At 38.4% G+C, this 136,426-nt stretch overlaps 1 protein-coding gene and 1 long non-coding RNA gene across 2 annotated transcripts; both read left to right on the forward strand.

Annotated features, from left to right (window-relative positions):
• The first annotated feature begins 4,265 nt into the window (after positions 1-4,265).
• Positions 4,266-25,964, forward strand: LOC103656861. The gene is made up of 4 exons (XR_566721.2): positions 4,266-4,572; positions 12,615-12,742; positions 14,511-14,611; positions 25,707-25,964. It is a non-coding gene; the product is annotated as an uncharacterized LOC103656861 (long non-coding RNA).
• Positions 25,965-75,898: 49,934 nt separating this feature from the next.
• On the forward strand, positions 75,899-120,052 carry RAP1B (RAP1B, member of RAS oncogene family). The gene is made up of 8 exons (XM_040637240.1): positions 75,899-76,056; positions 110,335-110,417; positions 111,746-111,814; positions 113,014-113,070; positions 114,191-114,331; positions 115,974-116,117; positions 117,242-117,358; positions 118,736-120,052. Exons 2-7 carry the CDS (start codon positions 110,361-110,363, stop codon positions 117,326-117,328), a joined length of 555 nt encoding a protein of 184 aa, XP_040493174.1. The 5' UTR covers positions 75,899-76,056; positions 110,335-110,360; the 3' UTR covers positions 117,329-117,358; positions 118,736-120,052.
• The last annotated feature ends 16,374 nt before the right edge of the window (positions 120,053-136,426 follow it).

Raw genomic sequence — 136,426 nt, forward strand, 5'->3', positions numbered from 1 at the left:
CTGAATTATCTCTTGGGGCTGGCTCTGTTGTTTGTGTTCACCAGGTAATAACTCAATTATCCTTTTCTATGTAGATAGCACCATTATATATGAGACCATAGCAGAGAAGCTTTGGCAAGATTATTTGCACAAGGAGGTATTTCCTTGTTTGTACCAAACACCATGATATTTAAGCAACTCGAGGGAAATAAATTTTTACACCGTGCTGGATATTCTGTGCTAAGAATTCTTATGTGGTGCACTAGGTAAATTCCATGTAAAATAATTTTCCTTAAGAATCAGAATGTTCGTGAAGACACCCTTCATGATTTGTTTTCATTGAAAAAGTTTCATCCAAAATTTGACCTTACAAACAATACCAGCACACTCTGAACCAGACACTTGCAAATCACTGTGGATCTCTGGTATGCTAAGCCCTCTAGGGAGGAGAAGGAATGGAACATCATTTCCTCTCCACCACTAGGTAACTATTAATAGTCCAGCATTCTAATGAAAACCCTCGTGACCTGGAAAAGTTAATGTGCCTTTCAGTGTCCTATTTATACAGAAGGAATAACTCAGGATCAAGTCCAAGATGTATACACGTTTTTATACACACACACACACACACACACACACACACACACACAGAGTTCATGGACTTATCCCATTCATTATGAAAGCCAGAAAGAATTACATAGTCTATATTTCTTCTGGTTCAGGAGTTACACAGGGGCGCCTGGGTGGCGCAGTCCTTAAGCGTCTGCCTTCGGCTCAGGGCGTGATCCCAGCATTCTGGGATCAAGCCCCACATCAGGCTCATCTGCTGGGAGCCTGCTTCTTCCTCTCCCACTCCCCCTGCCTGTGTTCCCTCTCTCGCTGGCTGTCTCTCTCTGTCAAATAAATAAATAAAATCTTAAAAAAAAAAAAAAAGGAGTTACACAGTCTATATTTCTTTCAGTACTCACATTACATAGCCAATGACTCAGGACATTGCAAAATACTGAAGTTCTACTAGAAATGCCTTTAGGAAAATGATAGACCAAATTTTGGAGATAATTGCAACCCACTAAAAATAAATAAATAAATAAATAAATAAATAAATAAATAAATAAATACTGTAAAATAAAAAAATCACGGCATTCCTCCCCCTAAAAACTTAATGAAATTCAAGGGTTATGTCAAAAAGTGAGACCAGTAGAATGGAAAACGTAGTCTGAAATAAGTTTAAATATCAGTTATACAGACATTGTTCAACTTATGATTTTTTGACTTTATCACAGTGCAAAAGCAATATGCATTTAGTAGGAACTGTACTTTAAATTTTGAATTTTGATATTTTCCTGGGCAAGCGGTATGTGGTGCGACACGGTCTCATGATGGCAGGCAGCAGCAGTGAGTGGTAATGCCCGGCCAGCTATGCCATCGCGAGGGTCAGCAACTGGTATGCTTGCCAGCCTTCCGTACCCGTACGACCATTCTGCGTTTCAGGACAGTATTTCATAAATTCCATGAGACATTCAACACTTTCTTATAAAATAGGCCTTGTGTGAGATGATTCTGCCCAACCATAGGCTAATGTAAGTGTTCTGAGCACACTTAAGGCAGGCTAGCCTAAGCTGTGATGTGCAGTAGGTTAGATGTATTAAATGCCTTTTGGCTTAAGAGATTTACAGCTAATGATGGGTTTAATGGGATGGAAGCCTGTCCTAAGTGGAGGAAGATCTGTATATACTTATATTATTAAAGTGAGAACGTAATTATTATTGGCAGGAATGTGTATCATGGTTTACAAGGCTCTTTTCTTTTTTAAGTGTCCACTTGGACTTCACTTCCTTTAAGAAGACTCTCTTGGCTCTTCTTAGAACAGGTTAGGTGCCCTTTCATGTTCTTCTTACCTTAGCACTTGTCAAGTAAGCCTGGCAAGAGTTCTGTAAGATGGATGTAGTTTTAGTTGCCGTTCTGCAGATAAGAAAACTGCGTTCAGAGAAATTGAGTGACTCGTCTTTCCAAGATCACCAAGCAGAACCAGGAACCAAACTCCCATCAAATGATTCCAGCCCCCACATGTTAGCTGCAAGTCACAGGGGAAAGGTCATTCAATGGTCTTCTCTTCCACTTACTCTAAGACTGCATCTATTCAACATTCAATAGAGAGATGAGCAACTATCTGTTGACTTTGGGCAATAAGCATAGATCATTTGGGTAATTATAATAAGAATGTACTGAACGCTAGTGCCAAGTGCCAGGCACTTGGTAACTGCTTAATGCATTCTCCCATTTTGTTATTAAAACATCCTTTCGTATACAAATGATGATTATTTCCCTCCACCCATTTCCACACTTCACAGTTAAAGAAACTGAGGCTCAAGGACGTTAAATAATTGGCCCGAAGTCACACCACTAGAACATAACAGAGCAGGCTCTCTATCCAGGTTTCTGACTCTGAGTCCACCTGCTTACCCACCGCACCTATGACCCACTTCAAGCCCCTCCCCCAAACCTTTTCCTTAGATATTTATTTAAGAAGGGAAAGTGTAGGCTACAAGGTAAGGATTGCCCTGAATTATCTTAATAACTGTTGAAACCTTCCCTTTTTTAAACACATAGAGACATTTACTAAGAATTCTTTTCAGATTTGGGTTCAAATTCTGATTCAGCCACTTAGCAGATGGAATGACTGTGTTCACATTGCTGAACCTCCAAAACTCAGTTTTCCCCATTTGACAAAAAGAGCTGATAAGATTCAATCAGTAGGGTGGTTGCACCTGAAGTGAAATCATGTATCAGAAACCTCCAGTTATGGAACCTAGTAGACAGAAGTCATTAAATAAATATCAAACCCAACCCCTTCCCTTCCCCTGGGTTCTAGCTTTAAATATAGGTGTAAATCAAGCACACATTAGATAACAGAAAAATCTTCTTCCATTCATTAACTCAGCCATTCACCTCAGAATATTGTCGACCTTTCTTGACCCTCTCCAGTTAAGGAGATTTTAAGATGACAACTTCCTAAAGTTCTTTTTTTTTTTTTTTTTAATTCTATGTCTGGATGGCAATAGCCCCTTGAACATTTTTTTTTCTGTTTGTTTGTACAAGTGCATAAATGTATCTATATCTTAAACATAGTATCAGTGATGATAGATACTCTCTTTAATTCCACCATTATCTATGAAGTCCCTCCTGCACCAAAAACTATCCCCACACCCAAGGAGTTCATAGTTTATTGGGTAAACAAACACAAGCATAGCTAGGACACTGCGTGATAATGGTGCCATAACAGAGGCATGTACCAAGTTCCATGGGAGCAATTAATTCTTTTTGAGGTGTTAGGGACTAGTTCGCCGTGGAGGTGACATTTGAGTTCAGCCACAAAGAATGAGTCAGCTTCTCCAAGGCCTGAGGAACATCATCAAAGTCAAATTTCAAGGAGGGTATCTTGTTAAAACTAAAACCACGAGAATGTCACATCAGAGAAAATACTCTGCTTTTGCTTGGTCCTCATTATTAGAGACAAAAGAGTCGTGATAACTTTCAGGGTTAATCTGCTAAAGTCATTTGATGGTGGTTTTACAAAGCAAATGTGTGGTATTTAACTATCCCAAAGCCGCCATTCTGTAGCCCTTAGGATTCCGAACAACGTGAGTTTCTCCTTTGAGGGCTCATGTATAATGAATGCATGTTACATTAAAGATTATTAAAGATTTTGAACCTTCTTTTTTATGTGTAAGATTGGTAGCTTTTAAAATATTGATGCATTTGTGCAAGTTACTTGACTTGAATTTTACAGTAAACTCAGGAAAGAAAATGTCAAAGTTGAACTAATTTTAAATGAACTCTTTAAAAAAAATACTTCTTAAAATGGGTAATATTTTGAGATGAATTAGTCTACACATCTCATCCTGGATCTCAAAGTATAAGTAGCTCAAGGGTACAAAATAGTAGGATTGAAATAGCAATGAAGACTTGCGGAAATGCCCCAAGACTTGTTTTTGTTCTAAGTGCAACCCATGTCTTTCTACTTTTTGCTTCTAATCATTCTTCCATATGTCAGCATACGGACATTTTCCATATGCTGACAAATAAGTCTAGTAGCCATTCACATGGCACCTGCTACTCTCTTCCCGTTGCCTTCATCCTTTCACCGTTCACCATGTCCAGCCGGCATTGCCATCAGGAGATGGCGCAGCTGATGCCATGGAGCTGATGTCAGGATGACAAGGCGACTTTGGTGTTACACTGAATAATTAGAAAGAATGTCTCTCTTCCTTTCTTGACTTACTCTCTCAGAGAGACAGGACCAAGGCAGACATCTTTGGGCCCCAGAGATGGACAACATTATCAGTGCGGTGGCCCTTACAAGCTTTACTCACAACCTCCCCATCCCCCTTTCCACAGGACTCAGACGTCAGGCCCTGGGGCAAGAGACAAGCTGACTGACAGTCCCAAATCTCTCCCGTCTAGCCGTCTAACGATTAAAGCTTTGTTTCTGGGTCCGGCTTGTGCCTGGCTGCCTTGCCTGTCAGAACAAGTCCTCACCAAAGAAGCCCTAGGACTATGTCATGGAGATGGCCTGGCATGCCATTTCCTCAGGTAAAGCCAAATTTGTCTGAACTTCAGAGATCACCTAGCTTGGGATTATAGGACTCTTGAACTTATTACTACTTGCTTTAGTTATTTGCTAAAAATAAGTTAAGCCTCATAACAAACCTTGGAAGAAGGTAATGTCCATTTTTATTTGGTTAAAGATAAGGAAGGAAGGAAGGAAGGAAGGAAGGAAGGAAGGAAGGAAGGAAGGGGGGAGGGAGGGAGGGAGCAATATAGGGAGGAGGACGGGGAGGGAGGAAGGTCTTATCAAAGCTATACCTTTCCCTGAGTGAATGTTTGGTAGAAATGTTCCATCTCTGTAACCACTATGCCTAAATCACTCTTACAATTTCAAATATTTTGTCCATTTTCCTTAGAAATAGTAACAGCTAGAATTGATATCACATTTTGCAAAGCCTTTCCATATACATTCTTTCATTCAGTTTTTGAGTATTCTGTAAAATAGATAGTACTGTGATCTCCATTTTCCAGAAGAAAAAATTAAGCAGTGCCTCACACCCAACCTCACTGCCCCCGCTTTCACTACTAAACTTTATTAACTGCTCAAGCTACACTGAAAACAGCATTTCCTTGAGGAAGCCTTACCTGACATCCTTGGCATCTGTTCCAGTACAGCAAAGTACCAGCACAAGAAGGAGCTCGGGATGGCCAGAGCCTGCCAGACATCGCCTCAAGCCTTGAGTTGTCCCATTCATTCCCCCCAAGGCCATATGTATAATAGTATTTTCCATGTGTGGCAGGATGTGAAAAAGGCTAAGAGGCACTGCCATGGAATCACGGCTAAGAGCATAGGTTTTGCACTTAGTAGCTCTGTGACTTTGGGCAGTTATCTAACCCCTCTGGGTGTTAGTTTCCTCATCTGGAAAATGGAGATAGCAACAGTGAGTACGTAGAGAGCACTTACTACCATGGGGGTTGTCCCATTTGCTTTTCACAATAGAATAGGGTAGGCGAATCATACAGAGAGGAGGCTGGGGCTTAGAAAGGTGAGAGTCACACTGATATCAAGTTGCTTGAACTTACCATGGACAGTATAAGAGCAGTGATTCAAACCCACACCCATATTCGTAATCAATCCATGACCCTGGGATCATAACTGAACCTTCCCCACAGACTTGTTATAGGACTAAATCTGATCATCTATGTGTAAATGATGTTCTTCTTTTCTCGAAATCATAACTGAAGACCAAAACCACCCCGCACGCCTGCCGGGGCTCTGCAGCCTTTACTGAGAGACACCATTGAGAGGTAGCTGGAGTTCCCACCCACCATCATCCCCCAGACACTACCTCACCACCCCAGCCAACAGAAGGGGACTTGCAGACCTGCCTCTATGTAAGCAGAGCCCATAAAAGAGACTTAGGGAGACAGATGCTGTGCCTGTACCGCTGAGGGTAGGGATATCCATTTCAAAGCCCTCTTTCCTAGAAAGATGGCCTCTGCACTTGTCACTCCAAGAACTGACTGGTCACACAGGTGGTTGGAATTGGGAGCCACCTCTTGCCATAATTGGCACTGCATAGTGGGCAAAGAGGCACTCGTATCAAGGTTTTACACAACTGGGATGAGGGGGTCAGCAGGAGACAACAGCTAAATCCTGCAAGGGGTCACCAGTGCTTAGGGAAAAGGCACCAGAGTGAGTCCCTCCCCGATGGGGGATGTTGAAGCCCCCTCATGCGCTCACCTATGAAATATGGAAATGGTGATGCATTCCCCATGGGACTGTCATGAATCCCAGGTGAGATGATGTATGTGAGAGTCCCTCTGCAGAGCGGACCCACAATTAATGTTAGCTCTCTTGCCACGTTCTTGCTACTCTGTTAAAAGCCTGGATAAATACTTTGAGTGTGGGAAGAGAGGGTAGCTTTTCATAATGTCAGATTCAATCTAAAACGAAAAGTCTGTGTTTGCAAAGTTCTATCTCCCTGGATTACCAGGCAGATTCTGAAATTTATTAACCTTTTTAGTCATTTGTGATCACCAGCAAGGGGACTTTTTTGAATAATCAAAAAACCTTCTCATTCTGGCAGCCAAATAAAAGGAGGCCAGGTGTTCGGGATTAAAAATGCATTACCCCCACCACTGACTTTCTGGGGACGGTGTCAAGAATTTTCTCTTTCATAATATGTACCATTTCTGAAGTAGAGAAAGAGGAGGGGAAAGGGAACAGAGGTGATGAGAGGACTTTAGGAACCATGAGGGTGGACAGAAAAATGAAGTGTGAAAGTGGCAGCCAGAAGATAGGAGAATCCTATTTTTAACCATTTATGGTCTTCTTCCTTCCCCTTAAAAATAGACCTTCTTCCTGCCCACAGTGAATTGAGTGGACAATATCTGGGGGTTCCATAACACCATTTGTATATCTATTTGAAGGCATGGACATCGTGTATCTTTTGGTCAGGCTGGGTAGGCCTTTTAACACTAGATACACAGCCCAAATTTCCTCTAGAAATGTTTCTAAGAAAAACACCCACATCCACACTATTGTTTTTAAAAATGATCCTTAGCACAGGGGTGCCTGGCTGGCTCAGTCGTGGAGCATGCAACCTTGATCTCAGGGTTGTGAGTTCAAGCTCCATGTTGGGGGTGGAGATTACATAAAAATAAAATCTTGAAAAAAAAAATTATCCCTAGCACAAGGCTAAGACTATTTTCTTGAAGTAAAACTAAGATAATTTCTGATTGCTAATAATACTAACCGCACACGTGTTGAGTGTGTGCTCTCCGTGCCAAGCACCATGCTAAGTCTTGACATTCATGGTACCCTTTTGGCAGATGGAGAAGTTTCAGCTCAGGAAGCTAGCAGACTGGATCCAGGCCACAGAGCTCATGTGTGGTGGAATTTGTATTCAACCCAGGTCTCATCCAAACCCTGACACTGTCACCTCTGCCATATTATCAGCTTTAGAAACATGTAGTACCAAGCTGAGCTCTGACACTGAGCACCGCAAGAAATCCAGCCCATGGGAAAGGCAAGAAGGAGACACAGCACCGCTTGCTATAGAAAGAAGGACTGTATTACAAGCCCTTCAGACTTCGTACACAGCCTCGTGGTGCACCATGCGGACATTTTGAGGCGCAAGGATTACTTCGGAAAGCCTTCTGTAATTTCAGAGTTTAATGATATGAAATTAGACCTAGAATGCTCAAACAAACCCGTTTCAAAACTACAATACCCCTGGCAATGAGCACTTCCATTAGATTTGAGACCATTACGTCTCCATCTCTGTGTGAGGGAAATGGATGCTTTTACGTTAGAACAAACACAAAACATCATTTTCATCCAGTACAATTTCCTGAACTCCTTTTATCCAATTTCCCAATCTTTCAGATATTTGAAACTGAAATAAAGCTTTCCTCTTAGCCCAGTTTCTTGTTCACTTTAACTCCACAACAAAATTATTCTTAGGTTTTATCATTGGCCTATTTCTTACATGGGATTTGGGTTTCATTATTTCAACATGGGGTCAAAAATAGAAAAAAATGCTCCAGTAACAGACTTTTGTTATTTTCTCTACAATATAATCATCACATCATGCCATTTTGCTCAACCCTTGCACATCATATGGGAGATCCTTAAACAATTACAAATCTACTACAAACAATAGTTTCTGGTACTTAGGTATTGAGGAATTTCTTAAAGATGATAAACACAAGGTATTTACAATAGATTGAGAGATGAAACAACCTAAATAGAAGGGAAATATTCCCCAATCTTATATGAATGAAGATTGCATACATCCCAATTAGGAAAAGTTTCATATTTTTTAAACACAATAAAATGTTTTTAGTCTTTGGACAAGTATTTTAAAAATCCTTGGTTAAACATATTTACTGTGTATACATATATACATTTACTATTTGTAAGACTTCTCTAAGATGCCATTGGGGACTGGGACAAATAATAAATACATGGGTCACCAACTTCAAGAATCTTTCAGTCTTATAAGGGAGGTAAGAAATGTGTTCACAAGCTATAATATAAAGACAAATGTGGTAAATGCCATAAAGTAAGGTGCAGAGCATTAAGGGAGTTCAGAAGAAGGAGGGATATTCTCTATGTGAGGAGATCAGAAGATGGTAGGCTGGGGGCACCTGGGTGGCTCAGTCATTAAGCATCTGCCTCCGGCTCAGGGCGTGATCCCAGAGTCCTGGGATCGAGACCCACATCGGGCTCCTCTGCTGGGAGTCTGCTTCTTCCTCTCCCACTCCCCCTACTTGTGTTCCCTCTCTCGCAGGCTGTCTCTCTCTCTGTCAAATAAATAAATAAAATCTTAAAAAAAAAAAAAAAGAAGAAGAAGAAGAAGATGGTAGGCTGACCATTCTAGGATAATGAAATGCATGAGAAAAGGTAATACCTGTTCAGGAAACAATCCCCTTTGGAATTCAAAATGTCAATGGGAAATATAACAGGCGTGTTAGCCAGAGATCGGATCATGGAGAGCAAATTCCAGACCCAAGGGTTTGGAGGTTAGTCAGTTGGAGAATACAGACTCACTAGGTATAACCAGTATTTCAAACTTTACCTATTTTTGCCTATTTAAAATATCTCTCTTTTAGACAACTTTATTGAAGTATAATTGGCATAAAATTAACTGTGCATGTTTAAAGCATGTAATTCGGTAAGTTTTGACATGTGTGTGCACCCATGAAACCATCACCACAATCAAAATAATGAACATATCAATCACCCCCACAAGTTTCTTTGTTCCCCTTCGTAATCTCTACCCCCTGCCCCATCCCCAGGCAACTACTGATCTGCTTCCTGCCACTGTAGATTAATTGGCACTTGCAAGAATTTTGTATAAATGGAACTATACAGTATGGACTCTTCAGTCTGGCTTCTTTCACTCAACACAATTTTTTGAGATTCATCCATATTGTTGGGTGTATCAATAGTTTGTTCCTTTTTACTAGTAAGTAGTATTCTATTATATGGATATGCCATAATTTGTTTACTCATTCACCATTTTGATGGACATTTACATTGTTTTTAGTTTGGAGTTATTACAAGTAATGCTACTTTCACTATTCATATTCAAATCTTCATATCGACCTATGCCTTCATTTCTCTTGCATTAATACCTAGCTGTGAAGTGACTGACTCACATAGTAAGTTTCTGTTGTGCTTTTCAAATAACTGTCAAAGTACTTGCCAAAATGGTTTATCACTTTGCATTCCTACCAGCATCATACGAGAATTTCAGTTGTTCCATGTCAGAACGCTTGGTGTGGTTGCTGTTTTTTAATTTTGGACACTCAGGTAGGTGTGTAGTAATATCTTATTATGGTTTTCATTTGCATTTCCCCAATGACTAAGAACTTTTCATGTTTTTATTTGCCACTTTTATAGCTTCTTTGATGAAGTGTCTGCTCAAATCTTTTGCCCATTTTAAAATTAACATTATTATTGAGATTCCAGAGTTCTTTATACATTCTGAATGTAAGCCCTTTATCAGATACATGATTTACAAATATTTTCCCCAGTCTTGAAAGGGGCTTCAAAGAGTAGAGGTTCTTAATTTTGATGAAGTCTAACGTATCCATTTTTTTATGAAGTGTGCTTTTCACAATGCATTTAAAAAATCTTTGCCTAACTCAAAGTCACAAAGATCTGTGTTCTCTTCCTGTTTTAGAGTTTTACATTTCAGTCTATGATCCATTGTGAGTTAATTTTTTTATATATGGTGCAAAATTCATATGGTATGAATTGAAGGGTTTTCAGGGGGGAGTTGGGGGTGTTTTGCAGATAAATATCTAATTGTTCTAACATCATTTGCTGAAAAAGTTATCCTTTTTATCTAAATACCCTTGTCAAAAATCAATTGACCATATATGTTAGGTCTATTTCTGGATTCTATTCTGTTCCATTGATCTATTTGTCTACCTTGATGCCAATGCCACACTGCCACACTGTCTTAATTACTAAAGTGTTATAAAAGCCTTGAAGTCAGATAGTGTAAGTCCTCCAAATTTGTTCTCTTATTTCAGATTATTTAAGCTATTCTAGATCCCTTGCATTTCCATAGAAACTTTAGAATCAGCTTATTAATTTCTACCAAAAAAAAAAAAAAACCACACTGGGATTTTCACTGGGATTGCAATGAATCTATATATTAATTTAGAGAAATGCTCTCTTCACCATATTGAGTCTTCCAATCTGTAAACACAATATGTCTGTCTATTTTGGTCTTCTTTAATTTCTCTCAGCAATGTTTTATAGTTTTCCGTGTACCAATCTTTCACATCTTTTCTCAAATGAATCCCCAAATATTTCATATTTTTATGTTATTTTAAATCATTCTTGTTTCAATGTCTGATTATTCATACATTGAAATCCAGTGGATTTTTGTATGTGATTTCATATTCTACAGTCTTACTAAAGTCACTCATTAATTCTGGGAGCTCTTTCATAGATTACATAGGAATTTCTATGTAAATGATCATGCCATCACTGTATAAAGAGAGTTTTACTTCTTTCTTTCCAATCCAGATAGCTTTATATCTTTTTTTCTTGTCTGATAGCAAGAAAACTGTGATCCAAAATCCTACAGTCCTCCCAAAGAGCACAAGGTAATAACTCATTGATGCTAGCACTTCGTAAGAATTCTTCAAGTGCAAGTGGAGATGGCTGTCCATCAGTATTAGGCCAGCTGTAGAAACCCCAAGTCACAACAGTACTAGACTCTTAAATTTACCTTTGCATGACTTCAGCTTCCAGCGTGTATATATTTACACTTACATATGCAAGCAGCATTTTTTTAAAGCCTCCCCAGCTCAGATACCCCATTCTAGAACCAGGCCTCCCCAAACCCACCCTAAACTTCTCATATGGCTTTGGTCATCATTCTGAATTCTCCTTTTATTACAATGAGTTACTCCTCATCGTTTTTGATGTCTTTGCCAAATGACCTAAGTTGAGTCCATTTTAATTCATCTGATACTTTTCTAATAATATTAAATTTCAAAAAGGAAAGTGTCATAGTTTTATCTACTACTTCCCAGAAGGCTCCTTGCACCATATGCAAATATACCCATCTTTTTTGTTTTTTGCAACCTCCCAGAAAGGCAGTATCTGTCAATGTAAAGCAAAAGTTCTGTTGCACAGTTTCCTCTAAACAATGGTATCTGTTGGCCTTATATCTGTCTAAAAGAGACCATTCTATAGATTGTTCTCAGGTAAAAGGATATCTGCCCCCAAGGAAATTTGTAAATTCTAACACTAGAAATAGAAGCTACAGGCAACTTTCAAATACCAATTTATTCTAATTTTTTAAAACTATTAGAGCTTAGTCTCATTGGGCACCCCTCTAAAGAAGTTTTTTCCAAAGTAAGAAGAATATTTTAGGAAGATGAATATAGCAGTGATTTGAAGAGTAAATGAGAAGTGGAAAGAGAGGTGAGTCAGGAAGGTCAGTTACCAGACTATTGTAATAATCCAGGTCATATACAATAAAGATGTCACCCAGAACCAATAGTAATAATGGAAAGAAAACAGTGAATGTATGAGATTTTTTTACAGAGAGGTTAAATAAGATTTAGAAAATGAACTATGAACTTTCCAAAGTCTATTTTTAAGACACATAATTAATAAAGAGAACAAGGGAAAGAAAGAAGTCAAAGATGGCTAACTAGTAGAGAAAATGGTAGCCCACTTGCAGAAGAAAATGGTCAATACATAGGAAAATATGATAAAGGGCAAGTCTGAGTGGAAAGGTGATCAGTTAGATGGTGGACATCTTGAGTCTGACTCCAATGTTGAGAGGCAGTAAGAATTATTGAAAGAGAGTTGGGTAAGGATCAGGAAACCTGAGTTCTAGTTGTGGCTGGGAGACAGTGACAGACACTGTGGGACCTGGCCCAACATTCATTTTCCACAGCACTTTCTTCCTTTCTGGTCTCAAAGAAACCTGATTTAGTTTCTGCATTGACCCAACTTGATAGTCCATGTGCTTCAGAGGAGGCTGGACTCAGACTCAGGGGGTAAATTCTGATTGGTCTAAGTCAATCACATCTTCCATTCCCAGGGCATGTCACAGGTCTGGCCAATGAAGCATGAAGAAAAGTCAGCTGTGTGCTTCAGGGTAATGAACTCCCACCCTTAAGAAGAGCTATACCAGAAGAGATGGTCTGTCCTTTCAGTGGACATTGCCAGGTATGAATGGGACACTAGGAACCACTTATAGCCATCTGACCACCAGCAGCTGGCCTGTGAACAGACCAACATGCTGAGAATGGCAGAGCCAGGAAAGAGAGAAATTTGGCCCCGTGATGCTGTCATTGAACTGCTACACTAACCAACCTTAGCATGCCACACTCTTGTACTTCTTGTTATGGAAGATCACACATTTAAGCCAGTTTCATTGGGATTTCTGTTATTTAAAGCTAAAGCCATCCTTACTGACCCAGCAGCCTTGGCCCAAACCAATTTACTCTGCACACTACCATTTCTTCCACTGTAAATTAAGAGTGATCTCTGTAAGAACTCTTCCAGCTCTAACCACCCACGATTTTATTATTACAGGTAAAAATAGAGGTCAAGAGGAAGAATGAACATCTAGAGAAAGATCAAAACAAAAATACAGATACAGGAGTCATCTATGTAGTGTAAGACTTAGACTCTTGGGAATAAATGAGATTGTCAAGTGAATCTTACTGATTGCTATACATGTTAACAATAACATCTCATTTTATCCTCCCAACATGCTGCAAAGTGGGCCTCATTGCCGTTTTCTGTGAACAAACCAAGACACAAATGTCAAGAAAAGCATGAAAAATGTCCTAGACTCTTAAGATATTGTCAGAATTTCAACAGTATCACATATTTCAGACAGGTCAAGAAGAATGAACACTAAGAAAAGGTCAAACACCTTGATGACTTGGGAGGTTCTTAATGCTTTCAAGATAACTGTTGCCAGAAAGTCATAGGGATGAAAGACAGGGAGATCAGAGGGAGTGAAAAGGAAGAGATGTGAAGGAAGTAAAGACCATTTTTATCAGAAGTTTGGCAGTCAAAGAAAAGGGAAAGATGAAAAAGTACTTGAAGAGAGGAACAAGTCTGAGAGAAAAACTATTTTGTTTCTTGTCTGAAAAGACCCAACCATAGAGGTGGGCAGAGGAAAAGGGACCCGTGGAGGAGAAGAGCTTTAGGAACAGGAGAAGGAGGGCCTCACTGGTGGAACTAGAAGACACAGGAGATGTGCTGTTTGCCTTCCCTCTGCTGTCTGCTCCCTGAGCTCCAGCTGAATTGAGGGCTCCGAGGGCCGATCGATGGCCAGACTTAGCTGATGTAATCACTGCTAAAACATATGAATAATGAATGAACATTATTTCTTTTATGTGTTATTTTAATAGCCCTTTATAAAAGGATCATTGGAAAAAGACCAACATATCTTTCCAAAGTTTATTTTTAAGATGCATAATTAATACAGAAAAGTATTACTGTACAATAAAAACCAACATTTATCTCATTTTCCTAACAGAATATGACCTATGGAGAAGAAAAAGATGAAAAATATTATTAAAAATAAAATAGTTTTATATACCAGGTCCCAAATTTCACTGGGAAATTACCTAGACCTACATTACAGAGAGAAAATTTAAATTGAATAATAGAAGATACTATTCAGTAGGAACTTAGTAGATGCCAGGCCCTGTGCTAAACACTTCTTATACATTATCCTATTTAATCCTTATAACACCCTGTGAGATGGGTGTTATTAACTTGATTTTACGCTGAAGAAACTGAAGCTTAGAGATGTTATATCCCTGAGATCCACCTACAGTACTATTCTATATGAGTTTTCATAAATGAAACAATTATTCCTATATACAGAGTGTTAATTATGTTCTAGCAAGTGCTGGGTGCTTCCTAGTCTTGGGGCAACTATGTGAAGTATCTGTTTCTATTATCTTTATTACAGATGCAAATCTAAGGACCAGAAAATTAACCATGAGATGCTAGAGCCCATCCTCAAACCAGTATGGTCTGATGCCTACAAAGATTTTAAAAACTAAAGTTGAGGTAAGACTCTTTAATTTGAAAATGGCTTTATAAGATCATGTAACATATCCAGCAAGTGTAAGCCAAATCCTCAATTCCCTGGAAAGAATAAAGTATAGGATAAATTTCTGAGGATGAAAATGTTGCCTCTAGCACATAAGCTTAGTGGTGTAGTTAAAAACGTTTGAGTCAAAATTGAATGCCAGTCATGAGACACTAAACTGTGATGTGTTTAGTACTTTCCCCTTAAAAAAATAGTCAGTAGTTGATGTTCCAAAGGAAAGAATGTGTTTTGTTCTATGATGCAATTGACTATTAGCTTCCAAATGCCCATTGGCTTAGGACTTTAAAGGGCCCTAGCTCATTAGTTTTCTCTGAATTTAAAAGTAATAACTAACATAACCGGAGATACTGCAAGCCATCTTTTAGCACCAATGTCATTACTCAGTAAAAAGGGAAAACATTGCATTAAAAAACATCTGGAGTCATACTGCTGTGGTTTAAATCTAAGCTCTGCTACTTACTTACCTATGTGACCTCTGATAATTTTCTTATCCTTTCTGTGTCTCATATCCTCAACTGCAAAATAAGGAACGAAAGATGAGGTGATATGTGCCAACGCGGCATGGGGTATCTAACTGTTAGCTGTTGTACACACTTGGACTATCATAACACCATTTGTGGCACTCTCAGTTTATTCTTGCCTGGCTGGATAAATTAAAATTATAACTTTTTTTTCAAGGCATGTTTAAGTGTTATCCCGGGGCATTCTTGCAGAAAAAAATCCTCTTTGAAAGCCTAATCCCGTCTCTTTTGTCATTAGGACCAGCTACGTCATTTGCAGGGCCCGATGATGAAAAATGAAAATGTGGGGCCCCTTGTTCACAAAGTAAGAAATCCAAAACGGCAACAGCATTAAGCCAAGTGTAGAAGCTTTCTCAGCACAGGACTCTGCAACTGCATGGCTCACAGGCCCTTGAAGCCTGCCCTGCTTGGCATCACTTTCCTTGATGAAAACATAAGATACCAAGCTCTCCAAACTCACTCAGTTGTTTATTTCTTGGAATATTTGTTTCTAACCCTACCTTTCCAAGAAAAGATTTAAAGTAATTCTCTCTACAGATAGTCTGAGAATGAAAATATTCTTCAGAAAACCAACTTCCTGTCCCAGGGCAGATTTTTACTACATCGTTAAACACAGCTACTCTCTTGGAGCGTGGAAAAGTCAAACAATCTTGGAGTTAATAAGGATTCATTCTGTTCAGTGATAAGCTCACAGACCTTTTCCTGGACTGAGAACTGCCCCAGTCACCTCTACACAGGGGCAAAGAGTCAATGAATCCTGGGGTACAGGGACAATTCTTCATCTCTGACCAATAGTATGAATCCTAGACTACCAACTACAGGTTTTTTTCCCATTGGAAGAACCAACTCAAGTTTTTAACATGTTTTTCCCCTTGTGGTTTTTCCTCAAGTTGATCTCTAGATCATTCAACAGTATTCAAGACTGAAATCTATTAACATTAGTTCTGTATCAATATTAGGTTACTGGTGCTAATATCTATTGAACATTAAGAGAAATGCCAAGCCCCCTTCTTAATGAAGAGCCTTGATTTTATTAGGTTCAAATAGCAAAGAAGTGTAAAACTATACATAAGTATATTGTCTTTTATTTCAGAAACATCTAGTGCTTAGCCCAGATTTATCCCATATGTCCTTCCTATGGGCTCTAGCAAAGAGAAACTCAACCTATAAAAGATTCAGATGTTCACTTAATCTCCTCTGAACCTTCCTTGAACTGATAGCTAGTGAAGAGCTGCCACTTGTTTAATTCATTGGCTCCATTATTTTAACTTAAGCACCCATCAAAATTCCCAGAAGTCTTGAATCTGTAAGAATTGTTTGCAAGTAAGGCAACTCTGGTTTTTGCAACTATTGACAGATATTGATAACAGTGAGATAGTAATACCTGCTTAAATTAGCTCATTTTCTAATGTTGCTATTTTATCAGCATTTGAATTTGAGCTGTGGTTGACTAGGCCTAAGTCAGGAAGCCAGACAGCCCTGTAATCAGATCATGGAATAAGACCAAGTGTCAGTTATTGAAACCAAAGGAATACAGAATCTTCAGTCCAAAAGTAGATCCAAAACTAAGGATAAGCAGATTAGAAGAACCATGTACTAGAATCCAAAGCAAGTCCAAACACCAGGGCACATATTTAAGCAGTAGTGGAGCAGGTAAGCAACAGAACAAAATGTACCAGGTGACAGTCCAAGCAAGCAGTCCACATGTAAATGGCGCCACATTGTACAGTGCAGAACTTTTACGACTTGATCAACCCTGACTCAAGAAGGTATTGGAGGAAAACTAATATTCAGGACAAAAAGCAGTCTCTACAAGGATGGTGGTTATCTGTAGGACATGTTGGTTATTGCAAAACAAGGTGGAAACTTAAGTCCTCAGGAACTGGATCACGAAGATGAGAGTAGATTACAAGGGAGCCAATGCTACCTCAAAAAAACTACTCACCCAGAACTTCTTACAGTGACCTGCTTAGGAATAAGATTAGGCCCATGAGCTGGGCTTGAATGAATCTCTAGATAAAGGGGTTAGTGACAGTGGTGTCAGTTCACATCAGCTCATGGGAGCCAGTTGTTAAAATTTAAGGAATTTAGTAAGCCAGATGTTAAACACAGCCATTATTAAAAATTAAATTACATAAACTTCTAATTAAAGACATATTAAAACAAAGGTAATAAACACTCAAAACTCATCCCTTCCTAGTTATTTCACTACATTTTTCTATTACCTGTGGTCTTGAAGTTCTTTGAGTCTGTTGTAACTGTGTGGTGGAAATATTTCATATTGGCATGATACTGCGAGTCTCTTCCCACTTTCATGTTCAGTAACATCACATCAGGAGCTTGAAATTGGCCATTCCGGGAGCATGTACGCCATGGAAATTGAAAAGCACAACAAATCGGGGCTTTTTGTGGGGCCAAGGAAGGGAAGGTAGCTGTTAAACATATACTGGCATATCACTGGTTATTGTCCCCAGCACAGAGTTACAGCACTGAAAAGTCTAATACCTATGCAGGTGAAGAGGATAAAGGATTCTGGGACTGCTATTTGCAGATTCCTAAACCCAGAATATACAGTCTTCATGATGTGGCCCCAACTTACCTGTTTAGATTTAGCCCATACTCCCAATTCTCTGGACCCCTTTAACATCCCGCAATAATATGCCATGTTTTCTCACACCTCCTTTCTCACACCTACTTAATACTGGGCACTGTGCTCTGGATTGAGGAATCAGAGATATCAGGCATCCTTCCTTCCCTCAAGTAGTTCACGGTTTAGGAAAGAAAGGGAAACAACAAATGGATGAATGCTTCTAGTCGGGTATGACAGGTGCTGTGACAGAGACAGATGTCCGCATGTGCTTTATGGAAATGCAGAAGATGCACCCATAAGTAAAGACAGCAGGGAAGGCTTCCTAGAAGAGGCAACAGTTGCACTGAGGCTTGGCTAGACAACATGCACATGTGTTCTTGAATTGAATTTCTTGAGTTCAAAGCCCATCTCTCCCGGTTTACTAGCTGGGTGACCTTAAGCAAGTACTTAGCCTCTCTGAACCTCCATTTTCTCATCTACAGAATGAGATCCCTCCTTCATAGGGTTATTGTGAGGATTGAATGAAATTAGTGAATGTAAGGCATTTAGCCTGATACTGATGATACATAAATGCTTTTACAACATTTGTCTTTATATTAAGTATTAGTCAAGTGAAGAAGGGAGTAAGGAAAATGTTATTGATAGAGAAAATGGTGCGTGCAAACCGTAGATGCATAAAAGATTATAACATGTTTCCCCAAATGCGTTTTTAAAAATATGACTGTAGCCCCGGGGTTCCTGGGTGGCTCAGTCGGTTAAGTGTCTGCCTTCAGTTCAGGTCATGATCCCAGGGTCCTGGGATCGAGCCCCATGTCAGGCTCCCTGCTTAGCAGGGAGTCGGCTTGTCCCTCTCCATCTCCCTTGCCTCTCCCCACCCCACTCGTGCTCTCTCGCTTTCTCAAATAAATAAATAAAATCTTTTAAAAAATATATGACTGTAGTCCAAAATAATAGGGAAGTGCAAATTTACCCTCTTGCCAAAAAAATGGCCACTTCTTTAACTTTCTGTAACTATCACGCCCAGTTGTCAGACCCAAGGGTCATCTTACACCCTTCCTTCCACCCACTCCAACATTTACTCAAACACCAAGTCCGGCAGCTGAGTGCCTCCTGCAACTGTGCTGAGGTCCACTTTGTATTGCTTGCCCATATGGTCCAATACTAAGATAAAATACAATACAAATTAATTACTAGATAAATGAAATAAAAAGCAAAGATCTACAAAACACAAGTCCAATTTTTTCATTATTGGATTTAACAGATAAAAGATTACTCCTTTAACTTGCTACAAAAGTTTCTAAATTCTTACTGTCAATTTCTGTATTTATCTTATAGTAGATGAGTAACAACCAGTTTACAGACTGTCACCAGTCTGGGAACCATACTTGCAGAAGCACTGCTACAGAACATAATACCTCCTTAGCATCTCTAAAACACTCCACTTTCTTTCCTTAGTTCAGCTCTGAGACCTTCATCATCTCTCTTCTAAGCAACAACCTCAAAATGGTCTCACTGCCTCCAGTACCATATGTTCCTCCAATCCATTCTCCATGTTATAGCCAACCAGATCTTTTTAAGTCCCTTATCTAATTACGTTACTCTTCCATCAAAACCTTGTCAATTATTTTCCTTTGCCTTCAGGACATAGCCTAGAACTCCACCATCTGACCTCTGCCTCCTTTTCCAGTCTCTTTTCTCCCTACACATCCTCCTCCACTGCCCCAGCACACGCACGTACGCGTGCGCGCGGGCGCGCGCACACACACACACACACACACACACACAGAGTCTTGCACTCTGTGCTACAGGTATACCAAAGGACATGCAGGTCCACAAACACCACTAGCTGTGTCACACCTCCATGCCTTTACTCACATTAATGCCTCTACCTGAAACACCCTTCTCCATCTTCTTCACAAAAGAAGAAGAAGGAGGAGGAGGAGAAGAAGGAGAAGGAGGAGAAGGAGAAGAAGAAGTAGTAGTAGTAGAAGTAGGAGAAAAAGAAGAAATAGTAGTAGAAGTAGTAGAAGAAGAAGAAGGAGGAGGAGGAGGAGGAGGAGGAAGGGGAGGAGGAGGAAGAGGAGGAGGAGGGGAAGAAGGAGGACAAAAAAAATCTATGTACCTTTCAAGATTCAGTTCAAGGGTCATATCCTCTAGGAAACTTTTTCTGATTCCATCTCCCTGCCCAACCCATGCCTCAGGGACCTAAGACTGATTCCTTTGTGCGTTCACTGCATCCTTAATACATCATGATAACTATAGCACGTATCACACGTGTTTCTATTTGCCTCCCCAGACTGTAAGTTGCTCTTGCACAGACACCATGTCTAGACTTCTTTGTGTTATTTCCCTAACACTTAGCCTACACAGTTTCCAGCATCTTGTTGGCACTTGTGAATGGAAGGATGGATGGCCTGGAATGGAATAGATGAACAGATAGATGGATGGATGGATGGATGGACATACAAAGGATGGGAAAAAAATAGAGTTGAAAAGGTACAAGAACCAGATCAAGAAGTGCCTTGTATATCCTGTTACAGAATTTGGATTTTTATCCTAAAGGAAACTGAAGGCCATGGAGTATTTTAAATGGAAGTATGACAAAATCCCTATTGGGTTTTTGAAAGGTGAGGATACAAAGGAGCCTAGAGAGACCAGTTTAGAATCTATTAGAGCAATGCAGGCAAGAAGATGGAGAGGAGATGGAGAGAAGATTGGTTCGAGAGATGTTTCGGGGATTGGACTATGAGGACTTTATTGATCGATAGGAATGGGAAGGATGATTTCCAGATTTCTGTCTTAGATCATTGCTGCCAGTCACCAATCAGAGGATAAGAAGAAGGAGCAGGTTTTGAAAGCAAATAACACATGAGGTCCTTCCTTTGTGCTCAGTGGCAATTTCAAAGCTCACTTTTCTCAAGCTTCACCAAAGACGCCCAGCAGAGATTCTCTCTTGTTTCTCCTTCAGGGAAAATAGCAGTCATCAGGCAAGAATCTCTCTAGTTCCTCACTGCCAGTGACCAACATGTCTGTGTCCTCCTCCCTCAGGCTTTGGTAGAGGAGGTGCCTCATCAGGTCTCACCCAAGCCTGTGCCCCAGGAGCTCAGCCCCAATGAAGCCTCTTCTTATACCTTTAACCTGTCCCTCTCCACTCTTCTCGGCAGCATATTGCTTTCAAAAGTCTCCCATATTAAAAAGAACTCCCTTCCATGTGTTGCTTATTCCTTGATTTTCTTTAACAACCAACTTCCTTTGAGATAAAAACTACTGCTAACTTCAAGTACTATTTGCAATACATTATTGTTGTTAAAAGCTCAAAAATACATGGAAGTATGAAGGAGAAATTACATGTAATTTCACTATCCAGAAGTAGTTCTTGCTAATAGGCTGGTATATTTCTTTCTAGTAATTTTTCTATGCAGATACACATGTATGTATTAATGACTATTTTATACTTTTCACTTCAAATTATAAGTATTTTGCCATTTTATTAAAAAATTTCCGTTGGCATTTTAAAAGATGTTAATAATCTATTTGTCTGGCTATACCAAAATTTATTTGATTAACTCTTACGATAGAATTTTTAAATATTTCTACTATTTTGTTAAGGTAAATAGCATTGTGTACTATAAACCTTTATTCACATTTCATATTATTTCCTCAGGATAAATTTCTAAAAGTGGGACTCTTATGTCAAAGAGTATGAACATCTTTAAAGTTTTTGATACATATTCCCAAATTGCTTTCCAGAAAGGTTGTACCAAATTACATTCCCATTCACTCTGCCTTTGCCAGGCTTATTATCATTTTTTAGAATAGAAAAAGAATTTTTTTTCATCTAATGATCAAAATGGTATCTGACTGTTTTATTCTGCATTTCTTCAAGTAAAAATGAAGTTGGCTACTGAGCCATACCCTTAAAAAATGGTAGGGTAAAGATGGTAAATTTTCTGTTATGTGTAGTTTACCACAATAAAAAAAATTTTTTTTGAAAAGTGAAGTTGTACATTTTTAATATTTATTCATCTGTTTTATTTTTGGTGAATTATGTATTTATGTCCTTTGTCCATTTAACTATTGTGCTCTTAATATTTTTTCTTATTGATTTTTATGAGTTCTTTATATATTAAGGCATTAAATCTCTTGCTGTCAAATTTATGGAAAATATTTTCCCCTATTTGTTTTGACATTTAAGTTTGTTTATGAGCTTGGACATTTATGGAAGAGGAGATATATAGAGACATTTTAAATTCTTATATATTCAAATCTTTCAGTAATTTCCTTTGGGATTTCTTTTATTGCTACCATGTTCAAAAATTCCTTTTCTAGCCAGCCATTAGGGAATTGTTCATCTACATAATCCTATTATAAGTATTGTTCCTTAGTCTGAGCAGCAAAAGAAAGATGAAAACACTCATTCTCCATCTCAAGGAACTCTACCAACCAGTAAGGGAGCAGACATGTACACATATAAATACAAATGCATAAGGGACTGCTATAGAAGGACTGTTCACCCTACTTGAGAGAGGTTCATAACTAGGTCATGGGGCCAAATTTGCCTAGAGCTCATCTTCTGCTTTTATCATTATTTATTAATTTGGGACCATTTAACACATTCACAAAACTGTACTGCTTCTAGAAATATATGGAATGGGAATATGATAACTCATTCCAGCTAATCAGCCCTTTCTTCCTGGCTCTGGAGGTTTTAAAAACAATGACTCACGAAGTATTTGCCAGGCAACCATCCATCCAGCCTACCCACAAGTCTGAGTTTGTCAGCCTGCCTCAATTTTATCTATGAAATTAAATCTCAATTTTAGTTTTAGTAGCCATTTACTTCTTTGCTGTTTTTCAGAAGACACTTTAAAAGGAAACATGTAAATTATAATGAAGATAAAGAAGAAATGAAAAGCCTCAGGTACAATGGCAGTGATTGTTAATAAATAACCATTGACAGAGGTTTCCAAAAATTAATCAGCCCAGATGAGCATGGCAAACACTTGTGAAAGAAGCCTTCATAGAAATGCTTCTCTGCAAGGGTTCTGGGAAATGCTGAGTGTCATACACTGGGAAGAGGAGCATAAAACTGGTACATTTCCATAGGATAATCCTCAATGTGAGTTAAGAGGCTTACAAGTGTTTATGCTTTGTGGTATAATAATTCCATTTCTTGAAATCTATTTCAAATAAATCATCAGAGATTTATGTATACTGATAATCATTGCCATATGTATTATGGCAAATATTCTAAGTAGCCTTAAAAATAGGGAAATAATTAGATAAATTATTGGTAGAGCCATGCAGTGAGATATACTGCATAACCATTCAAAATTATGTTTTCAAAAAATTCTTCTGTGTAGTGGCATAAGAATGTGCTTTCTTCAGAAGGGGGAAAGAAACATGAGAGACTATGGACTATGAGAAACAAACTGAGGGCCTCAGAGGGGAGGGGGGTAGGGGAATGGGATAGACCGGTGACGGGTAGTAAGGAGGGCACGTATTGCATGGTGCACTGGGTGTTATACGCAACTAATGAATCATCGAGCCTTACATCGGAAACCGGGGATGTACTGTATGGTGACTAACATAATATAATAAAAAATCATTAAAAAAAATGAAAGCTAAAAAAAAAAAGAATGTGCTTTCTATACAGTGTAAGATGAAAAACATCAGGTTACAAAAGATACGTACGGCTAATTCCAATGTAGGTTTATGTTGCATAAAAGAACTTGAAGAAAATACACCAAAATGGTTTTCTGTGGCTAGTGAGATTGCTGGTGCTCTTCACCTTCTGGATTTTCCAAACTTTCTACAAGAAACTAAATTCTACGAGGAGGAAAAAAGCTATTTTTGTAAATGTTTGCTCTGTGCAGTAAAAGACCAATCCTTGTGACTGGCTATGAGTAGGCTTATTTTCCCCCAGACCCGTTTCCAGAAAACTCAGTGATGTTTAGAGGTATGGAGCTTCCTGAATCCTTCCATTAAAAAGACTATAAAAGACATGCTTCACCCTTTACTTAAAATATGAATCAAAGCATCTGTGTTTCCCACCTTGGCCTGGCAACATTCTCCAGAAAGACCCACTGCTTCTCAGGGAAAACAATAAAGAAATAAAAACACTTTGAGTGCCTACCATATGCCAGGTAATCTCATATACATTGGCTTATTTGATCCTCACAGACCCCTGTGAGATTGAGTTTGAATGTAGGGAAGCAACTTTTCCAAAGTTAGAGCTGTCTTAATAAATAGACTGGGATTTGAAGTCCAGTCTATGGACTCCAAGACAAGAGCTCATCACAGTGGTCTTCTGAGTGTACATTTGCACATCTGAGTGATACAGAGAGTCCAAAAGTGTCCGTGTTGTTTCAATTATTTCTCTGCTTCAAGAAATAAGACATTCATATTGTACACTCATCTGTTAGGTATATGATAATAAATATATATAGATTTTGCTACTTGTCATTTATTTAAGCTCTGCTATCCATTATCATCATTTCAAACTGTTTCAGACGGAACAAATACACACTTCTTCTCAAACAACAAGCCTTCTGTAACATTTTGAAAGGATTCGTTTAAAAAAATTTGGGTCACAGATTGTGCATGTAAATTTATCTTTCCAGATTCACTTCTTTAAATCATTTCCCAAGTCACTAGAGATATGTGTTTACCTTCACTGGCAATCCCCTTGTACTGACCAAGCTACCGCTGTCCCCCATACTTCCCACCACACCAAGGAAATCAATCTCACTCATCCCCATTAATACTGGACCAAATCCAATTTCAAATTTTGATTCAATATTCTCCAGCTGAAGACAGTTTTCTAAGACTGGCCCAGTTCTGCTTTAATCATTCACTCTGTATTCTTCTAGTGATACATTTAATATGTTCTCAATTATTTCACACTTCATATATCATCTCGTATTTGTTCTCACTTTGTTTCTACCTATTTACATTCTAAGTTTCCCAGGAATAGAAAAATATTTTTTCTATTTCACCCCAGATGCTTTAAGTGTTACATATGTTTTTTTACTCATTATGTGTGTAATGGATATCCAATAAATGCTTGTTAATTAACTAACCTCAGCTCACTTATATTCCCCTATAAACAGACTCAAACAAACAAACAAAAAATCAATGAAATGGAAAAGGAAGAGGAGAGGACCCCACAGTTTGAATTAGCATAGAAACCTTTACCTTCATGAGTTAACTTGTACATCAAAAAGTACATTGAGGAAGGACACCTGGGTGGCTCAGCTGGTTGAGCATCTGACTCTTAATTTTGGCTCAAGTCATAATCTCAGGGTCCTGGGATTGAGACCCGTATTGGGCTCAGCTGGGCGTGGGGACTGCTTGAGATTCTTTCTCCCTCTGCCTCTACCCCCACACTCTCTCTCTCTCTAAAATAAATAAATAAATCTTTTTTTTTAAGTTCATGGAGAACATATTAAAAAACAGATATCAGTTTGCTCATTTAATATTTCAATATATGAAAACTGCTTAGCCAAATTTTCCTTAAATCTGTAAGTTAAACATTATTGAAAGACAAATTATGTAATGTTCCTCTTAAAAAAAAAAAAAAAAGTCTTGGCTAAGGAAACAACCATCTGAGTACTTTTTTAACCAGAATTTTTCTTTAATCACAGAAACATGAATTGAATCAGGAAACTGAACTAAAGTAAATCCTGAACCAAAAACCCAAAAAGAAAAAAAAAAACTATATTAATCTGCAGAAACACAAAGGGAACCAAACACAAGTATGGTAATAACTTTTTACAGAACCAAAATCTCTCAGAAAATTATTTGCTTATGTCTGTTTGTTTTTCAGATAAATTATAATTTTTCAATACTTTTAGAAAAATATTATCCAGCAAGATAGTATGTCCTTAAGAAGAACAAGTAGGATATTAAATAAAATGGTCATTCCATTCTTCTCTCCAGAACCACTTGGCCAACCCAGTCTGCACAACAAGCTGAAAACCAGGATTCTGAGGACCAGGCCTTAAAGGAAACTCCAGAGAAGCTGAGAAACGGGGAGAAAACCAACGTAGAGGCTGCAAGTCCCTGGCCCTGATCTGAGGTGGTGAAGGATCAAAACACCAGCAGAGGAAAGTAATGAGAAGGCTGATCCCTACATTTTTTTTTCCTTTTTAAATTCTCTTTCCTTTGGGGCACCTGGGTGGCTCAGTCAGTAGAGCATTGGACTCTTGATTTCAGCTCAGGTCACGATCTCAGGGTCATGAGATCAAGCCCTATGTCGGGCTCCATGCTCAGCAGGGTGTCTGCTTGAAACTTTCTCTCCCTCTCCCTCCACCCTTTCCCGCTCTCTCTCTCTAAATTAAATAAATAAATCTTTAAAATAAAATAAACTCTCTCTGCCATTCTTATGTTCTTTTCTCCCTTTCTTTCTTCTCTCTTTTGTGCAAATTATCTCTTTTTCCTCTACTTCTTTTGTCATTTATTTCTATATCTTTGTCTTCTATATCTTGTGCTGTTATCTCTGTTTGTCTTTTCTCATCCCCGTTTTCCCTGTCCTTTCCCTTCTCTTTTGCTACTACTTTCTTTGGATTCTTTCTCTGGATCCTATTATTTTGTTTTCCGATCTTTCCCTTCCTCCATTTTTTCCTTTTAATGATCTGATCTCATTTCCCACCAAAATGTTTATAGTCTTATGAGTTTTTAATTGATCATCCATGTTCAATGAAACAGATTCAATAATAATTACTTATTTGCCTTATCCAATGTGATGATATACATTATTCATAATATTCGGGGGGAAATGTTATTTATATACTTATCAGGCCTTTTTGTTAAATGCTGTTTCCATTTTTTCATCACCAGTCCATAATTTGCGAAGCAGGTTTTAGTGAACATGGATAATCAATTCAAAATTCATAACAGTGGTAGATTTTAAGATAACCTTGCTATTTCTCACCGTGATAGTTAGCATCCAAGATGATCCCCAATGATTCTTTTCTCTTGGTATTTACGCCCTCACATAGTCCCTTCCCACATTGTATGAAGGTTGATTTGTGTGACTAGTAGAACTTGACGGAGGTGATGGTGTGACTCCTAAGGTAAGATCATAAAAAATATAGCAACTTCCACATTGTTTACTTGAATCATTTGCTCTGGGAGAAGTCAACCATCATGTTGTGAAGACATTCAAGCAGCCCAAGGAGAAGTAGACATCATGAGGAAACAATGTCTCCTGTTAACAAACAGCACATAGTTTCCAGACACGAGAGTGCACCATCTTGGAAGCAGACTCTCTAGCCCCAGTCAAGCCTTCAGATGACTGCAACCCTGGTCAACATCTTGACTGCAACTTCATGAAAGACTCCCCAGCAGAACATTAGCTGGTCCCTAATTCCTCACAGAAACTGTGAGAGATAAATATTTATTATTGTTTTAAGCCACTAAGTTTCCTGGTAATCTGTTATGGAAAAATAGATAACTAAAATGCCTTTTTGGAAACAAAACCAAAACAATTTGTACATACATAAACACCTGAAAATAGTTCTTTCTTTACTCCATCAGTAGTAAATATGTACACACCAATTCTGGAAAGGAAATTTTGAAAAATTTTCTGGAACTTTCTTTTTCTGCACTCAGCTTAATTCAGCAGTGCTTCTGTTATTGTTCTCATATGAGGATGGAGAAAATAATATACATAGAATAAAATTAATATTCTTATGTTTAACAAGCCTAGTTACATTATAAAACAAGGCTCCTATGACAACACATCACAAATAAGATCCTCAAAAAAAAAAAAAAATCAAAGCAATAAGGTATAAAGGAGAAAAACAGTCTCTCTCAAAACAGTGCATTTCTATTCTGAAATACATCTTCCTTTAATTATCCATAACATGGAGCTAAAGAACGTTCTTGTTATTTGTTCCCATTTTGAAGACATTTATATATCCCCTAGTCATAATCATATTTTCAAATAAACTTGAAATCAAAAGTAATATTAATTCTTGCTAAATCTTGTGAATAGGAATTGCTATCTAGCTTCCACCACTGCATTTTTCTTATATTACAAAAAAAAAAATAAACTCATCCTTCTAATGACCCAAGAATGTAATCTTATAATGCTATTAACCTAAAGCTAAAATTGAACATCAAAACATTCCTCCATATGAAAACTGAACTGTACTGTTATATCATTTAATTGAATCTTTAGATTCACTTTCAGTGTATCACTTCCCAACTGCACTGGGAAGTTACTGCCAAATTGCTGCTATAATTCTGAATTTCTTTCTTGCAAAGTATCCTGATGGGTATAATGTGATCATCCTTTACATGATCCAAGATTAGGATGATAATAAAAAGAAATTAGATCAAAACACCAACTAAAGAATCTTTCAATACATATTTCCTTTATAAGAATAGCTACACTATATTTGTAGTGGCCTATGAGGATTTTGATAATCTGTAGATTAAAGGCTGAGTGAAATTCATTAGATGATTCAACAAATATTTACTGAGCTCTGATTAGGCGCCAGGCATCAATCCTAGAGCTTGAGAAGCAATGAACAAGAAATGTCAATTCCTTGCTTTCATGGTCTTCATATTGCAATGGTTGGCAGACAGACCAAAAACAGGTTAAAAAAAACACAACAACAACAGATTATTTCTCGTAGTAATAAGTGTTGTGAAGAAAATCCAGAGTGATGTGCAGGGGACAACTTTGTAAGGGGTGGTCAGGGAAGGCATCTCTCAGGAGGTGATAGAATCTGAAACTCTGGATCAGAGCATTCCAGTTGGAGGAAGTACCGGATGACATCGAATCATTTCTTTAGGCGACGTACCACTAATTTTTAAACCTCTATAATTCTAAGACACACCGTAAAACATTGGCAAATGTATTTTTGTTTCTTGGTTTACGCAGTGGTAGTCTAGATTCTATCCTAGCACGGATGTGATGTTCATGTGCAAAGGGTCAATATATTGACCCATCCTCACCTGCACCTTAGCAACCTTGGCTAATGAAGACTCCCTTGGGAATCTTAGGTGTCCAGTTTAGCTGGTTCTGAATTCATCCCTCATTCTCAAGGATTCTGAGTTGATGTTGGAAACACTGGTGGTGTTGGATGTTTACGAATGTTAAGACTAGGATCTTAAAGTCCTTTGTTTTTCGATGCAGGAATCATTATTTTCCATCAGCCAGACTCTTAAATTAACATCATTTTTGAAGTCTAGCCAGTTCAAAGACTGCAGAATCAACTATAATGCTGGGTGTTTATAGAATCATGTTTCTAAGTACCTGTCCATGACCTAGCTTAAGACACACCGTAGTTCCCACCAATGAGATTTACCATAAAGTAGCTGGTTTGACCGACACGCCATAAAAAGCTCTCTTACCCCTCTGAACCCCTCAAAGATTTCAGTAAACCCCTCTAGATCTGTGTCTAGAGGCCTCCCTACATTTTTTTTTTTTTAATTGCTAAATACTTATTCTCAGAGGTTTTTCTCTGCGTGGGTCCACACAAGGTAACTCTGTCCTACTCCATTGATCTGGACACAAGCCCAGCCCTGACGCAAGTTTAAGAAAAAAAAAAAACAAAACACACTTCCACCAAATATGAAACCAGTTCCTTACTTTCAGCTAAGATTTGCGTGGGAGGGAGGAGAGGAAGCGTCAGGACAGATGGAAGCCGCTTTCGGCCCTCCCATTGGCTGCAGCCCTCCCGGTCTCTCCTTTCCCTCTGCTGGGAAGTCCCTGCCCAATTGCTCCCTTTGTCTCAGAAACATTCCGCCCACACCCTAGCCCCTCCGGGGCTCGCTTCTCCTCTCCCCGCTCTCATCAGGGTATTTTTCAAAGTAAATACAACCCCCTTTCGGAGAGAAATTCTGGTGCAAACTGCTAATAAAATAACGTTCCTTTGCCTGACGGCACATGATGCACTAATTCTCATACTGGGGCCATCCGGTGTTGGAAGAGACCTCAGGAGGTTTCGTGTATTTGAGAGCTTGCTGAGCCTGACTTTTACCAAAAAGAAAATAGTTTGAAAACAAAGTGGAGCCACAGGGAGGGGTGCTCAGAGGGGAGGAACTAACAAGTGGTTTTCCACATTTGCTCAAAGGGGAGGCTGTTGATCTGCGAGGTTTGTCACCGCCCGCTTCCAAAGACAAGTTGCATGCAGAGAAGAGTGGACCTTTTCACTTTCTATAGGATCGTATTTTGCTGCAAACTTTGACCGTGCATAATGAGCTTTTGACACATTTCTTTCGAGTTGCTCTGTATAACCATAAGGCTTTGCATTTTCTGATCCTCCTCTCTTAATTGAGGGATTGCCACATCCAAGATGACATCAGGAATCCCTGGGTTTCATTAGAAACAGCCTCTACTCTTTAGCCATCAGGGAAATTCAAATCAAAACCACGCTAAGATACCACCTTACGCCAGTTAGAATGGCAAAAATAGACAAGGCAAGAAACAACAATTGTTGGAGAGGATGTGGAAAAAGGGGATCCCTCCTACATTGTTGGTGGGAATGCAAGTTGGTACAGCCACTCTGGAAAACAGCATGGAGGTCCCTTAAAAAGTTAGAAATTGAGCTACCCTATGACCCAGCCATTGCACTACTGGGTATTTACCCCAAAGATACAGACGTAGTGAAGAGAAGGGCCATATGCACCCCAATGTTCATAGCAGCATTGTCCACAATAGCCAAAGCGTGGAAGGAACCGAGATGCCCTTCAACAGATGACTGGATTAAGAAGTTGTGGTCCATATATACAATGGAATATTATTCAGCTATCAGAAAGAACGAATTCTCAAAATTTGCTGCAACATGGACGGCACTGGAGGAGATAATGCTAAGTGAAATAAGTCAAGCAGAGAAAGACAATTATATGATTTCTCTCATCTATGGAACATAACTAGGAAGATCGGTAGGGGAAGAAAGGGATAAAGAAAGGGGGGTAAACAGAAGGGGGAATGAAGCATGAGAGACTATGGACTATGAAAAACAAACTGAGGGCCTCAGAGGCGAGGGGATTGGGGGAATGGGATAGACTGGTGATGGGTAGTAAGGAGGGCACGTATTGCATGGTGCACTGGGTGTTATACGCAACTAATGAATCATGGAACTTTACGTCAGAAACCGGGGATGTACTGTATGGTGACTAACATAATATAATAAAAAAAACATTAAAATAAAAAAAAGAAAAAAGAAAAAAAGAAACAGCCTCTACTCTATCTACTCAGGTTAGGTGGTGAGAATGGCTTTTCGAAAGGAAATATATTTATTGGAAAACCACAGAACATTTCTAAATATAAGGTAGCTTCCTGAAACAGCAGGAGCTCATGCCTTTAGGATACTTTATTTATGTGATATAATGAAATTTGATTCCTTTGAAACTGACAAGTAAATATAAAGTAAAGGAAAAACTGACTCATTTTTTATGGAAACATTACCTGGCGATCTTCGCTTTTACGTCATTACATGTTCCTTGGCTAAGTGGATCATGGGCATGTAAACTGTTGTGTGCCATTGGAAAGAGCATCATTTTCACATAATTTGGAGGTGTGATTATTACTCAAATGTTTATGCTCAATTATGATAAACAAATGCCCATAGAAATAATTCAGCTGGGCCTGTATTTCTATGATCAAGCCCCCCTCTCTCCTTTCTTGACCCCTGCTTGGTAATTTCTTCCGACTCACTTTAATCACGTTTTAGCCTCACGGTGCTTCTTAATAAGAGTCCGTTCTTGCCATCTCTCTGCAGTGAAATGCTGTTCAGTAGTCTGATCTGCGGGACTAAATGATCTCTGCAGTCAGTACCACAGATTGTCCCACGTGGACAGGGAGTGATTGATTTTTTTTTAATTCAGACTGAATTTATTCAGAGCTTACAAAAATGTTTTACAGTGAGCTCTTTCATTTGCGAAGAAACAGAAAGAATGGGAACACGCTCCCCTCCCAACCCAGAACAAAAGGACACCCAGGAGAAGCTTGGGGAGCAGAGGGAGCAGAGGGCCCAAAGAACAATGCAGGAGGGGTGAGCACCTCCTTCAGGTTCAGCAGGGAGACAAGAGGAGGGCTAACTGGAGGAGCAGGATGGTGGCAGGGAGCCCTGGCCGAAGCACCAAGGCAGAACCGCTCTCTTTCTTGGGCTGGGGCCCCTTGCAAAGAGGGGTGTTGGAGAGGCTGATGCACGCTGGGTTCAGTTTCTGAGGGGAGGGAAGCAGTTCTCCTTAGCAAATGCCCAAAGGACTTCCAAAGCTATTAATAATAATAGAGATGACTCACCTAATCAGTTTTCTCTCTGCCTCTGTTTGACCACCTCATGGAAAAGCAAGCGCAAGAATGCGACCCAGCGGAAACAGAAATGACCATTTTCCCAGCCACGCTGTTCAGAACTTCAGTGGTTTGATTTCCACAACTGTGAATCTCTTCATGCTCCCAGGGCCCCTACCAGCCCCATAAAAATCAGGCTCTCAGGGAAGACCGCAGAACAGTAGGATCCAACCTAACTAGTGCATGTTTAAAAAATAAGGTGACAATTAGTTGTCTAGGATATTGAGAAATACACTGTGAATTTATTTTTAGGGTAGTGGAGCATTCAAACTCTCAAACTGCCTCCTGACAGGCGTCTTTTCAAGAAGCCTGAGGGCCAGTCGCAACACACGGAGTATCTCTAACATGTGGATTCTGTTCCCTTCCATAGACAGTTATTAAACACCTACTATCCACAAGGTATCATGAGGATCCCATGTGTAAAATCATTCTTGTCCTTAAGAAAGCATATCGTCACAGAGAATGGAGAAGATGTTAGTGGTAAAAATAACCCTGACAAATATTTACCGAGTGTTTACTATGTGCCAGATGCCCCAAGTGCATTACCTCATGGAGTCTGCATGAACAACTATCTAGAAAAATGATTAAAGAGGACAATTTAGGTGAAAGAAACAAACAATTTAACACTTCACGAAGTGGACAGTCTCCTTTCTGAGGCCTGCAAAATGGGGTGGAAAGCAAAAAACTTTTCTAAGATGAAAAATAAAGAACTAGAAAGAGATAAATAAAAAATATCTGATTGTCTGGGGCCACATTGTCAACCCTGTTTGGGGTGAGAAGGCCCAGAGTTGGCTTGGCCCAGAGTTTGGGGGTGGCTGACTGAATAGACTATTTTTGGTCAAGCAGAACCATTTACAGGGACACAAAAGTGCTCGAAGTTTGGGTTTGCTGATGGGGAAACTTGGGCAGGAGTGGCTCCACCTTGGGCCTAGAAATTTATTTCAGCACAACCTTAAGATATAATGACTGTTATTATCTTTGTTTGCAGATGAGGAAATGGAGACAGAAGGGTTAAAAAAATGTGCCAAGGCCAGAAGAAAGTGGTGAAGCCAAGATTCAAATGCTGAGTCTGTTGTCAGCATTTCCGTCCCTAAGTCATTCACTACAGTGCGCCCGTGATCACCGTGCTGGAACAGCACGTGAGTAGAGAGAGCTAGGAGGGAAACTTCGAAAAGCTTGGAATGCTCTCTCATCTCTCTAACACACACACACACACACACACACACACACACACACACACACACACAAGCACAGTGTCCTTTCACTTGAACTGAGAAAACTGAAAGCATGATTCAAAGAAAACATGAGAGGAAAAACATGTCCCCATTCCCATTCTCGCTTCTAAATATCATTGATCAATTTATTTTAAGAAGAGTTTTAGGGCTGAATTACCCTGATCATTGCTTAGATTTACCGCTTTATACACGGAGCCACCGCCTCCCTCCAGACTCACACTCTGACAACTTTTACGAGGAAAATGAGCTCTACGAAATAGAAATCACTTTGATCATGCTCAAGCTATCCCAGAGATGTTAACTATCCGATATTCTAGAATTGTCAAGATTTGATTTCTAATCATGGTCCCCTATTTTAAGGGCAAAGTTCCCAGTGTCTACAACGCAGGTGACTCTCACACATTAGGTCGAGCAGCTGGATTGGTGGGCTGCCTTTAGTGAATGTAGTACCCAAATAAATTAAGGTTTTTCAAAATTGATTTAAGTCCTCATTAAGAGAAGAAAATTAGATCTCTTTCCATTGATTCAATTCCCAGATTTGTTACTGAAGTCATTTATGATTTTTAGTTGGACTCAGATGGAGACACACAGATAACTAGTTAATGCAAACAGTAATATCAACACGTGATTAAAAAAAATAAAGAGAAACAAGATATGAGAAGAAATCAACCCTAGCAACAGAAAATAACACAAGTAAACAAGGCTAGCGGTAGTCTCCATGCTCCCCAGGCTCAACAATTTCCTTTGCAGCACAGATGCACATTTCTGCCAACAACAATGTCAAAACTGGTGCTGCATCCTAACAACTTCCTACCTTCCTCTTTCCTTCCCTTGCCCCCCTACTAGAGCAACCCCTGTGGGTGGTCCTACGGCTCAGCATAAACTCTTCCTCAGCTCAAGCTCTTTTCCTGCGCAGAGCTGAGAAGGCTTACAGGTGCTCCCTGGTTAACCCTGACCTTGCTCTTACAGAGCACATCCCAACAGGGGGAGGAGCAGACCCCATTGGGCTCTGCGGGAGCCGACACTGCATTGTAACCCAGCCTCAGATCAGCACTGAGATCTGGACTCTCACTTCCTACATGGCCTTGGGTATAGCAGTGACACTCTGCCCGCCTCTGTGTCCTCACAAATAAAACCTAGACGGAGAGTTTTCATGCAGATGAAATCAACTTTGTTTAAAAAGCTGAGTATCAGAGCCATGGTAATGCTCACCAGCCTCTACTTGTGCATATTTCTTCCCCCCTCTTAAGGATGCTTCCCTGTTGATTATGGACTATATCCAGGGGTCTTTCCTCCCTACACCGTTCTACCTCTTCTGGGTTTTTCCTACTCAGTCCCTCTTTTCTGTCAAAATTACCTAACCTCACACTCCCAAAGAATCTGATCTCCTACCATGGGGGCTACTTCCCTTTCTTTTGCTGCATTTTGTCTTTGATAACAACATCCAGCATTTGCTCAGCCTCTGCTATGGTCTGAATGTGTGTGTCCCTCCAAAATTCATGTGCTGAAACCTACCCCCCAAGATGATGGTATTTGGAGGTGGGAACTTTGGGAGGTGATGAGGTCAGGAGGATACATCCCTCATGAACAAGATCAGTGCCCTTAGAGGAGGGACCCCAGAGACAGCCCTCTGTACTTCTGCCATGAGAGGACATGGCAAAAAGCCATCTGTGACCCAGGAAGCAGGCTCTCACCAGACCCAGGATCTGTCAGCCCCCTGACCTTGGACTTCCCAGCCTCTGGAACTATGAGAGATCGGTTTCTGTTGCTCATATAAGCGGTCCATCCAGTCAGCGGTATTTTTGTCATAGCAGCTTAAAGGGACTAAGCAGCCTCTGACAGTTTACAAGCACCATCCTAGCCAAGCTCTCATTTGTTCCTCCTCATGTTCCTCTAACAAGGAAAGACTGGTATTATTTCTCCTCGAGGGTCTAAGCAATGAAGGGATCTGCTCAAGGTCACATCAAGAGAGTAAGAGGTAGAGTCAGGGATCGGTGCCAGGTCTTCTGCCTTGAGATCCCTTGCTCTTTTCCACTGTTCTGTTCATCCAACAGCCGTCTGTCGAGCCACAGCTTCGCCATTCCAGAGCCGAAAATACGTCAGAGAGCAAAGCAACGTCTCTGCCAACATGGAGCTTCCATTTCAGTTACAATAGACTTACTGAAAATAAACTAATTCTTATGTAATAATATAAATGATTTGTAATGTCAGAGAGGTATACATGCTAAGAAAAAAATAATGAAGCAGGATAAAGACATAAACAGAAAGATGGATGGGGGCGAAAGAAGGGGCTCTTTTAGATAGGGTAGTCCTGAAAGACATCCCTGCAGCAGAGATCTGAAGAGACTGGGGGGTTAGTTTGGGAACATCCACAGAAACAGCATTCCAGCCAGAGGGAAAAGTAAGGACAAAGATCCTGAGTTGGGTGTGTCCTGGCGGGTTGAAGGAACAGTATGTCCATGGAACATTAATTTTACTAGTTGTTATTGGGTGTTACTTGAAAGAAGCATGTTGCGGCCCAGTAACTTTCTGAGGCTGTGGGTAAGGCAGAACTTCTGAGAGCCTCTAACGTACAAATGCACTCCCGAGAATCTTCTCGAGCAAGCTAGAGCACACAGCATTGCACAATGTTATTCAGCCATGGAAACCTTTCCTCAAGGAGCATCTCAGGGGATTACTGTTCCACAGAACACTCTGGAAAATGCTGCACCACACCCTGCCTTTACTGGAAAGAGGAAGTTGGGCTTGGAACTAGAACTTGAGGCCCTGTGTGAAGCCATCGGAGGACACCTAGAGAGGCTCCGAAATCATATCAAGTGGTGACCGGCTCCATTTACCCACAGCGGAGAATGTTCAGCCGATCCTGTTTTTTGTCGACTCCGTGAAACTCCTCTTGGCCCCTGTTTTCCTGACACCTCTGGTGTTTTCCATGATTTAACCCTGGTTAGTCAATTCCAAGTTCTGCTGACCTTCCTTAGTGCTCTCAGGGCGGCTGGGGGGGGGGAGGTCCATTTCCCTGAATGAAGCATGCCGTCCTTGGCAGTGGCCTCCCCGGCAGCTGAGGGCAGGAATTCGGTTCCCACCCTTGTACCCCGTGCTCTGAGCTCTGGCTGCCATGGACGCACCTGAGAAGCCATTCAGCGCAGACATGTGGGGATGCGGCAAGAGGAAGACTCCCATTTGGCAGGAAAACCGCCAGCTGTGAAGAATGCTGATCACTGCTTCACTTGGGAAGAATTCCCAAGCCCTCTGCAAGCTTGGAAGCCAGGAAATGAATGGGAAGCAGCTGGAGTGGGCCATGCAGAAGGGACAGCCCAGGAAGAGCAGGAGAGGGCCAGACAGCAGAGGTCTGGAGCCCAGCAGAGGTCGGCTTGGCCAGCTCCACCAGAGAAGGCCATGAAGGGGAGTGGCTTGTCCCAGGGCTATCACCCAGCAGGCTGGACCAAGTCACATCAGAAAAAAGTGCCAGGGATGCCTGGGTGGCTCAGTCGGTTAAGCGTCTGCCTTTGGCTAAGGTCATGATCCTGGGGTGCCGGGATCTAGCCCCGCATTGGGCTCCCTGCTCAGCGGGGAGCCTGCTTCTCCCTCTCCCTCTGCCTGCTGCTCCCCCTGTTTGTGCTCTCCATCAAATAAAATAAATAAAATCTTAAAAAAAAAAAAAGGTAAAGAAAAAGGAAAAGAAAAAAGTGCCAGCAGGAGTCATCAGTTGGCTTAAAAAAAAAAACTATATAAATAGATGTTAATTCCAGACGTTGCTTACTCCTAAAATACATAAAACATAAGTGATCAAGTGAAGAATACTAAATGAATTCTTTTTTTCAGGACTTTCAAAGAAATCTTGCAGAAAAGATCTGGCTAAGAGCTTGACCACAAATGAACAAATACATCCCAGGTAAAATGAGAATTTTTTTCATTGTGATGCCTTGTCCTTGGGGTTTTAAAAAAGTCAACTTAGGACTATGATCGATACACAGCTGAGAAATTCTACTGAAAACAGCAAATGCCCCAGGCCAGAATTTGTGGGCATTTTCTCTTCATGTGATGGAATAGATAAAATTAAAGATAAAAGAACTATTACAACTTATATGAAGTGTTGAGAGCTTGCTGAGCACCAGACATTTTGCACACAGCATTTGTAAAGTGTACAACAAGCTAGCATTACCATGCCTCTTTTACAGATGAAGAAACCGTGGTTAAGCAACGTGTCTGATGCCACAAGGTTAGTTAAGAGGTTAGTCTAGGATGCAGACCCAGACCTCTCGGACTGGAAAGTCAGGCTCTTCTGCTATCACACAGCCCCTGTGTTATTGCATAGAAGGTAGCCTAAGGCACCGGGAACTGAGGACTTCCAGTGCAAGGAATCATGCACCAGAAACCCCACCCCCCCACTAGCAATTTATAAAATACATTTTTTTAAAGATTTATTTATTTATTTGAGAGTCTGGGAGAACGTGGGAGGGGGGGGCGAGGCAGAGGGAGGAGGAGGAAGCAGACTCCAGGCTGTATCTCACTATCTCACGACCCTGAGATCATGACCTGAGCTGAAATCAAGAGTCAGGCACTTAACCAACTGCACCACCCAGGTGCCCCTATAAAATACATTTTTTTTTGGTATCCTTTTTGTCAGCTGTTGGGAAGATCACTAAATATTTGCATGATGCTTTGAGAGAATTAGAAGGAAAACCCTAGATTAAAAAAAAAAAAAGAATTACTATGTCATGGGACAGATGGGCTAGATCAGACATAAACTTGGACTGATTTGACTGCTCTAACTCACCCACGTGTTGGTAACTTTAAACCCTTATGGAAACCTGCTGCGTTAGAGCTCCGTGAGATAGTAAAAGTAATCACAGAGCCATGGTCACTCCCTTGCCAGCTTCCAGGATGCTTGCTATTCTCATTGTCCTACTGGTTAAACCGCTCTTTAATTCTGAAGACCCTTCCAGAAGTAGGTAAAAATTCAATCACATAACTATCAACTTGGACTTTGTAGGGTCTGTGTGAGACCCTTATACACTCTCATATACTTGATTACTTAAGTGATAAATTTGTTCAGCTCCCTGCAACCTCTCTTCCCAGAACGAAATGTCACTCATGTTCTGAACAAAATCCTTTTTGTCTAGTTTGATTTCATTTTAATATCCAATTGAATTTCAATTCATAAGCCTACTAAGTGTGCCAGCCACATGTTCCCACGAAAAAAGGGAGAGAGGATTGGTTTCCAAGAGCAATCAGCCACTGCTGTTACCTATACATTTTGTTCTATTGACAAGACTGTGCATTTACGCATTTTTCAGGTACACATCTGGCAATATATAACCAGGGCTGAAAGTAGTGCCTAAACTCCCCCTCAGTAATAGTTTGACCAGTACATAATTCATGTAATCCCTTAGGGTTGCCTACGTAATCTAAATAATCTAACTTCAGTTAACAAATGGTAGCTGTGTAAAAAAAGAGAAAACATGCTTCAGCAATGTCAGTATAATATGCACAGTGATATGAATTATCGTATCTTATAAAGAGTAAAGTTTTATGAAAACATTTTGCAGTAGTTGTTATTAATGGTCTCTATTCCCATACCATAATCCACAGATTGAAAATATCTACAATTGGAAGAGAAATTGAGGTACAAATTAATTCACATACATAAAACCACCAAGAAAGTTAATAACAGCATGCAGCCTGGAATCTAGTTCAATTTAAGTTCGACATTAAAGCTACTGCATAAAAATTCCTTTGTAGTAAAACGAGCTTTAATTTTTAGAGGCTTTGTAGCCATTCTTGTCATCATTCAAGGTCAAATGCAAAAAGAGCAAAAAAGAACAAAGCTTGTCTATGTTTGCAAAAAAGTGGCAAATTTCCTTTCAACCTTTTCCCTATTTCAACAAACTGAAACCAAGCCTTTCCAGCCTAGTTGTATGCGACTATAGCCACACTTCCTTGCCTGCCATCCAATTTGTTGCAGTTTTAAATGATTTAACATTTGGACCCAAAGCAACATCCATTTTATGCACAGGTAGAGTTACTTTGTGCCCTAATTGAGGACAGTGGAGTAACTTCCTTTTGTCCTTGATAATCTGAATACCACTACCCCAAAACGCATTTCTTTGGGTGAAGATACCACCCCCTATTCAAATACAAACATTCATTTTTTATCATGCATTGGGATCACCTCGAGGATGACTCTGACTACTTAAAATTTACAATCTGGATGTTTGATGAAGCAGTTTACAGGAAGGAAAATAGTTTCCCTGGTGTTAAGCTTGAGAATACTAACCCTGTTTGGGGTCCAAGCACTAAATGCCTTTGTGGGCTGAAAGAAGACTTTCCCAAGTTAAACAAGGGAGAATGAAACACATAGGTGTGTCCTAGTCAATGCTTGGATAATCAAAAGGTGAACAACTCTTCTTGAAATCGTGGCTAGCTAATGTTTATATTTGATATCTTTAGTCCTTCCTTTTCTTTCTTTTCTTTCCTTTATGTATGTTTGTAGTTGCAGCCTTTCCTCCCTAATTGCTGTGTAAGACTCTTCCCTTGAATCTTACTTTACTCTTCTAAAAAACATGGTTATGTCTAGGGAAAAAATCATCAATCATCAATCTTTTCTTTGTTCTTATTCTCAAAGCCTCTCAGATCAAGAAAGAGCCATTTTCTTTTTTCTTTTCTTTCTTTCTTTCTTTCTTTCTTTCTTTCTTTCTTTCTTTTTCTTTTCTTGTCATTAAAAAGGAAGATATACCTGAATGGAGTTACAAAAATTAATGTTAACATTTGGTAAAGTAATGCTTTTAACACTCTGCCCACGCCAACCCCCACTAAACAATGTCATATTCACAGGATAATGGCAGGATTTATTCCAAAAGATTAATTCATGGTGATGTAATCCAGTAAGAAGATGTACATTTAAAGTTGTAGGATGCTTTGTGTCACCGAGACTCTACATGTGACCACATTTGGAGATAACACATCAAAAAACCAAATTTAATGTCATTTATGAATATGACTGTTACCAGTGATGATAAAGACCTTATTCCCTAGGGGGGAAAAACGTTTGACAACGTGCTTTCTTCTAGAACAGGGAAAGAAAGGGTAGATGTGATTTTGGATTGCCTCTTTGTCCATTCAAATCTTGGAAAAAAGGAGCTTAAGTCTGAGTTCCTTTGAAAGCATCATCCCAACAAGAAGAATTTAGAAAGTAATGCAGTTATTTCTCCCATACTGCCCAACCCGACAATCGAAGTCCTGACAACAGAAGAGGAAGCTTCGACTGCACCAGTCCTATCAGAGGCAGAGCAGAGAGGCATATTCAGATTATTCAGTCATCAAATGCAGCACAAAAAAAAATTTAACTTAATAACCTAACATCATCTTTCTTAAATTATTAAAATACCACTGAAGAATTGTTTAAAATAAACTGCTGATAAGGCGATTTTCTAAGAGGAAACAATTCTGCACATTTCTGTGGCTCCAGATGATTTTCAGTATATTTGCCAGGTAATGCATATCACAAGTCTACCTGATTACATAAATTTGACCCTCCTTGTTATGCAGTGGTTTCTTTAATTTTAAAATAAGGTGAACAAGTTATTTCTCATCGTAGCTCTAATATTGTCAGAGTTAACATATCACCACATTTCCTTGTCTGTTTACAAAATGTATGGTTTATTTTATTTTTTTCAAACTTTCAGCTTTGCTTGAAATGCTGGGCAACAGGAAAGAATTGAGTTCATGACTCATCAGCTTATTAGGCCAGTCTTCTCAGTTACTAGATATGCTGCCGTCTGTCTCCTTTTTATGGTGCTGATAAAGGAAGGTAACCTGTGCAAAGGAGTTAGTTAAATGATCCGAAATGTCATTGCTCAACACTGGAGATGTATTAATTTGTAGTCCTATAATTGGAAAACAGGATATGAAGTCGTTAGGGGCTGGCTGGCCAGCTGGTCAACCAAATAGTATACCATTTACAGCAAAAGGAAATGTCAGACATCTCTTCCCTAAGTGCATCATAAGACTTATTTTGCAAATGCTTTTCTTTTTCATTGGTTCATTTGTAGCTTTTATTTGCTAAGCTTCTAACTAAAACATACTTTACAATGACTGTGTCCTTTCTGGAAATTATCTGTACTAATTTCCAAAGGACAGTTTCTCTGCTTAGCAATAAGAAGTAACATTTGTGGTCACTGTGGAAAGTAGTACAGTTAATGAGATTACTGCTAAATCAATAACACAATGAAATACAGGGAGACTTTAGTTCTATGCATTTCCCTCTTGTGACATGGTTTGACACGTTGTTTAATCACACTCTATGATCACACTATTTCAAATAGCTATATAAGCCACACAATATACAGAAATTATACAAATTGAGATTCATAAGCATAGAAAAAAATGTATTAGGAAATCAAAATCTATATTTAAGGATTAAGGCAAAAATATTTTGGTAAAATTACAAAAATGGTGTTGAAACATGACTTAACAGAAGTACTGGCAGATGAAGCATTATTCTGCATTTAGTGATCATACCAACCACAGAAATACCATAGGAAACACTTTTGGTAAGATGAATGTACATTAGAGATTCTCTAAAAAGGAGGAGTAAAATAATGTACATATAACTGCATCCAGACCTAAACAGAAATGAACATACAGTGTTGCATAGAAAGCCGTAAGGTTAAAGAGTACATTTTATTAATCCTTTGTTTTAAAAAATACTGGAATAATGGAGAGAAACATTGTTTTAAAAATACTGGAATAAAATTAAATATTTACTATGGAAAGATGTAGCTTTGAGTAAGATAGTGTATTCGACTAAATAAAGGTGTAGACACAACATATTTCAGTTATCTTGTGACCCTGAGTTTAAAGAAAAGAAGGACCAACCTGAACAAGACTTTTTTTAAAGAGAGAAGAAGGAAGAAGAATAGGACAAAGGAAAGATTTTGATAAGAAGTCTTCTGAAGTATCAAAAGATTTCCATAGTCAACACAACCAAGACTTTCCGGGTGATAAGTCAGAAACATTGCATGTGGAAACCAAATTCTCCTCTGCTTCACACAAGAGGCCTTTAATTTCAAGGAGTCTGCAGTAGATAAATCTAACTTGCTAAAGTAAATTCTAACCATCGAGCCATGAAATGTTGAAGACTCTTCACATTCAAGAAATAATTTCTGTGTGTTTCTAAGAATTCACAAGAGAAAACATAAGATTAGGAGAGTTTTCTAATGATACTCTTTCAGGACATATACCTACTTTAAAGGGTTTTTTTTTTAATTTATTTATTTGACACAGAGAGAGAGAGAGGGAGAGTACAAGCAGGGGGAGCAGAGGGAGAGGGAGAAGCAGGCACCCCTCACAGCAGGGACCCTGATGCAGGGCCTGAACCCAGGACCTGAGCTGAAGGCAGATGCTTAACCGACTGAGCCACCCAGATGCCCCAGACATTCACCTACTTTATTTCACGAGTCCCCAAGAAGCTTTCCCAAATACACCACAACATCAATTAATCTCTAGTGGAGTTCCTAATGCTGCCTCTTGACATCTACGGTTCAGCCATAATTGAGAAAATCTGGGATGAAAGTCAACCCAAAGCTGGATTCATGGCAATCATGAGTGCCTCAATCTCCAGGAGAATGCCATTTAACAGGTTTTCCCAGATATGCAAAAGAAATGGAATTTCTTCAACTTTTAGATTCTCCCCTCTCTCTAGGATTCAGCTTAATGGTAAGAAGTGGAAATACCTAACAGTATTTGCTGCCAATGACAGAATTCAAGGTTAAAGTGAAAATGAGAGTTATGGAAAATTTATATCCACCACATTCAGTTTGACAGTTTCCCAATGCTTAAAGCTTTTCTGATGATGTCAATGATGACATTAACAAATGTAATTTTTTAATATCTATGATATATTGTGTAGACTTTGTTACATTTGCATTATTCGGTGAACTAATATTTTCCAAATGAAGGATGAATGATGTTATAAAATCAAAACATGTAAAAGATTCATTCAAAGTACAAGATAGACCAATGGATTTTAATGTAACCGAGGACAAAAGTTCATTGATAGGGGTTTAGATTGCAACTAACTGTTACATTAACATGTAATAGGGTTATTATTGCTATTTTAAATAGTTTAAAATCTCTCAATTTTAATTTTGAATATGGTAATTTTTTTAAAAGATTTTATTTATTTATTTGACAGAGAGAGAGCAAGAGAGCACAAGCAGGGGGAGCAGTAGAGGAAGAGGGAGAAGCAGGCTCCCCACTGAGCAGGAAGCCTGACGCTGGCTCCATACCAGGACCCTGGGATCATGACCTGAGCTGAAGGCAGACGCTTAACCAACTGAGCCACCCAGGCTTCCGGAATATGGTAAATATTGATTAGATAAAATCTACGTAAACACAAGCTCTTTGGAGGCCTCTATAATTTTTAAGAATTTTTAAAAAGATTTATTTATTTATTTGAGAAAGAGAGAGAGCATGCACACCTGTGGGTGGAGGGGAGTCGAGGGAGAGGGAGTGAAACTCTAAACAGATTCTGCACAGAGCAAGGAGCCTGATGCCAGGCTCAATCTCACGACATTGAGATCATGACCTGAGCTGAAACCAAGAGTCGGATGCTTAACCAACTCCACCACCCAGGTACCCCAATTTTTAAGAATTTAAAAGAACTTTGAGACCAAAAAGTTTGTGAACTATTCTCTCAGGGAAAAACAAAACAGGTTTAGAAAAAAAGTTATTCTCCATTGCTCTCCAGACTTTTCTCTCCTACTTTCTCCTCAAGCCCTGCATAAGCAGTCTTTTGAAATGTCAGTCTAATTCTTCCATCCATTGGCCAGCTTTGTCTGCTTCTCCAATTCACCATTCAGTGACAGGTCATGGTTTTATTGCAGAAGTTTTGCATTACCAAATTGAGAATCGGCCGTTCTCGGAGGCTGGTCTGACCTATAACAACAAAACTATCCTCTCACTCTAATGGATACTTTTTTTCTCCACAATAGTTTTAGATTCATTAAAAACTGTGGTCATTTTTCTATGACTCTATCCATTCTTATTTTTGAATACCTTATGTTTTATTAGCTAAGCTGTTCAAGCAGAAAGATAATTATTGGGAACTCTCTTAGTCAATAAAATTTCATTAGATCATCTCTATGCACATCTCGAACTTTAATTATTGTGGTTTCATCATGATGTGTAAATATATTAAAATGAGTAAGTTATTCCAATCTTAATCAATGGAAGTAAACAGAAATTTATATTTATGACCAAAGAATATTCTTAATGAACCATCCACATGCCTAACTTAGGTTTAATGCTGGGGCAAATGTTTTAACTTGAGAATAACATGCTACAGATATGTATGTATGTATATATATATATATATGTATATATGTGTATATATATGTATATATATATATATGAGTGTTTCCTATGCTTTCACCTCTTCATTGAATACACACTGAAGTTAAATTAATTCCTTCTACCCTAATTATATTACATTCCATTGAAATCATTTCATTTCTAAGACATGTAGCCAGTATTTTGGGGACCTCAAATACCAATTTCCATTTCATAGGTACACATAAAATTCATTCTGACAAATACTGTGGACTGACAATTGACACGGGTAACATATATTCCAATACATGTCTAGCAGAGGTTGTATAGGCAAAGCTATATTTCTTGGACTCTTTTGAAGATTGAGGATCCACCAATCAGATGCAATCATGTGGGAACTGCTTTCGGAATGGAGTTAAGTGGGGTGAGAAATAGCATGAATCACTGTTTTGGTGCGGATCAGGTTGGATCTGATTGAGGCTGCAGCAGTGTGACTCTGGACCCAGGACCTCAAGCAAGACTCCTAATTTAACAGATAGCTTCTTAGTCATGGCAGCAGAAGCCGTACAATTCTATGGGTGCTTTGGAGCTGTCTGTGGAAGCTCAGCCTATTTCTCCAGCTCCCTGCCTCCAATGATTCTGTAAGCCTTCAATCCTGCAATATACCCCATTCTGCTTCTATTAGCTAGAGTCTATTCTGTGCTCAACAGCAACCAAGCCTTCCATTTAAGACATTGCTCATCAGACACGATACTATCAGTGAAAATTACCTTCTTTGCCCATATCACAATTACAGCACATGTAGCTGGCATGTACTTAATGATCTGATGATACAATAGTCTAATTTCCACCTAAACTTAGAGATAGAGATGGGATTGTTTCTTGGCTCAGGGTTTTAGGTGTGATTGGTTTACTGGGAGATCTGCTAAACCTACCCTTCTCGGATTACAACCCCCAGGCATCCTGAAGGCACCACATAGCTTGCATTTATGGAACGCTTTTATAGTTGTAAACGTGCATTCACATATATTGCCTCAGTGAAGGTTAACAACAATTGGAAAGCAGAAAGATAAAAAGTGGTTACCTCCACGTTAAAAATGAAAGAACTAAACCTTCAAGGAAGCTAAGAAATTTGCTTAAGGTGTTGTAGGTAAAAAGTAGAGGAAGAACTAGGACCCAGGGCATCTGTCTGCTAGTCTGGTGCTCTTTCTTGAGCTCTTTTCTGAAGCATGTATAGCCTTCAGTCCCTGTGTATATACCATCACAGGGAACATAACTGCTACCGAATGTCCATTCCCTTTTCCATATCCACCCCAGGGGTGCCTGGGTGGCCTGGTCAGTAAGCGTCCGACTCTTGATTCCAGCTCAGATCATGATCTCAGGGTCCTGAGATAGATCCCGAGACAGGCTTCTCCCTGAGCATGGAGTCTGCTTAAGATTCTCTCTCTCCCTCTGCCCCTCCCCACTCCATGCTAAATAAATAAATAAATAAATAAATAAATAAATAAATAAAAGAACCCTGGTTTGGCTGGAGGCAACAATATACCTAATTATGAGATTACATTTCCCATTCTCCCTTAAACCTAGGTGGGGCCATGTGACTAAGTTCTGGTCAATGAAATTTAAGCAGAAGTGTCAAATGGCTAATTTATCGAGAAGGCTGCTAAGAAGAAGCTAACTCAGCTGGGAGAACTCTTTTATCCTTCTGTATATAAGTAACAAAACAACACTTAATTTTGTTAATGTTTAGAAGATTCTCTCCTTGGTCGTCTTCTAATGGTATTCACTTCTTCTGGGCCATCTCATGCATACCCTTCTGTACACGGTTGACTCCTGGTCCGGTACCTCCCCCCAGGCAAGTTACCCTGAGCTCTGAGCCGGCATTTCCAACCATTGTCCTGGCACCTTCCCTTCAGTGTCTTCAGACACCTCACATTCAGGTGTCCCAAGCTGACCATCTTTCTCTTCAAATCCTTCCCGCTACTTAAATGCAGATGTGATAGTGAGAACTCAATCAGCCATATTGAATCGAAGACTAGATGTCACTTGCTAAGGTTGAAGTAAAAAAAAAAAAAAAGAAAGAAAGAAAAGATGGAGCATGGGTCAATGACTTTGCAGGGATATGATACTCCTGGCTTCTTACCTCTGGACTTTTTTTTAGATGAGAGAAGATAAATATCTATCTTGTTTGAGCTACTGTGATTTGGGGTTTCCAATTATATGCAGCAGATCTTAATCCTAACTGATACACATAATTTTCCCAAATTATTTCTATTTTAAGGTTATGTTCTTTTAAATAGATGCTTTCACCAATGAGCAATCAGAGAATGGAGTGATTATCACAAGATAATAGCTGTCCCAAGTTACAGAGTCAACATCTGGATATACTGTTAGATCTATATTACATTTTGAAGAATAAAAGCTAGATTTTCCTGAATGTATCTTTAAGAATGAAGGGTTAAGTCGAATCAGTGTGTTTTACACATTATGAACCCTCCTCCATCTGGTTACAGGAGTACTTAGCAACACAGGTAAACTTGCACAGAAATTGTATGGGTAGTTACTTGGCACGGTCCATAGAAATACCACAGTCGGCCTGGGTTCATGTCTGATACCCTGCAGTGTAGAAGCACCCTCCGCTATTGACCCCTGGGGCCTGCTCATGTCTCCAGCTACAGGCTGGCTGATCTTCTTTATGTTCAAGATTTCTGACTAGGATCTGTTATATTGAGGATCAGTCATCCTTGCTGAAAGCCAGAAAAGCAAATGAGGTTCTCTTCCTCTTTCAAAAGATTCTCTGGACACCACACAGAGAGTTTGGTTGAGAGGACTTTGACCAGATTCCCTCATTCCACATACCTTCATACCAACCTTTCAGGGGTTCCTTTTTTTTTTTTTTTTAAGATTTCTTTCTTTCTTTCTTTCTTTCTTTCTTTCTTTCTTTCTTTGAGAAAGAGAGACAGAGAGAGCAGAGTGGGAGGGACAGAGGGAGAGGGAGAGAGAGACTTAAGCAGATTTCATGCTGAGTGTGGAGCCCAATGGGTGTCTCGACCTCAAGACTCTGAGTTCATGATCTGAGCCAAAATCAAGGGTCAGACACTTAACTGACTATGCCACCCAGGCACCCCTTTTAGGGGTTCTTAACCTATGTTGTGCCATGTGCCCATTTGACAGTCTGGTGGATCCCTTTCAGAAAAATATGTTTAAGTCTATGAAATTAAACTAATAGGATTTCAAGCCAATAATATTGGAATACAGTTATCAACATATTTTGGGGATTTGGTTTTTTTTTATTTCTGGTATAGGTAATATACGGTGTTATATTAGTTTCAGGCGTACAATATAGTAAATCAACAATTCCATCCATCACCCCGTACTCATCACGACAAATGCTCCTTAACAGATACCAACATATTTTTTGAATTTGGTATGGTAATATATGTGCTTCTTTAAAGCATTAAACTTTGAGCATTACATTTTAAGATGTCACAGCATGTCTAATAATCACCATGACTTTAAAGTTGAGAGGAGGATAACTGATATTTTGTGACATCAGTAGCAATGGTAATATAAAAGGAAAATAGCTGTGATTTCTATTAGAGACAGAATCACACGTAACATCAATAGGTGATTCTATTGTGGTTTGTGGCCTACATTCATAAAGGAAGGAAAAACTACATTTCAGCCAGAGATTAGTGAAAATATGTATATGGATTTTATTCCCTTCAGGTGTATGGACCCCTCAATCCTAAACACAGTTGCCTTTGGAGTCTACGAATTCCAAGTTAGGAACCCTACTTTAAATCATGAAGGAATGAATACTCGTGATTTCTGCATTCCATTAGAAACCACATGAGAGGTCTCAGTTGTGATATGATTAATGCCTGAGAGGATCAGCCCTGGATTTTAGCACCTTTCCCAGTTCAAGAGCCTTGTGAAAGCCAGAGTGCATGGATATCTGATTCCAGTCACTGTCATCCAGAAAGGCCTGTGTTGTAAAATGTTAATTCCACTACCAATGACAAATGATATCAGATTGCAATTATAGGCCAATGCATGGATGACAGGAAAAATGAGCCACCAGCTAACCTCTTGAGGATGTCTTATTGGAGGATTGAGACCCAGGAAATTGGCTATGTGTTTTTTCTGTACAGATTATGTTTTGGCCTCAGTCTCAAAGGCCTTACTTGGGACATCCTTCTGAACACAAAAATCAAATATGAAACTAAGAAAAATAATAAAAATCAAATTCCTCTGAAAATTTACCATAAACATTAAGCTCTAAGCTCTCCCCAAAATCCAATTTAGTGAGAGAAATTTCTACAATAAAGTGGTGCTTGACAAGAACAATTTAAAGAAATAGTTCCGGTATCTTTGTCTGCTATTAAAGAGACACACACAAGTAAAACACGATAATAACAATATGATTTACAATTTTTTTGAGACCATAGGAGTTTTAAAAGACAGCTTCAGTGTTCATAAAAATGGACTATAACACAGCCTTGAAGGAATTTCTGAAACCTGTATTCAAATCAGTTCAGTGGAATTAAGGAAAATCAAAAGAAAACATTTCTGATTTAAAAGATACTTTTAGAGAGAGAGAGAGAGAGTATGTTCACATGTGTGCATAAACTCTGGGGAGGGGCAGAGGGAGAGGGAAAAAGAGAATCTTAAGGGGCTCCACACCTTGTGTGGAGAGCGTCACGGGGCTCCATCCCATGACCCTGAAATCATGACCTGAGCTGAAATCAAGAGTCAGACACTTAACCAACTGAGCCACCCAGGCGCCCCTCATTTAAAAGATACTTTTAAGTGGAGCAAAATGTGAGGGTAAAATTACCCTTCAACAAAATGATGCTTCTTTTGAGATAATTTTTTATTAGAAATTTCTTAATAGGGGCTCCTGGGTGGCTCAGTCAGTTAAGCATCTGCCTTCAGCTCAGGTCATGATCTCAGGGTCCTGGGATGGAGTCCTGCATCGGGCTCCCTGCTCAGTGGGGAGTCTGCTTCTCCCTCTCCCTCTGCCTGCCACTCCCCCTGCTGTGCTCTCTCTCTCTGACAAATAAATAAATAAAATCTTAAAAAAAAAAAAAGAAATTTCTTAATAGATGCAGAAAACATACAGAAAATTTATATAAGCATCTTGGCAATGCTAAACACGCAAATGCACCATACAGTACCAGATTTAGAGTCAGAGAATGCTATTTTATATCTTTGGTCTGCCATATATTTAATGGTGTGAACTTGGCAAGTTATTTAGCCTCTCTGACCTTCAATGTCCTCATCCATGGGAATAATAATTGTACCTGTCTGGACAGTTGTAAGAATTAAGTAAGTAAATAACTGTAAAACACCTAGAACAGTGCCTAATATATTAAGCAGGATTTTATCATAAAAAGAAATTCTTGTGAGGATTAAATGTGATTATTACCTACACGATTCTTGGCACAGTGTCTGATACATACTTAACACTCTAAGTGGTAGTTTGTATCAGAAATAGAAGTGAAAGTTTAAGTATTGGCATTTGATAATATTGAAATTAGTACTGACATTAGCATTAATAGGGTATTGCTATCAATATTGCAATTGGTATTGGTTTGGGTATCAATAGTGGTATCAGTGTATAGTGTGATGTAATCCTAGAATTCATGCCAGGATGAGGAGCCCCTCCTCAAGATGCAGCTGCACTGAGGAACTCTCTTCCTGTCTTGTCTCAAAAAAGATCATGGCTGGGACCCACCATCTTTCTTTGGTCCTATCCTAGAAATGGATTCCAAACCAACAATTCCATGGCTACGTACAATGATGGCCAAAGCCTCAGTGCCATTATCTTTGGGATCAGGCAATAGGGCCATGCAATACCAAAAGGACAGCTCTCTCTCTCAGTAACATCCAGCAAAGAACTCACTGTATCTGCAACAAATACTGCCTTTGGCCCCTGTAGCCACCAGCCCAACTCTGAAAAGGCCAGCTATTTCTGTGCTCAAGCTGGGTTTATTAAGAAAATATTCAATAGCCTGTGGGTGCCTGGGTGGCTCAGTCGATTAAGCGTCTGCCTTCGGCTCAGATCATGATCCCAGGGTCCTAGGATCAAGTCCCCTGTCGGGCTCCCTGCTTCACAGGGAGCCTGCTTCTCTGCCCCTCAGGGAGTCTGCTTCTCTGCCCCTCTCCCCCTGCCTGTGCTCTTTCTTTCTCTCTCTCTCAAATAAATAAATAAAACCTTTCTTTAAAAAAGAAAATACTCAATTGTCTAATGATTTATTAATTTGTTAGTGGTGAAAAAATTTTCCATAAAATCCCATTGTCCAAAATGTCTAGAAATAACATCTTGAACTTAGCTACATTCCTAGGGAACAGAAATTACCCTAGAACCATCTATAAATCACCAACCAGCTATGACAAGGCCATGAGAAGCAGCCTAGTTTCCATGTTCACCTCAGAAATTCTGAGCTATCTCACACTGGCTGAAAGAACTTATTATTATATTATTTAAACAATAATCTCAGTCACCATTAAGCAAGTGCCTACTATATGACAAGTATCTTTCATAAAATACCCCTATTTCTCATAACGATCCTGTGAGGAAATCCTGTGAGGAAATCATTATTGTCTCCAATTTGTGAATAAAGAAACAAAGTCCCAATTTCCCAATAATGTGTGCCAGTCCACACAGTTACTAGGTAGACAAGCTAGGATTCAAACCCAGGTCTTCCCAGCTCCAAAAACTTCTCTATCCTCCACTTAAAGCTAGCCTTGCCAAGGTTGATAGGAAGAGCAGTCACCATCCGAGGGCAAATCTCCCTTCGAACTCCAGGGTCAGCGGAGCAAGAGTGACAATGCTGTGGTAGCACGTTAGGGCTGTGAGAATGTCAGCCTGCGTGACAGGAACAACGAGGTAAGCGGGGCAGTAACAGTAGCGGTGGGAAAGCCACAGAGGTCACCAGGCCCAAGGAATGCAGCTCCGAGAAGGCCCAGAGTGTACTGTTCTACTGAATGCCAGCCTCAGCCCTCCCCATGTCCCACTTAGATACACGCACACTGACGGCATGACCTGAATAAAGAAGGCGGACCTATCAATGGGCAGGAGCTCCAGTTAGACTCAAGTAGCAAGGGGCGAGGGGAATGTCACTGGGTGACAGAGGCAGCCAAGCTGCACCCAGCCCCAGACAGGGAATACTGTCTTAAACTTTTTAAGAAATATTCTCACTCTTGGTTTCCTGCTCAGGTCATGATCTCAAGGTCATGAGATCGAGCCCTGAATAGGTCTCTGTACTCAGTGGGGAGTCTGCTTGAGATTCTCTCTCTCCCTCTCCCTCTCCCTCTGCCCCTTCCCCTACTCTTGCTCAAATAAATAAATAAATAAAAATCTAAGAAAGAAAGAAAGAAAGAAAGAAAGAAAGAAAGAAAGAAAGAAAGAAAGACTTACCCAAACGTTGCTCTGGGCCTGTCTCTGCAAAGATCTTTGTATGAATCGTCCCTGAGTAAGCAATTCCCCAGTGTACCCCACCAGTCCCCAGGAATAAGGTGCATCAGGAAACTGATCAGACTTAAAGATCAGGTTTTTTTTTTTTTTTTTTTTTTTTTTGAAGTAGAGTAGGGAGAGACAGCAGTGAGGGAAAAGGAGGTCCGGGGGGATTTTGTGGTGCACATGAAGTTTGTTTCTAGAATCTCACCTCCTGCTCTGCATTTGCACCTCCCGATATCTTGGCACATTTTCTCTTTCATTCCNNNTCTCTGGCTGATGAAAGTTCTCCCCTCAAAGACCCCCAATAAAGGCTTCTTCTCCCCTAAAACTCCCACCACTCAAAATGTATCTCTTTATTCTTCTCTTCCTCCCTTCCCTGCTCTCCTCAGAGCTCCCTTTCCCTCAGTTTAAGTATTAGAGAAGCAATCTGATTAAATTCATCAATTCCAAGTGTAAATGAAAGCTACCCTACTTTGGGGAACCCTCTAGATGAATGATAAGAATAATGTGAGCACTGTGGAGAAAATGTCTTGCAGCCGAGAGCCTTTTCTTCAAGCACATCTTTTTTTTTTAAGATTTATTTATTTATTTATTTATTTGACAGATTGAGAGAGAGCGAGCTTGCATGTGTGGGGAGAGGGGCAGAGGCAGAGACTCCCAAGCAGACTCCCCCCCAAAGCAGGGCCAGACTCTTGGCTCAATTCCATGACCCATGAGATCACGACCCCAGCTGAAACCAAGAGTCAGAGGCTCAACTGACTGAGCCACCCAGGTGCCCCCTCAAGCATATCTTTGAGCGAGTCTTGATAAAGAGTGGAAAAACAGAGGTCTCGGCGGCTCCTTTTGGGAGTAGGAAGGAATTAGAAAGCCCTGGGTTCTGTCCAATGACCACAGGGTAATTATGTAGCCAAACTGGGTTTGGCTGGGTGGGGAGTGCACCATGACCCAGGTGTTCTTTGAGGCCCTCAAGTAAGTCAGTACAATGACTACAAAGTGCTGGGAATCAGAACTTGGTGATAACAGAAAATAGGCCACAGTTTCGCTAAAAGCAAAGCTATTCCAACACCCTGCTCTGGGTGTTGACTCTGGCACTGTTTACTAAGAACTGGATTCTGGGGTAGCCGAAATGTCCAGATCCAAGCAACAGGCTAATGGAGAAAGAGGAGAAGCTACTAGCTGACTCCTCCGTCAGTGGGAAAGGAGGTGAGCCCTTGTCCCTCCTCCCAGGAGAAGAATTCAAAGGAACCTCTTGTCCCTCCTACTTTGAAAACCACTTCTCAGTCCCCTACCCTTCGCTAGAAAAACACAGCTATGAAGGCCCTTGAGTAACAGATTCATGAGCCTTCAAAGAGGCCCTGAGAGCAATTTCTGGCTCTTCTTCATTTTATTTTTCCCTTTCTTGGTTTGGCTGTGCAAAATAATCACAATGACACATCAAAATGAGCTCCTTACCATTTATGCCCAGCACAATAATTATTACGGCTATCATTAAATATATGTCTAACTCCATTACAGGTGGTATTTCATTGGAATCCTGAACTCTTGTTCACAGATGCTCATATTTCATACTTTATTGCTCAAGTGGTATGATCATTCACTCACAACTTTAAAAATATTAGGAGAACCATTAATTAAGAGGCCGGGTTTCACTCCCAACTCTGATCATAATTAGTTGTGTGATTTTGGGCAACTCCCTTAGTCTCTTTGGGTCTCAGTTTCCTCAAACATCAAATGAAGTAATTGAAATAGAAAGCTCTCTAATTTACCATCCATCTCTCAAAGTCCGAAATATTGTGATTATACTAATATTGAACATCCTTTAACACTATTAAGGAGACTTTTTAGAATCTTATACAACCTCAAATTTTTTTTATAGAAGCTACTTATGTTATGATATCCTGCCATTCGCTGAACATCATACCTGTCCTAGGCATTATCCCAGGCATTTCCTGAACAGGGGCTCATTTAATCTTCCTAACGAGCTTGTTAGGTGCATACTACTGCCCTGACTTTAGAGGTAAGAAGGCTCAGACTCCCAAAGTCAGCAGAGCTAGAATTCACATAACTGGGCTCTACGAGATTCCAAAATCTGTGTTCTTCAAGCCATATTGTGATGTCTCCAAAATAATTTTGCATAACGTAAATGGGGTAAGAGATTGGTTTGAATTAGGCCCAAATTTGAAATACACCTTGGAATTTCTGTGTATGTATTTCTCCTCTCCCCACCTCCACCCCTTGTCTCCTTCTCCTTCTTCTTCAGCCAACTTTCCCTATAAATTCACTTTTTATCATCTGTTTCTTTCTCATAACATAAAAGTTTAGATGGCTACAAGTGTGCCTATTACTGGGATTAATTGGTTGTTGTACTACCTGATAAATTCTAATTTACTGACTAATGCTAAAAGTCAAAAATCATACAGAAAATGTCCTATAATGATTTATAATCTATATGCAGAGAAAGAATTCAGTGCAGGTGCATAGGCTTTGGAACTAACTGGATAAAGTTCAGATATTAGCTCTGCTAAGCAAAAGCCCTGTAACTTGAGGTTGATTACTAAACTTCACTGGTTATGGGTTTACTCATCTGTTAAATAGATGCAGTAATGCCTGCCTTCCAGAGTAATAGTAAGGACTGAAGGTGTTAATGGAAGTGAAAGTAGTTACAACAGTAAGAATAAATTGCTGATTAAGGACCAGGTACTGGGGGCGCCTGGGTGGCTCAGTCATTAAGTGTCTGCCTTTGGCTCAGGGCCTGATCCTGGTGTCCTGGGATCGAGCCGACAATGGGCTCCCTACTGGGAGCCTGCTTCTTCCTCTCCCACTCCCCCTACTTGTGTTCCCTCTCTCACTGGCTGTCTCTCTCTCTGTCAAATAAATAAATAAAATCTTAAAAAAAAAAAAAAAGGACCAGGTACTGTGCTAACTATTTTGTTGTACTATTTCATTAATCCTCACAACTATGTATGAACTGAGTCCTGTCATCCCCATTTTATAGATGACAAAACTGATACGGCAAGATTAAAGAGTTTGCCCAACTCATGCAGGTGGAAAATGGCAGGGCCCGGATTTCAATCTAAGAAGTCCATCTTCAGGACCCAGACTCAAAGTAAGGTGCCTGACAGAGAAGAGAAACTCAGTAAAGATGTGTTTCTTCCACCCCTGTAAATGTTTAGAGATTTATAATAAGAAACTGGTCAACACATTATTTGATGGAATGAATTTAATTTCTAGCTTTAAAAGTCCTAGATTTTGTAGAGAATATCATATCTGACTGTTGGAAAGTATAGAATGACCTACTTCAAGCAAATCAGCTTTAAGTAAGGTCTGTTTTAAATAGCACGCCCTGGAGTATTCACCACAAAAATTGCCAACGATTTATCAAGTGAGCTACGTGTGTGTGTGTGTGTATGAGAGAGAGCGAGACAGAGAGAGAGAAAGGGCATCTCACCCATTGATTTGTTCTTCTTCTTTTTTTTTAAAGATTTTATTTATTTATTTGACGGAGAGAGAGACAACCAGTGAGAGAGGAAACACAAGCAGGGGGGTGGGAGAGGAAGAAGCACCCAGGACTCTGGGATCACGCCCTGAGCCGAAGGCAGACGCTTAACGACTGAGCCACCCAGGTGCCCCTGATTTGTTCTCCTGACATTTGGTAAATAGACTTTTGCTATTGCCTTTGTTTTTGATACCAAATAATTTTGTCTGAACTTGACCCTTGAGCTTGAACGCAATATGAATCAAGATTAGTCACACTTTAGGGGGAAATATTTAGACATCTGAGACTCTTATTAGACTTCTAATTTTTTGTTACTTGATTTTTACCAAATGATACAAATCCCACAAAGGAAAAAAAGAAAGAGGGAAGGAAGGAAGGAAAAGAACCTCAAGGCAAGGCAAAGGGTATAGCCACAAACATCCAAGTCAATAGGAGAATATTTCAAAAATCAATTAAAAAGATAAATAAGTTAAAATGTACATCAAGTACTTCAAAGGTAACAATAAATGGAACACCCTACAGAGATAAGAACACAACCGTTTGTGTAGTTATAATACACACAAAAATTCAGGTCTATATTCTGTAGCTCTAGAGATGAGAGAAAGAATCTAGTCCTGCAAATGAGAAAATAACCAAGTGCTTTCATCAGAAATAAAACGTATTCCTTAGTAGGAAGTAATAATTGGGAAGAAAGTCTGTGAGCTTGGAGATGTGGGCAACAGACAAGCAATGTTACATGACGTCACATGTAGCAGGGCAGAGATGCCCCTTCTGGTTAGAAATCACCAGTTCTGGGTTCCGTTTCAGCCCTGCTACGTAAGTTACTATGTGGTTTACGGTAAATCATGTAAACTCTTTTAATGCATTAAAAATGATGGTACAACCACAATTAGGCTACATACCGCGTTTGGAACTCTTAATTTAGAAACGCAGTTTGAATGAAATATCAGTAATACGATGTCTTCCCATTTCTATTTGACTTTGGTTTTCAATGCACTTAAGGTGAGTTGAGGCTAAACATGTATATTTCAAATATGATAGTTTGCTCCATGTTTGAGGTGAATAGGAAGAGATGTAGATAGAACATTTTTGCTAATGGGTCTCTTTTCTTGGGGCTATCATTCATGTTCTAGGGAAAAAGTGTGTAAAATTGTGGACATATAAGGTCTGCTGGGTGGCGGGGGTGGGGTGGGGTGGGGGGATGTTAAGCCAGAACACACAAAAGTTCCAGCAAATTACACAGCCCACATTCTCAATTTTGTTTCCTTGACTGACGCTAGATATGAAAAAATTGAAATGCTAATTACAGTGGGATTCAACAGCAGGGAGGAGGAGAAAGCAACCGAACCGATCACAATTTTATTTTCATTTAAATCAGTTTGTTAATTGGGTTAGAATTCTCCCGCTGAAAGGAGGAGGAGGACCACAGATTAGTTTATTTTTAGCTTCGTTGCTGCAAAATTCTCCACTGCTTCTTTCAGCTTGGAGTCGAAAGAGGAGTAAATGTGTTTTCAGGTAACAAAAGTTGTAAGTTTCTTTCCCACCGGCCGCTTCCTTCTCAGGAACCTGGCGTTTGATGTGCGGACATCAGACCGGTGTCCTGCTCCTCATAGGGCAGCAGGACTAGCTCCCAAGCCTCTGGCCCACGTGGAAGGAACTTCTACCTTCCCCAGTGTTAATATATGGCGGTTGGGCTCTTTGTAATTTTAAAACATAAATCACGGCCTCGTATATATTAATTTTGAACTATGTATGGCTCACTGTTTTTTTCTTCCATGAACAATGCATAAGAAAATAAAACATATGGAATCGGCCTTTTATTTCTCCACCAGAAAAAACAAAAATGAAAATGAAAAACACCTAGACCAGTCTTTGCCGAACACCTTTCCATCCAGAATAAGTCAGACGGCTGAGACGTGGTCGGTGATCTATCCCCCAAGACTTCAATTCTGGCATTTCTTTTGGGACCCGTCTCCTTGTCTGCCTTGTGTTGTTACTGTTCTCCTCGTCTTTATTCTCCTTTGTGAAGTCTTGAATTTCTGGAGAGCGCCAGTCCTGCGTTAGTCTTTGTCTTTTCTTCTCCCCAGGACAAACCTCAATGTGTTGTAGACGCTATATACTCAAAATATTTTGCTATCATGTTTTGTTTTTACAGAAGGACTTACCCTACGATGTAGATAAGGAAATGGAGAAAGACCAAAACTTGCCCAAAGTCTCAGAGTTAGCTTTGTGGTCTGTGCATTCTATCAAATGGGCCAATGAAATGATCCCCAACACGAAGTTACTGTCTCAGAGAACTTTAAGTGGAAGTTCCCAGATTTGCCTGGTTACACTCAGATGCCTTCAGGGCATTCGCCGTAAAGCCACAAACCTCACAGACTTTGAGGTCACTGAAAGCTTTATCTCCGTTTCCACTGGCATGCTCCGCACAGGGACGTTCAAGTCTGTTTACTCAGGTTTGCCTCAAAGCACAATGCCGTCAGTTGTCATAACGTGGATGGGGCTGGGCTGCTCCAACCAGTACTTGGTGGACGGCTTCCCAAAATGACCAGGTAATGCAGGAAATGGAGGTGACTCACTTCTAGTGGCCTGCATTCTGAGTCATTCTCCACCAAATTCCTCAGGATGGTGCAAAGAAAAAGACCAAGCCAGAGCATCCCAACGCCAGGGAGCGGTAAACAAGCCACTTTTGGCTTTTCTCTCACCTCCCTCTCTTCTCCTCTGTGCTGCCTTCCAGGCCCTAACCTGCCCCCCAGGGTGCCAGGCCTGGTCACTACCATTCTTGTCTTCCCTTTCCTCAAACTCTCTCTCTCCTGATTCTCCAGGACCGGGTGTTAATCTCAGAAAAAGAGTTCTTACTCTTGGTCAAGGTAGTCTCTTCCTTGCCAAGAAATATGTTTTCATTTGGCAACAGTCTGTAAAGTTAACGCCCTTGCTTTCATTCTCCAGTCCAAGGGTAGCAAATGGATTTCATCTCATGTGTTAAATCCAGCTGATTGCTGGTGGAGCCTGGGATGCCAAGCTGATAGGGAAGCTGTAGCCATTCCCGGGCTCCGTGGTGAAGAGGGCTATACGGGAGAGCAGGTGCTCTGGGCATGGGCATGTCTGCCATGTATTCATCAGCCCTGACCTCACAGGAAGTGTTTTCAATGGTAGGAATCTCCAGGGAGGCAGGAGGAGAGGAATTACCACAGCCGACACTTGTGACTGATACAGTTAAGTAGATCAGACGCTTGGACATTCTGCAAATTATCTGACTCAAGAAGCTTCAGACTTTTTCATATGCAGGGTCAGTGTAAGCCAGAAACACCATCCAGCAAATACAATGTTCTTATGTGTTTTTAACTCATTTGTATTATCGAAAGTACTCTTCCGTTTGTATATATTTTTTATTGTTTTTTTTCAAAAGTAAAGTGTAAAACCCTACCTTTCAGTTCTACTTACAAAATGACTGATTACTGTCTTTTTTTCTTTGTATAGAGTCCCAATTGGACTCCTTATTTTTAATGCCCTTTTCTTTTCTTTCCTTTTTTTTTTTTTAAGATTTTATTTATTTATTTCACACAGAGAGAGCGAGTGAGCACAAGCAGGGGGAGATGCAGAGGGAGAGGCAGAAGCAGGCTCCCCACTGAGCAGGGAGCCCTATGTGGGACTTGATCCCAGGACTCTGAGATCATGACCTGAGCTGAAGGCGGACGCTTAATTTGACTGAGCCACCCGGACGCCCCAATATCCCTTTCTATACACAATGTTACCTAATGTTATTGCCTAGCTACCATATACCACTGAGCTGAAAATACTGCGGGAGTTGGAAAGTAACCTTGATTTACCATGTATTCACAGAAATATGAAATATTTGAGAAACAAATGAATTCTCATCTCTGCCTTACAGGTCTGATGGGCTTCCAAGCAAGTACAGGACTTACTTTTTGCATTTCACTACTATTTAATCTGCAGGGGGGCTGGAGTCACTTCTGACGATGGCAGAGATGCAGCTACCACCACCAAAGTTCTGTGGCTACCCCGAAGACTGTTGCACTTGCCATTGAAGAGGGGGCTGCTTCAGGGGTGCCTGGTTGGTTCAATTGGTAGAGAGTGCGACTCTTGATCTCAGGGTTGTAGGTTCAAGCCCCATGTTGGGTGTAGTGATTACTTAAAAGTAAAATCTTAAAAAAAAGAAAACGAGGGGACTGCTTCAAAGCCTGTCCCTCAGGAGCCTACCAAAGTGACCATTGCCGGTGGATCAAAGCCATTACCAGCAGCCAGGAGCTCCTTATGTCCACTATCACAGCTATCACATAGACACCAGGTCACCTGAGATGCCACCAGTGCAGCCTCTAGAGGAATAAGGCTAGCCCAAGAAAACCTGGAAAGTGGAAAAATGTGTCTTCTGTGCTAGTCTTTCACTGTCATCCAAGGAAGACTCTAAACTCTGACAGGATGGAGACCATGACTTTCTTACTCATTTTTCCATCCCTAGTATCTAGCACAGTGTATAGTACTTAACTGGTACTCAAAAAATCATTGTTGAATGTGTAGATGATGGATGGAAGGATGGATGGACGGATGGATGGATGGATGGATGGATGGATGGATGGATGGATGGATAAATGAATGAATGTTGTTCCCTCCAGGTGCCTCATGTTAATGTGTTGATGTGAAACAAACAACAAACCCCCAGATGGCTGCAGTCAGGGGGAACATTTGATAGTTTGACACAGGAAATAACTATCAAGCAAATGATTTTTTTTTTTTTTTTTTTTAGTAACAAGAGAAGGCTTTTTGATGCAGCTCTCAACCTGAAAGTTGTTTTCTTCCTGTCAAGGTTAGGGCAGTATGACACATTGAAGAGAAAGAAAAGAAATTCCTGGGTATTAGCAGACAGCCATAGAAATCAGCACTAGAGAACTTTCCTTGGAGAATGGTTTGTTACACTCCAGGAAAGCTTGAATAGTCTACACCATGGTGAATAGGAATGGGATTAGCTAGAGCTATTTAAATACAGTTCGTAAAGACACCCTACTTAAAGTCTCAGGGTAAAATACTCTTAAACTCCATTGCCTATACATGATTTATCAACACTGATAATAGAAAGTCACCACTTCACAGTGGATCAGTGAGGGGATAGGATGGGACTGGGCATAAAACATTATGAAACCCAAAAAAAGGCTCAGCAAATAGTGTTGGACTAAGAGATTTCTTCTTTCTTAATTATTTTTAGCTATGGTTTTACCAGTAGTAACTCAGTCAAGATGACTGAGTATAGGACAGAAACAGCTTTATTGAGGTATAATTTACATACCATAAAATCCACCTGTTAACAAGTATACATTCCAATGATTTTTATAAGTTCAGGCAGTTGTATGAATATTGCTACAATCTAGTTTTAGAACATTTCTATCACCCTCAAAATTTCTGTCATTGCCACTTGCAGTCAATGGCCACTCCCATGCCCAGCCCAGGGAATTACTATTCTGCTTCTCTGTCTTTGTAGATTCGCCATTTTCAGAAATTTCATATAAACAGGATCATGCAAAATATAGTCTTTTGTGTCTGTCTTCCTCCACTTTGCATGACGTTTTTGAGGTTCAACTATGTTGTCCGTATATCCATAATCTGAGGGTGGGGGTTGATTGCTGGTTAGTATTTCATGGTATAATACCACATTTTGTTTAATGGGCATTTGGATTTTTTCCATTTTTAGCTATTATGAATAATGGTTCTAAGAACATTGTTATACAAGTCTTTCTGTGAACATATGTTATTTATTTCTCTTGGGTATATACCTAGGAAAAGAATTGCTGGGTCATACGCTAAATTTATGTTTTCCTTTTTAAGATGTTGCCCAACATTTTGCCAAAGTGGATGCGCCATTTTACATTCTCACCAGCAATGAGCAGGCGCTCATATCTCCCATACTGGATAAATCAGTCTTTTGGATCAGTCATTCTAGTGGGTTTATAGTGGAATCTCATTGTGACTTTTTTTTTTAAAAAATTTATTTATTTATTTGACAGAGAGAGGGACAGCCAATGAGAGAGGGAGCACAAGCAGGGGGAGTGGGAGAGGAAGAAGCAGGCTCCCAGCGGAGCAGGGAGCCCGATGTGGGGCTTGATCCCAGGACTCTGGGATCACGTCCTGAGCCGAAGGCAGACGCTCAACGACTGAGCCACCCAGGCGCCCCTCACTGTGATTTTTAACTTGCGTTTCCCAAACCAAGGATGTTGAGCATCCTTTCCTGTGTTTATTAGCCATTCAGATAGCTTCTTGGTGAAATGTCTTTCAAATCTTCTGCCCCTTTTTTAATTAGGTAGTTTATTTTATTATTATTGAATTGTAAATGATTTTTTTTCTGGACACAAGTCCTACAGCAGATATATGATTTACAAATATTTTCTCCTAGTTTGTGGCTTATCTGTTCACTCCCGTAATGGCACCCTTTGAAGAGCAAATTTTTAAAATTTTGGTAAAGTCTAGTTTATCAATGTTTTCTCTTATGGACTGTGCTTTTGGTGTTGCAGCCATTTTTTTTTTGTTTTTATTTTCCTTATTTTACTTCTTTTCTTAATGTTTTTATATCCATGTATTTTTTTAATTTGTTGCATCAGTATTTATGCCTAAGTTAAATTAAATAGGTATTTCATAACAAAGTGTTTATCTGATGGCACTCCTCTTTCTTTCATAAAATTACATGTTAAAAAGAGTTCCACTGGGTATTTTTAAAATGAGGTGGACCCATTTGACAATTTCAATAAATATTATGATGCCTCAAAAGCCAGATAATAATAGTAATTTATCAAGGGCATACTGTGTGCCAGGCACTGTTTTAAGCACTTTGTTGGTATTAACTCATTGAATCCTAATGGTCTCATGTAGTGGGTACTGTTATTATCACCACTTTAAAGGGGAGCAAACAGACACAGAGAATACTCACTTAAGTTGCCCAGGAAGTGGCAGAGTGGGGATTTGAGCTCAGCAATCTAGCCCCAAAGTCTGAACTCCCAACTGCTATGCTGTACTGTCTATAAGCAATGTCCCTTATAGAATGACTTCCCACATAATCTCTCTTTTTGTGGGGGTATGTGGAGGGTGTCTAATATGGTGTCACCCCCGCCCCTCGTCTCTGCCCACAGGGAGGTTTCCTGTTTCTGTTGCGTGAACTTCCTGCTACACCAATCCCTTCCCCTCCCCATGCTCAGCCATTGCTGATTAAGCCAACTGCCAAGCATACCCTAGTCTCACTCTCACTTGAGGCTTAAGACATACTGGAACCAGGAGCCACGTCAACTCACTGGACTGCTATAGGCTGGGACCTTCACCAACTGCCACTGCAGTCCCAGGACTTGCCTTGACTCCTCCCTTCCTGAGGCCTGGCTGTTCTGTAATTGCATAGTTCCCCGAGATTCCCCTGTTTTCTTCTAGTATTTTCCCTTTCTGCTTAAGGTAGCTCAGGTTGTATCTGTTATTTGCAACCAACAGACTGTCACTACTGCAGGCAGCCATGTCTGTCCAGAGTCCTCACACTGCCCCATCACTATGTGGGTTCCAAGACCTCTGCCCATACCTGCTGGCCTCAAAGAGCGCTAGTGACACTTGTCAAGTGCGTCTTCGCTGAAGCTGTGATCGTCTTTCCAGGATTTCCAGGAGACAACTAGCTTATCCGATGAACTAAAGAGCGCTAATGAGAGAGAGCTAAAAGAAACTCGGTCTCTCCTTCCTACTCCCAGGTATTCCATGGATACTGTCACAGGGGATCTCTGAAGACGATCGCACTTTGTTTTCCAAACCGAGTGGCATTACTAGTAGCCACTTCAGGTCAGAAAAGAGGAGAAGGAATATTCCCGGACAATAGGGGCTTTCTTGTGCTACCCCACCTCCACCCCATTAGCTTTCCCTAGGCAGCAGCTTCTTCCCTCTTAGCAGAGGGCGGGCTGGAGGGCAAAAGGCCGCCATGACATTCCACCAGGGATAGCAGCAGTTTCTGAAGGTGACTTCAGAACCTGTGGCAGCTCCAAACTTGACGCTGGCCCTGGGGACAGTAACAAGTGGCAGGACGTTGTGGTTTGGGGCATGTGGTTTGAGATTAAGAGCATGGACATTGGAGCCAAATCAACCTGTATTCAAATTATAGCTCACTCACTGTGCGCGCGCACACACACACACACACACACACACACACACAGAGAGGCAAGTTCTGAACCTGTTTCCTCTTTAAAATACCGTTGAGGACAGTGACAACGTGGAGGGTCAAGGATGGATTTGTGTAACACCTGGCACACCGTCTCCCCCATATTATTCAGGTTTACCCTTTCCAAAAGCAGCAACTCCACAGCTCTTTCTATTGTTTCTCTCTCACACACACAGACACAGAATAATTCATGAAAGGATCATAACTCTGAGTGTAAAATTGAGACGTTTCACAATTATCATTCTGTAATTAGTCGAGTCAGTAGATGCACACTCAGTGCCAGCTTTCCAGAAAGACACGGTCTCAGCCAGACAAAGTTTTCCTGTAGTTGCAACTTGGAGAGTATCTCCTGAATTACGGTGCAAATGTTACCAAACAATTATAAAAAACTAGCTAAAATTTCAGAAGATCCAAAAATCAATATTATTTTCCTTGCTACTTATTTCTGAGCCATTGAAAGGGTCTGAAAATTTCATTTCCCAAACATGAAGGAGTAATTTTTTTAATAATAATTTTTTATTATATTATGTTAGTTACCATACAGTACATCCCTAGTTTTTGATGTAAAGTTCCATGATTCATTACTTGTGTATAACACCCAGTGCACCATGCAATACGTGCCCTCCTTACTACCCATCACCAGCCTATCCCAGTCCCCCACCCCCCTCCCCTCTGAAGCCCTCAGTCCAAACATGAAGGAGTACTTTTAAAATTAACCCAGTATCTTTGTTCTTTTCACCAAACTTCACATTGGAGCTTCATCCCTTCCATCAGAATCTCTGGATCAACTACCTTTGTCGTTGATGTGAGTGATGACATTACCCATCCCCCCGGAATCACATGATTCAGACATCTGGAGGAAATTCCTAAAAATCCACCAGAACATCTGCCAATCTAGCCTTCAAAAGTGAGTCCCAATGTAAATAGATGATGATAAAATCAGTGGCTAACATTTATTGAGTACTGGCTATGCGCAAGGCGAGGTGCAAAGGATTCTAAACAGATTGTTTTATTTAATCCTCACAAGTCTGTAAGGTATGTACTATTCTTATTCCAATTTTTAGATGAAGAAACTCAAACTTAGGGTGTGGAAATAGCGTAGGTTCTCACAGCTAATGAGGTACTGAGTCAGAATTTAAACCCGGGCTTTCTGAGTCAGAGCCCAAGTTCTTCACCAAGACATTTTTGTATTGTGGTGAAATATACATAAGCCTAAATTGACCAACTTAAGCACCTTTAAGTGTACAGTTTTGTGGTATTGAGTCCATTTACATTGTTCTGCACCCATCACCACCATCCATTTCCAAAACGTTTTAATCTCTCACACTGAAATTCTGTACTCATTCACCCCTAACTCCCCCTGACACCCTCAGCCCCTGGCAACTACCATGCTACTTTCCATCTCTATGAGTTTGACTACTCTAGGGACCTCATATAAACAGAATCATATAGTATTTCTCCTTTTGTGGCTGGCTTCTTTCACTTAGTATACTATCTTTAAGATTCACTTCAAGTTGTAGCGAGTGTCAGAATTTCCTTCCTTTCTAAGGTTGAGTAATATTCCATTGTATGTATATACTACATTTTGCTTATCCATTCTTCAATTGATGAAGGTTTTGCTTGGTTTGCTTTCATCTCGGCTATTGTGAGTAATGCCGCTATGAACATGGGTATAATTAATATCTGCCCTAGTCCCTGCTTATATACCCAATAAGCAAGATATTTTAAATACTTCTCTTTGCTATTGGCCAGTTATTCTTTGCCTTTTGTTTGGTTTTTTTTTTTTTTTTGCAAGATGTCTCCATTTATGAAGTAATTATCAATGTGTAATTATCTAGACAGATTCTTGTGCCATCTTGAGCAGGAGAAGGCTGGGCTGACTCATATCTTTGGTAAATGTAGGCACATTCAGGCAAGCTGGTGAAGCAGACAGAATTTTTCAGGCCAAATATATTTTAAATATAATTTCCCTCCCTTGGCTACCATGATCTTTTGACATGCTTTCCTAGGCATTAAGGACATGACAAGCCACTGAAGAATTTAGATAGAGACAGTTAGGAAAGGGATGCTAGTGAAAAAAAATTGTGGTTCTGAGGTCTACTGAGAAGCAGGAAGGAAATGTATAAGCACATTGGTGATGTTCAAGTCTGTCTTTAAAAAGGCAAAGGATATAATTTAAAAAGAAAAAAGAAATGGACAGGATCAGCTAGTGTGGGACACTGAGAGATACATGCCCTTAGAAGGCTGCTTCTGTCACTGTTGAACTTCTTTCAGACTTCAACCAATTTTTCTCAGAATCTCACTAAATAATTATTTTCTCAAATATATTTACCTGAAGCCAAAATAATCTATTCCCCCTGATAATACACTCAAGACTGTGTTTTTTTCTTTTTCGTCTGGGTAAAAAACTACTAGAATTTCCTTTGGTAGTTTTCCCCCCTTTAAACCATCCTTCATTACCTCATCACTCTCTTTATTACCACCACACCGTAGCCAGGTGGGGATACCAAGAGCCCCTCAAAAAGACAGACCTCACCTGCCTCAGACTGACATTGTAGCCCCATATTTTTTCCATAGTCTCCCTCAATCTGTTTCCTAACCTAAAAACAGAGATTAAAAAAACCAACTCAAAGGATTTTTCAAAGGATCAAGTGAGATAACTTCCTAGTATATAGTATAGGCTTAATAACTGGACTTCTTGCCTCGATTTGGGGATGAATGAATAGTTTTCAATCCATCTTCTGTATTTTCTTCACATAATGTAAATATGTGAAAGGGAGGTCCTTACTTTCTCAAGCTTGTATTTATAAAGATGTGTAATGTAAAAGCTACAGGGTTTTGGCCACAGAATGCTTGTGAAGGCATTGACGAAGTGATGTCATTTGTGCAGAAGCTGAAAGATAAGGAAAAGCACAAGAGAAAACAATACAAATCGTCATTCACTCAACGAAAGGAGGAGAGACTATCAGAGATTAAGAGAGATTTGATAGGCATAATAATTAAATGTAATGTTTGGACTTGTTTGGATGATGAACTTAATAAACCAACAGAAAAAGTCATCTTTGATACAATCAGGAATTTTTTTGGACTGAAATATTTATTAACTCTTCAGGTTCTGGTTTCTACTTCTTTCTTTTCTTCTTTCTTTCTTTAATCGAGGTAAAATTGGTATATAACATTATATTAATTTTAGATGTACAACATAATAATTAAATATTTGTATACACCACAGTGGAAATATTAATTTTAAAAACGTTTTCTTTTTCAGAGAGGGAGGGCAGGACGGGCAGAGGGAGAGAGAATTTTAAGCAGGCTCCACGCCCAGCACAGAGCCCAGGGCTCATGACCTGAGCTGAGATCGTGACCTGAGACAAAATCAAGAGTCACACGCTTAATGGACTGAGCTATCCAGGTGCCCCACAATGGAAATTTTAAATATGGACTGGGTATTATATTTTGTTAAGGAGTCTTTTAAAATTTTGTTAGGTATGATAATAGCACTGTGGTTATATTAAATGTAATTAAATGTTCTTATCTGTAGGAGATATATAGTGAAGTTTTTACAAGGTTTTCCTTAAAAGAAGGGACGATGAAACAAGAGTAGCAAAAATTAGGATAAATGTTGAAAATGAATGAGGGGCTCATTAAATTCTTCTCTCTATGTATATTCGAAATTTCCCACTATAAAAAGTTTATTTATTTATTTTTTTTATTTTTAAGACTACTACTCAGAGAATGGATGGGAGGAGGGACAAAAGTGAAAGTATATAAACCAACCAGACAATGGAAATGGAGAAGAGTGGTTGTATTTTAGAGATTTTGGAAGTAGAATCGGTAAGACTTGGTAAAGAATTTGCTGTGTGGAGTAAGGTAGAGGGAAGTGCTAGATTTCTATTTTAGGGAGCTGCCACCATCTATTGAGATGAGGATTCCTGGAGGAAGAGCAATTATGGGGTAGGTCAACCATGGAAAGCTTTCCAGAAGGCAATTGGCTCTACGCATCCAGAGTTCGGCAGAGAATTCTGAGCTGCGGACATAGATCTATGAGCTGCTGTCATTTAGACGGCATATGAAGCCACGGGAAAGACTAGAACTGCCCAGAACAAAGTATATAAGAAGAGGGTCCAGGATCAAGCTCCAGGGGACTCCAACCCTTAAAGGTCAGACAGAAGAAGAGATAGTCCAAAGAGAGTGAGGAAGAAGAACAAGCAGAGAGAAAAGAAGAAAACCACAAGAAAAAGGTGCTGTGAAAAACCGAGGGAACGGTGTTATAAATGCTGGTCAGTAGTAGTTGAAAGAGGACAGGTAGACCTGGTTTTATTATGCTTCTCTTTATTGTGCTTCCCACCCATTGCGTTTTTTACAAACAAGGTTTGCGGCAACCCCGAAGTCAAGCAAGTCTTTTGGCACCATTTCTCCAAAAGCATTTACTCATTTTGTGTGTCTGTATCACATTTTGGTAATTCTCATGGTATTTCAAACTTTTTCGTTATCATCATGTTTGTAATGGCGATCTGTGGTCAGTGATGAGAACTTGCTGAAAGCACAGATGAGGGTTAACAGGTTGTAGCAATAAAGTATTTCTGTATATTTATTTATTTGAGAGAGAGAACACTAGCAGGGGCAGAGGGAGAGAAAGAGAGAGAGAAAAACAGACTTCCTACTGAGTGCAGAGCCCAATGTGCAGGGCTCCATCCCAGGACCCCAAGATCATGATCTGAGCCGAAGTCAGACACTTAACCCACTGAGCCACCCAGGTGCCCCAGCAATAAAGTATTTTTAAATCAAGGTATATACATTGTTTTTTAGACATAATGCTATCACACACTTCATAGACTTTTGAATATGTGTGAACATAACTTTATACGCACTGGGAAACCAGAAAAATTCAAAATTGACTTACTTTATTGTGATACCCATTTTATTGTGGTGGTCTGTTACCAAACTGGCAACATCTCCAAGGTATGCCTGTACTTTTAGAACTGTGCTTTTTTATATCTGCGGATTAAAATAGGCTTTTTTAAGCTTGCTTAATAATCAAGTCATATTTTAAGATACTCAGGCTGTAAACTACACAGCATTGTTTCCACTGTTTACATATCTTCAAGTTATAAGCTACTAACATAAAGAAACTTTAGAACACAACCAACCCTTAACTGAGGACTGTCATAAGCAAAGCAAAAGGAAGAGTTAACTAACACTTGCTGAATTCTTACTATGTTTGCACAAAATTGTATTGCGCCAGAGGTTCTAGTAGGAACCAACATTTATTTGTGATCTTTTAGATGATGACGCTAACATTTATAGAGTTCTTGCTTTGTGGTGGGCACTGCTTGCATTGTTAACTCTTTTAATCCACATGGTAATCCTATAAGGCAGGTTTTATCATTGTACTCATTTTAGCAATGAGGAAACGGTGTTGCCAGAAGTAAATTCTCTAAAACGAATGGAGCCCATGTTTGAACACGTGCAGTCTGATTCCAGAACCAATCCACTTCCTTGCTGCTCTGTATTACTTTCATTTTTATATGCGCTCTCTCTTTTTTTAAGATTTTATTTATTTATTTATTTATTTATTTATTTATTTGACAGAGAGAGAGAGAGACAGCCAGCGAGAGAGGGAACACAAGCAGGGGGAGGGGGAGAGGAAGAAGCAGGCTCCCAGAGGAGCAGGGAGCCCAATGTGGGGCTCGATTCCAGGACCCTGGGATCACGCCCTGAGCCGAAGGCAGACGCTTAACAGCTGAGCCACCCAGGTGCCCCTGCTCTCTTATTTTTAAAAAATTTAAAGCCCTACATTATAGATATTGTTACATGCCTTTGAAAGATTACTAAAAAGGAATTTTGGAAAGGTTAAATAACTGCCAGAGATCACAAATCCACTCTGATCAGCTTGGAGGGTCTAACGAAGACTAGCAAGACCCCCTAAACTACGTTTTATTTCTACTATGTGATGCCAGGCAGTATGGTAGCCACAAAAAAAGGTGTAAGTATGGTCTTGGTTCCCAAAAATCTCAGGATGGAGGGAAAACGAAAGCAATTTAAATAAGGTCATGTCTGATAAGTACCAAATGAGTGATACAAACAATAATTATTAGAGAAATTCAGAGAAGCAAGAAACCACTGGGTCTTAAATAATGACTAAGATTTAGATAAGTACAAAAGAAACAGGAGAGATTTTCTGGATGAAAGAACAGCATTAATAAAAGAATAATAGGACAGCATGGTGCCAAAAGAAAGCAGACAAAAATAACAAATTTCAACTCTGCCCACGTATTTCCATACGGCCGTGGTCACTTAGCCTTTCTAAGCTTTAGCCTTCTCATCCGTGTAATGGGTCCTTAAAACCTACCTCTCAGAATCTGGCCATTATTACTGAACACAGGATTCAGGGTTAACTTGACTAGAAGCCAAGTACTTATATCATAATGATAAAGTTTGAGGGCATGCCTAAGTACAGAACATCTTTGGCGTGATTACATTAGCTGTTTTACGTGGAGATGGCCCAGACTCTGAAAGTACTTGTATGTGGTTTTTAAGGATTTTTTTTTTTTTTAAGATTTTATTTATTTATTTGACAGAGAGAGAGACAGCCAGCGAGAGAGGGAACACAAGCAGGGGGAGTGGGAGAGGAAGAAGCAGGCTCCCAGCAGAGGAGCCCGATGTGGGGCTCGATCCTGCAACGCCAGAATCACGCCCTGAGCCGAAGGCAGACGCCCAACCGCTGTGCCACCCAGACACCCCAAGGATTTTCTTAATTTAAATTTTTTTTGAAATTTTTGAAGATTTCGTGGCAGGGGGTATTTCATGATTGGTTCTTCCAGTGGTTTTCTCCTTTAACACTCATTTACATGATGGCTCTGGGAATGTTGTTTTCCTCAGCCATAGCTTAAGAAAGGGGGACATTTTAAGTACAATGTGTTCCTTACATCATAGACATTAGCAATGACTAAATTATAGAATTGTTAGATTTATTTAGTGTGGCATAGGCAGGTTTGGTGGCCAAGCCTCCAACTGCTAAAACAGAATACAGACAGAATTTGAAATATATTTTGAGACAAATAAGCAGTTATTACACAGAGTTGAAAACATGCCAAGCTGCCTCATTTTTTCTTATATACGAATACTTGGTTTCCCCAAAACAGAAATCTTAGAGGCACACAAACTACCCTGAGAGTATGAGTTCTGAGTTGTTTTCCTATAACAGCAATGGTCTAATATGTTCATACCTGGTCTCTTGCGTGATAAACGGCAGAATTTATTAAAATGGCTGCATAGAGTTTGGAACACAATCTTTGACCAAAAAAATCCAGAATGAACCTAACTGGAAAGTTAAGCCATGGTTTTTCCTCTTTCACATCAATAAGTGGCCTTCTTATCCTTCTCAACCTCCAACCCCAGCTATGCAGGATACTGCAAAGGGACTATATTTATATACTTAACACTCTATATAGTGGTGTATGTAGATGATACATATACACCATACACATACATATTATATATATGGATATACACACACACACACACATGCATACATGAGTGCACACAACAGAGGGCAAAAACAGTAAGAAAGTGCCTTGAAAGGATCAAATTTCACTATTGTTCATTTGTTAATAAAATAATATAATAATATTTAAGGTTAATGACTTTCAATCCTCTTGATACCATACTTAATTGGAAGTTAAATAGCATGACTCTTGTTAATGCTAATAATCATTAACTGTTAATTAGGAAAATTGTAAATATGAGGATTTTTGAAATCCAATTTTGGATTTGCAATAAGACCTTTATTTATGTGGACTTGTTTTTAAGATTGTATTTATTTAAAGGAAACGCAAATGGGGGAGGGGCAGAGGGAGAGGGAGAGAGTGTCTCAAGCAGACTCTTCACTGAGCTTGGAGGGGCTTGATCCCACAACCCTGAGATCATGACCTGAACCAAATTCAAGAGTTGGCCTTAACTGACTGAGCCATCCAGGCGCCCCTTTGTAGACTTTCGAAATGAGACGAATGAGGTATAGATGTTATTTGAAGTATAGCTTTTAAGGAAGCAAATAATATGAAAAATCAGAAATACTGTTAAATACATTATTATACAGCTAAATACAGTTAAATAAGCAAAAGTTTTGCATAAGAATCCTATTAATTCACTTCCCCTTAAAGGGAAAAAAATTAATTTTGAGCTTCATCCACTCCCAGGGGCTAAGACATGGCTATTTTCTATATTCAATCTAAACAGTTTTCTAAGGCAGATATTATTATACCCATGTTATAGATGACAAAATCAAGGCTCAATATGGTTAAAGAGACCATGCAGTTAATAAGTAGCAAAGCTAAATTCTCTCATGTTCTCCACTATTCCACAGTGCCTTAGGAATAGAAAATTCAACAAATGCATATTTTTTGAGAGACAAAGGACTTTATTACTCACAGCAAAAGCAGTAGCCAGACCATCATGCTTGCACTGATTCTATATATCCCCTAAGTCCCCTGGGGGCAATGCAAGTAGACTTACGTAGATGCCTACACTTGCAGGGGGTTGTGATATAGAAGGGGAACCCTGAGCTTAGGAGACGTACAGCTTTTATAGTGAGCAGAAACAATTCTGCTCTTTGGGGAGGTGTTACCTCACTCCTCAGTACTGCACAATACAAATACAACCCTAAGAAATCTCTCAACAAATACATTTTGAAGGCCTATTATGTGAAAAGTACCACACCAAACATGAGAAATAAACATCTTATAGATTTTTCCCTTCTAGGACCAACTACAGAATTTGAGGAACCCAGTGCAAAATGAAAATGCAGTCCCTTTGTTCAAAAATTAGTAAAAATTTCAAGATGCTGACATTAGAGCATTAAACTGATCATCAAGCCTTTCTAATAAGCACAGGGCCCTGTCACAGGCCCATGAAGCTGGTCCTGGGCAGGGCAAACACGGACAAATCCAGCCCATTGCTTGTTTTTGCACAGCTATGACCTAAGAATGGTTTTTACAGTTTTAAATGGAAAAAGAGGAAGAGGAAGAAAGGGTGGGAGAAGGGGAGGAGAAGGAGATTTGTGACATGTGAAAAATATATGAAATTAAAATTTTAGTGTCCATAAATAAAGTTTTATTAGAATACAGTCACACTCATTCGTTATGCATCCTATGGCTGGTTTTGCACAACAAAGGCAGAGTTGAGTAGCTGCAACAAAGACCATCTGGCCCCCAAAGCCTTAAATATTTACCATCTGGCTCTTTATAGGAAAAGTTTGCAAAACCCTATTCTAGTAGGAAGGTAGAATACAAGTGACAAAAGAAAGGAGCAATAGAGCTTATAGGAATTCCAAGGAGAAGAGACCACATTCAATAGAAAATATCAGACCGCATTTGACTGGAAAAATGGTCTTTCTTGGAGAAAGTAAAGGGACCTTGATTAGCGGACAAGAGTGGAAAGGAATACTTCAGGCAAAGGAAATCACCTATACACACCAGAGCAGTGGAAAAGCACTATATTTGGGCAAGATGAAAAGTCCACTCTGACTGTAAGGCAGTTTGAAGTGAGAAGGAATAGTAAGATACTCTACAAGGATTTTAACTTTATATTTGGTAGGGCAACAGAGTAACTGAAGACCCTTTGAGGAAGAGAGTGACTTGCTCAGGATGCTTTAAGATAATTCATCTGGCAACAATGTGTGGAATAGATCACAGCAGGAGCAGACAGGAGGCCTCAAGGCAAGGTAGGAAGGTGTGGCCAAAGTCCAGGAGTTGAGAGGTAGTGCCATCCTAACAAGTGTGGTCCTAGTAGAAATGAATGTCTATCTAATGGATGTGCCAATGGGCTGATGGTTTGAGAAAAGGCTGCGAAAGGAGTGTCAGACTTGGAGACTGGCTAAGTTAAAAGATGGTGATACAATTAACAAGTGAAAAGAAGAAACTAGTCTCGTGACAAAGATGACCAGTTCCGTCTGCAAACATGACCAGTTGAAGCTGCCAGTGGAGTATCCTGGTGAAGATTTCAAGACAGGAACCTGAGTTCCAAACCCAAAAGTGAGTTTGGTGCTAAGACATGCAGATTCTGGCATTCTCTGAATAAAGATAATAGTTTAAAACAAATGTAACGATTTCAGGGTGCCTGGGTGGCTCAGTCGGCTAAGTGTCTGCCTTCAACTCAGGTCATGATCCCAGGGTCCTAGAATGGAGCCCTGCATCAGGCTCCCTGCTCAGCCTAGAGCCTGCTTCTCCCTTTCTCTCTCCCTTTGCCTCTCCCCCTGCTCATGCTCACTCTCTCTCTCTTCCAAATAAATAAATAAAAGCTTAAAAAAAAAAAAACAAGCATAATGATTTCTAGTCTTTTAGAAGAAAAACAGAAGTATTCTTAATTAAAATAGAGTACTCCCTCAAACTCTAAATAACCCTAGCTCCAATCTTCTAAAACTGACTTTGAAAAAAATTAAAAATAAAAAATCAATTGCCCAAAGGTGAAAGAGAGATGAAAGAAAGAAAAAAGAAAAAACAGAGGTATACAAATAACATCTGCTTCCATGAACTTAAGAGTTTTAGGCTTTCAGACTTGATCAAAGTTCCATGCAATAACTGAAAAATCAGTAAACTCTAATTTGTTTAAAATTCAATCATTTAGAATTTATAATAATTCCTACAGACTGGGGCACCTGGGTGGCTCAGTCAGTTAAGTGTCTGCCTTCGGCTCAGGTCATGATCCTGGGGTCCTGGGATCAAGCCCCATGTGGGGCTTCCCTGCTCAGCGGGGAGTCTGCTTCTCCCTCTCTCTGCTTGTGCGTGCACTCTCTCTCTCTCTCTCTGCAATAAATCAATAAAATCTTTAAAACAATTCCTACAGACTGCTCTGAAATTTGCCTTTGAAATTTCCACTAAAAAAGGGTTTTCTAAGGAAACAAAAATCGCAGAAGTATGTAACATTCAACTAACCTAAATTGTGAGATACCTAGAAAGCACTTACATACAGACAACTTGGAATAATTATAATTCATTCTTATCTATTCTTTAACTTGGTTATTTTTCAATTATTAGTATTCTTTAAAGGAATGAAATTAATCATACTTTTTATTAATCTTCCAAGTTCATCAAAGTTCACCAAAATTTATTTCAAGAATAAAGTTAAGCTGAACTAAGCAAGTTAGTTTTCAATTACTTCCCAACCCCTACTTTTCCCTGCATTTTGCTCTTTGAATCTCTTATTTCATCAAAACTTTTTTTCATAAAAGAGCTGATGTTTTGTACGAAGGTAGTTGCATTTTAGTCTTTTCTCTAATAATGTAAGTTCCCTCATTAAGTTCCCGCCCTTTTTGGAACCAGGCATTTTTAGAACAGAAAGTGCTTTCTGTTGCCCAGTAGTCTCACCATAAACCTACCTATGAGTAACCCTTTAAAGTGCCCGAGTTGTCCATTTAAATATGCAATTTATTTTACTCATATAAATAGTTGATTTAGGTACAGAGTACCAAGTTGTTTGTGATCATCGATTTGTTAACTGCGTCTGGAAGGGTAATTTGGAGAGTTCACCGAGGTTAAGACACCAGTGCATGAAATACTTGTCAAGAGAAAAACCCTTTCAAGAACCGTGCCCAATTTGGCCCCTACCCATGATTACCCTCAGCTATAGAAGGTCCCCGGCCTGGTTTCCTTCGTGCAAGATCTAGGTGTGGAAACTGCACGCTCTCAGTTAGTTCCCCAGCCACTTTCCCCAGCACAAAAGAATACAGAAGCACCAACTGTTGGGTGGCGTTGGGTGACTGAATTAGTTTGCATTAAAGGCACCTTTTAAGTTTCGGAGCGTTTCTAAACCCTTCGCATCACTGTAATCCACTGAGGTCAGGGAAGTCGACACGAGCATCTGCCCCGAGCCAGGTGGCCCAGGCGACGCTGAACGGGCACTAGAGGTGGGAGAGAAACACCGCCCAGAACTCGCCGCGAAGGGGCCGCGTGTGTCCGGCCTGCGCTGCGGCGGCGCGCAAGGCCCGCCCCCTCGACTCCCCTCGCTCCGCCCCTCGGCCCCGCCCCTTCCCCGGCCGCGCACCCGCGCGCCCCGCGCGCCCCGCCCGCGGACGGAAGCGAGAGCGAGGCTGAACGCCTGACGTCAAGGCGACACCGCCAAACCTCGCCCAGAGTCAGGCGTGTAAACCAGCCGGAGCGGCGGCGGCGGCGGCAGCGGCAATACCGCCGTGGCGCCGGGAGCAGCGACCCGGAGGAAGCGCGAGGCGCGGGGCGACGCGGGCTGCGGAGACCCGGTGACAGCGTGAGAGGTTCGCAGAATGTGTGCGTGGCCGCTGAGGGGAGCGGCGGCGGCGGCCGCGCGGGGCGGGGGCCGGGCGCCGGCTGAGGGGAGCGGGTGGGGTGCGGCGCGGGCCGGGCGGGGCGCGCGCGGCGGTCAGGGACCCTGGCGGCGGCGACGGCGGCTTCACGGCGCGCGGCAGGTGGTGCGAGGGCCCGGCACCCAGCCGGCGAGCGCGCTGCCTCCCGGGCCGGCGGGGACGAGCCGCCGCCGCCGCTGCCGCCGCCGCCGCGGGGGAACAGCGCGCTTTGCGGAAGGGGTCAAATGTCTGAAATATGGCGGAGGAAGTGAGAGCCCGAGGACTCCCCCCCGCACCCGCCTGCTCCTCCTCCTGCCCTCGGCCGCCGCAGCTTCTCTCGATACCCGCCGTCCGCCGGCGGCTCCCCGGAGCACTCGTCCCCCGCCCCGGAGCCCCCTCGCTGGCCACCTCGGTGCCCTCCTGGGTGTGGGTGGAAGTTAGAACGGAAACCAGAAAGTTGTCCTTTGAGAAGACGCAGCTTCCCCCAGCCCCGAGCCAGGACGAGGAGCGTTCGGGGGAAACCACTCCCCGGCGCCCTGCAGGCTCCAGGCTGACAGGGAAAAAGTTTGCCTGAAACGGGACTGGTTTGCTCTATTTGTTGCGGGAAGTGGCAGGAGGAAGGCAGCGGAGGGAGCCCCACCTAGTCTGGCAGCAACCACCGCGTAGGGAAAATCTGTTAAAGGGGCCTTTCCCTTCGTCAGCAAGAGGAAATCTCTCTTACAGAGGGAGACAAAATCCAGGAAGTTTGTCGTCTTCTCTTTTTCGCCATCTCGGTGTGTCTAATCCTAAAACTGTCAGCACCATGAGTTTTATTTAAAACTACCCCCAATTACCCGGGCCATTTGGATTTTTCTTCTGAAAAGAACTGATGACTTTTGGAGAAAAGATCATCCTTGAGAGTTTAAAGCACAAGATTTGCTTCCCCTTCGCTCCTCCCCCCCCCCATTTAGTTTAGCAAAAAATTTTGCCCTGCAACTCTTGTGTGGAAGGAACATAAGCAGTTCTGTATTACAGTAACGGGAAATTACATTTTTAAAGGGGTAGAAATTTGACACTAAATGAACATTGTGATTTTAATATTTTAAGATTAACTGGATTTTTGTTTTGCTGGTAGCATCTAATATATATCGAGTGCTTACAACTTAAAGCTTCTAACTCGCAAATTTATTTTTGACTTTTTTTTTTTTGTAGTTAGACTGCTGTTTAGACTTGCTCAACAAAATCGTATCTACTTAGCAAGAAGTAACTATCAAAAAGGGAGACGTTCATTTAGCTTCAAACTCCTATCACTCCTAAAAGCTGACTCTTGAATAGTATTTGAGTCATAATGGAGTCATGGGACTTTTTAAGGGCCGGAAGGGACTATTTAGATCATCCAGTCCCACCCTCTCATTTTATGGAGGAGGAAACTGAGGCCTAGAAAAGATAAGATTAGTTAGTGGCCTTGGTGACTTTTAGGACAGTATGTAATAGAGAACCAGGAGGAAGAAATAGAATATTTTCATAGTGAAATTACATTTTTACAGGATAACAATCATATACAGGATGTTAGTACCTTAGTCAAATAGTGTGGAAGAACCACATTGGTTTTAGGAGAGGAAATTGATACTCAAGGAAGTTAAATAACTTTAAGGGCAAAGAGCCCTGAATTATAGTCTTATTTGAGCCCTTCTTGCTTTTAAACTCTGCATGACACAGTGTTTTCACTTGGATTTTCTTCTTTGGCATTTTCAATAAATCATGAGGTTGCCTTATCTGAGGAAGCCACAAAGTAAATCTTTAAAACACCTGTAGCCAGTTCAGTTTTAATGTGCCAGGTATCAGAATACAGCCGAAGAAACCGATAATAAACTGGCTTAATTTAAAAATGTGATAGAGGGCATGAAAACAATTGCTCTGTCTTTTGCATTCTCCCAATAACACCCCCCCCTTCCACTCCATGAAAGTCGTCTGTTTCTATGACACCTATCACCTCCAACATTCTGTTACTGTTCTGTTATCATTATTCATATGATTTTTGTTATCTATTCCACTAAGTTGTAAAATTCAAGGACAGGATGTCTTCTTTGTGTGTTCCAAAGCACTGGCATGGTACATTGCACGTAGATAATACCAGTTTGTTAAATGTAAGCATAATGAGGGTAGGGACCATTGCATTCCCCATTGTATTCTTAGTTCCTAGAACCTTGCCTGTGCAGATAACAGGTATTTAGTATTTAGCCTTAAGATGAACTGTAGTGAACATTTGAAGAGAACTTTGTCTTCCTTCAAAAAGAAACATTTCCACATTGGCTTTGGAATCCTTTTAACTTTACAAATTGATTTGCATTTTACCCTCAAAGCAATCCTTATTAGAATTCCAATATAGGTTTCCAATATTTTCTCTTAGCCATATAAAGGAAAAGTGAACCCCCATGGTAAGGAGCCATCATGTAAGGAGCATCTATTGAGATGTAATAAAGAGCTAATCATAAAACTTTGATCATGTACATAAATACCATATTAAGTGCATCTTCTAGTGTAATTCAAGACTAGTAGAAGACCTATCCAGAGGTTGATAACATGGTAACTAACTATACATGTTGTTTTAAATAGAAAGTCTGTGGTTTGGATGAGAAATTGCTCATGTTCAAATTTGGCTTTTGTAGTAGGTACTTGATGAATATTTGTTAAGGGAGTGAAATTAATCAGTGAAACTGGATCTGAATACAAAGAAAATTTGGCTGTTTTACACAGGTGTTTATTTTTTCCCCCAAATATGTCATTTTAAATAAGCAATTTTATTATTGAATACCAACATCTCACTGGTACGCACGAGTCATTTTCCTAGGCTTAACAAAATGTGTTCTGTGTATGTATTGATGAAGAGGGTGGGTATTGATCGGTGCTAAATTTGACACACCAGGAATAGTTTCGTATTTATGAACTACATAGTCGAAAGTGCTTCTTTTGTTGTTGTGGCAGTGATGTCACATGTTCATTCAGTCTATAGAAAGACTTTGATAAGATTGATCTTAAACTCTGTAAGACCACATAAGGTTGTGATTAAATAAATACCTTGATTATTTTTCCTCTCTTGTCATTTTTGAGGACTCCATAGTCTTAGAGATTAGGCTGAAGTTTTTACTGTTAGCCTTTTCAAGTTGAATTTCTTGTAGAAAAAGTTAAGAACAGACATTTTGGCTGATGGCAATGATTCTTTGTAACATTGGACAAATTTTTCAATAAGCAGGAATACTGTACCATGTTCTGAAACACTTGTGCTGAAAGCCTAATATTTTTCAGTGTTCTTAGATATTTTGCAATAGTGTCTGAAGGTACTAATTACCATTTGAGGACTTAAGTCTTTATTCTTTGGAAATCTCATGAACACATTGGAAGCAGTAGCTACAAAGACTAGAATGAATTTATCCATTTGCAAGAAAGACTGGCTTGCCATATATATGTATATATATAAAATCTGTTGTACTTTGAGCCTAGTTGAACACTGGATTCTAAAACCAATCCCTTTAGTCATAGAATTTCTATTTTAAAGAAGAGAGGGTTATGCCTTTAAAAAATTGAAACCACTTTTTATAATATTCCACAAACAAAAAGAAATACCACTATTCCATACTTCCATACACTGGTGTGTTTATTCCTAGTGTTAGTCAAATTAAGGGTATACAGCAACTGATTATTATTTCAGTAGTGATTTAGAAATAATTTTTGCTCAGCATTAATAGAGGATCAAGAATTTTGAAACTCTTTCCAAAGAGCCTTAAAACTTACAAAAGAAAGAAATAAACATTTAGGGAAATGTACCACATTTTAAATCATATTTAAATTATTTATCAAAAAAATATCTGCGACATGAACTGAAGAATTTCCATCTGGTTTTTATTATACAGAACAGTATTCTGGAATATAACTATGATTAAAATTGATTGTATTTGAGGTACTTGAGTACTAGAAATATGTTCACTCTTAAATTAAGAATCCTAGTCTCTCTAACCATAGAGAGTAATTATCTAATGTTCTGATTTTGGATTTTACATTGAGCTGGTTTCTAAAGCTTACTCTTGTAGTTATGCTATTTTATAATTTTGTAGTTAAGCTGCTTTGTATACCTTATATATTATATACATATAACCAACGAGACCTTTTACATTTAAACCAGATTCTGATCTCATGAGATAATTTGCTAGGTAATCTTTTCCTGTGGTGAGGAATTGAATGTTTTTAACTTTTGTACAAGTAGGCTCAATAAGGATGTTAAAGGAAGAGAGCATTTATTTAAACAGTTATAAATAATTTTGATTGCATTAAATTATTGACTTCTTGGAATCATCACCTTCACTACATTATAGATGTTGCTGAGTTTTTCAGTAGTTGCTTTGAAAATTTATTTCGGTAAATATGTACTTTTAATAAAATAGATTTTTTCTTATATTCAAAACTTGGCATTTCATTAAATAACTTTATTTTGAAAATATACAATGAACTGATTGCCCCAGTAGTGGATTACCTCTACCTGTTGCTTTCCTCTTCTTTGCCTTGTAGAAAAGAAAAAAGATGAAAGAAAATCTGTTTTGTCCATTTAATAGCACTTTTTGGCAACAGCTTCTGGAAAGGAAATGGAAAATGTTACGTAAAATAAAATTCTAATTATCTGTGTCTTCTAAAATTTATACTTCTAAAGTTTATGCATTAGAATATATTTTTCCATATCACTTCATTCTAAAAAAAATTGGGAGACTTCCTGAAAGTTCTCAGTTAATGGGACTGAGGATGTCAATAAAATAAAAACTGTAAATATAAACTCTGTTTAATTAATAGGTTTTGGGTATCAAAGTGGTATGCATATTGCATCCAACTGTTACTTTGTGTTTGAAAGCTACAGTGAGACTATTACTATTATTACATAATGCTAGCAAAGTTATAGCTGCTTCCTAGGATTAATAAGTTATGGTTATGCTCCTTGATAACAAAACTCAGGAATCCCTGGGTAATCTTGAATACTGTATAGATAATGAAGAAGGATAGGGATGAAGCATATAAATATGTGTGTCTGTTTTCTTCTCTTGAAATTGTGCAACTTGAGATATTGCATTGAATTTGTATTGGTAAGACTGTTAAGTTTTTAAATGCATGTCTTTTGAATTTTCTTACTAAAGTGTTTAGAACAAAGTATAAAGCAAAAATTTAATGTCCCTTAAAATCCCATCAGTACAATGAATTTTTTTAAGACTTTTTTTTTTTTTAAGATTTTATTTATTTATTCGACAGAGATAGAGACAGCCCACGAGAGCGGGAACACAAGCAGGGGGAGTGGGAGAGGAAGAAGCAGGCTCATAGCGGAGGAGCCTGATATGGGGCTCGATCCCAGAACGCGGGGATCACGCCCTGAGCCGAAGGCAGACGCTTAACGACTGCGCCACCCAGGCACCCCAGGACAATGAATTTTTAGACAAAATTCATACCTCCTTTTTTGAACCTTTCCTACCTCCTTGGTTCCTCAGTGGGAACAGTGGCATATACTTAGAGTTGTTGTGGATTAAGTGGAGTATTATCCGTAAATGATTATAAAAGAATATACTAATGTAGTATTAGTTTTTGTTCTGTAAAACGTTTCTCTGTAGCATCGCTTCTCTCAGTTGAAGTTATTCATTAAGGCATGAATAAGGACTAAGAAAGAGTAATTGTGATTATGAACAGCTTAACAAATTGTCTAGCTCAGGGGTTTTCAGAATATACCCCAAGGAATCCTGGGGATTTCCTGGACATTTTCCGGAGTCTGCAAATGCAAAACTATATTTACAATAATATTGAGATGTTCTTTGCGTTTTTCACTGTGTTGACATTTGTAGCAGTGGTACAAAAGCAATAGTGAGTAAAACTTCCGGCACCTTAGAACAAATCGAGTCAGAGCACCACGCTGCATTCATAGTCATTGTATTCTTCACTGCTATGCGTTTAAAAAACAAAATACTTTGGCCTAAATGCACTTGATGAAGAAGTTAAAAAAAATTTTTTTTTTTTTTTTTTACCAAATCTTGACTCCTGTACATACTATTTCAATATAGTATGACAAAATGGAAAATATGCTTCAAACACTATTTTGCTGCCGTATTGAAGGTGAAATGGTTGTCTATGGGAAAAGCATTTGTGTAGTTACTGGAGTTGCAAGCTGAACTAGCCACTTTCTTCATGAATACTTTTTTTACTTTAAGGAATGCCTGAAGGGGCGCCTGGGTGGCGCAGTCCTTAAGCGTCTGCCTTCGGCCCAGGGCGTGATCCCAGAGTTCTGGGATCGAGTCCCACATCAGACTCCTCTGCTAGGAGCCTGCTTCTTTCTCTCCCACTCCCCCTGCTTGTGTTTCCTCTCTCCCTGGCTGTCTCTGTCAAATAAATAAATAAAATCTTTAAAAAAAAAAAAAAAAAAAGGAATGCCTGAAAACTATTCAGAGTTATTCAGACTTGGGTATTAGGCTGACATTTTCTTGAAAATAAACAAAATGAGCCTGTTGCTTTAAGGAAAAGATCAACACTATTTATGGTCAGTGACAAAGTTCTAGTTTTTAAGTGAAAATTAGAATCTTGGAAAATTTGTATCAGGCACTGTGCTCTTGACAGCTTCCCAATATTTAGAAAATTTTTCTGATGATATTGGTGATAATGAGCATAGTTTTTTTAAAAATAATATAGTGTCAGTATTTGAAGATCTGCATAACTCTTTGTACAAGTATTTTCCAAGTGACCAATGCATGACGTTACAAAATCATGCATGCGTAAGAAATCCTTCCTAAGTTCTAGCTAGACCTATGGATGTTAATGTTAAAGCAGACCTTAAGTTTATTGGTAAGGTTTTCCATTCCAGTATATTGCAACCAAATGTCAAGTTTTGGTATAGTATCAAAGGAGAATATTTACATTTATCTGAAAAGGCTACTAAAATAGCCCCAGCTGTGTGCTTATAATTCACTTTTTTGTATGTTCATTTTTCCATGCTTTGCTCTCAATGTATAATGTCTTTGATTTATTTAGTTCATATTTTTGTTGGAGGGGAAGATAAGAATAGGAACCAGAGTACATGTGAAACAGTATTTTCATGCACTTCATCTTGAAATCTCTTATTAATATATAGTCATTTTAGGTTGACCTTTTTTTTTTTAAGATGTATTTATTTTAGAGAGTGTGTGCACGAGCCTGAGTGGGAGGGGCAGAGGGAGAAGGAAAGAGAATCTCAAGCAGACAAGATGGTGAGCGTGGAGCCCTGCACAGGGCTCAGTTTCACGACTGGGAGATCACAACCTGAGCCGAAACCAGGAGTCGGAGGCCGAACCATCTGGACCACCCAGGCACCGGCTAGATTGACGTTAATAGTCTTCTCCTTGAGCAATCCATTCACCTGTTGATCACTGTAATAAATTAAGTGACTGTTATTTTTTAAGTCTATTTCTTGGTTTTAATACTTGTACCCCTGATAACTCATGCACATTGATTGTATTGTGCTCAAATTTTGACATAACCTAAAAAAAGTTTTTAATAGTTGACCTTCATGAGTTTAGGATATTTAGTAGCTTTCCTGTAGTAAAGCTATGGACTTTTTCAAACCATTTCAAGTTTAATAATGTCTCTTTGACCTGAGTATTTACTGTGTTGTCTACCTTTTGCAGATATTTTTAAAACAAATTATAATGTTCTTACCTTTTGGGGAGAAAGTGGTTTCTTGTTCATGCTTGTTTGAGAACAATCGTAGCAATCCTTGTTAACTATTTTTATAAATCTTTTGTCACAGGACAGTTACAAATTTTAAAGGATTTTTAGGCTAACCATTCAGTTCAAGTAGTAAGTTTCAGATTATGAGAGAAGATAGGTCAGTTGTAGATTATGCTGTACTTAGTTTCTTGGAAATTTAGTGCCAGTTATTCCCCTAGAGATAATAAAATGAGTGTGTTTTGTGAAGAAAAAGTAGTGAGTCTGTGTTCTACTGGTTGAAAGAACAGCATTGACGGAAGAGGCAGAGACCTGGAGTGGAGTGGTTTAGAGAAATAAGTGTAAAAATGCTAACTTTGGGGTAGCTTTGAGGAATAAGCATTATGGAACCTCTTGCCTACATGAGCTAATCCCACAGTGAGAGAGGGAGTGTAATAGGAAGCTTTAGTTCTCTGTATATTAAACAATTACCTGGTCAACTGTTCAGGCTGTTCTGAATTAGGGAACATACTGAGATCATATTTTATGTTCAGGACATCCAAATTGGTCACAAGGTTGCCACTGGCTATTGTTTATTCAGTTTTAGTTGCTAACTGAAAAAATTGTATGTGATTTCCTGTATTTTAGATTTTTTACATTTAAGCTTTCATTTCTTTTCTTCCAAGACTCCTGTCACCTTACTTCATCATCCTTCAACAAAGAGAGGACAGGATGTGCAAGCTTTTAAGGACAGAGGAACATTTGTAACATTTTTCTATTTACATGAAAGTGATAATAGTGATAATGGGCGGTGGAGAGGTGGAAGGGCAGGAAGTAGAGCAGAAAAGAATGAGGATGATGATTAAGAGATTCTCTTTCTAATGAGCAAAGCTACTGTTACTGCACTCACTTTAGAGTTCAGGTTAACAGGAATGATAAACACTTGGAAAAGCATTTGTGATGCTTTAGTGATAGATAATCTTGTCTCCCGAGAAATGGTCCTGGGTAGAAGATAAATTGGTATTATCTATCGAGATTTTGGGGTTAAAGTTTCATTACTAAGCAGTGTAAGTTGAGAGTATGTTTACTTTTACTCCCCAACAGACCCTTACGTACTTTTCTCTGAACCTCCAGTGCTTAAATTGGACACTTTTCTCATAAGTTTTAGCTGATTCCTTTGAGCGTGAGGGGTAAATTTGAGAAATGATGTGCTAGTTTTCAGTAGTTGCTAGACCTCTGATTCCACCCTATTAAGTAGCATGGCTTAGTGACAATAACTTTGAATTGGGTTTCCCAGAATTCAATTCTCTTTCTGGCATTGGCTGTAAAACCTCAAACAAGTTAATGTGTCCGTCTCTCTCTCTCTCTCTTTCTCTCTCTCTTCTCAACTTATCTTTACATAAGCCAGTTTGATTAAATGGCTGTTTAGGTCTTTTTGAGCTCAAAAAGCCTGGGTTTCTGTGATATTACTCTTGTTTAAGCCATCATCTCTTGTTTGGGCTCCTATAGGACTTTCCTAACTCGTTTCCATTCTTGTCGTCCTCTACCTCAGTCTCCACCTAGAGTTTAAAAATCATCTTTTAAAAGTGTAAATCAGCTCATAGAATACGCTCCAGTCCAAGCTCCCCTCCCACCCACCCCAGTGGCTTAAAATAGAAGCCAGGTCCAGTTCTTGCTTGCCTCACAACTTTATCTCCTCTCCATTGTTCACTAAGCTCTACCCATATTGACTTCTTTCTGATCTTGACCAAAAAAGTGCTTTACCATCTTTTTTTTTTTTTTTTTTTTAAATTTTATTTGGTAGAGAGTGCACCAGCAGGGTGAGGAGCAGAGGGAGAAGCAGACTCCCTGCTGAGCAGGGAGCCTGATGTGGGGCTGGTCCCACAACCCCAGGATCAGGACCTGAGCTGAAGGCAGACACTTAACCAATTGAGCCACTCAGGTGCCTCCCTCTACCATCTTTTGAGATCTGGTGTTTACAACTACTCACTAGCATGATCTTTCCCCAGCTGTCTGCAGTTCTGCCTACGTATCAGATCTCAGCTCAGATGTACATTTACAGGGAAGTTTCTCCTGATCACCTTACATGAAGGAGCATGCCCTTTATTATCTTCATAGCTCTTATCACACTCAGTAATTAAATTTATCCATTTATTCTCTCTTGCCCTGTAAACTAGTTGTTTCAAGAGGGCAGGAATGCAGTGTCACTTTGCCACCACAGTCTCAAATGGTTAGCCTGTTACCTGGCACATAGTGCCCAACAATTTTTATTTTAATGAAAAGAATACATAAGGTGTTCGATGATTTCTTTGTCAGTTCCCATCGTAGGCTACTTAACACTAATTTTTTAAAGTGTTATATCTGTTTCCAACTATAATGCCTCATTATTTAGGGCTTCTGTCTCTGGAGGACTCATTCATCTGACTCCATGTTTTTGAGAGCTAATTGTTTTCAGTTACTGTATGTTAGGATTAAATTGAGTAATTATGCACAAAAGGTTTTTAGCAAAGTTAATATGAAATTTAAATAGCAATTCAAATAATCATAATTGATACCCAAATGAGTGATATAGATGAGTGCTTACAGAGCTAAAGGAATAGTGAAAAGTCTTAGGCTCTAGTAGTCAAAGAAGTTATAAATGAGGTGGGATCTGTACATGTTATCAAGAGTATGTAAGTTTTAGACTAACTGAATCAGGGTGGGCAACAATACAGAAATTAGAAAATGCAATGTATGTTCGAAGGAGTACTTTGCTATGGTAGATGTTTATGAATGGATTATAGGTCCTCTTAAATTTCTTGGTCTCGAGTACTTTGGAATTCAGAATTTTGTGGAAAGATTTGTTTTGAATTTTAGTGAGAGTAATCAAATTAGTATTTCTAAAGTGAAACACCAATAGTCACACTAAATGGGATGAATAAAAACTATAAATAGCCTCATGGTAGTGCTTAAGTGAAGTTTTGCTGTGTAAAAAATATATCTACTATGAGAAATGGATCTGAAATTGTTGGAAAGACTTTACTCTTTGTTACTTTGTGTCTTTGGGGAGGACATCAGGGTCTGAAAATGTTACTTTGAAGCAATTAGCTTAGAAACAGTCTCTGCCAAGGAATTGTTTTTGACACAGATTCAGGATGGAGTGCACTGCTTAGGCTGATGAGTCTATAAGGGTATGGGAAAACCACCCAATTCCTAAGAGTCCAGTTAAATGTTTGGAAATAGTGAAGATTCATCTGTGTGTATTGGTGCCTGGAACATAATAAATGTTTTTTTTTAAATCTTTAATAATTGAGAGTTCATATTTAAGCTACAATTTCTTAATAGATTTTTTAAGTCTTTTAAGATATCATGAAGTTTGTCTCCCAGTTCATAAGGTTTCTAGGAATTATATAATACATTTCATTGTTAAGTTAGAGTACAATAGAAGATTAGAATAGGAATATTATAGGACGAACATAATCTCTGAAAATTCTTGATGGACTCACTTATTTTTGACATGGAAGGAAGTAAATATCTGAAGATGCTTCTTTGAAACTCAGGATTGATTATAGAAAGTGCCTGCCCACTTTTTGTGGTTTCCCAGTATGCTCTCCTTATTCCAGCAGCCTAGTTAACACCCAAACTTTGGTTCTCATTGCTTTTATTCATTCATTTGGTAAATACTAATTTCCAAGAATGCAAACATGTATACGTTATTTTTTGGATACTAACTTTTATTTTATAGAATTGCCAAGACAGGCAAGTTCTGAAATGACTTTTTTTTTAAAAAAGTACTTACTGACCTACTAATTATGCAAGTTAAGTGGAGTAATGTATGAGAAAGCCAAATACAAGCATTATTGGGGCTTCGAAGTGTGGCATGCATTTTATTTTTCTGAATGGCATTTATTTTATTCGATCACTGAGGAAGAACTTAAATTAGTCAAAAATAACTTCATAAGACAGTTGTATAAGCCAATATCAGCTTTAAGCAGCTATCATAAACTGCTGCTTAGATTGAGATACTAAAATTACCAGAGAAAATTATGGGAAGTACCTCTGCTTCCACTGTTTTTTTTGTTAGTTGGTTAATTTTTCTTCTCTGAACTTTTGGCAGGTTTACTAGGGAATTTTCCATTAGGAATGTCCTGGCCTTGAAATTTCATTTAGAATGTAATTTAGTCATGCAAATTATGAACCCACAATCTAAATCATGGCATTCTTATTATGGTTTCAAATGCATTTGGGGGCAATCATATTAAGCTTTGTCATTTAATCCTAGTTAGGAGGTTAACAGTAAAATGAAATAAAATATTTTTTGCAGCCATTTATTCCTTCGTTCATGGAAGACACTAATTCTGTTTATTTCTGAATTCAGTCTTATGTTGAAACAGATTGTAAAATTATGTTTTAAAGAATGCCCCCCCACCCTTGTGGATGGTAGCGTTTTGTAAAATCTGAGTATTTATATTAAAAGAAATATTTGTGGTGTTCTTCCACTTGTGAAAACAGGTGTGGTTTATTCTGGAATCTTTACCCATAAATTCTAATTTACCTGCTACTACTAAAGTGCCTCACTTCTGATTTCTTTTACTTTTGCCCTAACAAGTCATAAACTGTACTTAGTATGATATTTGCTTGAAATATATAAAAGCAGGTATTTTCCCTAACAGGGATATTTCTGGTTAATGTAGTGCAACCAGTTCAAAAAACATTGAGCACCTTTGGCGTTAATGTTAAATTCTGGAATGACAAATCAGCAAACTTAGAGAAGATACGGCTTCAGCTTGGAAAAATACATGGTTAACTTTCTTGCCCCAACAACGGCCATCCCTTTGAAGTAGTTGTGTCTCTTTCTGTGACTTGCGGAAGACATTAAGAGCAGGTTATTTAAATTACTGAAGAATCTGATTTTTGCAGACCTGAGGAACAACAGAGACTCTTTTTTCTTTACCAAATTGCGGGACAGTTATTTGGGGGCAGAATGATGAATATAATGGTTCCTGGTGAACCCTGACCTTTCTTTGCTAGGGATATAAGTCTTAGGGTCTTTAGGAGGAACAGGGAGGTGTTGTCAGAGTGTTCCAGAGGTACTTTTAAAAACAATGCATACACACACAGACATATATAATCTCTACTATGATGAGTGATGTTACTGATGACCACTGCTGTGATACCACTTAGCTGTCGTAGGCTTCTGGGTCTTGTGATTTAAATTTGATCTGACTTTGAGACCTTCCTTCCCACCATTCCCAGCAGTGATTTTGTCACCTCTTAAGATATCCCATGCGTGGCTGCTTACTTCCTATCATGCTAGGGTGTGGCCCATATGGGGCAGACTGTAACAGAGATATAATATCTGTCTCAAAGTGTCTTATATAGATGTAGGAATGAGTGTGTTCACGTTTATCTTTAGAGAGACTTAACCGGTGTCTGAAAAGACACAGATCTAAATGACAATTGGTTAATAACCTTGCTTTGCAGAAAACAAAAATGCCAGGTACTAGCTCTCCCAGCCTCCCTTGCAGCTAGGGTGCGAGTACTTGAAGTGGGTCCAGCAAACAAAGGAATTTTGTAAAATCTAAAGGGAAACTTTGCAGAGCTCCAGTAGCATGAATCCTTTAATGTGAAACTGTTTATTAACTACTTCCAAAATCAAAGGGGGCTAATTTAATAGATTTGGCTTCTAATGTAAAAGTACTTTACCCAACATGCTCTTCTTTACAGTTTTATCTATAAAGCTTGATAGAGTTTTAGGGCATATTGGGGACTTAACCTTCTTGCCGTAGGTTCCCCCTGATAACACTGTTTAATCATCCTAAGGAATCATTTTAAACAACTGCATCTGTTAACCAAGTGAATAATGAATGAATATGGAGTGAATGAATGAATATTGTAAAAATGAGCAACATCAACTGTGCTGTTTTTGGTAGATGGTCTTCAGCATTCAGGCAAACCATTCTCAGTGATTCCTTTCGGGTTGCAGGGTGGAGGGGGCCTTTGCATAATTATTTTGCAGCTAATCATCTTTGTAAAACTGTCAGACAACACTGCTAGTTATTTAAGATCAACGTATTCTACAACAGAAGTTTTTGAATGTTTTTAGAGTTACAACCCTGTTTTTTCCTTCCCCTGAACCACAGTAGTCATTGATAATGGAGAACTATACTCTTTCCCTTTGGGACTAGAGTTGGTCTCAGAATCATTCTCAACACTGCACTCTAGGTAGCCATTTATATTTTGCATTGGTGTTTGAGCTGAAACCCATTTGCCACCTGTGAATAAATAGACAAGACTCATCCTTATTTCTTCCCTATAGGGTAGGGATCAGCAAACTTTTTCTGTAAAGAGCCAAATAATAAATTTTTAGCCTTTGAGGACCATACAGTCTCTGTCACAACCATTCATCTCTACCAGAGCAACCATAAACAATATGCAGTTGCATGGCAGTGTTCCAACAAAACTTTAATTACAAACAAAACAAAACAGGCAGTTAATGGGATTTGGCCTGAGGTCTGGAGTTTGCCAGCCCCTCGTCTACAGCAAGAAACTGGTTTTGATTCATTCAACAAATAATTTGCCTTCTATATTACAACTATTTTAAGTGCTGGTTATGCAGCAATTAACTTTATACTTATATCCCTTGCCATGAAATATTTCAGGTTTTTTTTTTAAGAGAAAGAGAGTGGGGTGGGGTTGGGGGTGGGGGAAGAGCCGCGGTGGCAAGGAAGAGGGAGAGAGAGAAGAGAAAATCTTAAGCAGGCTCTGTGCCCAGTGCAGAGCCTGATGTAGGGCTCGATCTCACAACCTTGAGATCATGAGTTTGAGCCAAAATCAAGAGTTAGATGTTTAACCGAGCCACCCAGTCTCCTGAGATAATTTAAGTCTTAACTGAGTATTTTTTATGCATGTGGACAGATCCAAATCAGTTTTTTGAGGAAGAGTATGGCCTGCCCCATAAATCTGCCTCATTTGTCAATGTCAGTGAGATCTTAGGCAAATACACTAAGTGGTGCCGTGTTGTGTGGTAGTGATATTAACTAAAAGTAATCTCAGTATGCTTTGGATATCACATGGTGTGACAGCAAAGTTAATATTCTGTCGTGAAAAATAGACAGCCTTGATGTGTGCATCTGATATCTGCACTGTCTGCCCATGGTAGGTATGCAGTATTCATACAGTCTTAGAAAAGAAAGCTAAAATTACTGATTGTCTTAGCTATCTTTTGTCAGTCTCTTGAAGTTTCTTCCTCTATGCAGTATTTTGTTTCTGACCTTTTAATTTTAGTTTTTATCATCTCATTATAGGTTTTTAACCTGGTGTGCTTTTTTGAAGATTTATTTATTTATTTATTTTAGGGGGTGCAGAGGAGGAGAGAGAATCTTAAGCAGGCCCCCCGCTGAGTGAGTGCAGAGCCTGCTACAGGGCTCAGCCTTAGAACCTCACCCAAAGGTCATGACCTGAGCTGAAATCAAGAGTCAGTCACTTAATTGAGCCACCCAGGTGCCCCCAAACTGATGCATTTTAAAAGTAAGCCATATATTAATTATATTTTAATAAAATGCTTAACATTTCTAGATGTATTGTCCAGGCTTCTGTTAGAACTATTTTTATTCATTTAAAAAGTACCTTTAGTTTTCTCAATATTGGTATGTTTCTCTTCAAAACATCCAGTACTGTTGCTTATAAAATGAGACCAGGTTCTTGACAGTACTCAGAGATCTATGTTATGTTGACTGTAGACTCTCTTGCTGTTTTTGCTTTCCTATTTGTACACTGAGATCCACTCAGACTGTGCTTTCTATGGTAGTCTAATCATATTCCTACATTTTGCTGCCTTCTGTGCTTTTGCTTTCACTTTTTTCTCTAGTATGTTCTTTCCTGTTGAAATGCTGTGCCTTTTGTTCATTTGCCACCTTCTTCATAAATTTGTTCCTGACCTCTCTTCATATTTTTATAATATTTTTGTGTTTCTGATATTTTCATATTTTTATCTCATCTTTCCAATAAAACTGTAAACTTCCTGAAAGCAAGGATGTTTCGTTCTCTTTGTAAATCTTCGTAGTGACTTGCAATTAAGGCATATTCAACTACTAATTAGATGAAAGGTACTCCTGATGAAGCAAGGGACAGTGTTTCTTCATGAGAAATGTCCTGAGACTTTATCCAAACGAAAAAACTCGTGTCAAGATGTACTGTAAATTGTAAATGCTATGCAAATATAGTCTGTTACCATAAACACTCAATTTGGTTCTTACGCTAAGTGCCGCACAGTTTGGTTTTTAATTTCCATATTTTATTTCAGACAAGAGTATGATTCTGTTATGGCAAAAGACAAGATATGTAGTACCCCAAAATGTTTACAAGATGTTTTTTAAGCCTTCGCAGTTTCATAACTTTAAGATCATGAAACATAAGAGGAAGGAAATTCCTATTAAGATGATGAGCAACCATCTTGATTTGCTCAGGACTGAGGATTTCCTGAGACATAAGACTTAAAGTGCTAAAACCAGGACTCTTGGTTACCCTGACTCCACTTTATGATGTAGCCATCTCCTTTGCACATCACAGTCTTGGCACAGTTTTAAGAAGTGTAATAAATGCGTGGTAAGTGGGTGATTGGTTTGGTGGGAGCACTTGGGCTTTTATTTATTAAGTTTCTGACTATTAGGACATTTTCTAATGTTCAAATGAAAACACAAAAGTGCATTTGATTAATTGGTCGGCTTAGGAATATATTTGTTATGACATATCATTGGTGACCTTATCAGAGGGTGGTGCTACTCAACTTTTTAATTTAAAATTACATAATCTGTCAGATGATTAGTACTTTATTTAAATGTACCTTATTAGATAAAGCAAAGTCTGAGGTGGCCTGAAATTTTCCTTAGTTCCCTTTACAGTGGTTTAATCTTTACTCATAGATTTGCATTGCAGAGACCATGTTTCTAAAGAAATGTCTAGGATAGTCTGTGTCTAGTCACACCTTAGCTGGAATTAGCTTTTGTTTGTGCTCATGTATATAAATCAGAGAAGTCCATGGCTGAGATCTCTCTAATAGCAGGTGTATAACTTGAAGTTACTAAAAAATCCTTTTAAATTTTATCAGCAGTTAAGCCATAGTGGGTTAACTATTCTGTTACATACAGTATGCCTGGTGGTATTGTTGGGAAAAGAGCCATTAAAAATATTGGTATTTTATACCAAAAAGGACAGTAATGACCCAGTTCTTTCCTTCTTCCCACCCCTCCTAGTTTTGTTTTGTTTTGAGTTGCCCCCCATTTTGTAATGAGTAAATTTTAACTGTACCTCTTGGGGCTATGTGGAATAATAATAGCATCCTTAATTTGATTAATCTTTGGCTAAAATAGGCTCTTCTGGAATGATTTGCTTGGTTGTTATCCTCTTGTTATTTTTCTTGTTTTAACAATGTGAATAGAATTCTTTGATGTTATTTTAGCTTTTTAGGGTTCTTTTTGCCAGCTTATATCTTGGGCCACATTGTTGTAGAAAAATTACTTGTGCCTTTAAAGCAAATGTATCCAACATTATAGTCCTGTATAGAAATGTAAAGATCAGATTTGGGTTACGAAAAGACTTGAGAAAGCAAGAACATGGAAAAATTTAGGTCGAAGTTGAAAAAGAATGGCGTTCTTTTCACACAAAAGGAGGGAATCTGTACTTCGCTTGTAGTAGTTCTAGTTGATTTTTAGTAGATATATTTTCTTTTAGACTAGATCTTAAGGAAAAAGTGTGAAGTAAACACTGGCAGTGGTGTCACCATAGCAGTAGTTATTTGTTTATTCCTAAAGAAATGAGAAAATAAGATATAAGATAGTTCCTGGCCTGTTTACAAAAGGCTTCTGATAAAGAGGAAAAGGGAGCAAGTCTAAGGACACTGTGTGGCACTTTGTGGGCAAATGATTTTTATATGTTATGTTTTATTGTACCACACAAGTTAGTCACCAAGTATTTTGCCCTGAAATACTCATTAAGCCTAGAAAGGTTTTTGGTTTTGTACAGTGTTAATCTTTTCTGTTCATATTTCTCTTTCTCATAAGTTGGCAAAAGACTCCATCAAAGTTCATTTGATGAAGCCTTAACGACTAAAACTATAAACCTTAAAGTTGAGATTTGTAATCATCTAAATAAATTACATATTTCAAATTAATAAGCCAGGAATATTGAGTGGAACAGATTACACATGGTACATTCATAATCTTGCTAAACAAATCAGTGTTCTGTTCTATGCCTGAAGCCTTTTGAATACAGGTAGTGAGCATCTTTTTTCTAATCTCTTTAAGAATAAGAGATGCTACTACCATGTCCATGCTATTGTCAGTTTTTACTCTGATGTCTTTAAGACCTATTGCAAAAGATAAAAGGTACTTCTTGAACCAACTCTGTTCCTCGTAAGCTCCCAGTCTCATTCAGTGCCTTCAGTATCCATGTTTGATCATGCTGCATCCTATTTTTCTTTCTTACCCATCTAGTCAGTCACCATGTTCTCTTGATTCCTTTTGTGATTGCCCTGACCTAACCTAGGTCGCCATCTCTCACCTGTGGTAAACCTCTTACCGAATTCCCAGAATTCAGAAAATGGATACTTAGTTTCTGTGATCTTTCTAAAACACAGATATGTTCATGTCATTTCCCAACTTGCAAATTCTTTGTCTTTCATTTTCTTGTAGAACACAGGTCAAACTCTTAAGCTAAGAGGATCACCTGCCTCTCTGATCTACTCCCCCCTCCATCCCCATGCACTCCTAATCCTTTTCCCCCAGAATGCCCTCATTTTCCAGTGAACTCCTGTACTTCTTTAAAATAGCCGCTGGTCTGGTTTAAATATCCATTTAGTGAAGCCTTGCTTGACATATCCTTCTAGGCAGAGAATTCTGTTATGTGTACACATAGCACTTCGTTCTGTAGACCCTGCTTTACTGTGAGGTAACAGTACAAACACTACATTGTAATGTTACAAACTAACAGATTTTTTGGGGTAGAAAGGCCACTAAAATACAGTTGTCATATTGGTTTTTTTTCTCAAATTTCTAACATGCCCTACCTCTTTGTCTTCACAGTTAAAACTAAAATATCTCTAATCTGGTCATTGAAATTCAAATGTATGACAAATTAATGTTTTCCTTCATATTTGCCTCCTATATCCCACCGCCCTTTTCCTCATTGGGAAATAATGAGGGGCCCTTATAAGGCAGCGAAGTGGAGAGAGTGCAGTCGATTGCAGAGATGCCAAGCTGGAATGGATCAGACTTGGAATGGAGAAGATAGAAGTGTCAGTGACAGGTCCCTCAGGTGTACAGGTTCCTGTATGTACTGTGTTTTTGAGGTACTGTAGGAGCTTCAAGTTGAGCACTGTAAATAGGTAGATGGGACTTTTAAAATAGCAAGTAACACTGCTTACTATGTGTTACGCATTTTGTTAAGCATTTTGCGTGGGATAAGTTATTTTATTTGAATCCTAAAAACTTTAAGTAGATAACTTACTCCCATTTTCAGATGAGGAAATGGGACACAGAGAGGTTAAGTAGCATGACCAGAGTCACTTAGCTAATAATTAGAACTGGCATTCTAGGAGATCACGTTAAAGCCTGTGCTCTTAACTCTTACATTTTCCCGTGTTATCATTTTTTCAGTTTAAAATTTAGTTAAATAAGGCATGTCTCTGTGGGTGGGTGGGTGTCAGATTCTAAGACATATAACAAATAGTAAAGTTAATCTCCATACTCACCTAAATTATGTTTGGAAGACACAGCAGATCTTTGAGTCACTATGTACACCTATAGAATTACTGCTAGATCTGACAAGAAGGAAAAAAAAAAAAACCTGACAGGTTAATTCTTAGGTCATGTCCAAAGAACTGTTGGGAGCAGGGGAGAGTTCTACATAAATCTGACCTATTTAGAGGGATATGGTAGAAACTAGTAGGTCATTTAGAGCCCACATTATTTTTTCTTGCTTATTTTTGAAACGTGTTGAACTTTCCTTTTTTTGTCACTTACTTACCAACTCATCTCTTGATTCCACTGAGAAATCTAAGAAACAGTTCTTCTGCATTTGTCATATTACTGATAAATTGTTGTACTGTAATTTCTCAGAGACATGATCAAGTACTAAACTGAAAGGTAATAACTCCAGTAATAAAACTAGAAAACATGACCTTAACTTGCATGTCATACTATATGTTGGAATAAGCTTTATTTACTGGCAATATTAATCCATGAAAAGGTCAATGGAAGAATTTTTTCCTACTTGAGGTATTATAAATACAGTCAGAGTAGAGAAAATGCTATGAACAGTTTGATAGTCCACAAATTCTACACTTGACTAGATTTAGAAATCTAGTTCGCAGAGACCTTTCTCAGCAGAATGTAAGATTGGAAGCATTTCTCGTTTGTCCTCATTAGGAGAGACACAGACAACTCAAAAAGTAAATATGATACGTAATGTTCATTTTAACAGCTTTTTGTTTATTTTGTAGTACATTGTTAATTTTTAAGAGGGTATGAGAAATAGTGTTTGGACCTCCAAATACAATTTTTTAAATCTGATCAGAAGTTTTGAATTCTATCATTGTGTCCAACAGATTAGTACCAGATTCTCCTGACATTTTAATTAGTTAATTTTATTTAGGAGGGTAAGGAGAACACAGTAATCCTCTTCAGCTGCTAAAATACTGTTTTGGGAGTTGGAGGCGGAAAGGAGAAGTCGAATACCATCTCTTCCAGAAAGTGTTCAGTGGGAGAAGTAATGTCACTTGACTTCAGGAACCAGTAGTTAAGTTTTTTACTTAATCCTTTATTTATAATTTAAGATAGCAGAATTTCAAAAATGAATGGTTGGGGGTGGGTGTCGTAGCAAAATAACTTGAGGATAGAATTGCGTGAGTTACCATAGTTTTGGAAAATTTCTGATTCGACTATAGCTATTTGGAGACCCTGTGACATATTTTAATGGAAAGGAATTATGCTTTTTGACTATCACTTACCACTTTTCAAGGATTTGATTCTTACAACGTTTTTACATTTACTAATGAGATTGATTAAAATAATAAATCAGATTATGAGGTTGAGAGCAGGTGTCTCTGGAACCCAAAAGTTGCTGTTTTTAATACTTTTCCTGCTTCAGAGCATTTTCTTTTCTACTGGAATTGCATTCCTACAAGGCAAGTGTAAGAACTGATTTTTTTTTTCATGATTTGTATAGTTCATTTTCAACTGGGATTCTTGACAACTGTCAGTAATTGATGTGAACTCAAATGGCAATTTACATACAAAAGGTAACTTGTTTATGGTCTTTTAAAGATCTAAATAGTTCTTTCCTTTGCTAGAATTGAATTATTAATCTTTAGTCATTCCTTGATTCAACATACATTTCTAGACCAAATTGGGGACAAATTAAGGGGCTACTGTGCATCTAGTTGATGATAGTAATGACTAACACTTAAAACTTTTATAGACAATATACATTCTTTCTTAATCTGTCCACTAAGTCTGTGAAATTGGTGTTTGCATTGTCTATATTTTCAAGCTGAGAATTAAGTGACTACCCGTGGGTAAATTATATAGGTAGTCAATTCTAGGGTTCCCTTATTTGCAGATTCCATGTTTTACCACCCTGGGCAAGAGAGGACCTTGTGTCCATACCCTAATCTTAAATTTGTTCAAAAGAAGACCTTAATTGCACAAAGCATGTTGGATTAGCATGCCAGAACTAAGAAGAAAATATGGAAAGCCTTTGCATCTTGCCTTGGTTGAATGCCCACTAGGATCCATGGATTTTCCCAGTTGAGAGCAGCTTATGAATGTGTAAGTTGTCCTGTATTGTGTTCAACCCCTTTATTTTAGTTTTATCTGTATTATATTTGAAAGATAATTCTAAAATGTCTAATGAAACTACCATTATGAGTTAGGAAAAGAAGATTTAAATTATTGTTAAGTGTTAGTACCAACATAGAATTATATCTTTTTTTTACAATAATTAAGAAGAGTGAATATCACATTAAGATATTTTTAAAAGTTCTGTCGATATATAATTCTTCAAAACCCTGGTATATGTAACAATGCATTTTGGAATTGAAAGGGACCTTAGAGATCATTTAATCCAGAAGTAGAAAACTAGTGACTCAGAGTCCAGATCTCCATACCTTAAATAGATTTTATTGGTTTTCACAACATTCACATTTTTTAGAATTTGAATGACTTTAGCTGTATAAGCATTCATTCCCCTTGGCCACAGTTCACACCATTCCTTAATATTAACAACTTCCAGCTTCAGACATTTACATGCCTACCTGGCTGATCTAAGGCAACTCTGTGTTCAGTACTTGCCCCTTCCCTGTTCCCTCATTTTCCAAACAAGGAAACAAAATTGAGAATAAAGTAGTTTATCTCAAATTTTTTAATAGAGCCAAGCTTCTCAAATCTCAAGATAATGTTCCTTTCTACAATTTGTTGTCTCACCTTAGAAAACAATACAAGATAGTATATAATCAAGTGCTGAAGTATTTGGTGTGGGTTGTCAGAGGAACTGTCATTGTGGGCTGAGACAGTTCAAGAATACTTCAGAAATCTTTGACACTACCCTCCTAAGAATTGCATTCTAAGTATTTGCTAGTCAGGAACATTCTATCCTGATCTGTGTAGTATTCTTGCTACATTAACAGTGGAGGGCGTGGTGCGGGAGAGAGGATCATGAATGTGTCCCCATATAGAGCTGGCAAAGGAAGTCACTGAGGGGCATTTTGTACGTATTGAATAATCTACCTTATAAGACCATCTACATTTAGATTGCTCCAGAAATCCCATTTTTGCCCGTTAGCAGAGGAAGAAGGGGCATTGTAGCCATGAGCTCTCCAGTGGATTCTAGACAGAGTTCTGTGACTTTCCCAAATCCAAATTTAACTTTAGCTACAAATTAATTGGCATATTACCCTACCAGAGATGTTGATTTGAAAATAATAAACAGAAAAAGCCACATGGTAGAAACTTTTGTTGAAAACACAAAATCAGTCTATTGAAAGGGCTCTTTGGGTACTGAGCTATACAGTTGATTTCTGAACAGCATGGGGATTAAGGGTGTTGACTCCTGCACAGTCAAATCCACATATAACTTTTTACTCCCCCAAAACTTTACTAATAGCTTACTGTTGGCTGGAAGCCTTACTGATAACATAAACAGTTGATTAACACATACTTTATATGTCATATATATTGTGTATTGTATTATTAGAACAAAATAAGCTGGAGGAAAATGTTTTTAGAAAATCATAAGAGAAAAATACATTTACAGTACTGTACTGTATTTTTAAAAATCTGCATATAAGTGGACCCATGTGGCTCAAACCTCTGTTGTTCAAGGGTTACCTGTATGGTACCTTCACCTTAACAGAAGTCCTTTATCACCATATGGTGTAAGAAGATCCCTCCATTCCCACACTATCCCCTTACCTTACTTTATTTCTTTTCTCCATAGTGCGTATATCACTTCTAACGTGTTTTATATTGATTATATTTGTGTCTCCCCAGACTCCATTATAAATTCTGAGGACAGAGTCTTTTGTTCACTGCTTCATTCCCTTTGGGTAGAGCAGTACCTGACATGTTGTAGGCATTCATTATATATTGATGTTGAATACTAAATGTTATGGTAATCTTGGTATAAGCTATAATTTCTTAGATTTTCTTTTTTAATCTTCAGGTACTAGCACAACCCAAACCAGAGTAGGTCTTCAGTAAATGTTAACACCAAGTAAAAGCTAAGGGTTGTTTTTTTAATTCCAGTATAGTTAACAGTGTTAAATTAGTTTCAGGTATACAATATAGTGATTCAGCCGTTCGTTTTTTTTTTTTTTTTTTTAAAGATTTTATTTATTTATTTGACAGAGAGAGAGACAGCCAGCTAGAGAGGGAACACAAGCAGGGGGAGTGGGAGAGGAAGAAGCAGTCTTCCAGCGGAGGAGCCTGATGCGGGGATCGATCCCAGAACTCCGGGAGCACGCCCTGAGCCGAAGGCAGACGCTTAACAACTGAGCCACCCAGGCACCCCTCAGCAGTTCTATATATTAGTTAGTGCTCATCAAGATAAGTGTACTCTTAATCTCCTTCACAAAAAATGCGGAAACATTAATTTGAAGGGACGTATGCACTCCTGTGTTTACTGCAGCATTGTTTACAATAGCTGAACTATAGAAGCAGCCCAAGTGTCCCCCTCCCATCGATAGATGAATGGTTGTTAAAAACTATAACTATATAGTTAAAAAATATATATATATATATATATAACTATATGCATATATGAGGGTTTTTTAAAATATATCTATCATTTTTTAATGCTTTTTTTAATTTCCCCAGTGATTTTTAGAATTACTCTTATGGTTCATAATTAGGGTCAGTAGTATTTGAAGTTGGGTCTGTCTTAGGTCTTATTAATAAAAAAATATGTGTAATATAGAGTGGTAGATAATCAAGTCACTTACTTTTTGATACGTATTTTTATATAGTGAATACATTTAGACTAAAATTTTACCAAATTTTTATTTTCTCTGACTCGTAAATCTCTTCAGAATTTTCTCAGAATCATTATAGTGTCCTTCTTTGTTTTGTATTTTTGTGAAAATTCCAGTCCATTTAATTGACGAAGTACTATCTTGGATATATTTACTGAACTTCAGGTAGACTGTGATTGCATCTGTTTCCTCAACTGTCCTTTCAAGCAATTATGAAGCAGCCCATGGAACCTGACTTGGGAAGGAGCCCTAGGCGGTTTTGTTTTCTTGTGCTTCTATGTCTTTGCTATGATTTTCTTTGAGACTAGAAATAAATAACTTCTTAAATTGAATTAGAAAAAAAATGCAAGCAAAACTAGGTTGTAGAGTAAATGGAGGAAGTTGTAGAAGGTAATAAAAAAATAACCTTTTAAATTACTGAATAGGTACCCAAGTGTTTTGGAAGAAATACAGCAAAGTCTAAGACCTATCAGTTATTTTCATTTATCGGGAGTTGGTTGTAAGTCATATAAATTTTAGGAGCTCTATATAAGTAATTAAAATTAGGAATCTTTACATGTAAATATGTAATCCCCAAAGTTACCCACCCAATTTTTAATGAAACTTTTAAGCCCTCCAAGTATTTTTTATTCAGCTTATTTATTAAACCAATTTAATTGGTTTTCTTCATCTGTAATCTTAGATTGTTGGAGAAGTAATGTGAATCATGCTTCATATTTATGATTGTGTAAGTGCCTGCTTGTTGTAGAAGTTATACTTTCTTGCTAATGAAGAAGTGTAAGTGAGAAGTGGCATTATTGGTAACACCACTAAACTCATTTTGCATATATACTATTCTTACCCGTTTACCTGAAGAAAATGAGGATCTGAGAGTCCCTCAATAATTAATGACTTATAATAGGCGACTTAATAGATTAAAGCTTTGTTCAAATGCAGATTAATTTAGGCATATTATTTTTAATTAGCAATTCTTAACTTTGCTTTTAACTTCCAGAGTACACCTAATTTTTACAAATAAATGACATTATTTCAAGGAATACCACAAAAAAAGAACATACGTAAACCAACCAAATCCCATCACCTGTATTAGAAATTCAAACTAGAAGGTTTCACAGTTGACCAATAGCACCATCATTTTTGGCAGTGTTTAACCAAGACACTCCCATTGCTGGTGACATTTTCATTTAATGTTTTCTCATGGTGTTGCCCTTAACTTTCTGAAGGTTGTTAAAATTTCTTAAATTCATAGATTTTTTTTTAGTTGTTAATGAAATGGTTTTAATTCTACTTCCCATTTCTTCCAAGTAGCAGTAACTTACACCTAGTTATCAGAACTCTTAGTAATTTCTAAATCAAGTACCCTCATTTTACTTTGTACCTTTTTTGTGTCTTAATCTTTATTTTCTCCTGAAGTGCAAGAAGATAAACCAGCAAGCTTTTCAGAATACAATCCTTTGATTGTGGCACACCAGTTAAAGTACTTAGAACTTAATTCCTTTGCCACCCTACTTATCTTTTCTTTCTAGATAGACTTATTAGCATGCTAATTAATATAAAGATAAATTCTGCTTTGACAATAGAGAGGAACGTGTTTAAAATTCCAGTATTTACATTGTTAGAGTAAATATTGTCAGTATTTATGTTGGTAATTCTTCTGTTAAGCGCTTAAAACAATATGTTTAATTTTGTAATTTTCAGTAAATACTTCTTAGCCCTTTTCAAGAACAAGCATACTAGTTATTAAGGTTTAAAAATAGGATTAAAAGAATTTTAATTCTTCTTTTAAGCTTGCCTGTTTTCTTTAAACATGCACTGTCACCAACAGTATATTATTTATCTGAAAGATATTTCCCTCTGCCAGCATCAATATTATAATTACTATTCATTGTGAGTTGAATGACTGGCTAAACTTGGTATTTTTGAGTTTCTAATGACCACTTTTTAAAAATGCCAATGATTATCAACATTCTTAAATGATAATAACATAGGGTAATTAATTACAAGACAAGTCCACAACTCCTCTTTTACTTTGTCTTTAATTTTCATTTGTATATTTTGTAAATTGTTTATTAGTAATAAAACGCTCAGAAAAAAATTTAAAAGTAGAAGAAAAATGATCCCCCACATTATCACATATCTGTTTTACACATTCAGGGTAATTAAAATTCATTTTATATTACAATCTCAGGATTTTTCTCACTGTTCCTAAAGTATACTGAGGTTCTCCCTAGGCTGTCAAAATTACAGTCTGCAAAACTTGAGGTACAGAAAAGTTCATAGACTTGTGTAATTAATATTAAGGGTCAGAGATAAAACCAATATTATAGGATTTTTTGTGTAGTAATCTTTTTTTAAAGACTTACAAGAGGATTATTTCCAGTCTTTCTCCCTGAACTACATCTTTAAATGATTCAGAATACTGACTTGTACTTACTAGCTTTTTGCTTTTGTATCGACATGGGAGGTTGTAACACATTTCAGTTGCAGAGATGTTAAAATGTATTTTTTTTTTTAAGATTTTATTTATTTGACACAGAGCACAGGTGCACAAGCTGGGGAAGCGCAGAGGGAGAGGGAGGAGCAGGTTCCCCACTGAGCAGGGAGCCTGACGCAGGGCTTGATCCCAGGACCCTGAGATCATGACCCGAGCCGAAGGCAGACGCCTGACCGACTGAGCCACTCAGGCACCCCTAAACTGTATTTTTTTAAGTGCCTCTTCGATTTAGTAGAATATGGTCATAAGCCTTAATCTACAGCTAAAGAATTGTAATATAGTTTAGTTGATCTTAACATATTCCAAACTTGTTGTAGTGACAGGAGGACTAAATATGGTTGGAAAATAGTTTTAGCCTATACACTGTATCTCTTTGGGTACCTAGAAGAAACTTTCTCAGACAAAAGCTGGACTGCAGTCCCCGACTTGTATTGATACATGTTTTATTGAGTTAGTAGGTAAAAGGGTAGAGCAGTGCTTCTAAGTTGCGGCAACTTGAGCAGTAGCTCAGACCACTGCCTATTATTATTAAAAAACTGTCTTTTGATTGTTACTCTGTGCAAGGGACCAGTGACTCTTAAGGAAAATCACTACATTTCATTCCTGAATTTATTGAGCACGTACCGTGTGCTCCAGGCACTGTTTCAGGTTCTTGTGTGTCTCCCTCACAACTTTATCATGTAGATATTACTGTTTCCGTTTTTCCCTATAAAGAAAGTGAAGCTTTGAATGATTTCATGACTTGCCCAAGGTTATACAAAACTAGGATTTGAAACTTAGGTGCTGTGAACCATTATGCTGTCCTGTCAAAATTGTCCCTCTTTGGGATTCTATGAAAGAGAACAGTTATTCTCAGTGTCTCAAACAATAGTTATCACAAATCCCTTTGAAATTCTGATGTAACTCTCCCCATCAAAATTGTGTGTAAAATTTTAGAAATTCAGATTCTCAAGCGCTCATTCTCGGGCATTAAGTTAAGAGCACTTGAACAGGAAGGTCCTTCCCACAGCTCACAAGTACACAGGTGCCAGCACCTTTTCCCTCCTCCCCACCAAAAAGCTAATGACAGACATTGCTTATTGAACAGGGTTGTCTTTTCTGCTAAAACTAGATGCAACCACACAATCCATTTAAAAATAGAACTAATGCCCATTCCGTCAGTCACTGGCATTCACTATGAAATCCATTATTTCAATCTTAGAACCTGAAACAATTTTTCAAAGCTGGTGTAGTAGAAAGCACCTATTTGAAAAGTTAATATTCAGGGGCGCCTGGGTGGCTCAGTCGTTAAGCGTCTGCCTTCGGCTCAGGGCGTGATCCTGGTGTACTGGGATCGAGTCCCACATCGGGCTCCTCTGCTGGGAGCCTGCTTCTTCCTCTCCTACTCCCCCTGCTTGTGTTCCCTCTCTCACTGGCTGTCTCTCTGTCAAATAAATAAATAAAATCTTTAAAAAAAAAAAAAAAGTTAATATTCAAATCTTGGCACCTATTTGAAAAGTAGAAAGCACCTATTTGAAAAGTTAATATTCAAATCTTGGCTGTCATACTGCTTTTTTTTCTTTTTAAGGAAAAAAAAAATACCCCTAGCCTTGGTATTTATCAGGATTTGGATTAAAATATTTTAGTTGTTTAGTACATATAAGGAAATACTGGTAAAAATTGATGAGAGATAATGATTTTGCTCAGTTGCATTTCCTTACCTTTGCTTGTTACAAAGCTGCTTATTGGCAAGTTACATGTGTTTTGTCACTATGTTTTTAGATTTGAAAGTTTATTAACAACTTTATCATATTTCTCTACTTGAAAATTTAAAATTTCAGTTCTAAATTTCCTGTGACCGTAGGGCTCTGTAATAAAAATTCTTGGTTGAATTACTAAAAACAAATAGACAAGCATAATTTTTTTTTACAGATTTATTTATTTTAGAGAGGTGGGGGGGATAGACAGCGGAAGGGGGGAAGAGAGAATCCCAAGCAGATTCCCCACTGAGCACAGAGCTCAGTTTCAGGACCACCTCCCCCCCACCAACACACACACACCCGGCCCTGAGATCATGATCTGAGCTGAAATCAAGAGTCAGACGCTCAATCGACTAAGCCACCCAGGTGCCCCAATAAGTATTATTTATAATATCCACAAGCCAGAAATAATCCAGATGTTCATCACTTGATGAATGGGTAAAGAAAATGTCATGTATCCATACAATGGATATTTTTTAAAATTTTTTATCATAACAAAGGAACAGTATGGAAGCAATAATGTAGATGAACCTGATTCTAATTCTAGCAACAGGTAATATTCACTATGGATAAATGAAGCAATTGGGGAAACAGGTCTCAACCATCTCATTAAGAAATGCAATTCCATAAATGTTTACTTTTCATAGTCAATATTTTTAAATGGCAGTTTTTATGCTAATTCAGTGAGCTGTGTATTGTTTTCGTTTTGGGGTTTTTATACAGTTGTGCATCATCACTACAACCAGTGTTAGTACACTTCCATCACCCAAAAAAATTCCCTTGTGACTCGTGGTAGTCAGTCCACTTCTACCTCCAGTGGAGAAAGGGCAGGAATTGTTGGGTGCTTAAGTTTTCCTTAGAGCAGCATTATGGGACAATTTGAATCCTTGTACTTCACTTCCTTAGTAAATATGGAACATTGATCCTTCCTGTAGCTCTTCTTGCGTTGTGTAAGTGTCCTTATCCGTAGATTCCCATTTCTTAGAAAACCCTTTCTTAGCTTTTTCATTTGTAAGGGTCTTTGAAAAATCTCATCTGTTGTATTCTAAATCATTAATGTCTTATTTTAAGTTTCCCATTCAGGTCTGAGCCCGGTTAACAGAAAGAATGAACATGTCTTCCTTTACCTCAGCTATAGACTCTGCCACAGAATATATTTTACAGTTTCCTGACATTAATTCTTATTTTGTTTCATATCGTCGTTTTTATTTTGCTTACAGTTTTAAATCTTGACCAATTTACCTCTAAGAAAGACTTCTAAAATAGTGCATTTCCTAAATGAGTTCTTGTTCTCTCAAGGCCAGTTTTTAAAATATGCTGGGCTGTTTGAATCTGGTCTTTCCTGTTCTGCTTTTAACCATTTTCTTTATAAAGAGGAAATTAAGTAAGTAATGATTAAGCTGAAATTCTGAAACAAATTTCTGTCAGTCTCCCTGAGATTTAAGAAAATCCCTAACTGTAAATTCAACTAAATCTAGACTCATGTTTACACTCAATTTTTACAGTTCTGTCTTTTACTCCAGCAATTAAAGAGGCTAGTATAATTGTTCCTTTGCCGAGAAACCTTCAAGAAAAGTAGTTAATTTCAGAGGTAAGGGGAAGGAACAAAAGGAATAGGATTGTGTGGGTAGTATAAGAGACAGAATGATTCAAGAGAGTAGGCTTCCAAAGGTTTGAGCAGGGGGAAGTAAAGAAAGACTATCTTAGTCATTTTATTTTGAGGCCCCAGAATACCAATTAAAGAAGTTGACTATCGAATGTTATTTCGTCTCATAATTCTTTTCTGTAGTTACAGTTTCTCTTAAGGTATTAATTTTGACATTTCAGAAGTTGGTCATAAGTCCGGTTGTTAAGTCACACTTGTCAAAAATCATAGTTTTTGTCATTTGCCAGTGTAAGTACAAAAGTCAAGATTATATTGGGAGTTTATTAAAAAAACATGGAAGTTCTTCCTAGAGAAGGTTGGTGGCTTTGACAAATAAAGCAGCCACTAGAGTCAAGAAAAAGCGTGTCAGGTTAATTAACTGGGAAGAGGCACATGGGAACTTTCTGGGTGATAGAAGTGTTTTAAATCTTAATGAGGGGTGAGGTGCCTGACTGGCGGAGGTGGCAGGACGTGCAACTCTTGATCTTGGAGTTGTGAGTTCAAGCCCTGTATTGGGTATAGAGATTACTTAAAAATAAAATCTTCGGGGGGGCCTGGGTGGTTCAGTCGTTGAGCGTCTGCCTTCGGCTCAGGTCATGATCCCAAAGTCCTGGGATCGAGCCCAGCATCAGGCTCCCTGCTCAGCAGGAAGCCTGCTTCTCCCTCTCCCACTCCTCCTGCTGGTGTTTCCCCTCTCACTGTGTCTCTCTCTGTCAAATAAATAAATAAAATCTTTAAAAAAAAATAAAGAATAAAATAAAAATCTTTCTAAAAAAAAATCTTAATGAGGGCTCCGTGATTGTGAAGGTATTAGCATAGGTCAGAATTCATTTTACTATAATATTTAAGATCTTCCTATTTCACTTGATATAAATTATTCCTAAATAAAAATGATTTAAGAGTGCTTTAAAGAAAACTTTTTTTTTAACAAGCGTGTCCTTACAAACAGATCCTCAGTTTCCCTGACCAAGCAGAGGTTAGGAAGGGCCCACATTATCAACAACTGCACAGTTACTGACCTTACAGTAAGCTGTCATGAAGTTTGTAAGTGACCCAAGGTGATATTTGACCAGTCACTCACCTCTGCCTGGAGAGGTCACTGGTTTTACTCATCTTCAAGTTTTAGTGCCTGGAGCCAGCTTGAATTGGATTGGAGACTTGTGGGGGGCTATGCCTCCATTCATTCCAAATGGAGCACTCCCTTATTCAGTGAATGGAAACAAGACAGTCCAGGACAAAACAAAATACTTGACAGATTTTTGCACAAGTAGATCAACAAAAGCAAAGCAAATAGCTGAAGAATTAAACTAATGGCAAAAATATTTACCAAATAATACACTTCCAAGCCATATCCAAAAGGCTTAATTTCCTTCTACCAAGACCTACTTGGTACACATCCTAGGATAACAGAATAAATTTGGCAATGTGAGCTCAAGGAGCCAGTTGAAGCTTCCATCATTGTTGAGACTGACTCATCTGATAGCAAATTCTCAGAACAAACAAATGAGACCCAAGCATCCCCTTCAGTACTTTTGTTTGTCTAGGGCATCATTTGGGATGATGCTAAGTGAGGGTCTTAGGTCAAAATATCAAAGAGTGAAAGGCACCATTCAGTATCTGAAACAAAAAAGCACAAAGCTGAAATTATTGATTACTTAAGGAAAAGATATCCTGGTCAGACACTGCCACCCACGAGACACCAGACTTCTAGTCTTACAGGGTTTGAAGGAATTTGCGAGTTCAAAGATAGACAAGTTAAGTGAATTAATGTCAACTGTAGAAACACTGTCATTCAAGCAAGGAGGTGGTTGTTTAGTTGACTTTTTTTTTTTTAATTTTTTTAGAGAAACAGTGACAAAGAAGTTATCAAAAATTGGCTCAGCCAGCCACATAAAAAATAAAAGAATGCAGGGAGATGAATCTAATTTTATTTGTGTTGAAGTATTTGGCTTACTGTTACTGAAGTATTTGGGATGTTTAGGAAATTCTTAACCCAAAGTTACCGTATTTTCTCTAGTTGGGTTCAGAAACACAAACTTGAAGACATCTTTCATTAGAACCCTGAGTTTTTAAAAAATATTTCTCTGATCAATACAAATCTATGTGATTGGGTAATGTCTACACGGGACTGGTAACGGAATTGTCCCCTAAGTAATCCTCTTTTTAAATGATTTTTTACATTAAAAGAAATAAACGTGACTTCAGTTAAATTTTTACAAAGAGTGGTTTCTTTTTTTCTTTTTTTTCCTTTTTTTTTGGAGAGAGAGTACGGGGGTGCTGGGAAGAGGGACAGAGCAAAAGAGAGAATCTTAAGCAGGCTCCATGCCCAGCACAGAACCAATGCAGGCCTCAAGTCTCACAACCCTGAGATCCTGACCTGAGGGGAAATCAAGGGTCATGTGCTTAACCAGCTGAGCTACCCAGGCGCCCCAAGAGTGATTTCTTTATCTGTCCCAAATTTGTATGCATACTACCGTGTGGAATTTTTTTAAAGCTAAAAGTTGATTCAACTTTTATTTCATATCCTCTTTCCTAAAATTATAATCTCGTAAGAACCATGCAGATCACAAAAATTAAGGAGACATATTCGAGAACTGGGGAGAAATCTGTAGAAATGATGGGTTCAGTAGAAATAAAACATAGGATAGTAAGTGGGGAGGTTAGCAACTAATTTGATTGGTTGATTTTTGGGGGGTGATTTTCCTCCCATTCAGGAGAAGAGAAAATATGTTAACTAGTCTACACATCTAAAGTCAGAAGTGGAGAAAGTTTTGAAAGGAAGCCATGGCAATAGACATGGTGTCCTAAAGAGAAATAAAGGACTGGCATAGAGAGGTAAAACAAGGGATATATTTTCTAAGACTGTGGGTTGGGAGGAAAAAATATATAAATATGTAATATAGTGCCTAAGGGAATCCATTCTTGATTGACTGGCTTTCATAAGTATGGGGCTATTGATAATGGCTAGTTTGCAGAAGCATATTCATTCATGGAAGCAAATGGCTATTGATTGATTAAATGCATTTAAACCAGTTCTAGTAGTCACTTATTACTAGGACCATAGAACTGTCATTTCTTCATTAAGATGTAGAACCCGTTCTGGTGGCCACTTCTTTCCCATGGCCACTGACCAATTATTTCTTTCTAGGACTGGAGGAGTTTTGTTATTATTTCCCTAGCCTGGAAACTTTTAGGATCTTCTTTCTCTCGTATACTGAAATTTTGTGATAATAAGCCTTGGTATGGGTTGTTTTCTTTTTGGTTTTGTTTTGATTTCCACTATTTCATCTTCCTGAACACCGTAGTTTTTCAGTCTGGGATTCATACTCTTCAGTTCTGCCTCTGATTCCTGACCATTTTCAGGCTCTTTGTATCTCCCCCCACTTCGGGAATAGATCCCTGGTCTGCTTTCTCTGCTAACTCATTTCCCATTCATGTATCCCAGGGGGTGGCAAATTTTTTCTATAATTTCTGTAAATGCCGGATAGTAAATATTTTAGGCTTTGTGGACCAGATGGCCTATGTTGTAACTACTTAACTCTGCCATTACAGCAAGATAGCAACCACAGACAATACACAAATGAATGGACATGACTGTATTTCAATAAAACTTAATGTACAGAAACAGCTGATTAGCTGGATTTGTTTGCAGACCTTTCTTTCAGCCTGTTCATCTTTACTGGAATATTGCTCAGTGAGGATAGGAATTTTTTGTTGTTCATTGGACATATCCCTGTACTTAGTAGGCACTCAACTACTTGTGCAACTCAAGGTTACAGATGGTTCAGGAAAGGGAGATAAATAAACATGCCTGTTACTGCCATCTTGTAACCAGTAAAATACCCCTTCATGCTGTTTTTCAGCCCCCCCTTTTTTTAATTCATAGCACAAATGTTTTATTCTGTTTGATTTTAGGATAGGGCTGAAAGTCATGTCTGTAATTCTGTGGTTTCTTTCTACCTCTGATGTGGTATAAAGAGCCCTAGCAGTAGCATTCTTTACTAAGTGTCTTTATGGAATGTGTATATTAGTATGGTAAGAGTAATCATTTTTAAACTACTTGCTTGAATGTCTAATTTATATAAGAAGCATGTACATATGTAGATATTACCTAAGAATTCTTTTTTTTTTTTTTTTTTTTTTTTTTTTTTTTTTTTTTTTGCCTTATAAGGTACTAGCTTTTGACAAGATTGCACCATGCGTGAGTATAAACTAGTCGTTCTTGGCTCAGGAGGCGTTGGAAAATCTGCTCTGGTAAGTCATTCTCACTGTACCTAAGCTATTCACTGCAACACATGTTCTTTTTCTGTTGAGTTTTAGGTTTTGATTATTTGTCTTCATTTATTTGTTAAAGTGAAATGTCAGTGATTTTAGAAACAATAGAGTATTTTCCTTGTAATTTTAGTCAGCTTTTAGTTGTACCTGTGTAGATCATATTGTCTCTGGTCCATTGGTTCCAGACCAACATGAGATATGCCAGAATACAATTTGGGCTAAGCATAGAGAGGGAGAGCATATAAATGTGCCTATCTGTATTTCTGAGCCAGATAGGAATGAATTTTGGCCTTTCTCGTTGTGACTGGCTTATATATTTTATGTTGGAAAATATTAAAGCTTATAAAAAGCCTTTTTCAAATACTACCTTTGTCCAGTTTTCACATTATTTTAGCAGCCATGCTTTTTGTATCAAGAATAGTATAACGATTGGACACCCAGCTGGCTCAGTGGGAAGAGCATGCATCTCTTGTTCTTGGGTTGTGAGTTTGAGCGTCATGTTGGGTGTAGAGATTACTTAAAAATAAAATATTTTTTAAAAAAATAATAATAATCAGTGAGAAAAAGTTTGATAGTAGTGACTGGGGAAGGGGAGAAACTTAGAGAAAATAACGTGATGAGTAGTGAGTTGTTCAGTCTAACAAAGCCCCACTATAAAACAGATTGACCATCTCACTCAGCCACTTAGAGTGGCCACCTAGCACAGAACTTGATGTTTGGATCAAACTGAGAAATGTGTACAATGGGGCATGAGCTGCCTTTTCATTTGTAAATATATCCAAAGCAATGAGGCGATGAGGCGGCGTCTTGAGTGTATGTACTCACGTTCACAAAACAACTAGCCTCTTTCTAATTAAAGTTCAAATTTAAGCTGTTAAGACTAAAATAGAAGACATCTAAAAATGGGTTTAAATATAGGGCCCCTGGGTGGCTCAGTAGGTTAAGGTTAAGTGTTGGACTGTTGATTTTGGCTCACGGTCTTCAGATAGCTCCACATAGCCTGCTTTAGGTTCTCTCTCTCCCTCTCCCCGCCCCCCCACTCTTTCTTGCTCTAAAAATAAAATAAATTTAAAAATTTTAAATATATGAGCTCTAAAGTTACAATTACCTAATAGGGAACATAGTAATTATTAATTTTTTTAAAGCTTTCTAAGGTAATTTTCTCACCAAATGCCTACATTAAATGTAGTAGTGGTTATGTTTTCATCGATGGTATAACTAGCTATGTAAAATCAGTAGTTCAAAGCATATGGATTTGGATTTGTTGTTTTCTTTAAGTATAAGTGTATGCTTTTTTTTTTTTCCAGACTGTACAGTTTGTTCAAGGAATTTTTGTTGAAAAATATGATCCTACGATAGAAGATTCTTACAGAAAGGTATATGTTACTCTAGGAGGCTTTTGCTTTTGACTTTACTATAAATATAAGTTCTTATTTTTTAGCTTTGTGATTGCTGAATGTTGTTTACAAAGTTGGATGAAGAAGCAAGAGTTTATAAAATTAGTAAGAAAAGTTCACACTTGATTATTTCCTGGCTTTGTGTCCTTACCGGTTAATGAGAATCTTAAAACACTTGCTCTTGTGTGTTCTCTCCCCCCACCAGAAAATATTAAGTTTATCCTGACCCCACAAACGTCAGAATTGGGCCATCCATTTCAAGTGATAGTTCTGTCCCCCCACCCCCAACACCACCAAAGACTGAATACTCTCAGGCTCCCTTCTTTTTAAACTAGAGATGGAAATAAGAAGTCTCTCTAACCTTTCTATGTAATAAGTCTTTGAGAAAGTGTTATTGCTTATAATAGAAAGAGTTATTTCTATGTCCACTAATACAACATGTGACAATAAAACTTAATATGCAGACATTTTTAATTTAGTAGGGGGAGAGTTATCTCCCCACCTTTATGTAACAGCCAGTTTGACCCCTGCTGCTGTGTAGATACTGTTTCTATTCCTACCTTTGTGTCCACAGTCTACCAGAGAAACTGGAAATCCCTTCTTGCACCTCAGCTGTGAGGCAATATTACTCTTTTCTTTTCACGTCTAATTCTAAATAGCTTCTTTTCCTAGGAAATGTTTGGCGGAAAGAGGGGTCACGGGTATATATAATTTATTTGCTACATGTCTTCTGCTTCTTTGCTACCAGAAATGTTGTTCCAATATGGTGAAGAAGATGTAGTTATCTAGAGAAAGGAAGGTATATCTGAGTAAAGTATGGCAGTGTTGAGATAGAATGACTTCTGATCTTATTGGAACTATTACTGCTTTTAAAAATTTTTTGAGCTATATTTTGAAATCATTTCCTCCCCCAGAATTAAGTTGAGTGATTCACTTTGAGCTTGGATGTTATAGGTATCCTTATGTTGAGAACACATGGTTTTTGTACACTAATACAATTTGGGGGTCAGTGGACCTTGATTATATAGCCATTTTTTCCTCCTGTTTTCTTCAGGTACTGTGTGAAACTAGTTGTAAAGTTACAATAATCTCTATTTAAATATCATATTAGCTTTTGTATATAATAAGTTATTCTTTTACACATTAAGAATGAAGGTATATTTTAATTTTTCCCCCAGCAAGTTGAAGTAGATGCACAACAGTGTATGCTTGAAATCTTGGATACTGCAGGAACGGTATGTAAAACAAGTACCGAAGTACATGCACAACTTGTGCGATATTGACCTCGCAAGTGCTAGTACTCTATAGACAGAAACTAGTTAAGCTTATTATTTAAAAGCTTACTACTTGCATTAAATCTTACAGCTGCTTTTCTTATTCTCTTGAGTTGTAGTTTGTGTGTGTGTGCTTTGTAATTGCAGTGGGTCATTTATTGAAGAAATAAATAGAAATTTGTTTGAGAGCACCTGGGTGGCTCAGTCGGTTAAGCAGCTGCCTTCGGCTTAGGTCATGTTCCCAGGGTCCTGAGATCAAGCCCCCACATTGGGCTTCCTGGGAGCCTGCTTCTCCCTTGCCCTCTGCCTGCCGTTCTCCCAGCTTGTGCTCTCTCTCTCTGTCAAATAAATAAATAAAATCTTTTTAAAAGTAAATAAATAAATTTGTTTGAAAATTTTCAGTCTCAGTAGTACTTTAAAAACAAGTTAAAATATATCACAATATTTTAGTTAATGTGGAAAATACTTCGGTAAACATTTATTCCTTAGTGGCTGTGTGGAATAACTTGAACAGTATCTTTCCTTCAAAGTATTTCTAGACCAACTAGATTTGTTGGTATCAGAAGGTGAAGGGAAGATTTATTCTGAATATATGGTATTCATTCATCTAATATGTTTGAGTACCTGATATGTGCCATGGGCTGTGTTCTTACTTATAAAGGCTCACAGTCTAGTGAAGGAGGAAGAGTGTGAGGAAATGACAAGATATAGGTAAGCATGCTGGTGGGTCCCTTAGAAGAGTATTGTGAACTAGCTGCGAGAAACTTGGGGATGCAGTTTTGGTACCCTATATATTATATATTTAAAAGCTGTCTTTTAAGTAGCTTTTGGAGAAAGGATCTTTCTTTCCCACTTAAGTATACTTACTGCACATAAATCTGCTTTGGTTGTATTGTTAAATAAAAACTTATTTCATGAAATAGCAGTTTTTCAAATAGCATCTTGCCACAGACTATAATTTTAAGAAATGTTACATAACACTACTGTATTCTTCATTGAGCTCTAATTATAGACTTTAAAAATTATCACATTAACTGTCAGAACTTTATTGTTTTTTAATGATCCTTTCTTTCTACTGTAGGAACAATTTACTGCAATGAGAGACTTATACATGAAAAATGGACAAGGCTTTGCATTAGTTTATTCCATCACAGCACAGTCCACATTTAATGATTTACAAGATCTGAGAGAGCAGATTCTTCGAGTTAAAGACACTGATGATGTAAGCTGACGTCCTAATATATTTTATTTCAAACTCTTAGTGAAGTGATATATTATTTAAGAATTTGGATTTAAATCCAATTTAAAATTCATGTGTTTTGGGGAGGGGAGTTTCAAAAGCTTTTTTCCTTAAAAGGCAAAAATATATCTTTAACGCTCATGCATATTTTCAATATATAATGTGGAAAATGAGAAATAACTTTCTTCTCTCCTTAACCTATGTAAAATAAACTTTATACCCTTCCTATTTTTAAATAATGCGTTTGGTGGGGAGGAAGGAAAGATGTGGGTGGCAGATGTTACTAATAGATGTTCTGGCCATATTTCTGGTAGACTTAAGAGCCTTTCTACAGGAATCAAAACTACATATGAACACATCTCAAACAACTGACAGAAAAAGAACATAATAATTCTTTTAAAAGGAAGCCAACCAGTACATTAGATTCTAACATCAATGTGCATGCCCCTTACAGTGTACCATAATGGAGTTTAATCCCTGTAGGAAAAACCCTGTAGCAGTGGTTCTCAAAATTGATCTTGCATCATGATCACCTGTAAATCTGGTTAAAACAGATAGCCAGGCCTCACTCCCAGAGTTTCTGATTCAGTAGGTCTAGAATAGGGCTCAAGAATTTACATTTCGAACAGGTTTCCAGATGGTGTTGATGCCGCTAGGGTCCGGGAACCACACTTTTTAAAAACACTGTATTATACATATAATTATAAGCAAATATTGTGAGGGTTCAGAGTCATCTGTGGGAAATGTTGCCATTTCCTAGACTTCTGAAACGGGAGAACTTTGGGGGCTTCTTAAATATTTACAGCTCAGTGACCATTTCTCAATTAGTAAGTCTGTTTTCTACTGTCTCTGATAACTAGTTTTCTTCTTCTGTCAATTACATTAAATAAGTATGAATATAAAATTCTTTATCTGTTCCTAAAAACCAAAATTCTTGATACTCCTAATTTGGATCTTTTTCCAAAAATTCTCTGGAAAGCCAGCCTCTAAATGATTAATAGGAATTTTGCAGAATAAGTATTATTTATCTCTATAATGTCCTTTTAAAATAGACATCACATGATTAAGATAGTCTAAATTTTTGATAAGATGATTTTATTTTCTGGCTTTTTAATATAGACTATATGAGAAACTAAAAATTCTAAATAAGGGGCTTTCCAAATTTCTCCTTTTTGTGTTATGAAATTGAGAATGATTATTTGATAAATGCGTTCAGTAAACCAGAGAACTTGGAGTTGATTCACATCCCTTAGAAAAACATTTTAAAAATTTGAAATATATTGGCTTTTCGTAGTAATACCCTTTTGTAATTTATTTTTTAAAAGGTTTCGTGTTTTGCTTACTATATTTAGTTATAAGTCCATTGGGACATAATTTTAAGGGTTTTTTCCTCCTCTTTTATAAATAGATCATAGCTTGTTTTCTAAAAATTTCACATGAAAGATTCTTAACAGGGTTAAACCTTTCATATTTAACTGTAAATTTTATTACATATTATTCAGTATTTTTCTCTGGCATAAAAAGTAATCCTTAGGGTTGACTCTTAGAATTCTTTGGTTTTGAATTTATATAGCATACTTACTTACTTTGTTTTACCCTCACAATTTTTTTTTTGTATTTTTAGGTTCCAATGATTCTGGTTGGTAATAAGTGTGACTTGGAAGATGAAAGAGTTGTAGGAAAGGAACAAGGTCAAAATCTAGCAAGACAGTGGAACAACTGTGCATTCTTAGAATCTTCTGCAAAATCAAAAATAAATGTTAATGAGGTACGATGAAGTATACTTTAAGAAACTTTTGATTTGGAATTCATTTAAAATTAATGAAAAATAATGAGTGTGTATTAGGTTAACCTTAGTAACGTTAATGCTTACTCCTGGTACTTTGTTGATCTTACAGGCAAAAATCTTATGTTAAATATATACATGTTAATAAGCAACAATGCTAGAATTTACTATGAGAAAAAGGAACACTGGGGTGCCTAGGTGGCTCAGTCAGTTAAGCATCTGCCTTCGGCTCAGGTCATGATCTCAGGGTCCTGGGGTCTAGTCCTGCATTGGGCTCCCTGCTCAACGTGGGTCTGCTTCTCCCTCTACCCGTCCCCCCTGCTCATGATCTCTTTCTCTCTCTCAAATAACTAAATAAAGTCTTTAAAAAAAGAAAAAGGGGGGCACCTAGGTGGCACAGCGGTTAAGCGTCTGCCTTCGGCTCAGGGCGTGATCCCGGCGTTATGGGATCGAGCCCCATATCAGGCTCCTCCACTAGGAGTCTGCTTCTTCCTCTCCCACTCCCCCTGCTTGTGTTCCCTCTCTCGCTGGCTGTCTCTGTCTCTGTCAAATAAATAAATAAATAAATAAATAAATAAATAAATCTAAAAAGAAAAAGGAAGACTGGACAGAAAAGGATGGGGATGGGAAAGATAGGATTAAGTATTCAGGTATATGTATGTAGAGATGAAGGATGTTTTGTAAAAGATGGAGACAAATTCAAGAAGGCCTACACGGTTCTTGCCTTGAAGGGGCTTAAGTCAAGTTGTAGGGTAAAGCTAGCATAGAAAGATTTGAAGAGTAAATCATCATTTTCTTTGAATGATATTAAATGTTCTAATGAACTACAGTAAGATCTCTGCTGCTCCTTAACTCAGTACTTATTTTAAGGAGAACAATTTTAGCCCTCCCAAAAAATAAACAAAAGCGTTTGGCAGTTAAATGACTTCCCAGTTTTATTTATTCCTTAACTGAATAGAATATTTGTTGGAGTTCATATATATATCCATGGAAAGTTCAGGTTTTCATTTTATTTTTTTCATTTTTTTGTTTTTTTTTGGGGGGGTTTTTTCCTGTAAATAAACAAAACAAAACAAAAACAACAACAACAACAACTCTGTTTGCAGATCTTTTATGACCTAGTGCGGCAAATTAACAGAAAAACTCCAGTGCCTGGGAAGATCCGCAAAAAGTCAACATGTCAGCTGCTTTAATATATTAGATGCATTGTAGCTCTGAGCCAGGTATGTTAATTTATCTTTTTTTCTATTTTTATATTCTTTTCCTCTAACTTTAACCTCAACTTCATTAAGGGCACTCTTACAAGAAAACAAGTATAGAATGTTTTGTTGTTCTAAAAAAAAAAAAATGGTTACTTCTTTTTAAGATATCCATGAGTTAGTATGATATCCTAGTATTTAATTATTTCCTTTATATATCATCATCAAAAGTAGGGTATTTCACATAAGTGAATAGTCTAGGTAAGTTCATCCAATATAGACTTCTGCCCCGTTGGTACACTGGTTTGTGCTGCCAGTGCAGTGGTGAACAAAACCAACCTTCTTTCCTTGTCTTAAGCTAATTCAGGTCTAGTGGAAGAGTTAGACAAACAATTGCAAAATATGATAAATGTGGGATAGACTGAGTCCAGCACAGTACTAGTAATAAGATCCCTGACACATTATCATATGCTAGCAGTCTTAGCATTATCCACATATTCATTGAGTTCCAGGCATTTATGAAAATTGTCTCAGCAGCCACATCTATATTAACAGCATTTCTGGAACTTGCAACAAGTCTGAACCCCAGAAAAACAGTAAAAAGAAAACTTTTTTTAGCCCAGGAATGTATGCAGAAAATCATCCAAAGTCAATAAATACTTGGCAGACAATGAGTTACTTTTTTTTACGTCACTCACAATTATTTTTAAGTTTAATTACATATGATTTCAGTGTAATACCAGCTTTTTCTGACATTCATCTTAAAGTTGATAGAATTTGTTTAAATATGGAATTAGAATGTTTATAACCGTCAACTGTAAAGAACCATCATGAAATAAATTATTTTTTGTCTGCTTCTCTGAACCAGCTTTGTAGCCACTCTTCCTGGAAGAGTAAGGAAGAAAGGTCTTGATTTTCTGATACTAAAAACCTTGATTAGATGTGTGTTCTATACTTATGATGTAATTCTAGGATTGGAAACACTCATTTTGTTGATATTGCTATCTTTTTTAATCCTAATTCTAATAAAGTTGACCTGACCTAAAATTTTAATGTGGTGTTTTTTGTTTTTTGTTTTTCTGCTTTTAATCTTTGGAAGGTAATACACAGAAATATGCACTAAGGTACATTCCCTTTTTGTGTCTAAAACTTTTCATTTGACTGACTTTAAAGAGGGCAGCAGAGTAGATGAAGTCATCCCAAAAAGATGAACATGTCTGCCTATGCTTTGCTTTGCTGTGAGTTGTGTGGCACATCGTCATACATTGTCATGAATGTAATGACAAGAGCCTGTATATTCATTTCTAACACTTATAACACTGCTGCTTTATTGTGTTCCTTTGGATCTGTAGTGAGCTGTTTTCAACCCATGTTTTCAATTTAATTTTTTCCTTTCGACAGGTCTGAAGAACTGTTGCCCAATTCAACAGTGCCAGCATTCCAACTTTGTTAAACCTACCAACATCTTAAATGGACTTTCTGTGGTGGTACCCTTTAAGAGGCGGATGAAAGCTACTACATCAGTTTGCACATTCTAATCACTTTCCAGTATCACAAGAGAGATTTTTACTTATATAATAGTCCTAGAGTATGCAGCTGGTAAAACCAGAGGCTACAATCCAGTATTACTGCTAAGAGACATTTTTCATCCACCAATGTTGTACATGTATGAAAATGGTGTACTGTATACTTTAACATGCCCCATACTTTGTATTGGAGAGTACAATAATGTAAATCCTAAAAGCACCACTATTTTAGCATAATAAAAGAAAGTCCAAAGAGCTCCTATATAGACTACTCCAGATAACTTCGCTTCTTTGATACTTGTAGCTTATTGTAATTTTTTTTAAGAAATTCAAGGTCATTATCATTGTATTGTACAAATAAGCGCTTTGATTAACACAGCTATATAGTTTTTTTAATTTTTAAAAAAACCTGTGGAGACAGTGATCTTGTCTTTAAAATATGATAGTCCTTTCAGTATAATGTCTTAGATTAAAGACATTGCCTTTAATATCTGTTGGGAAAGAAATGTCCAGACTTTTCAAATCTTTTATTATATGTTTCCTTTTTTGTTTACATAGGGAACAATGTTTATAGTTGTGTGTACAGTGGGGGTCTACAACAAGAAGTGTATATTTTCAAACAATTTTTTAATGATTTAACAATTTTTGTAAATCATTTTCAGGCTTCTGCAGCTGTAGATTCTCACTGTGAATCCCTTGCTTGCTCATGCATAAGTGTATTTGCAATACCAAATATACAGGTTTAGTATTTTTGCCTGTTAGTGATTGTTTCACATGTGTAACGTTTTGGTTGAGATGTTAAATGGTGGACGAGTACTGTGGATGTGAATGTGGGAAGTAATTTTAATCATGTGTAATTGGTCACAAGGCCTAAGTTGCAGTAACTCTTGCTGTTTTATTTAACAATGCCTTGTTGCTTTGTATGCATTAACCGTTTGGGTGTAAAGATTGTGTGTCTATCCAACAGGGAGCCACAGTATTTAAATTGACCAACCTAATGTTACAACTACTTTGAGGTGGCCAAATGTAAACTAAAAGCCTTAATTAAAGTGGTGCAATTTTGTATAACTTAGCATCAGTAGTTCAATAAATTTGGATTGCCATGCAAGGGCTTGCATTATAATTACTTGCCACTTGAATGTGTTTTGTGTAATGTTTAACAGTGCTAGCAAATAAATATGGGTTTAACTTCTTTTTAAATGTAATAGGTGCATTTTACGTAGTGTGGTTTCATAATTTAACATTTGGGCAAGCCAGATTGATTCATTGATTATAGAAATAATGAGTGAAAGATGCCAGATTTTTTTCCCCTAACGTTGTTTGAATATCCACGTAACCACCTTTTGAATTTTTTCTTGGGAAAGAATTTTGTAAATCAAGCAATATTACATATGCTTTCTGGGTAATGTTCAGTAGCTCTTTGAGGTGTAGGAGAAAGATTTGAAAATTCTTTGATAGATGTTACGCTTATGGATTTTTTTTAAAAATATGGGATGAAGTTATACTTAGAATATTATGGTTATAAAGATCTTTGAATGAAGTGGACTCAAGAACTACTTTTTTTGGATAATCTGTCTTTTTCTTAGGTGTACTATAATTCAATTCTTTTTTGAAATTTTTGAACAAATCTTAACTCAAACTTTTCAAAGTATTTGCCAGTCACTGGAGCATATCCTCAATCAATGAGTGGTATCATCTAATTTAGGGGTGTCTGCTAATCTCTTAAATATATATGCTATTTGAATGGAACATTTAAAGGCTTTCATTTTAAGAAGAAAAAGGTATTATTCCTTACAAATTTAACTCAAAGAGTTCCATGTATTTATTTAAAGGTTTTATGTATCTAAAGAAAAAATATTCTCTCAGAAGGCCTACTTAATTAAGAGGCTTTGTCTTGGCAGAACTGGTTTTATCTGTAGTCATTGGGAGAAAATTAAACCCCCAAAAATTGGGATTATAGAGCACTAAAATCACTTCAATTTATTATGTCTGGTTACACCCATTTGACCTTCTTTGTAGGTACCACCATTAATTCAGTTACTTTTAATAAATGTTGCCTGCCAGCTATGCAACAGGCTGAATTCTAGGCTCTTTTTTTTTTTTTTAAGATTTGTTTATTTTAGGGTGGGGGAGAGGGAGAGAGTGAATCCTCAAGCAGACCCTGCATTGAGCAGGGAGCCCAATTGATCAGGGAGCCCGACGCAAGGCTCGGTCCCACACCGTGAGATCTTGACCTGAGCCGAAATCAAGAGTCAGACGTTTAACCAACTGAGCCATCCAGGTGCCCCCTGAGTTCTATTCTAGGCTCTTACAAACAAGTATTCAGATAAGTTTAAGTGTTCTAGGTCTGAGTATAGAGCAACAACTGAGATCGACTTAAGACCCTCCCCTTCTAGAATTTATACTCTATTATAGGGCTTCTCAGCACTATGGGTGTTTTGTGCTGGGTAATGAGTTGTTGGGGAGCCGTCCTGTGCATTATAGGATTTTTAGCAATGTATCTGGTATCTACCCTCTAGATGCCAGTAGTACCACCCCCACCCTCAAGCTGTGACAACCAAAATTGTCTCCAAACATTGCCAAGTGTTTTCCAGGTAGATTCAAGGGAGGGGATGTCGAAGGGCAAAATCACCTGACTGAGAACCACTGATCTGATGATAAGCAACACGGTAATTACAGATTAGTGTTAGGGGAACAAAATGGACAGTTTCGTGAATAAGACTGGGCTCCCCTGGAGCCAGATACCTGGTTCTAATCCCAGCTGTGCTACTTCCTAGCATATGACACTAGTTAGGTGCCTCTGCTGTATCTGTAAAAATGAGAATAATAGCACCTACTTCATAAAGAGTTAAAAGGAGTGACGTAAATGCCAGTGCCACCCTCTTGGTCATTTTTTAAATTTTATTTTATATTTTGCTACTAGAAATAGGACTGTGGTTTGGCAAAAAGCATCATTGTCTCATATAAAATAGTAACTGCAGCTTAGGAACGTAAATCATGTAGATGGACTTTTCTGGTCCTTAAATGGAAAAATACTAAAGTAATTCAGTCAGTAAAGTCATGAGTTCTTTTTCATGTCCCCACAGATACTTGGAGAAACTTGAATTCCAGGAGAAAACCAGAGTGACATTTCATCTAATTTTTTTTTTAAGTGTAAAAAACTCTTGCTTTGACTTTTATGTTTGTTGATGCAACTTCTTTTTCTTATGTATATAACCTTTATCACATGTGGATATTAGGAGTAGAAAGTTTTAAAACCTCCAATTAAAGTAAATTTTGCTTTGCTTTTTTAATCTCAATTTAGATGTGGGGCAGGAAACTTAGAATCAAAACTTATCACCACAATGTTTTTTCTTTTGGTTTACTTCAATCTGTGTCTTCATTGAATTAATCTCCATCTATTATTCTGTCTCCTCCCTTTTAAATCTTGGAAATGTAGAAAGGAGTTAACAGTATTTTATAATTAATGCTCCTATGACTTTATTTTAGAAGTCTTAGTGTTTTCAGGCTTCTCCTGAACTATTGGTGAGTCTTAATAAATTGTGATTGATAGCCCTTAAATTCTTTTAAAGATTTTATTTATTTGAGGGAGCACGAGTGGGGTGAGGGGCAAAGGGAGAAGCAGACTCCTAGTGATCAGGGAGCCCAACGCACGGGGCTTGGTCCCAGGACTCCAGGATCATGACCTGAGCCAAAGGTAGATGCCCAACCAACTGAGCCACCCGGCACCCCAATAGGACTCAAATTTTTTTAAAGATTTTTTATTTAATTGAGAGTGAGAGAGGGGAGGGGCAGTGGGAGAGGGAGAAGCAGACTCCCTGCTGAGCGGGGAGCCAGATGCAAGACCCCAGGATCCTGATCTGAGTTGAAGGTAGACATTTAACTGACTGAGCCACCCAGGTGCCCTCGAATTTTTGTTTTACCGATTCTATAGTTTGTTAAAGTGCACAGTACGTCTGGTGTTTTATGAATACATGAGAGAATTGTAAAGATTCTGGGTAGAACTAAACCTAGTTTCCCATAACTGCATAAGTCTTTGTTAGGATATTGATACACTTGTCAAAATTGGCTAATAAGCCTGTTAACGGAGCAGCTAAATTTGTGGAGTTGACAATTAATTTTTGAAAGGTAGAAGTAAAATACTGCTAAATAGGTTTTCTAAATGCAGATAAAAAAGTATTCCATGGTGTTGCACATAATTTCAGCTTTCTTAAAACATCCTTGTTTGTAGCCTATAGATTACTGAGTTTAAGAATTAAAGATTTTATCCAAAATTAGAGACATCTGCCTGACTTTTGTATCAAAGAATCAACAAATGTATTCAGTACTGCCTGTCTGCCATGTTCCTGGCATCGTTCACTGTGCTAGGGATAGAGCAGGGATGTTCTGTCCACATGGAGCATTCGTTCTATTGGGGGGAAAAAAGACTATCGGCAAGTGAACAAAGCTCAATTGGTAATAGTCTATTAAACTTTCTCACAGCTTTCCATTTGGGACAATTTAATAATTTTAGGAAAACATTTTTAATATGTACAAAGATCATCTATAGGCAGTCAATCTCTCTGATTTGAAAGGGCATGGAAAGAATTTTTGCTCTTGCTATAATATTAAGCTAGTTTATTCTGATTTTCCTTATACAATGACATAAATTATTACCCAGATTCAGCATTTGGGTCAAAATCCAAGGTTGTTTTTTTTTTTCTGAAAACTAAACATACCTTTTAGGATTTTTATGTGAATAACATTTTCACTTAAGTCAAAAGCTTACAGCAGTTTTAAAGTAGGCAGAGATCAAAGTCTTTAATATTTTTATCATTTGCCATTATTAACCATTAAATTTCTATTTATACTGTGATAATCTGTATCCCCTATGAACACTAAGTTCGGAACGGGAAACTCTACTGTCAAACTTTTGAACCTGCAATGTACCGTGGTTGGGGGCATAGAGGAGTAGTAAAGAGTAAGTGATAGAATAAGCCCAGACCCTGCCTGCAAGGTGTTTAATGAATCAGTGGTGGGGAAGATCAGTCAAAAAGTATCCAAAAAGTAAAAATCTAATAATTCATATCTAACCACAGATAGTTTGTGCTTACTATCTGTACTAATAATAATGACTAACAGTTCAAATTGTGCTTGGCTTTTAAATGTATGGACTATTTGATTTATATTTCTGTTTTGCTCAGGTCAGTTTAGATTCTCTGAGTAAATTAACCAGTGATGGAAAACTATATGGCTGGCAGGAAAAAATGAGTATCTTTCCATACTAGAAATGGAGTACAATCAAATGGGTACAGTATACAGCAGGTAGTTAGCAGGGAGCTACTCTGCTGTTGTAAATAGGAGTAATATGACTAAAGCAACAACAGATTTGATAGCTGTGTGAAAGATAGCCCAGGGAGGAGTAATGGTAGAGCCAGACTTAACCCAGCCAGCCTGTGGGCTGCTTGGGTCTGTAAGCATGAAATGACTAGTGGAGCCATGGTGAGAAGAGGAGCCCAAGAAATTTTTTAAAGGAATAATTGAAGTCAATGACTTAGATGTGGGGACTGAAGGAAAGAGTGAAACACCTGATCATGTTAACAGGACCAGTGGGATTGAGCACCAATGACAATAAAATGGAAAAGCCTGCAAGGAACTGTTTTTAGTGCATGAGTGAAAGAATTTTGGTGAGAGAAAGTTTATGTTAAGTGAAATATTATGTTGACTATATTCTGAGTGGAGGCATATTTTACCAGTTGAGTCTTGGAGTCATTGACATACAGGAGGCAACTGACGATGAGTGAATTAAATTATTTTCGTAAGGATTAAATATGGAGAAAGTGAAATAGGAAAGCCTGGCCCTAGCGGACTGGGGTTGAGAAGGGTTGGAGTACAAAAGATGGCTATTGCAAAGAGAAGGCAGTAAATAGCCTGAGAATACAGCATCTTTGATGGCAAGGAACAAGATAATGTTCTTCTCTACTTGCCTTATGCTATAAGCCGGCAGTAATTTCATTCTCTAGACACATCATAATTTATATTCGTCCCTCTTTATACTTCTTGGTGGGGAATTGGCTACTAATCTGAGACAATAGGATGGTTTTGGAAATACCATTCTCTAATTTGTACCAGGTCTATGGATGTCAGTGTAGTGACTAAAGTGTTTGAGAGCCAACGTTGACAAGCCTTTTTTCGAATTCATCTGAACCAAAACCAAGAGGCATCTTTCAAATATATGCCAGTTAAGTATTTCTCCCCATACCTTTCAATAATACAAACATTTTTGTTCCTCTCAATTTTCTTAGAGTTTGCTTTGGTGTTTTATCCACAAAAAATGTGTTAGGGAGATAAATTCTGATTAACTGGGCTCTCATCTGTTGTTGACCTATTTCTATTGCTCCGTAGAAAGATATTCATGTTCTAGTTGAACGGTATTAGTTTGTAGGGCTACTTTAACAAATCACCACAAGTTTGGTGGGCTTAAAAGAACAAACTTTTTCTCACTTCTGGAGGCCAAAGGCCAAAATCAAAGTGTCAGCAAGGCCTTGCTCCCTAGCAGCTCTAGAAAAGAGTCCATCCCTTGCTGCTGGCATTCCTTGGTGTTAGGCCTCAGTCATTCCAAACTCTGCTTCCATCTTCATATCGTCTCTGTGTATGTCTCCTCTCTTTTAGGAACATTCGTGATGGCATTTAGGGCACACCTGGGTAATCCAGGATAACCTTATCTCAAAATCCTTAATTACATCTGCAAAGACCCTTTTTCAAATAAAGATAACCTCTCAGGTTAGGGCTTAGGACGTGAACATTATCTGGGAGCCATTATCAGCCAGTGCACAGTGTTCTACTAATTTTACAGTAACAAAGACCAGCATGGGTCTGTTCGCGGGTAACCCCAAACATCCTGAATTGAATCAGCAGGCCTAGGGATCTCCCTTGAGAGATCCCACCCAGGAAAGTCCCAGGTTTAAGCTGCTCTGTAGAGATTCTTTGGAGGGAGACCTCGAATCAGGTGAGACTCCCAGGAATCTGTAAGAGGTCGAGTTAAGGCTAGTTCCACAATTCCAGAACCGACATAGTACCCATGGGTAACTGCTAACTGTTACCCCACTGAATTCCCATTCACTTGTGTGTTAGCATACATCTTGTCTACACTACATATTTCATATTTTTCAGTGGTGGCAGAAATTTCCCCCTTCCACTGACTTAGATTTAGGAGTGATATAAATAACAAACTTTATTTTCTTTCTTTTCATTTTCAGACTCAAGAGGGTTTTCCCTCCACCTCACCCCACCTTTAATCAGACATACATGATTCATATTAGAAGTAAAGGAGCACTTCTGAAACCAAACAGGTCATGATTTAGAAGATTTTTACTCAACTTCACTGAATTGAATGTTTTCTTTACTACTTTTTTGTTTCTTGTTTTAGAGATTGGAGTGATGGACAGGCACGAATTACATGACAAAAGTTTATTTGGTTGAACAGAAGGAAGTACATTGAACATTTAAGCAAATTAGGGATTAATTTAGTCCAAGATGGTTTTTTTTTTTTATTTGTTAGTACATCTTGCATTAGGGGTGAGGTTTCCGTCTGTAATCACTTCTCAAAACTGAATTTGGACCTTCTCCAGATAAGTTTTATCCATTAATTACTTGAAGTAATGATAGAAGGAGCCAGTAACCATCTGTGTGGTTTACATGTTTAAGAGACAAACTTAAAGTTCCCAGAAGTTGATTAAGTCATTCTCTACTGGAACTGTTTTGGAAAAAGTTCTCATTTCACCCATTCATTCCTTTGAATTTTCTGACTTCAGTAAAGCATCATAAAAGATTTTAACTGGCAACTTAATAGAGTCTATTTGGTTAGACTAAAAAACAAAAGTATTCCTGAAATAAATTTTGAGCTCTTGCAGAAGCTGGACCAGCTGGTAGTGAACTAGTTAGCAAACACCTAACAGCTCGCTCTTAATTTTTCAGGAACAAAGAGAATGTTGTTAGCCACTTTCAAAACATTAATTTCATTCCACCAATGAATAGAGGATAGCACCAATGAAGGAAGTGGCTCTCACTACTCCCCTCTCCACTCTGAACTAGTATAGGGTATTCTTAGGTCAAAGCTTACTCCCCTTCTCAGAATGTGGCTAATGTCAGATGTAGAGTTAATGATTTTGTTGCCCAAGGTCCTCTGCCAGGGCTCGTTCAGGGAGGGTAAAGAGGACAAGTCTCGGGAAGTCGTCCAAACGGTCGATGTAAAATGCCAAACTATGTCAGCCCTGGAAAGTGAAGGCAATTTGCAATGCCACCTCTTCCCCCACTGTCGGAGCTGCATCTCCCCAAGAGTTCCTCTCCCCTAGGCTATTACATCATAAGGAAGGGCTTTTTTTCTTAGCTTAGTTGCTCATCAAACATTGAGACAAGCAGTAAAATTGGTCATAATTGGCTTAACTGCTTTAGCTCACTTTGAAGAAGAAAGGTGAATTCTAGGTGGCAAAAGATTTTGTGGCAGGTCTCCTTGATCTGCACAAAATAAACTCTGGAACACCACATGAGTTAAACCAAAATATATTCACTATCTAGCCTTAAGCCTAGTTTGACTGTAACTCCTCTTTTCCAAAGGAAAATAATCTGTGGAATTGTAGTAACAATTATTATATATTAATTATTAACGTGTTACTACATAATAATCTATGGAACCATTCGGTATCATAGGCTATTTCTCTGCTTTCCTTTCCTGCTGTTCTGTCAAGGCAGAGAATCACAAATAAAAGTTTAAGAAAGCTGTCACTCAGGTTCCCCAAAACCAATTAGTATGGGGAATGATGAAAGAATAAGAAAAACTAGCAAATGATTCTTTAATTCTTGTTTTTTGGTATGATGTTTCCATTAAAGAGACCTTTTTAGATTGAAGAACTCAAGCTCTAGTAGTTGGAAATAGTAATAATATTAACCATTCCTTGGGTCCCCTAGTGTATGCCACTCACTGCTCTAAGCACTTTACATGTTTTTATTTAGTCCTCAAAACGATGCTGTGCAATTGGGGTTATTAGTGTCCCCTAATACTGCTAACAGAAGCATTAAATCAATAGAATTAAATATTCATTTTATACACTGGAAAATGAAATTATTTGCTGATATTACAAGTGAATAGCTTGAGGCGCCTAGCTGGCTCAGTCGGTAGAGCACGTGACTCTTGATCTCAGGGTAGTAAGTTTGTGCCCCATGTCGAATGTATAGATTACTTGAAGTCTTAAAAAAAAATTAGTGAATACCTCAAGAGCTCAAGAAAAAAATCTATTCGAATTATTCATGAATTTGGGAAGTGGCTAGATAAAAGATAAGTATGCCAAATAATTAATAGCTGTAGTCTATATTCACAGTAAGCCCTTGGAAGTTAATATGGGGGTACACATTTATGACAAAAACTATAAATCCCTCAAGGAGTAAAGCTATTAAGGAAGAGCTATTATAAAGTCCTAATAAAGGATATAAATCAAGATCTGAACAAATAATTATATTATTGAATGGGAAGGTAATATCATAAAATATCAATTCCCCCAAATTAATATTTTAATGTAATATAATTCCAATTTGAATTTCAACTGGGTGAAGTTTTGAAATTGAAATTTAAGTGATTTTTTTTTTTTAAGATTTAATTTATTTGACACAGAGAAAGAGAGAGAGCACAAGTAGGGGGAGCAGCAGAGAGAGAGGGAGATGCAGGCTCCCTGCGTGGGGCTCCATCCCAGGACCCTGGGATCATGACCTGAGCCAAAGGCAGACGCTTAACTGACTGAGCCACCCAGGTGCCCCTGAAATTTAAGTGATCTTAAAATTCAAGTGAAAGAGGGGCGCCTGGGTGGCACAGCGGTTAAGCGTCTGCCTTCGGCTCAGGGCGTGATCCCGGCGTTATGGGATCGAGCCCCGCATCAGGCTCCTCTGCTAGGAGCCTGCTTCTTCCTCTCCCACTCCCCCTGCTTGTGTTCCCTCTCTCGCTGGCTGTCTCTATCTCTGTCAAATAAATAAATAAAATCTTTTAAAAAAAAAATTCAAGTGAAAGAAGTAATGACATTAATCAGCATAGAATTGAGTCCAGAAGTAGATTCTAGTGCATAACAGAAATTAATATATGAGAAAAATATATTTCAATAAGAAAGAATGTTAATAAATGATGCTAGCACAACTAGCTATTCATCTGAGGAAAATAAAAGTTCGACCCCTATATAAAGCGAATTTCAGATGTTTTTTAAATTTTTCAAGCTATAAAGTAAAATGAAAATCTTAGAAACTAGAAGTGTAGTCTAGAGATAAAGAAGACCTTTTTGGCCAATTCAAGAAACTCAAGCTATTTTAAAATTAAAACATTTTATATATTTAAATTATAAAATTAAAGAATATCTATTTCTATATATCTAAAGAATATATATACATATATATAATTTGCTTGGCAAAATACATTACAGAGTAGATTTGGGAAAATATAACAATATATGGAATACAAAGTCCTTAGAAATTGTGAAGAAACAATCCAAAGAAAACTAGATGAAATATTATCAGGCAGTTCAGAGAAGAGCAAATCCAAATAGCTCATAAACATCAAAGAATGCTCCAACTAGTAGCAGAGAAGTGCAAAGCAAAGTACCAAAGAACCCAACACATGGGCAAAATTCACAGAACACTCTAGTTCCAGAAGAGAGTTTAGAGAACAAGAAAGGAATCCTGTATGGCTGATGGCAATGTACATTGTAGAGCCTTTGGGTAAACCAAAATTTTAATTTGCTCTCTGCTAGTATCTGTTAAAATTGGAAACAAGCATATTTGACCCAGCTATCCTATTCCTGATAGCTACACCAAAAAAATGAAAAGATCTATACACAAGACTATTTACTGTCACACAGTGTTGAAGAAAAAACAGAGAAAGGGTAAATGACATCATCAATGAAGAATAATCGGATAGATTATGATTCATGCATAACATTGAACATTATGCAGCATTTCAAAGTGAGCATGATAGTTAATGGTTGACTTAGAGGGATTTCTATGAGGTATCAAAAGTGGACAAAGCAAGCTACTGAAAGATACGTACTGGGTTGTTAACATGGTTCCAGAGGAGGGAAGGGGTGAGGAAGTTAGGGGGATCTCAGTAGGTGGGAGAAAAAAAGCAAAAATACATCAGGAAGAAAAAGAAAAAACAGGAACACAAAGATATAGAGCATCCTCATTGCCAGTAGCAGGTAAATAACAGTTTCTGGACTATAAATTTTAAAAGCTATATGAATGTCATTATTAGATATAAAATTGGAGGGATAATGTGCAATAATAAAAATCACCGCGAAGCAGTAGTAATATGAGTGACTTTTGAATTATTTGTTTGCCCCACGTATCGTTATGCTCTCATTAAGTAAAAAATAAGTTAAAAAATGTTAAGTAAGTCATCATCATAACTTCATACTTAAATCAGGAAAAAAAAATCATCATTCGAAAAGTCAAAGGAGTTTAGCTTTCTTTTCTTACCAAAAATTCAACCTTTTACACGGCTAAAGACAAGGAAGGACGAGGAAGTGATTTAGTGAAGGACAAGGAAGCGATACTCCCCTAGGATGGCAAGCAGTTTTCTAAAGATTAAACTCAATCATTCAAAAATCGCAAATAGGAAGCCCAGATGGATTTTGAAGTGCAGATTTACCTAATGCCCTCTCGTAGCACAGACTAAAGCTTCCGAACAAGTTTCAAGGTCAATGTTCAAGACAGACAGCTTTTTCTTGCATTATAGTGCACTGCCGATACTTATATTCTATTATTTTATGCTTTTAAATGCACTTCTATCTATGAACCTGTGTAGTTTGCTCTTACATGTCAATATATTTGTAGCTCAAAATGCTCTCAAACTATTTTTAAAGTCATCTCCTGCTCTTGATTTATGAAACAAATATGCTATGTTTTCAATCATTAAAATAACACCTTGAAAATTTTGTTAAAGAATGATTCATAGCGGGGCGCCTCGGTGGCTTGGTCAGTTAAGCGTCTGACTCTTGCTTTCAGCTCAGGTCATGATCTCAGGGTCATGAGATTGAGCCCCAGATGCTGGGTGTGGAGCCTGCTTGGGAGTCTCTCTCTCCCTTTCCCTCTGCCCCTTCTCTCTCTTTCTCTCTCTCTCTCCCTCCCCCCCTCCACTCCCGGGGGGGGGGGGGAACAAATTCATAGCATTATGGATGCATGATGCATTCTCTTAAGGATATACTTTGATAGATTCTCTAAATTAGAAGATATTTATTTATAAACAAAGGTAACAGTGCATATTTGGTAAACTGCCTATTCAAATTTTTAACTATTTGTTATGGTGATTCTTAAAGTCCATCATTTAGTCAGATAATAATGTGTGTTTGTTCCCTCTTTATTCCTTCCGCCTCCCTGCCGTCTTCCATCTCACTCTGTATCTCCGTCTCACTCAGCACATGCCTCCCATCTTCAGCCAAACACTGAGGTCTGGACAATGACCTGCATGAGATAAACGGGACTAAACGCTAAACGCCTTTATCCATGTTCTTAGCACTAGAGAAGCCACTCCCTGGGTTCTTGTGCAAACCCCAGAAAAGAGGAGAAAGCACCTGTGATGTGTGAGATTGAATTTCCTGCCTTCAACCCACTAAGCCAGGCAGGATGAGGGCTCAGTCAGAGCTAACACAGAAAAGCAATTTACTGTGACTTTTCTTACCCAGTTGAATTTATGGGGTAAGGTTCATGCTAGCTACCTTCTTCTCATAATAAAACTAAACAGAGTATAAATCGTGCTATTTAGAGAAAACAGAACAAAGCAATGCTCTCTCCAGGGCCCTAATAAATCATTCTTCAGAAACGCAAATGTGTTTGATTTACAGGATCTCTATGCCAAGCAGAGAAGTATGTGAAAACAGCCAAGTGAAATGCATAAGCTGCATTGTGGTTTAGTCGGAGAGTGTCCTATATCAACAGGGAATAACGATTTTAGTTTTTCAATTGCTCCCAAGATCATTTCCACTATTGATGAAGCCTGAGATGTCTGTAAGAGGAGTCATTGCAATTGATTTATTTGTCTGGCAAACTTTTTGTCAGCAAATTCACCACTACCTTGAAAATGTCACTGACTACCTTATACTTAAGACTTAGAAGCACAAGCCACAACGATATTGAGCCAACCCTTACTGTTAGAATTCTAAGAAGCAATAATAATATATTTATGATTTTATGTTAAAAATCTCCCAGACATCGATGTTTAAATCACAATTCAGCAATAAAAGAGTAACTCAAAATTACAAAGTTTCACATTTCATCATTCTATTTCCTCTTCAAATTAAACACAGTTTAAGAGAATTAAGAGAAGCCGAAACATAAATTATTCAAGGTTCTTCCTGTTTTTACGCTTCACAAGATTAAGATGATAAAGAAGTCTTTTGAAGTGGTGGAGAGTACTGTGAAGTATATATATATATATAATAGAATAAAATATAAGTGAAAATAAATTTAATCTATTTATACAAATGTAGATTCTCTTGCTAGAATATTTTTTGAGGAATTGAATCAATTGTATTGATTGGAAATGACCCACTCCTTCAAGAAAAATCTGAGCACATACTAAATGACAAAAGGTAGAGGTGAAAAAAACAGATATGCTCCCTGCCTTCTTGGTGCTGAACAAAAGAGCCAGCACTTCTATTGAATATTTGCTATATGTGCTGATGATAATATTAGCCAATGTTTATTGAGTGGTTATTATATACCAGGACGGTTCTAAGTGATTTAAATATGTAAACTGATTTAATCCACACAATAAATCTGTCCAATCTGTTATACGGAAGCATAGACATCATTTGTCCAAGTCTCCACCAACTAAGTAGGGGAGTCAGGATTCAACCCAAGCAGTTTTTGTGTTCCTCAAATTGCTATTTAAATACTACTTAATTACCAGTACACACTGTTAAAGATAATACTCATTTCTCAATTTTACAGAAGAGGACACTGAATTGTAGAGAGGTGAAATAAATCATTAAATGTGAACTGACCAACATCCTATCCACTAACCTGCTTTATTGGGAAGAAAGACCAGTGTCAAGCAGGCTCTACATTTAAACTTTGATCCTACTTGACCTTGGAGTAAAGCATTTTTCTTCAAACCAAACAGCATTACCCTTCCCCCTGCAAAAAAAAAAAAAAAAAAGTCATATCTGAAAAGACATAATGTACTCAGTCAATAGCTTCCCATTATCACCACAACCACATCCTTGTCTAGAATCCTATCACTGTCTCGTTGAGTCTTTCCATTAGTTTTTCTCCCGCACATGAAGTTCAAATAACACACCCAAATCCAGTGCGCACACTTTTACACTCCACACTGAAGTATTGTTTTTCTCCCTGACTCATGAACTTACTTTTGAAAATTTAACATTTTATTCTATCCTTTTTTGCTCCCTGATCTGAACCAACTTTGTATCTTGCAACAAAGCTCTGTTTTGCTTCACATCATTGATGTTTTAACTACTTTGCAATATCACTGCTACTTATGCGTAAAATATTTGTCAGAATTCCATTCTACTTACTGAGATCTGATATATTTTGAGCAGGGAGCCGAATTAACTAAAAAATAATTTAGAGTTTATTTTGGTATATATGTGTGTGTGTATATATATATACTGAACATTGCCTTGCACAACAATGTGAATATGATTAATGCCACTGAACTGCACACTTAAAAATGGCTAAATACTAAATATTATATTATGTATATGTTACCATACTTTTAAAAAAGATTTTATGTATTTATTTGACAGAGAGAGAGCACAAGCAGAAGGAGAGGAAGAAGCAGACTCCCCACTGAGCAGGGAGCCCGATGTGGGCTCCATCCCAGGACCCTGGGATCACGCCCTGAGCCGAAGACAGACACTTAACGACTGAGCCACCCAGGTGCCCCATATGTTACAAGAATTTTTAATAAATAAATTAAAGAGCTGGTTGATGTGAAGGGGGAGAAACAATAAAACACTGGCAACCAAGCACTAATGCCAATTTGCAAGATGGAGTAGTTTAACTTCATAGTAAGTTTTAAGTAAGAGTATTTTAAGAAAATAATAACCACATTTTATTTGGTAACTACAATATGGATTTAAAGTATTTATGTTACCCATGTCAAGATCAAATAACTATGTTTGAGTAGGTAAGTTTACATGATTTTTTTTTAATGAGAGAATGTTCTTTTCCCCCCAGTGTATATCTTCCAGGTACTAGCACTGTGCCTAGTACATAGCAGACATTAAATAAAAAATTGTAAATGGATGATTAAGGCTTCTTCGGGATTAGATCCACTGAACTGCTTTATACAGAGAACAAAAGGACACTTTACAGTCGTATTTCTATTTTTCAGTATAAAGCTGATTATTTTGAGCTCTTCATCTAGACAGGGAAGAATGCTTCTGCTGTTACTGCAGCCTCGCAGAAGGAAAAGGATTGGGACTGGTCCAATTCACCCATGTTGCTAATGCCTCTATCACTGTGTCTTGAGTCTGATGTTGCCAAACGAACTGATAAGTATTACCAGAGTAAGAATAAGATCATATTTGAACATACATAATATGCCATACATATGATAATGCCTAGTACTGTTCTAAGGCTTTACACATATTAAGTCATTAAATCTTTATAACACCTGATGATCGAGCACCATTATTACACCCAAAAGGAAAACCTGAGGCACGCACTTGCGCTCCAGGTCACATCGCTGGTAAGTGGTGGAGCTGGGATGTGACACTCGGTAGTAGTCGCATGGATATATAGTAAGAAAACCACTAACCAGCAACTTCCAATTTACCACAAGAGAAATTTAGCTGAGAAGGGAAAGACTGAAAAAAAACAACAGCCAGAAAGAAGGTCCAGGTGAAAGAATGCTTTCTTCTGAGGGAGGAAAGATGTCAGGCAGATTTTGAAACAGAGACAAACTGACCTCACAAGCCATCTGATGTGACTGTGAGAAACACTCAACAATACCCAGGTCGTATCCCTGCACCCTGTCCTTCCAAATGTTTTTTTAAATGCTTATCATGAGAAAACCATGGGGACAAATCCAAATTGAGGAATATTCTGCAAAAATTGGTCTGAAAGTCTGGAGGACTATTCTAAACAAAAGTAGAACAAAGAGGACAACTAAAGGCATAACCCTCTATTGGCTCCTGTATTGGAGGAGGGCTGTTATAAAAGGCATTGTCGAGATAATTGGGGAAATTGAATATGTTGATTATGGTATTCCGTCAATGCTAAATGTCCTGAGTGTTTGTCGTAGTAGGTAGAAGAATGCCTTGTTCTTGATTTAGGAGATGCCTTCCGAAGTACTTAGGGGGGAAGTGTCAAGATGTATACAACTACCTTTCAAATGGTTCAGGCAAAAAAACAAAAGAGAGCAAGCAATTGTGGGGAAATGTTAGTAATTGGTGGTCATAGTTAAAGAAATATTAACACCTTGGGGTGCCTGGGTGGCTCAGTCAGTTAAGCGTCAGATTCTTGGTTTCTGCTCAGGTCACGATCTCGGGGTTATTGAGCTCGAGCCCCGAGTGGGTCTCCATGCTCAGCGCAGAGTCGACTTGAGATTCTCTGCCTCTTCCTCTCCCTCTGCCCCTCCATCCACTTGCACGCTCTCTAGCTCTCTCAAATAAATAAACAAATACAATCTTAAAGAAAAAAAAGAATATATTTGATGTGGGAAACAAAGACAAAAGAAAAATTATTAAATTTTTCCTTACTGCCTACAGCCCACTGACAAGTCCTTGAAACAGGCAGAGTGACATTCCTCTAGGGGACTCAGCTGCCTCAATGTTAATATTTTGCTAAGGGCAAAAGGCAATCTTAGCCCGACCTCCCCCCCCAGGATCCTGTAAGTCTACTTTAACATATAAAAATTCCTTTGGAAACTTCCTTTATCTTTACCCCCCCCCCCAAGATACATGTTAGGAATCATCCTCCAAGCACATGGTCCACCGATACACATCTAAAGGGCCTCGTGACTGAGGGTTTACTAAAGAATAATAAGTGACCTTTCCTAGCCCCCTCATGGTCCTAGAAACCTTGTTTCTAAAATACCTTGGAGGTTTGTGCTATCCCTACCCCCTTCCCAACTTGAAACTATATAATCAGTCACTCCTCACAACCCCAGTGCAGCTTTTTCTGCCCATGGGTTCTGTCCCAGTGCCTTAATAAAACCACGTTTTTTTTTTCACAGAGAGACAGCCAGCGAGAGAGGGAACACAAGCAGGGGGAGTGGGAGAGGAAGAAGCAGGCTCCCAGCGGAGGAGCCCGATGTGGGGCTCGATCCCAGGACCATGGGATCAGGCCCTGAGCTGAAGGCAGATGCTTAACCACCCAGGCACCCCTAAAACCACATTTTTACATCAAAGACATCTCAAGAATTCTTTCTTGGATGTTGGCTTTGAACCCTAACATCATATTTCCTACATCATATTGACACCTATTGTACTGTTTTTCAGCTTTAATGTAGGTTTGAAAGTTTTCGAAATAAAAATTTGGGGAGGGGATAAACAAGTAATGATTTTCTTCCTCAACTGTTGGGGTT

This window comes from Ursus maritimus, unplaced genomic scaffold (genome assembly GCF_017311325.1).
Source record: "Ursus maritimus isolate PB19 unplaced genomic scaffold, ASM1731132v1 scaffold_21, whole genome shotgun sequence".
Taxonomy (NCBI): domain Eukaryota; kingdom Metazoa; phylum Chordata; class Mammalia; order Carnivora; family Ursidae; genus Ursus; species Ursus maritimus.

What these genes read in the sequence shown, in the direction of transcription:
- RAP1B (XM_040637240.1), top strand. Translation starts at nt 110,361, where the DNA reads ATGCGTGAGTATAAACTAGTCGTTCTTGGCTCAGGAGGCGTTGGAAAA. An exon ending in TCTTGGATACTGCAGGAACG is followed by an intron (nt 113,071 to 114,190) that starts GTATGTAAAACA and finishes TTTCTACTGTAG; the next exon opens with GAACAATTTACTGCAATGAG. An exon ending in GAGTTAAAGACACTGATGAT is followed by an intron (nt 114,332 to 115,973) that starts GTAAGCTGACGT and finishes TTGTATTTTTAG; the next exon opens with GTTCCAATGATTCTGGTTGG.